The sequence below is a fragment of the Carettochelys insculpta genome, chromosome 14, assembly GCF_033958435.1.
Source record: "Carettochelys insculpta isolate YL-2023 chromosome 14, ASM3395843v1, whole genome shotgun sequence".
NCBI lineage: Eukaryota > Metazoa > Chordata > Testudines > Carettochelyidae > Carettochelys > Carettochelys insculpta.
The window spans coordinates 16626401-16758293 of NC_134150.1; the positions used below are offsets into that span (position 1 = coordinate 16626401).

General features: G+C 43.6%; 2 protein-coding genes across 5 annotated transcripts; one reads left to right on the top strand and one right to left on the bottom strand.

Moving 5' to 3' along the window:
• Positions 1-6208: 6208 nt before the first annotated feature.
• Positions 6209-22080, bottom strand: CNEP1R1 (CTD nuclear envelope phosphatase 1 regulatory subunit 1). Of its 2 annotated transcripts, XR_012647521.1 has the most exons (7): positions 21958-22080; positions 14533-14604; positions 12066-12139; positions 10106-10215; positions 9946-10000; positions 6777-8444; positions 6209-6224 (listed from the first exon to the last, which is right to left on the bottom strand). XR_012647521.1 is itself a non-coding variant. In XM_075009085.1 (6 exons), the coding sequence occupies exons 1-6, from the start codon at positions 21980-21982 to the stop codon at positions 8403-8405; spliced, it is 378 nt and encodes a 125-aa protein (XP_074865186.1). In that variant the 5' UTR covers positions 21983-22080; the 3' UTR covers positions 6724-8402. The 2 variants fall into 2 exon arrangements, 1 of the variants encoding a protein (XP_074865186.1); XM_075009085.1 differs by lacking the exon at positions 6209-6224 and having other exon boundaries at positions 6724-8444.
• A 6940-nt stretch (positions 22081-29020) lies between these two features.
• On the top strand, positions 29021-83722 carry LOC142020701 (uncharacterized). 3 transcript variants are annotated; one of them, XM_075008807.1, is made up of 11 exons: positions 29021-29109; positions 32207-32273; positions 42122-42202; positions 56835-56917; positions 57630-57845; positions 69627-69753; positions 72573-72772; positions 73610-73885; positions 74603-74821; positions 76642-76779; positions 83362-83722. In XM_075008807.1, the coding sequence occupies exons 2-11, from the start codon at positions 32215-32217 to the stop codon at positions 83421-83423; spliced, it is 1461 nt and encodes a 486-aa protein (XP_074864908.1). In that variant the 5' UTR covers positions 29021-29109; positions 32207-32214; the 3' UTR covers positions 83424-83722. The 3 variants fall into 3 exon arrangements, with proteins under 3 accessions (XP_074864908.1, XP_074864909.1, XP_074864910.1); XM_075008808.1 differs by having other exon boundaries at positions 57633-57845; XM_075008809.1 differs by lacking the exon at positions 57630-57845.
• The last annotated feature ends 48171 nt before the right edge of the window (positions 83723-131893 follow it).

The following is a 131893-nucleotide window of genomic DNA, read 5'->3' on the forward strand; positions in this document are numbered from 1 at the left end:
AAATTATTTGGTTAGTCTTTCAAGTGCTACAGGACTGCTTTAAAAAAAAAGTTAAGATACAGACTAACACAGCTACCTCTCTGGGAATATTCAGTCAGTGGTGTTTTCCTTAATGTTCCTGTGCCTGGAGGTGCAGTCTGTGACTGTCTGGCTGTCCAACTTTCCTCCCTAGCACTCTCCACACCAGCGCTCCTGATGTAACTTAACAGCTGTTGTACCCCTGAGTTATACTGACAAAAGTGCTACCTTATACTCAGGTGCTATCTACACTACATGGTTTTTTGAGTTTACTTATTTAAACATTAGAACGTTGAAATAAGTAATGTCAAAGAATCGCATTCACCCAGCCACAGCATTGTGAGAGGGATCCTTCTCATTTAAAGCCCCCAGTTCACAGCCACAGCATTGCAGAAAGAGCCTTCCAATAAGCCCTTAACTGCTGTGCTTTGTTCACACACATTGCTTTCCTTGTAAGCTGATTGTAGATCAGTCGATTCCAGCTACACAATACACCTAGCTGTAGCGAGGTGTATTGTGTAGCTGGATTTTAAGGTCCAGTGTAGATCTGGCCTCGGTCTTCACCCTCCTTCCCTGCCCAGCTGTAGTCATTTTTGTTTTCAGAAGGGGCTATCACTGCAATGAAGTTTGAGACTCCTGGAACAGAAGTGCAATGCCAAAACAGGCATGTCATGACTAACCCGATTGCTTAACACTCAAGGGCTACGTCTACACGTGCATGCCACATCGAAATAGCTTATTTCAATGTAGCGACATCGAAATAGTCTGTTTCGATGAATAACGTCTACACGTCCTCCAGGGCTGGCAACGTCGACGTTCAACTTCGACGTTGGGCAGCACCACATCGAAATAGGCGCTGCGAGGGAACATCTACACGCCAAAGTAGCACACATCGAAATAAGGGTGCCAGGAACAGCTGCAGACAGGGTCACAGGGCAGACTTAACAGGAAGCCGCTCCCTTAAAGGGCCCCTCCCAGACACAGTTGCACTAAACACAAGATCCACAGAGCCGACAACTGGTTGCAGACCCTGTGCATGCAGCATGGATCCCCAGCAGCAGTAGCAGCAGCCAGAAGCCCTGGGCTGAGGGCTGGTGCACACGGTGACCATAGAGCCCCACAGGGGCTGGAGAGAGCACGTCTCTCAACCCCTCAGCAGATGGCCGTCATGGCGGACCCCGCTATTTCGATGTTGCGGGATGTGGATCGTCTACACGTGCCCTACTTCGACGTTCAACTTCAAAGTAGGATGCTATTCCCATCCCCTCATGGGGTTAGCGACTTCAGCGTCTCGCCACCTAACGTCGATTTCAACTTCGAAATAGCGCCCAACACGTGTAGCCGGGACAGGTGCTATTTCGAAGCTGGCGCTGCTACTTCGAAGTAGTGTGCACATGTAGACGCAGCCAAGGGTGGTTAAACACTGGAATAAATAGAGGTTATGGAATCTCCATGGCTGCAGATGTTTAAGAGCAAGTTAGACAGACACCTATCAGAGATGGTCTACGGTGCTTGGTCCTGCTGTGAGGGCAGGAGACTGGACTCAATGACCTCTGGAGGGCCCTTCCAGTTCTAGGGTTCTGTGATTCAATCCTGCTGCCATTAAACTTTGTAGCTAATGCCCTTACTTGAAATGGAAAGAAGAGTGGACTCAACAGCAGTATTCTGAATATATCTTCTATCAGTCAGGGTTTCCAGTATTTCATGATCTTAAAAAGGGCTACTCTTTTCTAAAAGTGTGCTGACTGCCTAACACAAGTGGTGTTAAAAATGCCCTTTTTTGATATTTTAAACACTTGACACTATAGAAACGCGCTTGAATCTGACATTTGATGAATGGCTTATTTTTAAAATGAAAAAATTAAAGTGTAAATATGTCAACTTAAATTAAAGCCTAGATTTACTATTACCAATTTAAATTAAATGAGGTATTTAAATAATATATTCCAGCGTTTCTCAGTGCGTGGTATACGTACCCTTAGGTGTACATGAGAGAAGTCCAGGGTACACATAGGGGAGCCGTATGCAGCTCTTTGAGCAATACAGTGCTCAGAGCTCCCCCTAGCACTTGCGGGGAGAAGTGCATGGTAGAAACAAAGCTGAGGGTGGCTCCAGTGAATCGCTGGCATAAGATTACAGCACAGGAGGTGTGTGTGCCGGGTTCTGGAGGAGGGGGGATTGGGTTAAAGTGGGGGAAGGGTGAGGAGAGCTGGGGCTGCCTTGCTCTGGGGCAGGGGACTGGGTTAAAGCACAGAGTGGGGGACCAGGGGCCTGGCTCTGGAATATTATGCTTGTTAGCTGAAGTGACAAAATTGCTATTTGTACAGTTTTAGTTTAGTGTTTATAATTACAACTGAAAGGGTTTAAAATGGACCAATTCCTTGCGAAAACAAAGAATAAAACTGCAGATTTGGAAGGAGGTAGTACACAGGAAACCATATCAGAAACATTGATTTAATTGTGGCCCTTAACAGTCTGAAACCTAGGTTTGAATATCTGATTTCATCCAAACAAGCTCAAATTTCACATTACTTATAATTTTGTCATTTCACTGATCACCATCCATTGATGTTTGCGTAAAAATGTATACATATGTATGAATAAAAAAATTGATTTTATGTTTATCTAATTTGTTTTTAATTTATCCTCTGCCGAATCGTAAGTACAATGGCAAGCTTATTGCCTATAGGCAATTTCTTCCAACCAACCAGTTACAATTAAGTTATTTAAATAAACATGTTGCAATGGTAGAAAAAAAAGTTTGCATGTCTGAGAATTGTTGGTGCTGGGGTACTTATTTTAAAAAGGGGTACTTTATTTAAAAAAGGACTGAGAAACACTGGTATATTTAATCCTAAAGGGTTAAAAGAATGTCGAACCATTGAACTGGCAAAAGTCTCTAACCAACCACCTGGAACCAAAACTTGTTGCTAAAACAAGTATGTCAAACATGGGGCCTGAAAAAATTTTTGTGGCCCTGGGGCTAGAAGCTGTCTGGGACGCAGAGCCCCAATGGCAGTTCCAGCCCTGGGGACCCGACTGGGGTATAGAGCCCCAATAACAGCTCCAGCCGTGGGGCTGGGATCTACCTGGGGTCAGAGGAACCGCACCAGCCACCCAGGGCACAGAGCCCCTCTGGCAGCTCCAGCTCCAGGGACCTGGCCATGGAAACCCCAGTGGAGCCCCCTGGGAAGCTTCAGTCCCAGGGACCCAGCCAAGGCCCAGAGCACTGCTGGCAGCTCCAGCCCCGGGACTGGGAGCTGACTGGAGCACTGAGCCCCACTGGCAGCTCCAGCCCTGGGTACCCAGCCGGGACCAGAGAAACCCTATCAGCCCTGTAACCGAGAGTGCTGCCATCCGCTCCAGTCCCACGGACCCAGCCAGGGCTAGGTGAACCTCATAAGTACCAGAGCTGGGACCTGGCTAAGGCGCAGAGACCTGGCCAGGGCCAGGGGTGCTCAGCTTTAAAAATTATTATGCATGAGCCAATAATGTGACAAAATTTTATCAACTATGAATAAAATTATAAAACAGCAACATTCATATAAATATTAAATATATTTAAGATACTATTAAATCAGAAGTTCCAAAACTTAATTGAACCATGACCCCTTTCTGACAACAAAATTACTACATGACTCCAGGTGGGCGGAAAATAGGCCAGCTCCCAAGCCCTGCTGCCAAGGTAAGGGTGGAGCTTGGGCTTCAGTTTCTGCCCTGGCTCCCAGCAAATCAACTTTTGGGTCCTGACCCACCATTTGACAACCACTGTATTAAAATAAAAAACAAACAAACAGTCTCAAAATGCTAATTGTGCCTTTTTAATTTAACTCCAATTTCCATGCAAACAGCACTTGACATACTTTGTGAGCAAAAAAACTGACCACATAGTAAATAAATGCATCATTCATAATGTTCTAACATGACCAAAAAGGAATAGTTAAGAAGGATCTGAGCTATCCAACTGATTAAAAAACCGTGTGGCTACAGTGTATCCTAGTTAGCAAAAAGAAATGGCAAATTTAGAATAAAGATTGTATAGTATTTAGGTGCAAATCAGTACATATTAAGAGTCATCAACCAATGAGAATGAACATCTTTTTAGAAAAAATACAAATGCAAAGGGTGCATGAATAACATTTAATCAAGGTTTTCCTATTTCCATTGGCCGATTTAAGTAGTGATTACAATCAGTGACTTAAACCCAGCTGATTTAAAGCTATTCACCCTGTTAGTTGAAAGCATTCACAGTGAATAATAAACTTAAGCAGGAACAACTCCTCAAAGTAGTTATTAATTTATATTGAATAGAAAACATGCTAAGAGCTTAGGTATTAGTTGTAAATTTGATCTCAGGTAAGAACTTTCATTTTACTGAAGTACTCCTTTTCAAGAAAAGGTACCTGAAATTCAGTTACCTATAAGTAGTTCAAGTAAAATACTGCTTTTGTGCAGTGAACAAGAGAGTCTATGGTCCCAGTTCTGAAACAGAATGGCCGGAGTGTTCTACAGCTCTGCAGCTTTCCTTGGCACCTACGAAGGGATGGGAAGAACAATACAGTGACTTCAAGCTACTTCATACCACGATAGGAAGTAAAAAAAAAACATGCACGCCAGCTTATGAAAGGGCAAACTACACTCTTGCAGCATAAAAAGAGCAGCACATTTAGACCAGTGGTTCCCAACTGGAAATATGCAGAAGTATGTTGGAGGTCAGGCCAGCCAACAGGCTGAGGGGAGGGAAGGGCACAAAAGGGGCAATTGCTCAGCAGCCTGGGTCATTTACAAGGGTGCAGGGCCTCCAGCTGTGCAGAAACAATGAAAGTGCTGCCTATCTATTAGACAAGCAGAGGTAGCAGTATTCAGGTGCCCCTCCCCCAGGTTGCTGGGTCCTATAGCAGCTGCTCAAGGACCCCTCAGTGCAGCTGTGCAGGGGTGTTGCTGTCAGGCTTCCGCAGTTCTTCCAAAGGGAATGGGTATGGGTAGAGACAACTGCTCAGAAGGACTTGAGTGGGATGGAGCTTGCTACATCCCATCTAGGATTAGCCACATGAATACTTACCTGCCTTGCTTGATTGCCCCAGCAGCCAGTTCATTCTCTCTCACACATGCAACTCTCTTTACCACTCACCTCCAAACACAAACTTGTATTACTATGGTCACTTCTTAGTACTTCCTGCCCTGCACACATGCTATGTAAATTTTATTTTTTAAGTGTTAGGTTAGTGTTGATTGGGCTACGCATTGCATAAATTTTTATTTCTCTTACACTTTGGATTTAATTATTAGACTAATGAGCTTTAAACTACCTAACCCAGCATGGGCAACAATTTTTGATGAGGAACTACTCCAGGTGGTCAAGGGTCCCACTCTTCCATGACATTAATGTCGGGATGGAGGTTGGTCTAGAAAGAAGCTTGAGGTAAGGGATTGGGGTGCAGGAGACGGTGTGGGATCTGGGAGGGAATTTGGGTAAAGGATGGGGTTATGACTTGGGACAGGAGAATGGGATGCAGGAGAGGGTGTGAGTGCAGGAGAGGATTCTGGCTGGAAGAGGAGTGCAGGATCTGGGAGTGAATTGTGATCTGGGGCAGAAATGCAGGAGGAGGTGCCCCGTCAGAGAAGTGGGTGAGGTGCAGAGGCTTTGGGCTACAGGCCATGTGTGCTGCTCTGAACTCAATTCTGTGAGCCCACAGGAAGGAGGAGTACTTCCCATGCTGTCTGTTCTGGAAACTGGCAGATCCCATTGGCTAGAAACAGGTCAGTGGGAGCTACTGGGGGCAAAAACAGGTGTAAGAAGCCTCTCCCCAGGCATTTGATGGTCACAGACACATACATGGCCCCAAAGCTGGGCTGGAGCAGGAAGGGAGCCAGAAGAGGCTCCCAGGGGACAGACTGGGCAGCTCGGTGGGCTGGATTCAGCCCACAGGCCACATTGTACCAAGCCCTGACTGAAGTAACTGTAGTAACTTTTTAAAATACACGTATTATAGCTAGGGTAGTGTTTGTTCCTATGAGTGGTGCACACCTACATGTATTTTGGTACACAAAGTGTATTACTCACTGGATAGAAAAAAATACGGCTCATACCAGCAGCATAGGCACATACCAACAGCCCAGGCACACATTGCCTAAACGTCAAGTGGACTGCATCAGAGGGTGTGTTGACTTTTTCTGCCCCAAGCCCACAACTGCTGTCACTGGGCCTGCAGAGTACACATCAACTCATCGTTAGTTTTACAACATGCTACATAAAAAGCACTTATCAGTACAAACCAAAATTTCATACAGTCACTTGATTATATTGCTCAGTGTACTATACACTGATGCCAGTACAATATTTACATCCCAATTGATTTTATAATTATATTGTAATAATGAGAAAGCAAGCAATTTTTCAGTAATAGTGGGCAGTGACACTTTTGTATTATTGCATCTGATCCGGTAAGCAAAGTGAGGTGAAACAAGGGGACAGACAGGACTACTCAGACTCCTGAAAGGGATATAACATTCTGGAAAGCTGGAGAGACACTGATCTAAGCATTCCAGGGAACCTGGACGACTGTAGATCATTAGTTCACATCTATATCCAGCCCAGTTTGGAAGGAATTAAAAGATAATTTCCATGTGATAAGGATTCAGGAGCTTGTATGATATATGTTCACCAGGAATTGAACAGAACCCTCCCCACCTCATCTGAGCAAGTGGCCTTCACAAATCAGTGTGTATGGCACCTTTATTAGCATGCAAGTACATACATAAATGCTTTGTTCAATCTGCCATCTTCCTGAGGCTTCAGAGAGAACAGAGGCTGAATGGAGATAGAGGCAATACCCCGTTCTTGGAATGAGAAAGTGCATGAAGTAGGGCTGAGGTGCACTAATGGATTTCTGTAGAAGGACCATAGGCTGGTGCTTTCCATGCTGCCCCATGGTAACTTCAATATCCAGAGTTACAAACAAAATGAGCAGTGATACTTCTGTCACTGGAGTCTTCAACTGTTCATAATTTAAGCATATAACCATAAAGCTTGTGGCTTCCCATGTAACTGCACACTTGGGAATTTAGATAAAAAAACCAAACATACCACTATATATAAAGTATTTAATGCATATATTTACCTACAAAATTTACATCAGTTAAAAAAAACACAATGGAAGGAGAGAGTACAAAACCTCAGAGAGACTTCAGATGCAAAGGATTTTATTGCCTCAATTAAGTGAAAATTCAACATACATGAAAGTCAAACTGCTGACTTCAAGAGGCAGCCTCGCTAGTCATAACTGTAGTGAAAGGTTACCGCGCCAGCAATAGCTTTCTGTCTGTATGCTGACATGTTTGGTTACATTAAAAAATTGGAAACTGGTAAAAAGGCACTTTGAACACTTAAAATTAAACTGTTATTGTAAATATTTCAAGAACTATTATGCTGCATATACATAACAGCCACAGTTTCTCTTAACACTTTTTATTAATTTATTTGTGGCACTGATCATATTTCCTTTATCAAGTTACTTGGATCCAACATTAAACATTTGCAATACTGGCTCACAGCCAGATTACCACACAAAATAAAATCTACTTTTAAAACAGTGCAAATATGAAATTCAGATGAAGTATAGAACTATTATAATGTGATGTAAAGATGTAAATATTTTGAGAGATTCTAAAATGTTAAAACATTAAAAACAGGTAAAATTCTGAATTAGGTGAAAGCACTGAACCAAAGATAACCACAGTGAAAGTGGTTGAAGTACAGTATGTAGTTGGACACGTGATTGTTTATATTTTCAATGTTCTTAAACATAATAAGACCTTTCCCCACCACAGATTTTCTATTTTAAGTCTCTTGTTTGCTGATTCAAAAAATTGTAACCAGGAATGAAAAAATACAAGTAATTAATATTAATAAAAAACTGTGGGAATGGAAATAAGCATCCCTTTAAATACTGGTTCATGAGAACAAAAATTCATATAGCATGTATTACTCTTTGCTTTACATTGGCATTGATTTGCAATTTACAATAGTTTACAAAAACTGTATTATATAAAACAAAATGAGGTTTGGTTTCCAAGTTTAACTTAGTTACCAATTAACATACTTCACCTGCATATTTTGCTCTACCTGAAGAACAAAAGTGACACTAATACTGAAAAAGAGGTAATCAAAAGGAGCACACGCACCGATAACATGAGGACAGTCAAGACAATTTCGACAAATATGCCAGTCAGCAATATTGCACATTTTCACTGTCAACGGCGACTAGGACTCTCACTACTAGGCAACTGAAAACCAGTCCTGTTTGGCTTTTTGTTGCCACGGTACCTTGAGAAAAGTTCAGTTTTTTGTTTCCGTGGTAGTGGACAGAAATGAAAGATCACGATCATTGAACATGGGGCCTAGGTTTCAAAATTAGTTTTCCAGTCTGCAAAAGAAAGATTATAATTCAAACAAACCCCAAAATTTAACATAACATTCATCTTGTAGAGCGGCTATGTTAATTTATCTTTAGTCCACAAAAAACTGGGGTGAGAATCAGTGTTTCCTCTAAGCTGAGAATTTGGGCAGCCACCCAGGAGAGATCCAGGTGCTGCACAACTGAATAGCAAATTGCCCACAGCTAGCAACATATGTTTCTACTGGGGGTACATATCCCCATTTACCTGGGTGCAACATAATTTATTCCATCCATGGATGGAAAAAAGTTAAAAGCAACATTGTTGAGAACTAAGGGTTTATCTCAATGGATCAATTAAGTAACTTAGAGTTTCACATTTTAACCATACTCTATTTGTAAAAATATAAATATACCATGTTAGGCTGTCTATCCATAACAGCATGTAGCTACATGGGTAAGATTCTGGAAACAGAGAACTTCCAGAGCTTTTTTCTGATGCATCTCCCCTGTCCCTTCACCCCTCCTCCCACACTCTGAGCCTTTCCCTGCAGCAAGAGGAAGTACCATTATTGGATACTGTACTGTTTAAAACAGTGGCATACTATCTACAATATGGGAGGATCTGCTCGGGCTGTTCATACAAGTAAGCCCATCTACACACCTAAGCCTTGTCTAAACATCTGCTCCAGGGGTGTGCACTAATTCTGATGGGGCAGGAGCAGGCCAAGAATTTGTTAAGTGGTAAAGAGCCACACTCCTTCATGATATTGATAGAGGCGATGCAGGGTCTGGGATAGAGTTTGGGTGCCAAAGGGAGCTCAGGGTAGGAGAGGGTGTGGGATGTTCAGAGTCTGGGTGAAGGAGGGGGTTTCACATAAACCAAGGGATTGGGATGCAGGCTCCGGGAGGGGATTTTGACCTGGAGGAGGGATGGATGGAGGAGGGAATGCAGAGTCTAAGAGGGGTTTGCAGTCCAGGGATTAGGTTGCAGGGTTTGGGAGGGGACTTGAGTGCAGGAGCAGCAGCGTAGAGGGTTTGGATTGCAACCTGGGGTACAGGTACAGGGAAGATGGGGTGCCAGGTACAGGTTCTGTCCAGGAGATGCTTATCTTAGGCAGCTCCCAGCCAGCCACCCAGTGGGACCTTGGGGGGGTCCTCCGCACACTGCCTATGCTGCAAGCATGGCCCAGCCAATGGGAACTGCGAGATTGTACTGGGAGTGGAAGCAACATGGGAAGCCTCTGCCCTGCCCCCTCAGGGTTGTGAGAGGCACTTGGCTCTCACAGCCAGATGGCTTGGGCAGCATGCAGAAGAATGGCAGGGAAGGAGACTGCTTGAGGCTCCCACTGGGCCACATGATAGTGGTGGGCTGGATCTGGCCTGCAGGCCTACCCCGATCCACACTGCTATTTATACCTGTGCCAGCTGGGCATGCAGTGCCTGTTCAGGGAGAAAGGGCAACCTCCCCTTTTGGCATTTATCCTGCCTTAAACATGTATATGTAGTCACTAAGACTAGAGTCACTTACATCATCACAGGACATGTTATACTCTGCCAAGACTGTTCGACATCGGGCTGCTATACTGTGTGGATTTCGTCAAAGGAAAGTATTAAACAAAGATTTGATATGGACTGCAGTCACAGTAAGAACTCTCTCAACTTCTACCTGACAAGCTAGCAAAGGATACATTGATGGTGCCACCACTCTTTTGTGAATTCCGGCAAAGAACAAGCCTATTAGAGTAATACAGCTAATTGTGAAGAATGGATGATTCCACAACGATGTGAAAAAGGACACCTAGGACAGAAATCAAATTATATTGAAGAAAAACTATAAAAAGATTTCATCACTGAAGGGACATCAACCTAGAGACTAAATATTTCAGATAGGATGTTTAGGGCCTTAGGCTAAGCTAGAACAGATCACTTAAAATCCTCATTTTTCAGAAGTTTGTAATCCAGCTACTCTTTACAAAAAGGGCTTCTGCCAAACATCCTCCCTGTGAATCTCCCTTCTGCTTTCAGATATTTTGCAAGCTAACAGAGAAAACTGTCTCCCGCTTCCTGGGAGAACTCTCTGAGCAGTTGCCCTGTTAAGTGATACATGTTTCATTAAAAAGGATAAGGTCATGGATATAAAGTCTAAAATTTTACTTGGTGGTTTTTAAACTGGGGGCAAAATACACTGCTAACATCTGAAGGGAGTTTTTAAAACTATGAGATATGAGTATCTCTTTGGCTTCTGATTTGATCAACATGCTTCTTTTTTAAAGTTCCAAATTAAGAAGTATTTTCCTGCTACTGCCAATTTTTTCATAACTCATCCTGTGTTTTTCCTTCCACTTCTGAATAAAGTGCAATAACTGTACCTCAATTTATTGCTTGGATGTAAAAACTAAAATAAGTTCAGAATCTTTTACCAATTTTTTTCAGCTTGGCAGCAAACCAAATTTACTACATTCCATGCAAAACTCAAAAGCGTTCATATCGAGTAGACCCTTGACTTCCACGGTAATTATGTTCTGGGGAAACCAGGTACAATTCGAATTTCCTGCAAGCTGAATTGAGGCAGGGCCACCAGCTCATCCCCAGCAGCTGCCACCATGGGGGCGGGTAGAGCAGCAGGGGATTCCCCCTCTCAGTCGGGATCCCCCTGGCAAGGGGCTGGTGAACTGGCATCTTCCCCCTTGACTGGTGGATCCCTGCACCCACTGCAGCAACAGCTGCTGGGGCTGTGCTGGCAGAGTGAAGTGCTCCACCAACTAACCAGTCCATTGATACAGGATCCCCCTTGACTGGGGAATCACTTCCCCCGTAACAGGGGGATTCCCGTCTCCCACTGTGGCAACACAGCAGCTCCCTGGGGCTAGAGCTGCTGCCGCACCCCTCGCACCCCCATTCATGCTAACACAAGATATGTACATTTCAAATTGCATGTATCTTGGGGTCTACTGTAAAGTACATTGGACAACTATACCTACAGATTCAGTTTAATAGATACAATGTAGCCTAGAAGTCTGTAATCATTTCAGAACAAGCTGCAAATGTCTGCTATGGGCTAAAACTGCCAAGCCTCAAGCTACTCCACTGACAATTTAGGGAAAAAAAATCAGTTTGATCATCTTACATATTCATGTTAAACAAATTTAAGTGCACAGATGCTGTATGCATATCTAGGGTGACAAATTTTAAACTGTTCCACAGCAACAAAGTAATTTCAACCAGAAAAGGCAGATACTTCCAAATGCAGAGGTAACAAAGATAAAAAAGCTAAGGACTAATTAGCTTGCTAGTGTCATTACAAGTTCAATTTGCTTGATCATGTATCATGCTAGTTTAAGGCAGCCTCAGCAGACTAATTTCTACAGACACAGAAAACACTTACTCTTCTGGGGAAATCACCCTTATTCATCATAACTGTGGAATGCCTCATATAGTCTTAGCTGCCTACTTCAAATCAAAGCATGATCCTGCGATGTAAGCGATCCTCTGCATTTGTCCTTCATAACTAATGTCTTGATTCATTCAGGGAAGTAATTGCTATTAGGTTATCATTCTTCAAAGCAATCTACTTCCTGAATACATACACTTGGTTTTTAGATCACAAACATGAGACACTTAATATTTCAATATTAGAGTATAACTTACCTTCTGTGTCTCAGGATCTATTAACCAGTTCCAAGCACCAGTTGCTGTGCAGACTGATACCACTATAAGAAGCACTGATGAAAAACAGAAGTCATAAACACCCCATGATTCATATTCATTAGACTGTATTTAATGCCTCATGAGAAACTTTGAAAGAGAGCCTTCAGTTTCTCCTACTCATTCTTGATTACTAAGAATGCCCAAAGAAGAACAAGATTTCTTTGAAAAGTTCTACCTGCATATCATGTTGGCTTCTCACCTGGACTCCCACCTTTCTATTTATGAAGTCAAAGTGAAGAAAATTAAAAAAAAAGTTTTACTGTTTAAAAAAATGCAACCCTTTGAAGATTCTATAGGCTTCCTAGAGTTGATAAAAAAATTAGTATCCAATAGTGTTTTGATCAATAAAGACATGCTGAGGTTTGGAGAGAGATGAGAGGTTTCTACCAGATACACTAACTTAGAAACAGAGAGTTGAGGAAGAGTAATACAAAATAACTTCCTTGAGCGATACACTATAAAACCACACGGACTGCTTTCCAAAGGCCAATTACAACAAGGTGCCAGTCTTGCAAATTGTTCTGTATAAAGGCAGGCAGCATTGCCAACTCTTGCAACTTCAGTCCAAGTATAGCAATATCGGTATTTTCCTTAAAGCGTCATCAGGCAAGTGACTATGAGGTTCTCAGCTTTTATTTAAAAAGTTTGATTTTTAGCTCTCCACTCATGGTTGTGGACAAAAGCCTGAAAGATGTGAATGATACACATACTAAAGATCAAACCTCATTGTTTGCAAAGCAGCCTTATGAGATCTTAATTTTGAGGGGGGTGACAATACTGATAAATATAAAGGGTCCAATTAAGGGCTAGAACTGGCAAATTCTAAAGGGACTGAAAAAAGTTGTGCTATATAAAATTAAAAGTTATTTCTCCAGTTTCACACAGAAAGACAGTAAAGATCTAATTTTATCAATCCCAGTTTCCCAGAAAAAAAGCAGTTATTATACAGGTAACAGAATTAAGTCATTAGGTGCTATAGCCAATTTTTATTTAAAATTTCACGAGTGTGCCTTAACATTTTAGCCTACATTTAGAAATATCTGAACAGTTTGGAAGGGACTTCCAACACTCAAAAAGTAAATACACCCATTCAAATCATAAGTTATGGAATCAGTGAACTTCAGGTCTTGATTTGGACGAAACCTTGAAAAATATACTAAGGAATAGGAGAATGCCATTAATAAACAGACTGTTTTAAGTTACCATGGTGAAAAAGGAGCCCAGCTTAGAAACTATGTTTATATATATATATTTAGCCAGAAAAATAGAAGACTAAAAAAGGTAGTTAAGACTTAGATTATGTTTACATTAGAAAACTTACAGTGGCATAGCTCTAGCTATGCTCCTATAAAATTTCTCATGTAGCCACTCTATCCTGACAGAAAAGGGTTCCGCTATTGACATAATTAAACCAACAGTAGGGGTGTGTTTACACGAGCACAAATCTTTGAAACAGCCATGCTAATGGCCATTTCGAAGATTACTAATGAGGCACTGAATTGAATATTCAGCACCTTGTTAGCATTAGGACACTTCCAGCCGCAGTGCTTTGAAAGCGCTGCTTTCAAAAGCGTGCAGCTCAACGTGGCTACACTGGGGTCCTTTTCAAAAGGATCCTGCACCTTTCTAAATCCCCTCACCCCACTCACTGATTGGAATAAGGGGATTTTGAAAGGGAGGATCCTTTCGAAAAGGACCCCCCTGTGTAGCCACGCCAAGCCACGTGTTTTCGAAGCACCGCGGCCGGAAGCATCCTAGTGAGACGCTGAATATTCAATTCTGCGCCTCATTAGTAATCGTCGAAATATGGGTATTTCAAAGATTTGTGCCCACGTAGACACAGCCTAGCTGTTAGCAGGAGCTCTCCCACTGATAGGGCATGCATGCTGCCACCTTTGCCAGCAAAACTCATGTCTCTCGTGGGGGGTGCTTTATTTCCTTCCATCACATTCCTGAGTGACATAAATTTTGCAGACATAAGCAGTACTTTAGACCTGGTCTTAATCATAAAGCTGAAAATGTACCTCAAGTTGTCCTGAAGAGTTCCTTTTAAAAGATACTAATGCAGTTTTCAAAGTCCATTCAGTCATAACCTTCTTTGTTGAGGCTGCCTATAAAATCATTATACTTCTAGCTTTGCTGCTTTTGCCAATACCTACTTTTGAATAGAACTGTATACATGGTATATATGCAATAACATGAAACCAATTATTTTACTTTTGGTATTTTTTCATTAAGGTTGTGTGTGCTACCTTCAAATATTAAAGAGATTTTAGGCTTGCATACAAAATATGTACAATAAGAGATTTAAAGCATTGTTTTGTTTTTGTAACACACAATTTATGGTAAATGACAACTGAAGTATCAAAGAGTCAGTCCATCTTCTCCTTTAAAATATTTAGCTTACTTCTCCAACGTCCTGTAGCTGGTTGCAAACATGCAATATATTCAGTAAGTCTTCTTTCAAAAGCCTTGAGATCTGAGGAAAAGACAGGCAGAGATCTAGTAAATCTCAGTCTATTAGTTGAAGTTCAATAATGAAGGCTTCAGATTCTATTCTGATACTTATGCCCTGTGCAGTTCAGCCTTGTAACTTGCAGAGGAAAGCAGTAATTAATGATTTAATTATCAAAAATTCACTTGTATCTAAGATTAAACAAAGTGGATGGAAAGAGCCATAGCACTGTATTTCAGCACACCACCTTACCATGTTTTTTCGGTTAAGTTCCCCACCAAAAAGTAATATAATTAAGTGACTGGCATTTCCCTGTATAGAAGGGCTTCACATATATTGAAGAGATTAGAATACCTGGATAAGGTGTCCCTTTGAAAGTCTAAATGGTACATTTATGTTAATTTATTAAAATACTCAAAAACAAAATAGATTTTTCTATTTTCTGTGCCAATAATAGATAGATTTTGATATTTTGTTAGTGATTAGAATGATACCACAGTATCCCCATAACACTACAAAAATTCTTACGTCATTTGGTATGATTTGAAATTTGAACAGTCCTTTGCTTTAATAACCTTTTTTTACCTGCCACTCATCTTGGACAATGAAAATAGTCATAAATGGTTTAAGTTTTTGCCTGCTTTGGAATACTACTCTTAGTAGCATGTTTGGCTTTGCAACACTGTTTAACATGACAAGCTGTCTACTTAAGAAACATGTTCTAATTTTAAAAAGGCAAATACCCTTTTAACTTCTGTTAAGATTTCCTTGCAACCAGAGAAGTTTTGTGCTAAACTACCCATTAAACGTATTGACATCTAAATTTTTATTACTAAAGGCAAACTGGCATCAAGTGACAGCCACTATTCTTTGAAATAATTCCATATTACAGTAATGCTTTAACCACTATTTGATCAACCAGCACGCTCAAATAACCAGCATAACTTACAGCTAAGCAGCTCTAGTCAGCAGACACCAGGCAAGAGCACAGAGAGAGCAAAGGACCCTGCAGGCTGCACTCAGAACGTTAGCCCTGCATCCCTTTGTGCTGCACCTAAGGACACAACCCAGAAAACAAGTACCTCAAGACAGGCTCAAGAAGATCAATAACAGAACACTACTTGTCATTACCTATAGCCCCCTTCTCAAACACCTGCAGCAGTGCATCATCAACAATCTACGCCATACACTGGAACACAATGCCACTCCCGGAGAAGCCTGTTGTCTCCTACAGACAATCACCTAACCTTAGGAAATTCTCACTAGCAACCACAGGTCACACCACAGTAATACTACTCCCGGAATTTTTCCTTGCAGCAAACCCCACTGCTAACTTTGGCCACATATTTATTCTGGAGACACCATCAGTGGACCTAATCACATTAAATTACAAGCTTAGTGGCTCATTCTCCTGTACCTCAACCAATGTTATATATGCCATCATGTGCCAGCAATGTCCCTCTGCTATGTATATCTGACAAACTGGACAACCACTTCACTACAGAATGAATGGACACAAAGCAGACATTAGGAATCTGAGTAAACATAAACCTGTCAGCGAGCATTTTCAATGGAGTGGGGCCACACAGTTAAAGACCTGAGAATATGTACCTTACAACTAAGACTTGTAAGAGACTTTAACAGCAGATTATCAAGAGAAATGTGTGACCTGCAGTTTATGCTCAAATTCTATATGTTGAGGCTTGGCCTTAATACAGATAGTAATTACCTTACGCATTACTAAGACAGCTTCTCACTCTGATATTTGTAGTGATCTCAGGCAGGATACTTAGTATTTTGCTCTCCTCCTCTCCTCACTTCACCGCCACTGCCCTTTCAGTCCTATGAATCTAATTTGTCAGCTTTCATTTAAAAAAAAAAAAAATTTTTTTTGATCTGTACTATAAAAACAGTCAGTGCTGTACCGGAAATGGCATATCTCCAGATCTGAAGAAGTGGGTCTGCCTCATGAAAGCTCATCACCTAATAAATTTGATTTCAAAAATCAAATGGAGAGAGAAATCTCTGAGCTGCAATTTATTTGCAACTTTGACTCCATTAACCATGGATTAAACAGAGACTGGGAGTGGCTCGCAGCTTACAAAAGCAGTTTCTCTGCTCTGGGTGCTATCATCTCCCCATTAGACTCTGACAAAGGCTCACATCCCCCAGTCTGATCTGACTTGTTTTTTCCTCTTTTGATAAGTACTATTGATACTGGGCCATTTTCACCTTGCTGAACAGACCTTGGCAGCTCTGGCCCTCCTTCTTACTGGGACCCCACGCTTTAAATAACCCTCTGAAATCACCCCCCTGACTCATGGATCTGATGAAGCGGGTCTTTGCCCATGAAAGCTTATGCTCCAAAATATCTGTTAATCTATAAGGTGCCACAAGACTTCTTGTTGTTCTCCAAGCTACAGACTAACACGGCTACCTCTCTGATACTCATCATCTCATAAATTATTTTGTTAGTCTTTCAGGTGCTACATGACTGCTTGCTCATTTTATTAGAATACAGACTAACAGGGCTCCCTCTGTTACTGCCCATTAAGAAATAAGTAATGCCAATTACAACATAGATATTTCTTCGAAAAGATCTAGACACAGGATCTGCCAAGTAGCCATCAGGCAGTCACTTTTAATGACTGCCATTAACACTCTTCTAAACTATCTAATCTCCCTCTCTTGGGACACAGATATTACCTGAGTGCAGCCAGCAGGCTCCTCTGCTCTCCCACCCAACATGAGCTACTCAAACTGACCAGAGCCACTCAGCTGAGGTCATGTCCTGCTGGTGGTGGCGGGGGGTGAGGGGAGGGTTGTGTGTGTGAGGGGCAGGTAACAGTCTTCTAATGTATGTGGATGCTTGTGGAAAAAGACTGGGAACAATATTCGGCATATATTTTTGTCTGTTAATATATAATCTTGCTTTTCTTTAGTGTTATGGATTGCTAGGTATGCCTCTCTATTACCCAGAATATTTGATTATCTGGCCACCTGCCAGTCCCATGGATGCCAGCTATCAAAGAGTTTACTTCATATAGGTTGCAACCCTCAAATCCAGTACTCTCTCATCCAGCAATACCCTTTGTCTAGCAGGACCACAGATGTTGCCAGATGAGAGAATAGCAGGCAAATGCAGGAGTCCCAGCAAGGCTGGCAGCAGAGCCCCTGCTTGCCTTGTGGCTTCAGGGTGGGAGGGTGCTGTAGGTTCGGGAGCTGGAGCCCTGTTTGCCCTGTAACAGCAGCGGTTAGGAGGCTGTAGCAAGGCCAGGACCACAGCCCCTGCCTGCCCCATCGGACTGGGATTCAGAGCCCCCAGCAGCAGGTCCAGTATGCTGCAGTGGGGTCAGGAGCCAGAGCTCCCACTTGCTCCACAACAGTGGGAACTGGGAGGCTGCTGCTGGGTTGGGACACAGAGCCCCATCCTGCCCCATGGGGCTGGGAGAAGGCAGCAGGATCTGGAAGCCTGCTGCAGGATTGGCACTAGAGCCCCCACTTGCTCCATGCCAGCAGAGCCCAGGAGGCTGCTTTGGGGCCAGGACCTGGAGCCCCCCATCTGCTCCCCTGCAGCTGGGACCCACAGTCCCCCTGTAGCCAGACAGAATCCCCCTGCTCTACTCCATCTTGCCCCTCTCAGGTGCCTCAGAGCACAAAGGACAAAAGGGACCAGCACAGTCTGATGCCTGGGAGCACAGATGTGCTAATCTCATGCAAAGTCTTTGATGCCTCAGAGCACAGATGTGCTGCCTCATCAAGACCCTGGATAGTGGAAGAACATAGATAAGACGGCTAACAGGCCAGCCGAGGACCACAGGGCCTCAAACTGCCCTTGGCTGGTACTGATAATTGACACGCCTACACGTCGTCCCAGGAGAGGAATCTCACGCCCATACGAAAAGAATGTTCAGTCTTAATTTAGTTCTCTGTCTTACAAGTGTAAATTAAGTTGCAACTCCCTTGTAAGAACAGGCATCACAAAGGCGAACCAGTACAATTGGCATCTTTAGATAAGGAAGAGTGTACATGACTCAAGGGGTATAAAGAAGGGTCTGGAAGCCCACTCTAACTGAGCTCCAATCACCTAAACCTGCCGGTCAGGTAAGGTCATTGCCTCCTGAGGACCCAGGGACGCCCTCCTCATACTCTTCTGCCCGAGGGATTGACTGAACGATGCTGGCTATGCCGGAGTCGGAGGACGCAAGGGCGAGAATTATACCTGCAATGTACTTTTGTGCACATTTCATAGTAAGAGCTCTGTAAGCTAAGGCGTTTTGTCCTCATACTTGTAACTTGTAATCTAATTGGTATGCCATATGTATCATCCTACTAGTAGTTAAGAAGATAGAACAATAACCTTGTAACTGCTAAGATTCTTATTTCTGCCTTTTAATAAATAGTAACCATTTAAGCTTCAGTCTGACTCCTCCCAGTTACTGTAACTTGGCCGAACACAAACAAAGAACCTTAGCCGGTTTGGCTATTTTAGCGTGGTCAGTGGTAAGGCGCAGTGAGAGCTGAGCACTGAGTCGTGTCACCTCCACGGGACAGACTCCTGGGGCACCCATCAGCCACCCTGGCTGCCCACTGCGAAGAGAGTCTGTCCAAGCAGTTAAAGACACAGGTGGAATAAGCTCTCTGCACCAAACCTTTGAGGCCACCCATCAGCCACACCAGCTGCCCGCTGTGAAGGGACTGCCTGTCCTAGCAGTTAAAGACTTGAGTGAATCTCTGGGGCATCCGTCAGCCACCCCGGATGCCTGCTGCGAAGGGACGGCCGGTCCTAGCAGTTAAAAACTCGGATGTAACAAAGCTCACAGACCACTCATTACCCAGCCATCAGCTAACACCCCGGTCTGCACTGCAACAGTGGGGGGTGGGACACTGCCATCGGCTGGGATCTGGAGCCCCTACCTGCTCAATGGCAGCAAGGGCTGGGAGGCTGCTGCAGACTAGCGCTGGAGCCCCTGTCTGCTGAGGGGCCTGGGAGGCTGGCCACAGGGCTGGAAGCTGGAACCACCACCTGCCCTGTGGCAGCCACTGAGAGCCTGGGCTGTCCACTTTCCCTTGTCCAGCAAATTCTATTGTTCAGGAATAACATGCTACAGACCTGACAGGATAAGGGTGGTGCAAAACAAGGTAGCAATAGAAGGAAAAAACAAACCCACACCCACCATTTTATTAAAATGTATGCCTGTTACTTAAGTGTGTACTTTATTCGATAAACATTGAAATAATCTCTGCATATATCTAGTGAAACAAATGTAACTACTTCATTAACCAATAGAAAACATTTGTAAATTAGATGCAACTTTCATGTTTTAAATAAAGTGTATACACAAAATAAAAGCTTGCACTACAATTTATAAGTTTCAATCGCCCAAATTAAGAACATCTTTTAAAAAAACATGCCCTTGGTGTTAAAAATTGTCTCTCCAAGTTTTAATCAAAGAGATAATTGTGATTGTGATTGTGTGTGTGTGTGAGAGACAGTAAGTGTTGATAGTCACTTCAGTATTCCCATAATTTCTAGTATTTCTGCTATTGTACCTACATCTTGTTTCTTTTACATATATCATCTAGTCTAATCTTGAAGCACTGGTGTTTTTAAAATACCCTTCTGTACTGACTTTTGCAGAAAAAAAACAGCTTTAAATTCCTCCTATTACAAATCTGTACCAAAACTTAAAACACTGATCTGATTTAATAAATAATTTTTCAGTTAGTTATCACATCTCAAGGTATTTGAAATACATAATGCAATTAAAGAATTACAGCTGTGTTGAATATATAGCTTACATTAAAAGTTGTACACTCATCCCCCACTATACGAGCATATTTGGTTCTCAAATTTCTGCTCAAAGGCGAAAACTCATAAGAGGGACACTAAATTCTCATTAAAATACATGTAAAAGTCCCCAATTCATTCCAAGTGCTCATAACTCGGCAAAGGAGTGGCAGTGTGTGTCGCTGCTTTTGAAAGGTAAGTGAACCTTGGGTTTGTGGGGAGCTTAGGGAGGGTTAAAACCTGGTGGTAGGTTGGGTCTGTGGGGAAGGTGGGGGTGTTAAAGCTGCAGCAGTTTGGGTCTGCAGGGAGGGCAGGGGGTTCAGGCTGAGGGAGGCTGAGGCTGCGGATCCAGTGGGGGGCGGGTTCAAGCTGCAGTGGGTTGGGTCTGTGGGGTGTTAGGTCCGTGGGGTGTTCGGGCTGAGGTGGGCTGGGGCCGTGGAGCTAGCGGGGGGCTCAGGCTGCAGTGCGTTGGGTCTGCGGGGCTGGCATGGTTTCAGGCTGCGGTGGGTTGGGTCTGCGGGGGAGTTCGCTCATCTAGTGAACAAAGGTAGGTATATGTATCCCTTATTTTAGTGACTACTCGTAAGTAAAGTACTCGTTTAAGCAGTGATGAGTGTAGTGCATATTTTATGACAAGTTCCAAGCAAGAACTTAATAGGCTACACTGTTAAAGACTAACAAATGTTTCTAAACTGCTACATGACTGCTTGTCTTTTGTTAAAAACAGACTTTGTCATGAAACAACTCAACCAAAGAGAGGTGGCAGAAAACAAGTTTTGCAGACTACAAATTGAATCTCTAATCCAGAACTCTCTCATCTAGCAATATCTGTAATCCAGCATGATTTTAGTTAGCCAGACAACCACTTATCATGGGCACAGCCAAGTTTCCCATGATCCCATAAAGTTTGTTTACAGGCTCCAGGCCTGATTCTCACTATTCTGTGCTGCTATTTACCACTTATCTACCCCTAAACATCTAAGAGGGCAGGAAGCAGTGGAAGTGTTGGGACCATGCTACACGTTATTGACCTCCTGCCGTAGTCTCCAGTTCAGCAATGGTCAGGTCCCGAGAGCAACCTCCAAAGCGTGCGGTGTGTTCTCGCTGGAGAAAGCCGGGGTCGGCGCTCTGGTGCAAATTAACTGGCTCAAATAAAAAGCAGAACTTTGCCCTTTCACAACCGAGCCCCTTCCTGCTTCCACATCGCTCCCTCTCCCTCCACCAGCGAGCGAGCGAGCGAGCGAGCACGGCTTCAGCACACCCACTGCTGCCAGACTCACCCGCCGCTCGTCTTAGCTCCAGCCCGGCAGCGCGGGCCAGCTCCGCGCAGCCCCCACCGAGGGCCAGGGACGTCCGTCTCTTCTGTTCCCACCCCCTCCACTCGTCGGTGGCTCGATGTCCCACAGCGGAGAACGCGTGGTCTCGGCCGGCCCCCCGGCAACACCTTTGGACGCCTCCGGCCGTTAGGCATGAGACGCGCTGGGGCGCGGTAGCCGCACACACAAGATCCCTCCCCCGGCGACTGCCGGTGCCGCCTGACGGCCTCCGGCGGGAAAAGAGAGCGGCGCCCTGGGCCCACCTATTACCTTCTGCCTGCTCCAGCGAGTTCATGGCGGGAGGGCGACCAGAACGCACAGCCGCCCCCTCCTCAGCCGCTCACAGCGGGTCGCATCGCAGACCCGGGACTAGAGCCGGCTCCTAGTCCCGCCCCTTCCGCAGTCCCCGCTACCCCCAACAAAGCCTCACGCCATTGGGCATCTCTTCAGCATGCCACCCCACCCAGCAAACCCCATCCTCATTGGCTGGGAAGGGAAGGGAAGGGAAGCGAAGCTAAGGGACGTTGCTGTAGGCGGGACTTTGCCCGCAAAGGGGTGGGCTCAAGGGATGCTTGCGCGTGGTTGGAGCGCAGAATTGTGCGGGAGCGGCTCAGTCCCGAGGCGCACGTTCACATCCCTGAGGGGATCGAGTTGCACGAGCGAGAAGAGGCCCCATCCAAAGGCGATGGAAATCGGTGACCAGACTCCTGCGGGGAGCCTGCCTCGCTCCGGGCAGCACTAGGGTCGTCCCGCAGTTATCCCCCTACCGATGCGTCCAGAATGCCAACCTGTTCAAGTAACTTCAGTCTATGGCTGCATTGGTCGGGGGGTGTCGGGGGGGGGGCAAAGAAATTTTATACCAAATACTATTTATTTTGTGTTAATCTGAGCAGTTCTGGGCTCTGGGATATAAAAAGCCAGAAAAATAACTGCTTGGCTTGGAGAGTGCAGAAATGTGAGCAAGTCTCTCGCTGCCCTTTGTTACAGTATTCAGCGGTGGTGGTGGTGGTGGCGTGTGTCGGTACTTGCTGTTACCGGTATTTCAACAGCTCTCGCTGAGAGATTGAGTGGGGAGGGAGGGGCGAGAGCCAGCGGACTACCAGCTCTTTAAAAAAAAAAGCGCTCTGGTGTTTCGAGATTCTTTTATTATTTTTTTTTCTGCCGATGGGAGCATACACTGTCCCTCATCTGTTTCACAAGACAAGTCACAATCACTAAAATTGGGGTTAGGCGGGAACTACGGATGCAGGAGGTGCTACAGCACCCGTTGGCTTGAAGTGGTTCCATTATACACATGGTTTACAGTAGCAGAGAGAGAGCTGTGCTAGTCTATATACTATCAAAACAAAAAGCAGTCAAGTAGCACTTTAAAGATGAGCAAAATAATTTATTAGGTGAGATTTCATGGGACAGACCCACTTTTTCAGACCAGAAGAAGTGGGTCTGAGGAAGTGGGTCTGTCCCACGAAAGCTCACCTAATAAATTATTTTGCTAGTCTTTAAATGGCTACTTGACTGCTTTTTGTTTTGAGGGTTTACAGTGTTCATCAGCTCTCAGCACCTCAACTGTAAACATTGTTTCAGCATCTCTGGGTTTGATTAGATGACCCTGATAGTCTTCTAATTTTGTGATTCTCTGAAATACTAGTATCCTATGTAAACATTTAATAGAGTTTCCACTTTAAAATGTCTAAAAAGCAATGCAACTTATTTTGGTAACTTTTTTGTTTTAATGTTGCAAGCAGGTTTAATCATTTGCAAGAATTAATGAGTTGATATTAGCCTTCCTTCAATATATGTAATAACAAAAGTTGCAATGCGGCCTTTGGGTAATGCCAAAAGTCCATGAGAGTCACATTTTCAGGATCATTTGAAATATATTGAGCTTACATAGAAGACACTTTCAAACACACAGCATGAAGCACAGCAACTTACATGGGTCTGTAGAACCATAAAGTAATGGCCCATACAATGACTAGGGAATGCAAACAAAACCCACATTCCCCATATTTTTTGTTCAATAAATGGATTTGATTTTTCTAAAGCCAACAAGGTTTAAACTCAGACAGATGTATTCCTTAGTAACAGAGAGTAAGCCATGCTAGTCTATACACTATGTATTCCTTTTCTGTCTCCATCTACTTGTGAGAGATAATTATTGTTAGGACAAACAAAGTGTCTGGACCACATCAACTATTGCAAAAGAAGCACACGACTTCAGACTCAACAAGCCATCCTCCTAGTTTTGATCTGCATGCAGACTTTAGACTTCATTGAATTGCATCCAAACCAAATATGGAAGATGCAACTACGTGAACAAGTGGAAAATCAAAGACTCCTCACTTGTACAATTGCAGTAAGAACATCCAACCTGTTAAGTCATATGCAGTGCCCCAAACGTGGACTGAAAAGTGAATTGGATGACACCCACAACATGACAGAGGCCTTGAAATGACTTATGCATGCACAACTGCATCTACAGAATAAAAACAATGAGGAGTCTTGTGATACCTTAAAGACTAACAAATTTATTTGGGTATAAGCCTTCATGGGATGGAGACCATGAAGACTTATGCCCAAATAATAATGTCATTCTTTAAGGTACCACAGGACTTCTTGTTTTTGCTGAAGCAGACTAATCTAAAACTTATCACCTATAGACTGATGCTCTGCAGATGCTGCCATATGCTTGAAAGAGAGCATCCTAAGAGAAGAAATTGTAAAAATGCTTGACTGCTACATCTAAGCTTGCATGAAAGATGCCTGAGTTTACTCAGGTTTACTTGTGTTGGTCTTTAAATGTAACACTCAGAAGATGGCTTGTTGGTTTCTTCTGAGAAAAGACTCTGGCCAAGAGCAACTTCTAAAGTTTATATTTTCCTAAGTTCTAGGAGTCCCTCTTGAACTATTAAGAGTTCAGCTCCCAGAGACTTTTCTAACTTTATTGAAATTGTTGCTGCTCCTACAAAGATGTTCGTGCTTGGCCTAATCTTTTCCCCTAAACACACAGCAAGGTTTTTCTAGTTAGTGCTACATTTTCCATGGACAAGTTAAGAAGGTGGCATCTTTAAGCCATGCTACGTACATCTAACATAGCATTACGTGTTTTGTGTTTAGTTGCATGATATTGTGGTTAGAGTGGTGTCCTGTATCATTCAAAGGGAGAAAATTGGGTATTTAGAAGATAGGGGCAGCCCCTACAGATATAGCTTCTATGGAGGAAGTGTTTAGTAAACTAGGGGTGTTTCCCATTCTGACTATGCCCGAAGACTACGTCAACACTAAAGAGTTTTTTTGACAAAAGTGGGGTTTTGTCAACAAAACTTGCAGAGCATCTACACACAAAATGCATTTTGTCAATAAACTGTCAACAAAAAAGCCATGTAGATGCTCTGGGGGTGGTGGGGGGCGGGGAGTCCTTTTGTCAACAGAGCAGGTCAAAAGATCAATTTGCTTTTACATGTAGATGTGATTTGTTAAAGGAAGCTTTGTCAGAACATCTCTTCCAACAGTAACTTCTGTAGACAGTATCGGAGGGGTAGCCATGTTAGTCTGGATCTGTACCAGCAATGAAGGGTCCTGTGGCACCTTATAGACTAACAAAAGTTTTGAGCATGAGCTTTCGTGAGCACAGACTCACTTCATCAGATGCTGGTGATGGAAATCTGCAGGGCCAGGTATAAATAAGCCAGAGCATGTCTGCGGATAACAAGGTTAGCTCTGTCAGGAAGGGTGAGGCTTGCTATCAGCAGTTGATCTGGAGGTGTGAACACTTATCCCCAGCCTTGCTCTGGCTTATTTATACCTGGCCCTGCAGATTTTCTGGCTTTTAAATTAGAAAATAATCACTTTCTTCCCTTATCAAAGATAACTAAGGCTACAAAATATACCTTTTTACTCTACCTCTCTATATGTTTCATAGAAAGCCAACAATACACTCCTTAAGCTTGTCAGAGACATAAGGGGTTGTATATACAGGAAAACTGACCAGCAATTTACGAGACAAGGAGATCCAATATCGCCAAATATCTTCATCGCGCATCTGGAGAGAAGGATGGACAAGATCAAGGAAGAGGTAGAAGGGATATCTGTGCACGGGAAAAGAATTAACAACTTGAGGTTCACGGATGATATAGTTATCATTGAGGAAGATGAGGAGAAGCTAGCGAAAACGGTGTGGGTGTTAAACGAAGAAGGGAAGCAGTACAGGCTGATTATGAACATTGATAAAACAAAAACAATGGTATTTGAAGATAAGGAAATAGGAAGGAAGATCAGTGTCGATGGTATTGAACTAGAAAATGTAGAGTTCACATATCTGGGGAGCAACATAACGTATGATGTAGCCTGTAAGAAGGAAATAGCGACTAGAATAGTGAAAGCAAGAGTGAGTTTGAAGGCAATCGATAAGATCTGGAAAAGCAAAGCAATTAGCTTAAGAACAAAGCTGGGCATCTTGAAAATGCATATTCAGCAGCACGTTGTACGGATGTGAGACATGGTGATAACGAAAGATTTGAAAAGAAGAATATTGGCCTTTGAAAGGAGTTGTTATAGAAAGATTCTGAGAATAGGATGGATGCAGAAGGTCACCAATGAGGAATTATATAGGAATATACAGCCGAAAGAAAACCTGCTGCAGAAGGTTATAAAACAGAAGCTACAACTATTTGGACATATTTGCAGAATGAACAACGAACGAAAAATCAAGATCCTAGTATTCGGCATAATGGATAGTTCGAATAGGAGAGGCAGAGCCCACAGAGAATGGATAGATGATGTAGTAGATTGGTGCGGAGCTAGTCTACAGAAACTAAGCCACTCTGCACTGGATAGGGAAAGATGGAAGGAAATAGTGAGAGAGGCATCAGACACCAACGGGCGCTGAGCCCATGCTTATTGATGATGATGATGACCAGCAATTTCTCACCACCTCCTCTTGTTACTTCCCTAAAAAGTTTCTTGTTCTGTTGTAAGCCCTGAAGGATGTGAAATGAAAGCCAGGGGACATTATTAAGGAGATAAGGGGGAGTCCACTAAATTCAGAAGAACTCTAGGCCTACAGTTACACTAGAAAGTTTTGTCAACAAAACATGGGAAAGTTTTGTCAACAAAACACGGGTTTTGTCGACAAAACACAGTCCATTTGCACACAAAGTGCCTTTTGTTGACAGAGTATGGACAAAACCCAGCACTTTCTCCGACAGGGTACTGCCTCTCCAATATGGCTACATCTGCATTACAGAGATCTTTCGAAAGAAGTCCTTCCAGAAGATCTCTTCCGAAAGAGCTTTTTTCTAAACACTGCGTCCACACACAAAAAAGTGGATCAAAAGAGTGAGCTGCTATTTTGAAAAAGAGAGTCTACACATCCCCCGCTCTTTCTAAAGAACAGGCCAGGGAGCAAAAATGAAGACTGTTCTTTCGAAAGAAGAGTCCTGCGAAGTGTCTACACACCTTTTCTTTTGAAAGAAGCTTTGGAAGTCTTGCTGAAATGGGAAAGGAAGAGTGATTTCTAAAGGAGAGCCACATTCTTTCAATTTACTTTCAAAAGAATGCTTTTTGTGTGTAGACACTCCATGGGTTCTTTCGAAAGACCCCCTTCTTTTGAGAAATCTTTTGAAAGAACTTGCTAGCATAGACGCAGCCTACCAGGCATATCACCTTTGTCAACAGATTTCTGTCCACAAAACAGCTGTGTAAATGCCCCCGGGTGTTGAAGGATATAAACATCTACCTTGTGTGTGCATTTAAAATATTAAATTACTTATAGAAGACACTCCGGTTAATGGCCTGAGTTAATACAGACAGTAATTTAAATGAATTTAAACAAGAAGAAGAAGAGGAAGAACTTAAAAAAAGAAAAAGATAAAAACAAATGTGTTATCCAAACACCATTGCCATCTACTGGCTATCAAGATAAGTAGCTTGGTAACTGAGGGAACAGAAAAGTAAGAGCCTGACTAATGTCCAGTAGAATATCTGTGGCTTGCTCTCTTCCAATTAGAACGGCAACATAAGTAACTGGAAGTTATCTTGCTGCATCTGTAGTCTTTCTGTTGACAACCCTTCCCTCTGACCCAGGAATTATATGTGTATGTGTGTGTGTGTGAGAGAGAGAGAGAAAGAGAGAGAGGGAGAGTCCTTGTAAATCCAAGTAAATTGGCTTAAGAGAACCCTAAAGAAAACTTTTAAACGATTGCTTTTAATGCTTTAAACTGGTCCCTTGCAAACCAAACACTAGAAATGACAGGGAGAGCATTCATAAGAGTATCTTAAAACAAACATTTTTACTCCTTGGCAAATTACTTGAAGTATGATAAATACATTATTAGAAATACTAAAGAATTAATGATTGATGATTTAAGTAAATGTAATAAGAAACCTTGGTGGTTTTTATTGTTATCTGGGATAATTGCTTCTGCTTGACAATCTTTATCCATTGCCTGACTTCAAGATAGTGTGTGGTAGGTGACTAGAACAGTATCTAAATTTAACTATCAAAATATTGATTATGTACCAGTGTGATTCTTGATCAATATACTGATTGGTTGAAAGTCACTAAGATCCAGATCCTTGGAGTTATTAGAATTCTAGCTTCCATTGTAATTGGGACAGCACCCAGATGCTCAAAGATATTTAGGCTACCAACTTCCATTAAAATCAATACTTAAATATCTTTGAGGATGTGGATAAGTGTCAGTATTTGAAAAGTACTGTTTAAAGTAAAAGTTGATCTGAACATAACCTAACATTAATATTAGTAATCTGGAGCTCTCTAGGTTCAGATATTATCCAATTAAATTCCATTCAAATATTGGCTATCAAAGTTATCAAATTAGCAAATGTAGTTTGTAAACCATCAGCTTTAGGAAACTGGCACTTCCACAAATTCATAAACTCACAGTTATTCCCATGTGTGATCACCGTACGCAGAAACCTGGACGTCACAGAAGGGACAGGAGATGTGGGGATGAAGTTCCTCACCGTAACCGCATCTAGGAAGGGATGGGGAGGGGGAAGATAGGTAACTGAGGGTGTCCTATGGTACCCAGGGCTCTGTAGAGTGGAAGGGAGGGATGAGCTGCCTTGAGCGCAAAGGCGTCCCCATGGCAGACTGGGTCCCACGCAGGGAGGGCAGGGATGGGTGCAGGGAAGGGTTCCCGTGGAAACCAAGTCCCACGGGGCTGGGGGAGAGGGGCTGGTTGCCCGAACTGGTTCTCTCTGGGGCACAGTTCCCCGCTGCTACCAAAAGGCGTCACTGTAGCGGGAGGCTGCGGCCGCCGCGGGCCCCGGCGCTCCCTCTTGTGCCATCGAGGGGGCAGGGGAAGTGCTTCCCTTGCAGCCCAGCTGCCTCACTCAAACCGGCCGCCGTCGCTTTGTGGGCGCGCAGTGGAGGCTGCTGTTCGGCGTCCCCCAGCCGTGAGTGCGGGGCCCTAAGGGCTGTCGGACGTGGTGCACTGCGGGGCCAGAGCCGGTCGCCCTTTCCTGGTGTCCCGCTCCGAGCCTGGGCGCCCTGGCGCGCGGGGAAGAGGGGGCGAGGGTCTGGGCGCCCGGCGCGACTGGAATGTCTCTGGGTCCGGCCCGAGCTCGGCCTGCTGCGGGGAGCCCGGCGGGGCTCTGCCCAGCAGCTCTGCCTCCTGCCGGAGGAGTTGCTGCAGGCGCGGCCTGGGGCTGCCTGGTTCTGGGTACATATTGGTGTGGCGGTCTCTGGCCCCAGGCGCTTTCCGACCCCCCGCAGGCAGCGGGGGCGGGGGCCCCGGCTGGCTGGCTGGCTGGCACGCTGAGCAGCAGTGCGGGGAAAGGGGCTGGGGCAAGTTAGTTAGGGAGTGTGGAGCTGTGTGTCCAGTCAGAGAGGTGGCCCCGTTCCTCGGTGTCGGCCAAAACAGCCACGAATCCTGTGGCACCGAAAGCCCAACAAAGGTGGTAGGACAGAAGCTTTCAGAGGCTGCAGTTCTTGGCCAAATGCATGCAGTGAAAGCTTTAGCCTCACAAGGAGGAGAGTGTTACATTACCGTGTGGGACATCAGTGCTAAAAAGAGGCTAATTCAGTCCAGATGGCTGAGAGCCACTTCCAGCAGTTGATAGGCAGGTGAGAATCCCTACAGGGGTGAGTTACTTTTTGTACCGAATATTAAGAGAGGTAGCTGTGTTCGTCTGTAGCCTAACAAAAGAAACCAGCAGTCATGGAGCACTTTAAAGGCTAACAAAATAATTCATTAGGTGATGAACTTTCCTGGGACAGACCCACTTGGTGGGATCTGGAGACAGGGCTGTACTGGGAATGTTGCTGAAAGTGAATTGGCATGATGCTTATATAACACAAAGATACAAAAAAACATTGAAATAAAACCCGACAAATCAGATATATAGGATGGAAGGGCAGGGGGCGAAGAGTGGGACTGAGCTAGCTATTCCTAGCCTCTATGCTGACCCATTCTGATAGTGTCAAGTTTGCATATGAATTCCAGATGAGCAGTTTTAGGCTGTAGGAAATGTAGAACTTTTAACTGTATTATGTAATTCAGCATTTCCCAAACTAATTTGGCCATGGAACGCTTTTGGGCTTGGAATATATTTACAAAACACACATGCTGGTTTGGGGTGGGGGTGGAGGGGTTCATATTGAAAAAGTACTGGATGTAATGCTCAAAAGTTGATTTAAAAGAGTTATTTTTTAATTTTTTTTTTATTTTATAAAAAACAAAAATAATGAGAAAATCATGTAAAAAACTAACATCCTTCTGATAGGAGGATGTTTAGCAACTCTATAATTATGTATAAAAATTAAAAATTTAGTACAAATCCAAAACAAAACATCAATATAACAGCCAAAAGAAGGATGGTTAGTGTTGTTGTTTTGTACAAAAATAAAAAGGACAATATTGGTCAAAAAAGGACTGTCTTTCCTTAATGGTTAAAAAATGTTTTGGCTGTGTCTACATAGATGGCTTTTGTTGACAAAACCCCTGGAGCATCTAAGCAGTTACAGCACTCTGTCAGGAGTTTGTTGACAAAACTCAGCTGTTCAGTCGGCACCTTTGTACCTCTTCCCCAATCAGGTAAAGCGCCTCAGTCAACAGTATTTTGTTGACAGACTACCCCTGTAGATACTTCTGTCAACAGAGAGGGCTTCTGGTTCACTGGGCAGCCCTTTTTGCAGAGCTTCCGATCAGCCGTTCTGTCGAGAGAGGGCAGGGCAGTCTGGCTTTTCTCCATTGACAGAACAGATTGCTCTTTCGATCTTCTTTTATGTGTAGAAGCAATCTGTCAACAGAGGTATTGTTGAGGTTTCTCTGTCAACGGTGACCTTTGTCAATAGAGACTGCATGTGTAGACATAGTCTTTATGAAAAAAGAAATGCAAAACAAATTTGGCAGGGAAAAATATTTTTAAATTTTGTGTTTTTATAAAATTGTTATTTTTACAGAAAACTACTGGGACATAATAAGTAATATTTGATACTTTTATAATGAGAAGAGTGTGTTTTGCATCTTTTGATCACAAATCTGCTTAATATTAGGAAAGATGCTGGAGAGTTGGATCCTCATATCAAGTACAGCATCACATGATTTTTTTTAACATGACTTGTGTCAAAATAATCTGAATTGACTCTGAGGCATGAGTCACATAATAACAATTATACTATTATGAACACATTATAAACATTAATATAGCTACAGTCTAAATACCATTCAAACATCTTAGTATTTTTGATACACACACAATTTCATATTCAGTATATTAGAAGGAGAAATATAGCTAGCATCAAAATTTTTTCATGGAACTTAGTGCGGAACACCAGTGTTTCATGGAACACAGTTTGGGAAAGGCTGATGTAACCTATCACTTAAATCAGCCTCTGTGTCAGTTGACTAGGGGATAGGCAATGTGATGCTGAATTTTTAAAAGAAGCTTCAGAGGTGATCCTGGTAGTTACAGGTTGTGAAGTCTAACTTCAGTATCAGACAAATTGGTTGAGGTTAAAGTAAAGAATGAAATTCAAACAGCTAAACAGACATAATATATTAAGGAAGAGTCAACACAGGAAAGCCATGGCTCCTCAATCTATTTGGATTCTTGCATGGTGTCAACAAGCATTTAGACAGGAGATTCAGTGGATATAGTGTTCAGGAAACAGAGTAGGAATAAATTATTAGTTTTTGCAGTGAAGAGAAATAAATAGCAGGGTCCCTCAAGGATTTGTATCGGGACGTGTACTTTTCAGCATATTCGTATATGATCTGGAAAAGGGAGTGAACAGGAAGCTGGCAACATTTACATAGGATTAAAATAATTACTCATGATAGTTAAATCCAAAGGTAATTTGTAGAACCATACAAAGTGATCTCACTCAACTAAAGATGATTTACAAGCTTGATTATCAACTATATTATTTTTAACAAGTTGCAAGCTGTCAGATTTTAAAAAAAAATTGCGAGGCACTATGGCTGTTTTAAGACTGTTTTCCTCATGTCTCTTGTGAAGCGAATAAAGGCAACCTATTTTGTTTTCCTAGGTATTAAAATGTCATCTTGGATTAAAGTTACCAGGGGTCAAATTCAGAAACCTGTTGTGGATAAAAGGTAAAGTAAAATAAATATAAACGCTTGTTTCTGTAAACTTTCTTTTCATATGAGTTTGATAATTGTGGTCATTTTAATTCTTGTTGTTTTTAAAGTTCACTTACTTTAAAGGGTTGAATATTTTTAATAAAACAAACATGCACATAAAAAGAATACATAAAAAGGAAAATAGAAACAGTCACACCCATTTTTACTTACTATAATTCTATGAAATACACAATTGTACGCTTTCGGTCCCAGTCCTGGGAAGACTTAAGGTTATTAACTTGATGCAATGAGTTGTATCATATGCTTAAAATTGGAGTCTACCTTTAACATAAATCAGTGATAGTCTGCTTCTGTAATCTAGAAAACAAAATAATTAAGCATTTAAAATAAAATGTGAACATTTGCTATCTTTGGGAACATTTGCTAACCTTTTATTGTGTGCATTTTATGTTGTAAAACAAGAGATTGAAAGGAACTTTGTAGCCAATATCAAGGTATAATTTTTTTAAAAAAATTCTGATATGACTACTGGTTATATTGTTATTATTTCTGTAACTTATCGAGGAACAAGAAATTACTCTATCCAGTTATTGGTCGTGCTGTACTGTGTGAACACACTGTTAATACACCTTTCAGAAGTCTGTGCGAATTTGTATTAAAAAACAGTCCTAATATACTGTGCTTAGACAATATATTTTCAGTCAGTTACATTTTATATGCTAACGTCTGTGGGGTGAAATTTCTTTGTGCAGAGGACTAGCACAAAGCTGATGTAATATTTCAATCCTGGTTAATGTTCAAAAGCAGTTTTTACATCCTATGAGAACTTAAGTGGTGTGCAGATCTTGTGCTGGTCCTCTGTACAGGAGTGAATTTCACCTGTAGGCCGTGATCAGCCATATGTTGTAAATTGAAGGGACTGTTGTGCCTACACAGAGCCACATTGGCCTCAGTGAGGCTCCAGGAGGGTGCAGTAGTTTGCTTAAATGTTGTAAATAGCAGGATTGAAACTTCTGTGGAAAAAAGATGTTAATTAATATCACAAGGACTTACTTATGATAAATAGGTTGGTTTCCCTATTTCATATATTCTTGTTTTTTAAGGGGTGGCAGGGGATAATTGTAAAAGGGGTATCTTTTTGTGTTTGCATAACAAAAAAAAAACGATCTTTCATTGAAAGTCATCATGGGAAATCCCATCCACAGGGATAAATTTGACATTCTAGTGGAAGATCAGTCTGCAACTCAAATAATCTCATGCCTCTTTCTGTAATTAATGTTAAATGTTTCAAAGTAATGGGCAGAATAATAGCTAAATAGATGAACTGTAAAAGTAGGTAGTCAGATTCTGCAGAGAAGACTGGACTCCAGGAATTGGGAAGGCCTTATCTAAAATAACCCCCGACCCCACTGATCGACTGTATGCAACTTTAGCTATACAAATACTCACTGTGGTGTCTTCCACATGTTGAGATCAGTACGGGCTGCTCTTTTGTGGACTTTCACTATTCTTCTCATCCTGGTGGAGTACCAGAGTCAACAGGAGAGTGCTCAGAGATGGATTTATAACATCTAAGCAGTGTTGATCCACCATGTAGTGGAGACAAGCCCTTATAGAGAAACTGCTGTGGCTATTTCTCAGCTAATATCCTGAAAAGTTTTAGCCTTCCATCTATTTTCAATGTAGATGTTTGCTCAAGAAAAAGGGTGGAGAAAGCCTAGAGGTTCATTTAGTTTGCCTAAATTTTATGACTGCGGCTAAGGTGTACAACAAAGGCCTACAATATAACTAGAGTGCAACTTGTCTAAATTTAAAAGCAGATTAAAATTAAAACATTAAAAGCAGATTAAAGTAGAAAAGATGGATTATGTTTACAAAATATCTTTCAAATAAACTTATTCAGGGTAACACAAATACCAAAGCATTATTGTATCAAAAGGAAAGATTTAAAAAACATCGTTCAGCAGCAGGAAGCCTTCTTTGCATGGAGAAGCCTAAACATCAATTCTTTGCAGAGTTCAGTTTTTAATAGAAAGCAGCAAAGACTGTTTCTGATCAGTTCTATTGTGAAGATGACCTACTGTATATAAACCACGGTAGTGGTGATGGTTTCCTGAGTCTGCGGTGCCTCAGAGCTGGGTCCACTAACAATGTAAAATTAACAAGACTAGCAACTCCGTGTGAACAGCAGTTAAATAGTTGTATCAGTTTTGATCTGCTGGCATTTGGCATAATTGTCATCAGCATAAATCAATGCTAGAATTTTTCATAAACATTCCCCTGTCCCTTGCACAAATGTAGGAGAAGCTTAGAGTACTGGAGGTTTTTTCTTGTGATACCCAGTGAGCATCTTTTCTGTTCCAGTATCTAGAAGTTGGCAGAACCTCAAATTTATCAGCAAGTAGCCAGATGCTGATATGAAAGCTGGAGTCCGCGACATGAATTCTAGCACTTCCATTACCTGTGGCAAGAGATTGTGCTTTACAACAGATGGTTCTTCCCGGAACTCATTAGTGTGGAGGCTCCCTACTTATCTTTTTATAACTATAATTGACTAGTAGGTTTACTCCTCCAGCTAGTAGATACTTCAAGTAACTTTGTCAATTTTCTGGCCCTTTGGAACACGCAAAGGCTTGACCTAAAAGCAAGAAGCAATTTTTTGAGCAGTGAGAATTAACCCAAGAGATGCTGAGTCAAGTCCTATTTTCATCTTCAAACCTAATCTAAAATTTCCGTGATATTTCAAATGCTTTTTTTGAAGTTAACCATTTAAATAGAAGGTGACACCATCAGTTGAATTTAAATAGCTTTTACATTCTCCTGTTCAATTCCATTCATTGGAGAATAGTCAAAGTAAATGAAGTAAGACCAAACAGCTGTCCTCATTATACTACCATTGTACCTTGAAGAATCTGTTTCTTGGAAGCAACACATCTGTCAGTGTAATCCTAGATGTACCTTTCTGCTATCATGTGTGAAGCCTTGTAACTAACAGCTTAAATAGAAAGGCTTAGAATAAACTATGATTGCTCAGTAATTAATAGAATATCTGAAATTCTGTGAAGACTCCTGCATTTTCAGCATAGAATTAGATATGAAGTGTCCTTTCTTTGGTACAGAGATGAAAAACATCTCCTTCAATGGTATAGGATCTTGTTTGGTTTTCATTTCTAGATCTCACAGTGGTATTTTGAACATAATCCAAGAGCATCTGGTAGCAGTGTCTTTAGGAGATAATTAGGACAGCTAACTTGTTTTTTAGTTTTCTCCTGTTCTGATCACCTTTTTTTCTCTGTCCAGTCCACTCTCCTGTTGCACCATGTCATTTAAAGATCTAGTGTTAAAATTTCAAGCTGTTTTAGAAGTTGAGAGTAGGTCTTCAGTCTTACTTTTTCATAAACCCCTTACTGCAACTACTTCATCCAGAAATTCTGGAAGGTTAAAATTGTTATCCTAATTTTTGTTCCATTACACAAGGCTAATTTCTTGCTTTATATCAAATTTTTGTCTGAGTGGATTTCTGTTTTTCATATTTACCACACAATTACCTTTTTATTTCTTTACAAACTTTCATTTCCTCAAAGAAAATTAATATACAGATCCAAGGATGCCTTTTGATAAGGCAATCAGAATTTAGGATTTCTTATTTTGGGCTTCAGTTTTTCTTGCCTAGTGGACAAAATCATGAATTTCAAAACCCTTCAAAGTCTGTCATGGAAAGGTCAGCTTTACCATCTAGCTGCATTTTGAAAAAGGGAAATCTTTGTAAGACAGTAGCTGAGCAGCCTATTGAATCATTTTGTATGCATGTTGTATAAATACCCATAAAGTAATTCCTTTGTACTTGTCTTTTCATAGAATATCAGAAATGGTGTTTTTAGGAGCCACCTAATATCCTGCTTATATGGCTCATAACTTCTGTGTACCTCCTTGCCTAAGGGATAAAATATTGTTTAGTAGTTGAATTTCATTTAACCATTATTGCCAACTCTCTCATTTCTTTGCTCTTTTTCCCTTTCTACAATTGAGGTAAAGTAAGGTTTGCATATGTCTCTGTGTATATGGAGCCTATAAGAGAGATCATCAAGGAACACACACTCCAAAAATCAGACTTCTTTACACACAACATATTTTTCAGGGTTTTTTTCTCTTCATTATCGTTTAGCTTATCAGTCACTCTTTAAAACATTTTGTGATAATCTAAAGGTGTGGTGCACAAGGTCTGAGCAGCTGAAGAAACTCAGCACATTTTACTAATCTAGATTTTTAACTGCCTTTTTTTTTCTTTAAATGGTTTGTCTTCAATATAACTTAATCCAGGCTGTTTTCATTTTGGGTCCAAGCATAGACCCGGATGGATTCCACATCTTTTGGAGTAAGTAATATATAACAGATTTATTGAGTTTTTAAGTGGATTATAAAAAGGTGGACTTTTTCTTCATCTGGTTTTGTGTGTAAAGACACTATTGTGTGTTCTATTTGTAAGCATACATTTGTTTTTCCTTCTAGATGTGTTCATAAGTTGGACCTATTGAAGTAAACAAAACTCCTTTAGCAAATGTGAGCTGGAACAAGCTTACAGTTTTTATACACCTTTTCTTAACATTCTTTTAGTCCTAGCATGAGTCAGTTCTTAAATCAGTCTTCAGGTCTTCACAAAGTGCATATGATTTTTCCCAGTTTATTCTATTATTTTCTTTTCCAAAGCAGTGCCTCCCTAGCTTCTTATCTCCCTCTTCATTTCCTTCCCACAGTCTTGGCTACCAACAGAATAACTTAAGATTTGTTGCCAGTTTCAGTCTGTTATGAGATAAACGTTTGATACTTTCAGTCACGGTCCCAGAATTATTGATTTTGAAGGGATCTAAAATATAAATAACTCTGACCTGACATTTGCACTCGTCTACTGGCTTTCTTATGTTTTCTTATAATGTGTGAAACCTTACAGAAGATGTTAGGTTTGTCATTGTTGGAACAGTATTTTATCTAGACTTGGCCATCTTGATTTATGACTGTATCAGACTATACAGTAAACTCTTTCATATCCTGCCGTCTATCGCCTGGAACTCTCAAATAACCGGCATTTTAACCAAAAGTAAATTTTAGTTACATTTTCCAGAAGTACAGTATAGTGATAGCAAATACAGTATACGTTTACAGTAGACAGTACTATTGATGTTGGTAAATAGTCTGCATGCATTTTTGTTTGTTTATTGGTATGTAATCTTGTTTTTCTTTAGTGTTCTGCATTGATAGGTATACCTCTCTATTGTCCAGAATATTTGATTATTTAGCAACCTCCTGGTCCTGGGGCTGCTGGATATGAAAGAGTTTACTATACTGTCAAAATAAGTGAGGCTCCTGGAGAATCCAAATTCCTACTAACTAGGTTGAAAAACTGTTTTAAAAACTAAACTTGCTTCTAAACTTTTGGGTATGGACGTGTTCTCTTCTCATTCTTTGCAGAAAAATATATGGACTAGTATTGGGACTATCATTTTTGTGTATCCAGTCATCCTTTACCTTGTCTCTTTCTTGCTATGTCAGCAGCAGCAACCATGGAATAGCATAGCACAAAAGTACTGATACAAGCTGAACCATCTGCAAGTGCAACAGGCTGTTGTTGCAGGATCCTAATCAGCTTTATATGGCTGACCGCTCCCTAGATGTTAAGCGCAATGCTCAAGTACAGAAGTGCTATGTGTATTGTCTGCTGATGGGACCATTTGTCTTGTAGTAGATTGTGCCTACTTGTTCAAGGTGTATGTTGTGCAGTGAAGCTTTAGGCTCATCCAATTTATTTATAGTTAGTTCCTAAATAGACTTTATATGGACTTTATATTTGGCGCTGTCTTCATGAAACAAAACTATCAATCCTGAGCGATTCTGATCGAATCCCCAAGCATCAGGCTTATTAGTGACTTATGTGTCCCATACTATTCTTTTCTTATTTACCTCGAAGTAAGGATGTTCTCCCAAATAACTCTTGTAATCTTTTCTATAGGTCAAATCCTGTTTTGCTTCAGTTTCTGATGAAGTAGAACTGAAATTTGGAAATTAGAGATCAAGTTATTTTAGGGCCTCTAGTTGGTCCGCTTGCCAGTTAAAAATAACTTCCTCCTCCTAACTTACATATAAGTTAATTATAGAATTCATAAACTAAACTCATTCTGTCCTTAATTTCTATGTAAACTGGTTTGTCTACACCAAGACAACTAAAACAGCATGTTTCTGTAAATATACACCTTAGATTGTCTCCCTCCTCCCCACAATTTGTGTGTTGCTTGTCTATCTGTGTATAACGCATAGCACTCTTGAATCCCAGTCCTCACTAGGGCTTTTGGCTATGTAATATAATTGTTAAAAAATAAGAAGGTGAAGCACTCACCTGTGACCTTTGTGTGCAAATATATTTGAACTTGTTAGCATGGGCCTTTCTTGCAGAACAAAATGAGCCAATATATAGGATTAGATTATTATAGCAAACTAAATATTTAAAATTCTAGGTAAACTGAAGCTTACTGCTGTTCCAAAGTCTTGCTTAAATTACATTTATATATTTAGTTTTTATCAGATCTTGTTGTTAGGTAACAAATCAGTTAAGCATAATACCTTTGATTTGGGATCTTGCAGTTAATACTTAACAACATGTGCTTCAGACTCTTAAACTAGGGGCAGGAAAAATGTGTCCCATCACAATCCTCTGGGCTGCCAGTGCCGTGTCTATGCACAGCACCCCTTTGGGGAATTTGTGCACGCGTGCATGCATGCATGTGTTCACGTGCACTGGCCACTTTGAACAGCATCTGTAAGTACAGCAGGCAGCGAATTGGCCTGGGGGGTCTCACTGGGCTTCTGGCTACTTATTACAGTAAAAGGCTCCCAATTAGAGCCTGCACTTGGCACCCTGCTTCCTCCTGCAACCCAACTCCCTCTCCCAGGTCACAACACATACCTTCCACACCCTCTCCTGCACTCCTGCCCCGGTCACAACTCTCTCCTACACCCCTTCCCCAGGTCAAAATTCTCTCCTGTACCCAAATGCCTTCCTGCATCCCAGTCTTCTAACCTGGGTTCCTTTCTACACCCAACCTACGTCCCAGACCCATAAACCCTTTGTTAATATCGTGGAAGAGTGCAGCCTTTGACCACTGGCCAAATGTTTGGACTTCCTTCCCATCAAAAATTCTTGTCCACCCCTGTTCTGAACTCACTAGCAACAATGGGGTTGAGGAGAAAATGTTGGGTCATCCAAAGCTTCAAATAAAGGTGGCATTAGCAGAATGTAAATAACACTTGCCTTCACATGTCTTATTGGTGATTGAAAAATTTCATGACAGTTGGTGTGACATCAGCATTCCATTAAAAAGCAATGTTAAAACATCAGCAGAAGCTGTCTCTAAACAAATATGTCTGCCTTGTACTTTACAAGACTTTTAGCTAAAACTGCCTACTTGTCAAGCTAGGGGCATGCTTTCTCCTGCTCCCACACTAAGCAGGTCAAACTCAAAAGCCTACTGAGGGCTGCCCAAAGGAAAACTGGTAGCTTTCAGGGCCACCAAAGTAAGTATACTTCTGTCAGAAAGTCATAATTATTTATTATACATTAGGTTTTAGCTATATTTTATATATGTTTATTTTTTTTCCCTAGGTCTTGTGTCAGTATAATACAATCATTTTAACTGAGAATTTAATACTTAATGTAATTTTATTAGTTCATAAAATTTGATGTATAAAATTGTTGTTTGCTCATATATAATTTTTAATTTAAATATAAAATTAAGGTACTCTGTGCCCTTGGCAGCTCCCAGCGCTGGGGCTGCACCCCAGACCCAGCTGGTCCCCGGGGCTAGAGCTGCCAGATGGGGTTCCACCACCTTTCCAGCTCCCAGCCTCAGAGCTGCTGGGGTTCCCCCGACCTTGGCTAGGGGAGCAGGAGTGGAGCTGCTGGGCGGTACTCCATGTGCTGGCCAGGGGAATGGGGCTGGAGCTGCGAGGTGGGGCTCCACCCACTGATAAACTCCCTGTCCCAGGGCTACCGGGGTTCCCTCAGCCCTGGCTGGGCTTCTGGGGCTGGAGCTTCCCAGTGGGGCTCCCAGCCCCAGCTGGATTCCTGGGGCTGGAGTTGCCAGGTGGGGTTCCACACCCCACCGGCTCCCAGGCCCTGGGGCTGCTGGGGTTCCCCCACCTGGGTTCCCAGGGCTGGAGCTGCTGTGCAAGGATCTGTGCCCTGGCCGGCTGCCAGCCCTGGGGCTGACCTGGTTCCTCCACCCTGTCTGGGTCTTCAGTGCGGGAGCTTCCAGCAGGGCTCCAGGCCTCAGCCACATGTGGCCCACACATTTAACATGTTTGTCCTACACACATGCTAGCTCTTGTTGAGATTGCGCATGTATAAATAATAGTGCAGCTGTGTCAGCACTGGTAGTGATTGCAGAAGTGTGTCTGAGCTGGCTTTAGGCCAGGGGTCAGCAATCAAAAGAGCAGGAAGAGCCATTTTTGCAATTTGGTAAAACCTCAATAATTCAAAAGCCACAATGCATGTTAATATGAGATAGTCCTTAATAAATAACGTTAAGCCATACTTTTTGTAACCCTTATTGTAAGAACAGTGTCCACACAATGATACATGTTTACTACAGGACATTCACAAACTTTTTATGTAATTTATTTCCTCACATTTTACTGTCAGCTTTTCTGACTTTCACTCCTGAACCTTGTCTCTCTTTGGATGACACTAGGGGAAATGATCCATTGTTTCGAGATCACATCTCATTTGCTATTTAGATATGAGTTGTTTATTGTAGGTCTCTTAGATGTTCACTGTTTATCAAAAATAATCAGGAGGGTCTTTTTTTGTTTTGTTTTATTTTGAAATTATAGCATCAGGAGCCACAAAGAAGTCCTCAAAGAGCTGAATGTGGTTCAGGAGCTGCAGGTTGCAGACCCCTGCTTTAGGCAGTACATACTCAGCATGACTCAGCCGTGCCTCTGTGTTCACTACTAGGCTACATCTATACTACAGAGGTCTTTTGAAAGCAGCCCTTCTGGAAGATCTCTTCCAAAAGAGCTATTTTCGAAAGAATGCATCACACATAAAAAGGCGGCTCAAAAGAACAATTTGCTCTTTCAAAAGAGAACATCCACATAGCCCCTGTTCTTTTGAAAGAATGGGCCAGGGTTTGAAAATGAGGACTGCTGTTTTGAAAGAAGGGCCATGTGGAGTGTCTACACACGTTTTCTTTCGAAAGAAGCTTTTGAAAGGGGGTGCTCTTCCTGAAACGGGAAAGGAAGATGGATTTCAAAAGTAGTGCCACATTCTTTTGGTTTACTTCTGAAAGAATGCTTTTTGTATGTAGGCGTTCCATGGGATCTTTCAAAATAGCCCCCTTCTTTTGAAAAATCTTAACGAAAGAACTTGCTAGTGTGGACACAGCCCTAGTCTGTTCCTGCGTTGCTGTTTATACTTCAGCTGTCTTGATGAGATCTAAGGTAAGAAGGCATGAGGAGCAAAGGCATTATACCCCTATATTGTAGAGTGGACTTAGTTAGATGCAGGGAAAACTTTTTAAGGAAATCTGAAGGTGCCACTGACTTACAGATGCCCAAGGTTGGTGGAGGAAAGTATTTGGAGATGTTTTGTCTTTGTCTTTATTGGCAATTGAAAGGAAGATACGTGTGTCACCATAATACAGTACTGGAATTAATCAGATTTTTCCAAAAGGGCATTGTTTTAAAACCAAAACTAATAGGAATTTAGAAAGTGTTTTAAGTTCTTTAAAGGACTAGTATGTAAAACTTAAGCTTTTTATTTGAAGCTTTTGACAGAATACACCTAACCTAATATTTCTTGCTTCTTTTAGCATAAATCCTTACAGACCATACCAGAATAGTCCTTATTCTCCCCCAGATGGTTATTCAAAGGATTTTGAAGATCTGAAGAGGTAAGGCAAACTTTTCAATAGGACTACTTTGTAAATTATTTGAAGACTTTGTGAACTAGTCGTGTTTATGGGAAAATACTTCTGTTTATAAACAAGCTTGCTTTTTAATGACTATTGTTTTTTTCTCTGATATCTACATAACAAGGATTTGTATGCCTGTTAAAACTTTCTAAATAGTTTGTGAGTTTTATAAAATACCTAGTTTGTTCACAATGTCTAATGCACCTGGCACACTAGAGGGTTTAAAAAAAAAGTTAAAATAAAGCCATTTACATATGATGGTGAAACCCCAGTAGTAAAACTTACCACCATTGCACCCTAAAAACACCAATCTTTGAATTTTCATGGGGATGAAGAAATTCTGGAGGTGAGAGCTGTCTGTTGAGGTTGTCCTGCCACTGACCTCTCAGTTCAGCGTGTGGAGCAGAGAGTGGAAATATCTCCACCAATCTTGACTGAACTCTTGCACTCAGGTCCAAGAACTTTCAGAGCTTTATACATTTGGCTTAATTACTAGCACCCAACTTACATAGTTTAATAGGAGGTGGCTAGAAGTTTGCTTCTGTTCTTTCTTGGATTTTTTTCCCTTTGTTTCTGTACATTTTGACAAAATCTAATGAAAATTTCTTTGTTTCTGAGTAGCTCAGCAGCTGCAACTTACATAAGAACATAATTTGAATTATGGCCACCCAAGACTTCTCAGGGCAACACTTTTTAAACTTTTGTGTAACTGTCACATTTCTTTTATATTTGAAAAGAAGCAGTGGTTTATAAAATATTGCATTTGAGCAGAAGAGATTTTAAAATCAAGTTTAGAGCACACACAGCTGAAGCAGAATATTAAAGGCAGGATTTTCAGTTTTTATCATGAGCTGGCAAAAATTTTTAGTTCTTAAGCTGGTAACATTTTTTGTTTAAAGGCACACAATCAACTTGAAATCTTGTCAACTTCCAAGTTAAGAGTTTTCTGAGTGCCTGTCCATGTTTATTCTACTGGTAGAGCACATGTGCCCTGTGCCCTCAATTTCTTGGGTTCATTTGTCCAGTAGTGTCGACTGGGACCTGCATCTTTTCTATGAGTGATCTTGTGCCTTTAACTCAGGGCAAATAGACCAAGTGAGCGCACAGCCCCTAGGTCCCTCTCACTCCCCATTGCTTTAAGTCAGAATCCTGCAGTGTCCAAGCTCTTGCTCACTGATCTAATATTTAATATTTTTAAGACTTTGGCGGGGCGGGGGAGGGAAGGAACTGTTGTTCCCTGCTCTCCCCCCATTTCTGGGGAGAAAAAAAAAGAAAAACTGTAGTAGTTGCTTGCTTATCAAAATGGAATTTTATTTCCTTTAAGAATGAAAATCTTACGCATAATGTAATTAGTAGTGCTTTCTGTGTGGGAGGTATTCATGGAGTAGGTAGAAATTCTGTAATTCTGAGTAATGACATATGGTGGTGGTATTAGAGATTAGCGCAGCATACCCAGGTATCTAAATGTATTTTTGTTCGTACCTCTAAGCTAAGGGGGAAAAACTTAATGTTGAAAATAGACATCAGTATTTGACTTGTAAGCGAAAAGCAGAAATAGCTCAGAAATAGAAGCACATAGAGAGGTGATGTTATAATGTAGGTAGAGAAGAAACTCCTGTTTCTAGAGAACAAGCTCAGTCAAGGGTATGTAGGATACCATATTTCCCTAAGCTGAATACAGGACACCTGCTAAAGTTACTCATATTCAAGCAAGTTCAACAGCAATCAATCATACATACATTCAAATTAACATTGAGTTAACTGAGGTCTCATTAAAAAGAAATGCTGTATAGTTGGAGTCTGTTTATTTTCCTCCTTGTCTTGAAGGCTTCAGGGTTCACATGGAGAAGGGTGACACCACTATCACCCCATGCACACAGGGAGAGGTGACTCCTGTACACCTCTCATGCAGGGGTGGGGGTGATCCACCATCCTTGCCTGGTGCTCTCCATCCTCCATATCTGGCTGGATCTCCAGTCTCTCACTGAATCTAGCACTGCGTTTTCCCAGGGCAACATGATGTCACTCCTTTTTCCCCTCCCCTGATTTTTGCCGTGGTTCACACCAGAATGAGAGGGAATTAGCAGCCTTTTGGCCCTATGCAGGAAGGAAGGGATGATAGAAGCTTCCAGCTACAGGTGAGAAGAGAGGGAAAGGGATGTTCTGGCTCATGTTTGCTGAGCTCTTCTGTCCTCACCTGCTCCTTTATGATGGGAAGCAGTTTGTCCCTTCCTGCCCATGCAATTTCTAAAGTCACCAACACCTCCAGCCTGCTCCTAGCCACTGGCATCTCCCAGCTGCCTCCTGTCCCCTGGCTACAGTGCAGGCAGGAAGGGTTTAGTCGTTAGGCTTTATAGTGCATCAGGGCTCAGGGAACCCAATTGCAAGGGTATCAGTGAACTTTGCCAGAGAGGTGTCTCAGCATAGGATGGTGCCTATGGGATGGAGCAGCCTTGTGTTCCCAGGGGCAAGACCAAGGGCTGGACAGGGGTGAAGCGGGGTGCTAAGCCCCTGCTCTGGGGGCTGCTGTAGAACCTGTGCATTCAGAGTGTGAACAGGCTCGAAATTACTTCAGCTGCAACATTCTAGAGCTTAGCAGAAGGGGAGAGAGGCTTTCTGGTACCAGTGCTGTGTGGGGCTTTGGCATGTGCAGGGCTCAGCTCCTTTAGGCCAGCATCTCAGGCCAGAGGGTCTTAGGCTTTCCTGGAGTGCCAACAAGCCAAAGTGTTGGGAGGAAGAAGGCTTCTGGCCAGGCTATTAATGAGCTCAGCTTTATATGTGGGAGAGGCAACAGTGCTGGGAGCAGGGATGCACCTTGCTGGGGTGAGAGAGGGCTGAGGCAGAGGAACAGTGGGGGTGAGGGGGAGAATGGGGAAAGGACAGTGAGCAGGAAAATATGTAAAGAATCAGTGGGTGGACAGCAGAGGAGATGTGTAACCAGCCACTGCCTGGTTCCTTTCTGCACTTGCAAACTGTTGCAGCATGCAGCCAGTGCTGGCTGGAAATGGGATGAGTGTGTGGCCCTGCAGACAGAAGGCTGGCATGCAGTGGGAGCTGGACTGAAGGACCACCTGGGGGAGCGTCTGACTCCACATGCTGCATCTTTGCCATACCATGAGCCTGGCTCTCCCTCCCACCTACCCTTGTCAGCCATTGGACTGCTCCTCTCCACAAACTGCTGTAGGGTGGTAGGCTGACAGTCAGGTGATTTGGCCAGCATCAGGACCTGTCAGTAAGGATGCAGGGTGGGAGAGAAACAGAAGATATGGGACAACTTGCCTCTTTTTATGAAGAAGTCAAGAGACCTACAGGAGAGCTTATCTATGAGACTGCCTTTTAAAAATGGGACATCTGATATTCATTATGATGCAATTAACATGGCAGTGCATGAAAGGCCAGGAATAAAATTTGGTGTATAGGGCTAATGCAGAACACCAGATTCTTAAATGGAGCATTATCATCATACACAGAGTAAAGATTACAGTTGTAGGCAAAACTAACCATTTTATAAATAAAACAAACCAGCAGAAATGTAGCACTTTAAAGACTAACAAAATGATTTATTTGATGATGAGCTTTTGTGAGACAGACCCACTTCATCAGATCAATCTCATTTCCAGTACAGACTGACATAAGTACAAACGACCCAAAAAAAATGCAATAAAAACTGACAAGTCAAATACATATGAGGGGGATTAGGGGTGGGGGGATGTTAATTGTCCTGCCTGAGATAATTACGAGCATCAAAGGAAGGGAAGCAGTCCTTGTAATGCCTGAGGTAATAGATGTCTCTGTTCATTCATACCATATGTTAATGTGGCAAATTTGAATATGAATTCCAACTCACAAATTTCTCACTCTAATCTGTTTTAAAATTCTTATGCTCCAGGACACACATTCTCAGGACTTTAACAGAATGGCCCACTCCACTGAAATGTTCACTGACTGGCTTATGTGTATTGAGTTTCTTGATGTCTGCTCCGTGTCCTTTTATTCTTTGGCGAAGGTTTTGTCCAGTCTGTCCAATGTACATAGTGGCAAGGCATTCTTGGCACATAATGGCATATATAATGTTGCTGGAAGTGCACGAGAATGTGCCTTGATCTTGTAACTAACATGGTTAGGTCCAGTGATGATATCCCCAGAATAAATATGTGGACAAAGTTGGCAGCGGGGTTTGTTGCAAGGAAAAGTTCCAGGATTGGTATTACTGTGGTGTAGCCTGTGATTGCTGGTGAGAATCTTTCTTAGGTTAGGAAGTTGTCCATAGGATAGGACAGGTCTGTCACCTAGGGCCTTCTGAAGTGTAGCATCATGATCCAGAATAGGCTGTAGGTTTTTAATGATGCATTGCAGGGGTTTGAGTTGGGGGCTATAGGTGATGACGAAGAGTTGTTCTGTTATTGATATTCAGGGCCTATCTTGAGGTAGCTGGCTTCTGGATATTCGTCTGGCTCTGTCAATTTGTTTTTTTTTTTAAACTTCTTCCGGTGGGTAATTCAGTTTTATGAGTGCTTGGTAGAGGTCTTATAGTTTTTGGTCTGTGGGTAGGATCAGAGCAGATGCAATTGTATCTAAGGGCTTGACTATAAACTATGGATTGTGTGGTGTGTGCTGGATGGAAGTTGGAGGCATGTAGGTAAGTGTAGCAGTCAGTGGGTTTCCAGTAGAGAGTGGTGTCAGTGTGGCCATCAGCAATTTGTGCTGTGGTATCCAGGAAATGTGTTTCTTGTGTGGAATAGTGAGGCTGAGATTGATGGTAGAATGCAGGTTGTTAAAATCTCTGTGAAAGTCTTCCAGAGTCTATTTACTGTGGGTCCAAATGGTAAAGATGTCATCAATGTAGTGTAAGTAAAGGAGGGCTAAGTGGATGAGAGCTTAAGGAATCATTGTTCTAAGTCAGCCATAAAAATGTTAGCATACTGTCGTGTTATGAAAGTGCCCATAGCAGTGCTGCTAATCTGGATGTATAAGTTGTCCCCAGTTTGGAAATAATTGTGTGTGAGAACAAAGTTACATAGGTCAGCCACCAGATTTGCTATGGTAACATCAGGGATGGTATTCATGACAGCTTGTAGTCCACCTTCATGTGGAAAATTGGTGTAGAGGGCCTCTACATCCATGGTGGCAAGGATGGAATTATCAGGAAGGCTTCCAATGTTTTGTAATTTCCTCAGGAAATCAGTGGTATCTCAGAGATAGCTAGGAGAACTGGTGGCATAGTGTTTGGGGAGGGAGTCTACATAGCCGGACAGTCTGGTAGTAAGGGTGCCAATACCTGAAATGATAGGGCATCCTGGGTTTCCAGGTTTGTGGATTTTAGGCAGTAAATAGAATAGTCCAGGTTGGGGTTCAGATGGTATGTCTGAGTGAATGTGGTCCTGAGTAGAGGCATGAAGTTCTTTAAGTAGATGGTGTAGTTTCTTTTGGAATTCTAAAGTGGGATCTGAGGAAGGAGTCTGTGAAATGTGGTGTTGGAGAGTTGTCTAGCTGCCTCCTGTTCATAGTCTGATTTATTCATGACGATAGCACCCTCTTTCTCAGCCAGCTTGATTACAATGTCCAAATTATTTTTGAGACTCTGGACAGCACTGTTGAGATTGTATTTCATTTGGAACTCTTACAAGTTCCTTTTCTGGGTTATTTGCAGCAAGATGGTAATGCTCTTGGTGGCCCACTCAACCCAAGTCATATCGGGTGATAGCGATCATGTTAATACGATCATCGTGAGAATCCCATGCAGCAGGGAGGATAGATAGTCTGGATAAGAAAAAGTAGGAAAATAAGAGAATGTCAGTGCAAGAGGGATAGGACCTCATGGAGCCGTGATCTTCAAATCCCTCCTTGGCAGCAGTGTCAAAGACAAGGCCACTCATCTTTTAAGTCACGGAGAGACCTCTAACTATTGGAAATGAGATTAATCTGATTAAGTGGGTCCCTCCCACAAAAGCTCATCGCCAAATAAATCATTTTGTTAGTCTTCTGAAGTGCTACATTTCTGCTGTTTTGTGTTCTTGGAGTACACAGTAACATGGCTACATCTCTGTTACTAGTTATCTTATAAATAAACAAGTATTCTATAACTTGAAAACTTATTTTGGAAATGCTCAGTAGGTTATACTGGAAATGCTAATAGAGCTCAAGCTTTTCCTTGACTTGTCTAATCAGAATCTCTGTCTGAAAGAGCCACAATTTCTGATTTTGTATTTTCAGTGTGATTTTCATGTACTTCAATAAACTGAAGATTTGCATGAATTGAAATAAATACCTAAATTCTTTTACATGCTGGGCAGTTTGATTTTTGTGGGTATATTTCTAAACATTGCAAGCAATATGCTTGGCGGATCGCATTCCTGGACCAAATACATTAAGAGGTTTTGTATTTTGCAACATCCGAAAGTATTTTTCCAGCATCTGGTCCCCAGGTCATTTCATGTTTAGTGATGCAGTCAAATGCTGTGACAGGGCTATCACTGTCATTAATTCCTTAAATCTTTGATCAAAGGTTTGAAGCAGGATTCTTCTTATCTGTGAATAAAGACCTTCACTTTCTTCTAACTTTGTGAATGGCAATCCACTTAGGTTCCTCAAAACAAATAATTGTATCTTGATTCAGTGTCACTGAACTGATCACACTGTCAATGTTATCTTCCTCATGCTCTTCTTGACCTTCATTTCTATTCATAAAGGATTGCATACCCACATGGATGTGTTTGGTCTTCCTGATATGCATTTTGAAAACGTTATTTCATTTGGAAGTATTTGCAAAATGCATTACCTGTTCTGCCTGAATGACTTTGATGTAGTCCCACCACTTTTTTGCAAAGAAGAAGTAGGGGGAAGAGCTTTTCCACACCATTGGTGGTTGGTTCTTCCTGTGATTCTCAGGTTCAGGATTCAGATCAATGATCTAGTCCAGTCCCTCAAGATTCTCTTCCAAGTCTCTGCAGGCACAGACCTCTTGCTGTCTGTCCCAGTAGAATCATAGAACTCTAGGGCTGGAAGGGACCTCAGGAGATCATCTAGTCCAGCCCCCAGCCTAAAGCGGGACCAACCACATCTAAATTATCTCAGCCATGGCAATATCAAACTAAGACTTGAAAACCTCTACGGATGGAGATTCCACCACCTCTCTTGGTAACACATTCCAGTCCATCACCAACCTCCTGGTGAGATAGTTTTTCCTAATATCTAACTTACACTTCTCCCTCTGTAACTTCAGACCATTGCTCCTTGTTCTGTCATCTGTCACCATTGAGAACTGTCTCTCTTCATCCTCTTTAGAGCCTGCTTTCAGAAAGTTGAGAGGTGACTTGATAGCAGTACTCAATCTTCTCTTCTGCAGACTAAATAAGCCCAAATCTCTCAGCCTCTCCTCATAGGTCATGTGCTCCAGACCCCTAATCATTTTCATTGTCCTCTGCTGAACCCTCTCCAGTTGGTCCACATCCATTCTATGCTAGGGGGCCCAGAACTGGATGCAAGACTCCAGGTGAGGCCTCTCCAGAGCTGAGTAGAGGGGAACAATAACTTCTCTAAATCTTCTGGAAATGCTTCTCCTAATGTACCCCAATATGCCATTAGCTTTCTTGGCTTCTTGACTCATATCCAGCCTCTCATCTACTGTAATCTCCAGGTCCTTTTCTGCTGAGCTCCTGCTTAGCCAGTCAGTCCCCAGACTGAACAGAGCTTGGGACTCGGCACTTGTCCTTGTTGAACATCATCAGATTTCTTCTGGCCCAATCCTCCAATTTCTCTAGGTCACTCTGGACCCTGTCTCTTACCCTCCAACTGACTGCCTACCTTAGTGTCATCTGCAAATTTTGTTGAGGTTACAATCCATCCCTTCATCCAGGTCGTTAATAAAGATGTTGGACAATACTGGCCCTAGAACTGATCCTTGGTGCACTCCATTTGATACCGACCACCAACGAGACACTGAGCCATTGACCGCTACCTCTTGGGCCCATCCATCAAGCCAGTTTTCTCTCCATCTTACAGTCCATGTATCCAATCCATACTTCCTTAACTTATGGGCAAGACTATTGTGGGAGACTGTATCAAAAGCTTTGCTAAAGTCAAGGTATAACCCATCCATTGACTCCTGCATGTCCACAGAGCCAGTCACCTCATCATAGAAGCAAATCAGATTGATCAAGCATGACTTGCCCTTGGTGAAGGCATGTTGACTACTCTTGGTCACTTTCCCCTCTTCCAAGTGTTCCAAAATGGATTCTTTGAGGATTCCCTCCATGATTTTTCTGGGGACTGAGCTGAGGCTGACTGGTTTATAGTTCTCTCAATTGTCCTCCTTTCCTTCTTTTTTTAAAGGTAGGTACTACATTTGCCTTTTTCCAATCATCCGGGACCTCTCCTACTCTCCACGAGTTTTCAAAGATAATAGCCAAAGGCGCTGCAATTATATCTGCCTGTTCCCTCAGTACCCTTGGATGCATTAAATCTGGACCCATGGATTTGTGTGCGTCTAGCTTTTCTAAATGGCTCTTAATCCATTCTTTCCCCACTCAGGGCTGCATAGCTCCTTCCCATATTGCATTGCATAGTGCTGTAGTTGGTGAGCTGACCTTTTCCATGAAGACTGCGGCAAGAAAAGCATTGAGTACTTCAGCCTTTCCCACGTCATCTGTCACCAGGTTACCTCCTTCATCCAGTAATGGCCCCACACCCTCCCTGATAGCCCTCTTGTTGTTAACATACCTGTAGAAGCCCTTCTTCACATTCCTTGCTAGCTGCAGTTCCAATTGTGCTTTTGCTTTCCTGATTACCCCCAGCATTCTCCAGCCATATGTTTATACTCCTCCTTACTCATCTGTCCAAATTTCCACTACCTATATGCATCCTTTTTGAGTTTAAGATCACCAAGGATTTCTCTTGTAAGCCAAGCTGGTTGCCTACCATATTTGCTTTTCTTACTGTACATCGGGATGGTTTGTTCCTGTGCCTTCCATAAGACCTCTTTAAAATACTGCCAGTTCTCCTGAACTCCTTTCCCTTTCATATCAGCTTCCCAGGGGATCCTGCCCATCAGTTCTCTCAGGGAGTCTGAGTCTGCTCTTCTGAAATCAAGGGTCTGTATTTTACTGCTTACTTTTCTTGCTTTTGTCAGAATCCTGACATCTACCATCTCATAATCACTGCATCTTAGGTTTCCACCCACTTCTATTACTTCTACTATTTCTTCCCTGTTTGTGAGCAGTAGGTCAAACTGTGCATGGCCCCTGGTTGGTTCCTTCAGCACTTGTACCAGGAAGTTATCCCCAACATTCTCCAAAAACTTCCTGGATTATCTCTCTGCTTCTGTATTGGTCTCCCAACAAATGTATGGGTGATTAAAAGTATCAGAGAGGTAGCCGTGTTAGTTTGTATCTTCGAGAACAACAAGAAGTCCTGTAGCACCTTATAGATTAACAGATATTTTGGAGCATTAAGCTTTTGTGAGCAAAGACCCGCTTCGTAAGATGCCCCATTCATGCATCTGACGAAGCGGGTCTTTGCCCATGAAAGCTTAATGCTCCAAAATATCTGTTAGTCTGTAAGGTACCACAGGACTTCTTGTTCTGGGTGATTAAAGTCTCCCATGAGAATCAGCACCTGTGATTTGGAAGCTTCTCTTAGTTGTCTGAAGAGGTTCTCATCTACTTCATCTATCTGATCTGGTTGCCTACAGCAGACACCAAACACTAAATTGCCTCTGTTGCTTCCACTTCTAAGTTTAACCCCAAGACACTCAACTGTCTCTTCTTCCTCCATAAACAGGAGCTCTGAACTGTCATTGCTCTCACGTAATCGGCAGCTGCTCCTCCTTTTCTCCTGTCTGTCCTTCCTGAGTAGTTGATAGCCTTTCATGACAGTGCTCTGGTTATGTGAGTTATCCCAGCAACTCTCCATCATTCCAATCACATACTTCTTTGACTGTGCCAGGGCTTCTAATTCCTACTGTTTGTTTCCCAGGCTTCTTGCATTTGTGTACAAACACCTTAGAAAATAAGCTGATTGGCCTACTTTCTCCTTTTGAATGAGTCATCCTCCTTTGTTATACCTTCTCCCTTCCCCGCTTACCTCAGGGCTTTGGTCACCATCCCCTGACGAACCTAGTTTAAAGCCCTCCTCACTAGGTTTGCAAGCCTGCTCACAAAGATGCTCTTCCCTCTCTTTGTTAGGTAGATCCCATCACTTCCTAGCAATCCTTGCTCTCGAAACAGAATCCCATGGTCGAAGAAACCAAATCCCTCTCTCCGACACCGCCTGCACAGCCACACATTTACTTCCATGACTCAACGATCTCAACCTGGACACCTTACTTCAACAGGGAGGATGGATGAGAATACCACTTTGGTTTCATATTCTTTGATCTTCCTTCCCAGAGTTACATAATCTGCAGTGATCCACTCAAGGTTGTTCTTTGCTGTGTCGTTAGTCCCTACAGGGGGAAATAGGAAGGGGTGGTAATCTGCAGGTGTGATGATTTCTGGAAGTTTTTCTGTCACATCCTGGATTCTAGCTCCTGGTAAGCAACAAACTTCCCAAGGTTCCAGGCTGAGATGGCAGATGGATGACTCCATCCCTCTCAGGAGGCAGTCCCCGACCACCGTCACCCCCCTTCTTCTCTTGGGGGTGGTGCTTGTAGAACTGCCATCCCTAGGACTACTTGTCACATGCTTTCCAGCCAGTGGGGTCATCTTCTGATCCCTCCTCTGAGAGGTCTCTGCCACAGAATTCTCCACTGTATCACCCATGCAGAGAGCTTGAAATTGGAGATAACTGAATTGGCTTTTGTCGCCTGAAGGTTACATGCTACCCATTTTCTTCTTCAGTTTCTACTGCCTTCATCGGTTTCTCAGCCTGCTGTGCCTCCAGTATGAAATGGAGCCTTCTATCGAGGAAGTCTTCACCTTCTCTGATGGACTGAAGGGTTGATATTTGCACCTAGAACATAAGAATGGCCATACTGGGTCAGACCAAAGGTGCATCCAGCCCAGTATCCTGTCTGCTGACAGTGGCCAGTGCCAGGTGCCCCAGAGGAGGTGAACCGAAGACAATGATCAAGCAATTTGTCTCCTGCCATCTGTCTCCAGCCTTTGACTAAAGGCTAGGGGCACCATACTTCACCCTTGGCTAATAGCCATTTATGGACCTAACCTCCAAAAATTTATCAAGCTCTATTTTAAACTCTGTTAGAGTGCTGGCCTTCACAGCCTCCTCCAGCAAGGAGTTCCACAGCTTGGCTGTGCGCTGTGTGAAGAAAAATTTTCTTTTATTAGTTTTGAACCTGCTACCCATTAATTTCATTTGGTGTCCTCTAGTTCTTATATTATGGGAACAAGTAAATAACTTTTCAATATTCACTTTCTCCACACCATTCATGATTTTATATACCTCTATCATATCCCCCCTCAGTCTCCTCTTTTCTAGACTGAAAAGTCCCAGTCTCTCTAGCCTCTCCTCATATGGAACCCTTTCCAAACCCTTAATCATTTTAGTTGCCCTTTTCTGAAGTTTTTCTAACGCCAGTATATCGTTTTTGAGGTGAGGAGACTACATCTGCACGCAGGACTGAAGATGTGAACATACCATAGTTTTATATAGGGGAAGTATGATATTCTTAGTCTTATTTTCTATCCCTTTTTTAATAATTCCTAACATCCTATTTGCTTTACTGACTGCCGCTGCACACTGCGTGGATGTTTTCAGAGAACTATCCACTATAATTCCAAGATCCCTTTTCTGATCTCTGTTGTATCTAAATTTGCCCCCATCACATTGTATGTGTAATTGGGGTTATTTTTCCCAATGTGCATTACCTTACACTTACCCACATTAAATTTCATTTGCCATTTTGCTGCCCAGTCACTCAGTTTGCTGAGATCTTTTTGAAGTTCTTCACAATTTACTTTGGTTTTGACTATCCTGAACAGCTTGGTATCATCTGCAAACTTTGCCACCTCATTGCTTACCCCTTTCTGTAGATCATTGATGAACAAGTTGAACAGGATTGGTCCCAGGACTGACCCTTGGGGAACACCACTCGTTACCCCCCTCCATTGTGAAAACTTACCATTTATTCCAACCCTTTGTTTCCTGTCTTATAACCAGTTTCCAATCCATGAAAGGATCCTTCCTCCTATCCCATGACCACCTAATTTACATAAGAGCCTTTGGTGAGGGACCTTGTCAAAGGCTTTCTGGAAATCTAAGTATATTATGTCCACTGGATCCCCCCATCTGCATGTTTGTTAACCCCTTCAAAGAACTCTAATAGATTAGTAAGACACGACTTTCCTCTACAGAAACCATGCTGACTTTTTTGCCCAACAAATCATGTTCTTCTATGTGTCTGACAATTGTATTCTTTACTATTGTTTCTACTAATTTGCCCGGTACTGACGTTAGACTTATCGGTGTGTAATTGCCAGGGTCTCCTCTTAGAGCCCTTTTTAAATATTGGCGTTATATTAGCTGTCTTCCAGTCGTTGGGTACTGAAGGTGATTTAAAGGATAGGTTACAAACCACCATTAATAGCTGTGCAGTTTCACATTTGAGTTCTTTCAGAACCCTTGGGTGAATGCCATCTGGTCCTGGAGACTTGTTGCTGTTTAGCTTATTAATTAGTTCCAAAACCTCTTCTACTGACACTTCAGTCTGGGACAGTTCCTCAGATCTGTCACCTACAAAGGACAGCTCAGATTTGGGAACCTCTGTAATATCCTCAGCCATGAAGACTGAAGCAAAGAAATCATTTAGTTTCTCTGCAATGGCATTATCTTCCTTGATTGCTCCTTTTATATCTCTATCGTCCAGGGGTCCCACTGCTTTTTTAGTGGGCTTCCTGCTTCTAATGTACTTAAAAAAACATTTTACTATTGTTTTTTGAATTTATGGCTAACTGTTCCTCAAAATCTTGTTTGGCTTTTCTTATTACATTTTTACACTTAATTTGGCAGTGTTTATGTTCCTTTCGATTTTCCTCACTAGGATTTGACTTCCACTTTTTAAAGGTTGCCTTTTTATCTCTCACTGCCTCTTTCACATGGTTGTTAAGCCACGGTGGCTCTTTTTTTAGGTCTCTTACTGTGTTTTTTAATTTGGGGTATACATTTAAGCTGGGCCTCTAATATGGTGTCCTTGAAAAGTTTCCACGCAGCCTGCAGGGATTTTACTTTAGTTACTCTACCTTTTAATTCTGTTTAACTAACCTCCTCATTTTTGTATAATTCCCCTTTTTGAAATTAAATACCAGAGTGTTGGACTGCTGTGGTGTTCTTCCCAACACAGGAATATTAAACATTATTATATTGTGGTCACTATTTCCAAGCGGTCCTGTAATAGTTACTTCTTGGACCAGATCCTGCGTTTCAGTCAGTACTAGATCGAGAATTGACTCTCCCCTTGTGGGTTCCTGTACCAGCTGCTCCAAGAAGCAGTCATTTAAGGCATGGAGAAATTTTATCTCTGAATCCCATCCTGAGGTGACATGTACCCAGTCAATATGGGGATAATTGAAATCCCCTATTATTACTGAATTTTTTATTTTGATAGCCTCTCTAATCTCCCTTAACATCTCAGCATCACTTTCACTGTCCTGGTTAGGTGGTCGATAATATATTCCTAGTGCCATAGTCCTATTAGAGGAAGGAATTGCTATCCATAATGATTCTATGATTTGTATAACACTCTTCTCTAAGAACAGTTGGAGGGTGAATGGTTGGTGGTGGGTAGAATCCAGGAAATTTCTGTGACAAGATGCTTGTAGGGCATTGGAGGGGGCTTGTTGGGTGCAGCAGGAGAGACCCCAGGAAACTTCCAGAATAATAATAGAACTGAAAGGAGCCTGAGGAGGTCATCAAGTCCCGTCCCCTGCATTCATGGAAAAACCAAGCACCATCTGTCATCCCTGACAGAGGTCAGTCTAACCCGAGCTTAAATATCTCCAATGATGGAAATTCCACAAACTTCCAAGGCAGTTTTTTTCAGTGTTTAACCGCACTGACAGTTAGGAAGTTTCTTCCGAATGTCCAACGTAACCACCCTTGCTGCAATTTAAGCCCATCAGAGGTTAAAGAGAACATTTTTTTCTCGCTTCTCCTTGTAATAACCTTTTAGATGCTTGAAAGTGGTGATCATGTTCCTCTCAGTTTTCTCTGTTCTACACTAAAGAAACGCAGTTCCTTCAGTCTTCCCTCATAGATTATAATTTCTAGTATTATTTAATCATGCTTGTTGTTCTTCTCTGGATCTTTTCCAATTTCTCCATGTCTTTCCTGACACAGTACTCCAGATGAAGTCTGATCAGCACAGAACAGAGTGGAAGAATTACTTCTCCTATCAGATGTATTAATTTAGTTTTAGTGAAACTACTTGGATCATCAGATACTTTTTAATGGAAAAAATATCTTAGTCTTTGTGTATGAGAAGACTAACATATATCACTTCATCATAATCCGCAGTCATCTGTTCTGAAATTCAATATTGACAACTTTACACTACAGCTGTTTAAAATTTTTATCATCCTAGTTTGAGTGGATATTTGTATAAATTCACTTGCCATCATGTTTTGAAAGTATTTTTCCCAAAATATTATTTCCTCCTTAGCTTTGAAGAGATATTTGGACAACAGTATGACTATTCAACAGGGAATGAAGATTACTATGAGAGATTCCAGTATTCCCAAAAAGGTAAGCATTGTAATTAGCTGGTGCTCCTTTTTTATTAGACTACCCCAGCAGCCTTTGTGTGAGTCTACAGGAGAAAGGAGCTTGGTGGTCTTGTCATGGGGTACCTGGCCCTTAAGGAAACATGACCAACTTCACCTGTGACTGATCAGGTAGGAATCAGGTTACTATAAAAGCCAGCAGGTGTCTCAGTAGCAGGCCCAGAACAGAGTGGCTCTGTTAGAAAATTTCTAGATAATTCAGGAGAGATACAGGAAGACAGTTGGTGCCTTAGGCAGGCCCTGGAACAAAATAACTGGCATAAAATGAGTGTAGTGGGGGATCATAGGTCTCTCCAAAAGACCTTGCATTGAGAGGAAGAGACAATTCAAGTAGTGTTAGTTTATGTGGGAAAATAAAACTGAAACCTGAGAAAAAGGCTCAAATCACATTCTAGTTATGCTTTTCCTTCCTGGCTCGGGAGACAGGCCTGTAAGTGTGTCCCAGCCCCTGTGGGAATTCTGCTTCCTCTTGGGTTGAAAGGGATGATTGGGTTTATTCAGCATGATAGAAGCCTATAGATTTCAGTGCACCCAAGCCTTTTCTTCTTGCTGGGACACAATTACATACTTAAAGCAATAGCTTACATGTTGTCAGGGAAGAAGTCTAGCCGAATGGGAGCATGGGGTGCATGAGGCAATACTGAGATACATCAAGTTTATGGCGGTGGTCCCAGCAGGTCCCAGTCTGCATGAGATCCCAGGGATCCCCGGAAGACAAGAGACAGCAGTGGCAGCCCAGCAGCCAGGTTCTTCCAGGCGACAGGATCCGGAGCATGAATCCTCAGCCGTGGAAGTTGGCCCAACCACCCCTTGCTCTCGAGAGAAGTGGAGAACAGCAAGGGCTGCAAGTGTGGTCCCCCCAGCTAGAGCATCTCCTTTGCCGGTAGTGGGTGAGTTTTGGCTCTGGGGAGTGCTGAGGGCTTGTACTTTGGAAGTTGCACCTGGACTACTAGCGGTGCGGGGGAGCAAGAAGATACCATGTGAGGGTCTGTGCCCCTGCCAGTGACAGAATCACAGAACTAGATGGGCAGCAAATCTTTCCACAGTGATGGTGGAGGATACCACTGGGGCTTTTCTTGAAGTGAGTGGGTGGGCTTCCACAGAGGGTTCTGTCCCATTTGCTGAGGGTTCCTCAGGCAGTCTGGAGTACAGGCTGCAGCTAAAAATACTCTTCCAATCAGATGGGAAAACTTAAGCACTGTTTGTATATTCTCAGTTCCTCTGGCTACATAACTTTGTTCTCTTTATCTCCTATAATCTGTAGGGAAGTCTAGCATGGAAACCGTTACACACTCAATGGGCTCCAGTTTGGGATAATCGCAGCAGCCAAATAGATTCTGGTCCCATCATCAGGGTTACCAGTTGAGGAGGGATAGGAATGCACGTGCTGAATCTTATTTAGATTTGGAATGTAAGTGTAGGTGCCAGGGCTATGGAAATGGGTACATCACGGTGTGGGGAGAGGCAGTGATGTGGTGGGTTCCACTGCAGCTGTCAGTTTTTTTGACTTAAGGTGAAAATAGGACAGTCGTATGCAGAAATGTCATCTCCGTTTGGGAATGCGCTTTCTCAAAGCCTTTTAAAAATGTAGAAATATTCTCTTTATATAGGGAGGCAACTGTGGAAGTCAGTATTGAGGAATATGCTGAGATGCAAGCTATCAAAGATGGTTTGAACCTGGGAAAACCGACCGTCTGTCTTTTTGATATATACAGGTGTGATGTCTGGCAAATGTCCAGAGAGGCTTAGTCTTGTACAAATATATGCAAATATTCAGTGCATTTGGACATATAACATGAGCCCATTAAGACAAGGAATTTAAGCTACAGGCCGCATATAGCTTTTCTACAAATGAGTGTGACAGGAGTTGTAATGATCTCTGGTTAGAGTAGATGACCCTGGCTGAGGGCCATTTGTACAAACTAAGAGCAGTTTGTTTCCACAGCAGGCTAACCAGTGATATGATTCTTGCGGTGAAGTCAACTGGGACTTCAGTGGAGGTGGATGTTTTTTGGAACTGTTGTAGATTTACAAAAAAAAAATCAGTTGTGAGAAGTTGATGAAGCACTCATTTGCCATAGCATTTGTGGAGTGTTGCAGACCAGTAGAAGGAGGGATCAGTCAGATACTCCCTCTGTCCCCAAGCACAGGACAAAGTAGCAGAAACGGAGGAAGGAGTTTTTACCTCCAGCTCACAATGCTTTGGGTATTTCTTTGACAGTGTTTCCCAATTTTATTTGGCCATGGAACTCTTTTGAACTCGAAAGAATTTTGCAGAGCCCCATATACAGGCTCTATTCCTCTGCTTCCAAACCCGCTGCCCCCATCTCCAAGCTTTACCTGCCTCAGCCCCCAAGTTGGCATCCACATCCCCAAGCTTAACCCCCCCCATCCTGCTAACTGCCCTCCCCATCCCCAGGATTAACCTTCCTCAGCCCGAAACTGGCCCCTGGAACTAACCCATCCATGGTGCTGGCTGGAGAGCTTACACCAGGTGACCGTGTATGGCCAGCAGAAGGAAGGCTGCTGTTGAGATGCTGCATGGGTGGTGGTGGGGGTGAGCCGAGCCACGCCACGCCCACCAGAGGGTGTAGCCACTTGGGTAGCGGGATGAGTGAGGGGCTCTGTGCGGCTCCCTGCCCTACCGCCACTGAAATAATGGAACTAAATTTAGTTGGTTTAATGGCTGGATCCCTTTTGCTCCCCTGCTGGCCTTTAAATCAATTCAATTTAGTTCTGTTGTTTCAGTGGTGGCAGGGCAGGAAGACACAGAGTAGTCAGCTCTTGTAATGAAATTTTCTAACAGAATCCTCATTTTCACTCTCCAAAAGACCGTTTGGGAAATACTGCTTTAAGATTATTTTTCCAAGATAGATGGGGAATATTTTTGATAGGAGTTTGTAGTAAGATTTGGATGCCTAGGAAGGATACAAAGGAGTTGTAATTCACACAGTGTCTCAAAATTTAACATCTGTAAAAAGTTTGAATCACATAAGGAGCAATGTTTAACAAAAACTATTGCTGACAGCATTAAAGGGCCAAGGGCAATGACTGACCTGCAAATTTCTCCTTCATGTTTGGTTCCCAAACAGACACCAAGGAGTACTGCTTGAACCATCTCCTATCTCAGTGTTTCCCAGAGTGTGGTCCGCCACCCAGTACCAGCCCTTAGAAAATATACAAATTATCGCTATGTGCTATTATTATTGTGAAAAATCAATACATTTTCACTGTTTATTATTAATTCATTAATTCTTTTTAATATGCGTTTATATTTTTGGGCTGTAAAAAAGGGTACTGAAAAAACCTGGGTTCCACCTATATAGAGTTTGGGAAACCCTGACCTATCTCATTCATGGGGAATCTGCATGTATGATTCAATAGATTGGGAATTATGTTCAGTATGTTACTCTTCTTTTGATATTGTTATGAGTAAGGTGAGGGTTTGCAGCCCCGGGCCAATGTTAGTGAAATGCAACATTAATTTGGCTTTTTGACTGCTACCCAGTAAGCCCCTCAGATTCCAGACTTTGGTTTTATTCTGCAAGTCATCTTTTATTTTGACAAGGACATATCAGTGGGGTAGTCAGACTGTTCTCAGCCCAAAGATGAAGGTCAGTGCTGTGGGAACTGGGTTGATAGGAAATAGCATACTATCTGGGTGCCTTCTTCTTTAAGGGCAGGGCAGGGCAGATTCTAAACAATGACAATTTGGCCTCCTCCTAATTAGTGCCTGTCATTATGGTTAACAAAAGAAAAAATGGATCCTCACCTAAAACTGACTTATTGGGGACCAAGTTAGACATAGAGATTGGCATCTCTAGACTTCCTGGGCATAAAATTGTGGAATTATTGTAATTAAGAAGGACAGAGAAGCCAATTAGATTACACTGCATGAACTGCAGACCATTGTTTGCCTTTAGTTTTACATGCTCAGTGGTAGTCCCTGGATTGGCATTTCCTGACATCAGTTGACATGTCAGGAATAGCTAGGTTCAACCATTTTATATGCATGAGTAAAGAATGAATTTGAATGTATGGGCATGGGAGCAACTCAGTTCCTAAATGACTTTAATAGCTTCACTTTTTGGAGAAAGATGTGTCTCCTGTTAGATGCCTAATTGGAGTAGACACAGACCTGAAAGTTCACTCATGCATTCAGGATACCAGGTTTGGGGGTTTTAGGGTACGTAATGTGCTTGGAGGTGCCTAGTGGGAGCCAGTAAAGAACATAACATTACTGAGTTCCCTCCCCACCCCACACCCATTTTGGTTGCAGTGACGATCTCTGTGGGGAGGAGCTCTCAAACAAGTGAAATTCTATAGTGACAGTCTGACATCCACTCATCCAGATCACTCAGAGTTTAGGGAATTGATTCAATTTTGGGATAGATGGACTTGGCCAAGTTTGGCCAATTTCTGAAGTATTTGGTGTCTGATGCACTGGCATCAATGACTGTCTTGGTTGTCTAGCAGCATCATCTTTTGTATCAAGATACTGTTATCTGGATCCTTGTGGTGGGTATTCAGCTGTAAGGCTCTTAGATGTGTGGTCTGCCCCAGTGACCCTATAGAAGATGCCTGATGACCCATCATTATTCAGATTTCTTTGGGATCTGGTGGAAGTTCATCAGGTATGTTAATAGCACCAGTATGCAAACTAAAACAAGACATCTGCCTTTAATGGCCTTTTCTTTTTAAAATGAACTCATGCCTAGATCAGTAACAGTCTTTCAGGTAGAGCTTTGAAATACGGGGGAGCGAGAGTAGCTTTTTATTCCTGTGAGGAGTTTCTCAAGAAAATTCCAATTGTGGTGGCATTACAAAAGGAGTTGACATGATCAGAGTTCCCTGCTGGTGAATTTAGGTACCGTTCTTTCAGGTTCAGGACAGCAATTTCTTCAGTGCAACTGGTAAGGGTGTGAGAGATATAGTTGGTTGAATTAGAGGACGTGGTGTGACTGGTCTCTGTTTTGCTGCATACCTAGTTTTCTGGATCAAGGAAGCAGGTGATGAGCTATTCAGATTTGTGGTCACAGTATTGTTCATTCTTCTTCGAGTGGTCCCCGTGGGTGCTCCACAGTAGGTGTCGGACTCGCCCCAGCTCCGCAGATCGGAAATTTTCTAGCAGTTTCCTTTGGATCGTGCATGCGCCGATCCGCGCCGCTTCTTCGCGCGCCCTTGGTCATGTGCGCAATCCGGTCCCCGCCAGTTCCTTCTCAACCGCCAACGGCTGCAGACGGAATCCGCTCCGGCTCCAACACCTGAGACAGATAAGACTGTTAATTCTAGTTGATAGCTTGTTTTTTACTATTATACATTTAAAAAAAAAAAAAAAGTAACTAAGTAAGAGTGGGAGAAGAGCGGACAAAGAAGGCTGCTTTAGGCCATCCGCTATCCTAAAGGCCGTAAATGTTGTTTATTTTAAGAACACTGTGATTAGCGGCTAAGTACCCTATTAACAGTTAAAGACTCACTGGGATGTCTTCCTCGGGGTTTAAGAAGTGAGTGTCATGCCGTGAGGCTATGCCTGCCTTTGATGGGCATAGTAAGTGCATTTGTTGCCTGGGGGAGTCCCGCATTACCCAGAAGTGCTCTCACTGCGCTAAGCTTACAGCCAAGGCCAGGAAGGACAGAGAAATGAGGCTCAAAATGATCTTGTTTGATAAGGCCCTTCAGCCTGAGCCACTGGAGAAGCCTCTCACAGAAGGGCCCTCAAGGTCACACAAAAGGAAGGCGGCTTCTTTGACCCCCTCTGTGCAAAAGAAGAAGAAACTCTCCCCGGCTCGATCCTGGCCGGTGACCTCAGCGAGCAGGACGAGTGGAACGCAGATCCCTGAACCACGGGCTGATGATAGCGGCAGCGCGGTCGCGCACGTGGCCGTGGCTGGGCCTCCAACTATTCAACAGTCCGCGCCACGGGCGCCAGCGCGGCAAGCGCCGGAATCGGCGGCGCCGCCTCACGCGGCACCGGCTCTCACGGTGCCGATGGTGCAAGGACGCCCAGCACAGGGCCAAACGGCGCCGGAGGAAGCTACCCACGCGGCACTGCATATGACGGCACCGAGCGCGGCACCGACAGTGGGGCCGAGATCCCCGGCATGGGAGTGGGTGGCACACACCTTGCAAGGACAGGGGAAAGCTAGGGCTAAAGCCCGACACCGCAGTCCATCTCCGGAAATTGCTGCGCTGCCATTATCACCCAGCCTTCCCCCCCCCGCCGAGATACACACACCGCACCAGGCAGCAACTCCGACGGCCTGTTTCAGACCCCGCTCCCCGTTCCTTCAACCGCCTTCGCCTTGGCTCAGGCAGCCTTCACCCTTTTTCAGGCATGGATCCCTACGAATACTATCACAGACCGTCTTCACCATTATCAATGTCGTCAAGGAGATCGCGCTCTTCTAGACATCATAGGTACACACTCCGATCGTGGTCCAGGTCCCAATCACCAGGCCCTTGCCTGTGTTGTTATGGCTATCCTCATCATACTGAACACCGACATCGGAGGTCCAGATCCAGGGGCAGATCCGCACCCACTCCTCGCCAACACCCCCGCATACACTCTCGCTCTGGGAGAGGAACACAGTTGTCCCAGGTGGAAATAGGTCCAGAGTCCCGAGACCTTCCTTCACAGCCCACGAAGGAGCAAACATACCAGCGAACTCAGGAATCAGAGGAGTTGGAGGAGGTTTATCCTAGCGGCAACTCCTCATCCTCCCCAGATGAGGCAGTTGTCCCCAGGGACATCTCCCCTCAGGATGACCTTAAACAATTCCAAGATCTGTTCAAAAGAGTAGCATACACGCAGGACATTCAAATAGCAGAGGTGCAGGAGAAGCATCATAAACTCCTGAAAAATTTGAGACCCCCGGCTTCATCTAAAATCGCCATCCCACTGGACGAATCCATTATGGAATCAGCCACTAACATACGGCAGACTCCAGCCTCCATCCCGCCTATGAATAAAAGGGCGGATAAGAAATACTTCGTCCCAGCCAAAGCCCCAGTTCTTTGGTGGTTGAATTGTCCCAACAGAGGTCAAAGACGTCTCAGTATAAATCAGGGGGGTCAGATAAAGATGCAAAGAAATTAGACCTGTTTGGCAGAAAGGTCCACTCCTCCTCTACCTTATTACTGAGAATGGCAAACTACGCGGCACATTTATCAAACCATAACTTTGACAATTACTCTAGACTTACCTCTCTCATGGATTTCCTCCCAGAGGACAAGAAGCCAGTGCTAAAGGCAATCGTCCAGGAGGGCTACGCGGCCTCGTGAACGGGAGTTCAGATTGCCTTGGATGTGGCGGACACAGCGGCACGCTCAACAGCCGCAGCAGTGGTAATGCGTAGGGAATCCTGGCTCCAGATGTCTGGTATCGCCAGAGATCTACAGGCGAAGATCGTAGATCTTCCATTCTACAAGCAAAAGTTGTTTGCAGAATCAACCGACTCGGTCCTCCACTCTAGCAAAGATTCGAGGGCCACACTTAGGACCCTGGGTGTCTATACTCCTCCATACAAGAAAAAGAAATTCTACCCCCAGCAAAGGCGCTACGCTTACCAACCACAATGTGCACAATACCAGCGAGGCTATGACCAAGGGCGCCATCAACAGCAGCAACAATACAGGGCCCCCAGGCGACGTCCTCAACAAAGTCGCACAACCTCAGGGCAAGTCCAGAGGCAGCAAGTTTGACGGGTATGTCGAGGACTGCACTATCAACACCATCTCTCAATGCCTCTCTCACTTCATGTTCCATCATCTCCTCAAACCGTTCTTCTCCCAATGGCAAAAGATCACAACAGACAAATGGGTGCTGGAAATTATAGCCACGGGTTACACGATCCCCTTCCAGTCACTACCACCACCGAAACCTCCCACCCAGCCTCTTCTCAGGGACCATTCTCACAAGACGAGGCTGAAGCAGGAGGTAGATCACCTCATGTTCATAGGGGCGGTGGAAAGAGTACCGGAACAATTCCAAGGGAAAGGTTTTTACTCACGATACTTCCTAACAGAGAAGAAAACAGGAGGCTGGAGGCCGATCTTGGACCTACGGGGCCTCAACCGATACTTGCGCAAACAGCGCTTCCAGATGATTGCAGTTGCCTCCATAATTACAGCACTGGATGATGGAGACTGGTTTGCAGCCCTCGACTTACAAGACACTTACTTTCATATAACAATCCACCCGGCACACAGACGCTTCCTCCGCTTCACGGTCGGTGGGGAGCATTTCCAATACAGAGTTCTTCTGTTCGGCCTATCCTCAGCACCCAGAGTCTTTACCAAAACCCTGGCAGTGGTATCAGCTTACCTGCACAGGCAGGGCGTGTTTATTTTTCCATATCTGGACGACTGCCTACTGAAAGGGGCCTCAAAGGCAGAGATCCTACGCATGATACACGTCACCGCGAACACGTGCACTTCGCTGGGCCTAGTTATCAACCTCGCAAAGTCAAAGACTGAGCCCATGCAAGATATAGAATTCATAGGGGCGCGCATAAACTCTATTACATCAAGAGTATACCTGCCCGACGCCCGCTTCCGCACCATCAAATCTCTGGTACAAGTCATGATGTACAGCCCCACGGTGCCGATTCTAAAATGTCTGCAACTGTTGGGGCACATGGAGGCCGCCGTGTTTGTGGTACAGAATGCCAGGCTACACATGTGAAGCCTGCAGCATTGGCTGGCGAGCGTTTACAGACCGGCAGCCCATACCATCCACAGGGTAGTATCGCCCACGATGGAGGTACGAAAGTCACTAGCGTGGTGGGCAGATCCCAAGAACCTGCTAGTGGGAGTACCCTTCCACCAACCACAAATTTCTATTTTTCTTACAACTGATGCCTCCTGCATAGGATGGGGAGCACACATTGGCAGCAAGGTGACACAAGGGCTATGGTCCCCCGCAGAACAGACACTGCACATAAACATACTGGAGCTCAGAGCAGTGTTCAATGCATTTTCGGAAATGCCTGCGCAGCAAAGTAGTCGGGATCAATACCGACAATACCTCCACCATGTTTTACATCAATCGACAAGGAGGGGCACGGTCCCGTGCGCTATGCGCAGAAGCAGTCCAATTGTGGAACTGGTGCATTGCCAACAACATAACGTTGAAAGCCTCGTACTTGCCTGGCGTCCACAACGTGAAGGCAGACCAACTGAGCAGGCGCTTTGCACTCATGCATGAGTGGCAGATCCGCTCCGACGCATATTTCGCGCCTGGGGGTTTCCCCAAGTTGATTTGTTTGCCACCCAACACAACAAGAAATGCCCTCAGTACTGCTCCAGAGCAGGAGTAGGGCGGGGGTCCTTGGGGGATGCCTTCATGATCTCATGGAAGGGCCCTCTACTCTGTGTTTTTCCCCCACAGCACTCATCCACAAGGTTCTGCAGAAAGCCAGAAGGGAGAGAGCTCGCATGATCCTCATAGTCCCAACCTGGGACAAGCAACAATGGTTTCCCCAGCTTCTGCGCATGTCGGGTCATCCACCACTCCCCCTACCGGTAGCGCCGGACTTACTTACACAGGCTCAGGGGTCCATAGTGCACCTGCACCCTCAGGGACTCCGCCTACAAGCATGGCTAATCCATGGCTCAGCGCCTTAGAGAGCACGTGTACGGAGGGAGTAAGACAAATCTTAGAGTGTAGCCGAAGGACCTCCACCAGGAGGACTTACGAGCAGAAGTGGACACGATTTACCTCTTGGTGTTCTTCCAAGCAGTTAGCTCCTCTCGACGTCCCTATAACTGTAATTCTAGAATACCTGCTGGACCTCAAACGAGATGGGCTCTCTCTATTCTCACTAAAGGTCCACCTCGCAGCTATATCAGCCTTTCAGCACAAAGAGGAAGGGCCCACCATATTCGCCCATCCTATCGTCACAAGGTTCCTGAAGGGGCTGGTAAACCTGTACCATCCTCGAAAACTGCTACCACTGTCATGGAGTTTAGACTTGGTACTCCACACGCTATCGGGACCACCCTTCGAACCATTAGCCACGGTACCCCTCTGACTACTTACCATGAAAACGACCTTCCTTCTTGCGATTACGTCAGCCCGCAGGGTGAGCGAACTCACAGCAGTAATGGCCATGCCGCCCTGCACTGTATTCTCAAAGGAAGCGGTGATCTTACAGTTATACCCAGCCTTCGTTCCAAAAGTTTCTTCGGAGTTCCACATTAACAAACCAATAGTATTACCCTCGTTTTACCCAAAGCCTCACAGCTCCAGCAAGGAGGCGCAACTGCATCTGTAGATGTGAGGAGGGCGTTGGCCTTTTACATAGACAGAACTAAGCCCTTCCAGAAAACGGACAGACTCCTGGTGTCTCTTGCTCCCAGGTCGAAAGGGGAAGGCCTCTCTTCCCAGAGAATTTCAAATCACATTGTGTCCTGCATAAAACTGTGTTATGAGCTCCATAAGACCCCTCTGCTAGCTCCGCCCAAGGCTCACTCCACCAGAGCGATGGCGGCATGAACGGCCTTCTTCAAGGGAATCGCATTGAAAGACATTTGCAGAGCGGCGACTTGGTCATCTTACGACACCTTTGCCTAGCATTATGCCCTGCACCGGGTGTTCGATGAGGATACCCGTCTGTCGACAGCAGTCCTCTCAAGGGCAAGCTGCACATGAATCGAGTACCCACCTCCTTACTTGGGGTTACTGCTGGGTAGTCACCTACTGTGGAGCACCCACGGGGACCACTCGAAGAAGAGAAGTTACTCACTTGTGTAGTAACGATGGCTCTTTGAGATGTGTCCCCGGGGGTGCTCCACTACCCACCCATTCCTCCCCGCTTCGGATCTCTGTCTGGTGTTTTTCAGGAGCATCCGGGGCAGTTGGTCAAGGAACTGGCGGGGACCGGATCGTGCACATGACCGAGGGCGCGCAAAGGAGCAGCGCGCATTGGTGCATGTGCAATCTGAAGGAAACTGCTAGAAAATTTCTGATCTGCGGCGCCGGGGCGAGCCCGACACCTACTGTGGAGCACCCACGGGGACACATCTTGAAGAACCATCATTACGACACAAGTGAGTAACTTCTCTTTAGGCCTCAAAGTGGGCAGCCCATTGCCCAGAAGGTTCACATTTGGGTCTTGGTGAGGGGATGATTGCATAGAAGGAAAAGCATGCCCCAGGATTGTCTGATATCCAGTTTTTAAATCTAGGTGTACAATAACACTTTTTGGTAGCCACTTGTGGGAAAACTCTGTGGGATCTTGTAAGAGGGCTGACTTAATAACTAGGGCAAAAAGAGGGCAGAATCAGGATGGATTCTGCATGGACAGCTGTAACCTGATTTGAAATCTTGCAGCAGACATTGTGGCAGAGAGGCTAGAAAATGTGTAAATCAGGAGGTGATTAAACCTGTAAAATATATTAATTTATCTGGGCTATTCAGGGACAGAGTACATTTTTAGCCAATGTTAGGAAAGGGAACATAAGAACATAAGAATGGCCATACTGGGTCAGACCAAAGGTCCATCCAGCCCAGCATCCCATCTGCCGACGATGGCCAATGCCAGGTGCCCCAGAGAAGGAGAACTGAAGACAGTGATCAAGTGATTTATCTCCTGCCATCCATCTCCTGCCCTTGTTCTGAAGGCCAGGGCACCATACTTTATCCCTGGCTAATAGCCATTTATGGACCTAACCTGCAAAAATTTATCAAGCTCTTTTTTAAACCCTAATAGAGTCCTGGCCTTCACAGCCTCCTTGGGCAAGGAGTTCCACAGGTTGACTGTGCGCTGTGTAAAGAAAAATTTCCTTTTATTAGTTTTGAACCTACTACCCATCAATTTCATTTGGTGTCCCCTAGTTCTTGTATTATGGGAAAAGGTAAATAATTTTTCTATATTCACTGAAAGGGGTTGTTTAATGTGTGGGACGGGCTTAGGGATGTAGCCAAAATAGTTGCTGCCACCTTCTGGTTATTTGCACTGGAAACATGCACTTTTTAAATTGAGGTATAGTTCCTTGAAGGACCAGAGTTAAACACACATCTCCTAGAGCTGGAAGGGACCTTGGGAGGTCATCTAGTCCAGTCCCCTGCCCTTCTTGGCAGGACAAAGCACCATCCCTGACATCTATTTGCCCCAATACCTAAGTGGCCTCCTCAAGGATTGAGCTCACAATCTTGGGTTTAGCAGGCCAGTGCTCAAACCACCCAGCTATCCCTCCCCCCTAAGATGCCTTCCCCTAAATCTACTTCCAGAGAACATGCAGAACTTTGTTGGGCCTCAAAATGACTCCTGCACTTAAGAACCAATCCTTTTCCCTCAGCATTTTATGAGGGGTGGACAGTAGGATTCTAACTGGGCTGGGATCAGATTTTGATGGGGTGAGGGGCAGTTCTGAAGACGGTCTTCACTAGGCAGAACAGTTTTAGGAAGGATGAGCGACATGCATGGGCTTAGTTATTACTGGATAAATCCCAGATGAGTTAATAAAAGTGTTGCCTCATTAAATCACCTTCCCTTTTCCTTGTCTCTCTTGCTGTGTGTCCAAGACAAATACCTTTTTGCTAGATACACTGTGCAATTTTTAGTGGACTTCTCTATTTCCACCCATGCTTAAGTGGGAAAGACACTTGAAGCTCTGATAATGGTTTCCAGTCACTTTTACCTTTTAATCAATTCCTCCTTTAATTTTAGATGATGACTATAACAGGGATGATCGCAGGGAGAAGCTATACCAGCAGTTTTACCAGCAGATACAGAAAGAGTATGATAAAGAAAGACCTTCTGACTGTATCATTGTGTCCATCAGCAGGGAACAAACGTAAGTTTCTAATGTAAAGAATAAGGTGTTTTAGGTTTCCACTTAAGATGTTCGTTTAATTATACTGTTCTTTCTGAGCTGAAGATATAGGTAATATATGAATATTAAGGCAGCATTTTTCTCTCTGAAGTTACTTAATTCTATTTTTTTCTAAAGTACTTTAAATTCTGTATCTCCTAGATCACTGAGCATATTAAGTGTGCGTGAGTGCACACAGAAGTATTTTTTTTTAAATTACTTCCAAAGCAAATTAACTCTGACTTAACTCTGAATTTTTTGTTTACATTTTAGCATTTATTAGGAAACTCATTTTGGAAACTAAGAATCTAATCAATGTAAAATATTAACTGCAGGTTCAGATCCTACACCTTTTCTTGTCACCTTGACAATTTTAATATTTTACATATTTTTCCTAATTTAAAAAAAAGTTCTTACTCAGTAAAAATCCACATATACAGTAGGGGATCTGGTTATATAGAAGGCACTATGAAATGCGCAAACTCAAATGTTTTTCTTTCATCTTATAGTCGGGTTAAATGGTGATAACAGCAAAAGAAATTTTGAAACAAACTTTCAGAAAAAGTTTTATAAATGTAGCTTCCTTTTAAACTGAAAGTAAACAGTTTTTTTCCACGTTGGGTAACTTGGTTTTCATCCAGATTAATTCTTACGAGGAATGACGTTTGCATAGTGCATAGAACCTTATGTTTCTTGTATAAAGTATTCAGTGTCATTTTTCTAACAAATATAAAAGCTTGAAACATAATGAAATTACATCTGTGGAAAAAAGAGTTAAATGAGGCAGAATGAAGAGAATTTTCTTTTTCATTATTGTATAACTATAAATTTGTATTTTATAATTGTCCATATCCTGGAGATGATCGGGATCAACTATAATATGGAGGCCTTGACAATCACTGATGCATTTCTAATAGGGTTTATTTGAGGGCCAGGAGGATTAGTACAAGAAAGCTTAACTATTTTCTTAGTGTTCAATGTAACCACTTACGTGCTATTTTTTCTATTCTCTTTCTTTCCTCCTTAAACCTTTTGTTAACAAAATGAATGTTCTATATTTAGTGTACAACACAAAATTAATTGCCAATATTCTGTTTTTACATGGGTTAACTACACAGAAACTAGTAGATAATAAAGCATACTTTTTAGAATTTTACACAGCTTCTAGTATGGGAATCAGGAAACTCATCAGTCTAAAGCAGTGCTGATACTGCTGCTCTCCTTTCAGTGTCGGATTCTGGTGTTGTAAATACAGTACCTGAATCCCCGTCCATCCATCCATCCTTCTTTCCTTCCGCCCACCTATTAGTCTTCTGATATTCAGGTGATACTTGGATTACACTAGCGATTTTTCCTCATCTCTTAATTTGTGGCGCCATCTGAAAGATGTTATTGTGGGTGATCACTTCAAATGCAGTTGGCAAATCCTCTGTCAGTACTCAGCATTGCATAATAACAGAGGTCAGCACTCTGTGAAATGTCTGTTCTGTATTCAGTAATAGAGAGACTTGCAGTCATGGTGAAAGATGGCCATTACTGTAGCTTTGTCTGAAAGAACAACTTAGCCTAGCTTGTGGAGTCATTTGAATGATAATGCTCCATTTTCTAAGCACTTTGTTAGTTTAAAAATAAATAAATAAAAAACCCTCTCAAGTTGATACAGTAGGAAACAGTTGTGTGTAAAATTGACATCTTGATCTCCATTTTCCTTCACTTGCTTTCACATCAAATATACTTGTTAAAGCAACATCTTCCTAACTATCAAAACAGTCAGTACCACGTGGTACACAAAGTTATCTGTACTTTTGTCTTGTATATATAATAATGTAATCATTGGATGTCGTCTAACAATTCTGATGAGGAAGACAAAACGAAGAGGACTACTTCTTCGCTGTTGTTAACACTAATGATCTTTCATCTGTAAAATAAGCAGATAAGACTCAGGCTTTGCCTGTACTTCCAAGTTAACAGTGTGGTCATGGCACCAGCTCTCCCAGTGCTCTGTGTAAACCATAGCTCCCAGTGCTGGGATCCTGTTTACGCTGGCATTTAAGACACTGGGCTCAGTATGTGTATTTTCACATCCCTTAATGAGAAGGTTACTGTGCAGTAACTTGCCACTGTAAACAAGTCCTCAGAAGTTTCATATGGAGCTAAGTACATGTAATATGATGTGTGCTATACATTAGCTGAGCATAAAAATCCTTTAAGCTTAATTTTCAATGCCCTTCCCTGTTTATCTGCACTCTTATTTTTAAAAAATCAACTAAGAGGCTTACCCAGTCAAACAGTTTATATGTGGGAGGAGCAGGGAAGTCAAGTTTTAATTGAATGTATTTGACTATATCCGGGATGATACATACATAATGAATTAGAATAAATAAAATTGTAAATATAAATAGTTTCGTTCATTAATAAATTCATATATGCACATACATTCCAAAACACCACTTAATACATGACCACATAGGGATCCCAAATTAATATTTCCCATATATGAAGAAATCAGATTTCCAAACAGTTGAATCCTGATAAAGATACTTTCTAAAATAGTTGGTATATGGGTTTTTTTTTTGTTTTTTGTTTTTTTTTTTTAAATCTCCGTTCTATTATATGAAAGAGCTTGTCTGATTTAAGAAACATTCCATCTGTTGGGGAAAAAACCCTGGTTTTTTTTACACTTCAATTAACTAGAATTGTTACCTGTAATTTAGAGCATACAAAACATGAACTACAGCATGGTAACAACAGTGACACAAACTTTTATTTGTAAAATAACCAGCCTCTTTTTTTTCTTTAAGGGAATATGCAACAGTCATAGGCCATCGGTTGCAGGATCATGGCCTTGTGGTGGAAATGATATACCTTACATCAGAGTTGGGTCTCACACGCGCCCTCCAAGAAGTTAAAAATGATGGTTCCCCATTTTGTATTCTTGTTGAACAGTCAAATGTAGCACTTTCCTCTTGCACCGTAATCATGCTTCATGAGTCTATCAAAAGTAAGTTTAGCTTCATGTAGAAATGTCACTTAAAATAGTCCCCATTCAAAACTGCAATTTAATTTTCATAGAAAATGTTAAAATATTCACCTTACACATCACGCTTCTTGGTAACAAAACCTGATATTACAATTTGTAAATACTTCATGGAATTAATTTCCAGTAAGTCCCAGAACACAAATCCATCTGCCCAATTTCTTTTTCTTAAATGACATGAAATAGGCAACAAAAGCTGTCTACCATAGTAAGTAATAGTAGGGCATTATATACAAATAACATGACTACTGTTCACATTCTTATTGCTACATAGTTGGATCAAGTTAAAATCTGTCTATTTTAAGTCTTTGGTTTTCTAAAACTTTAACTTCAGATTTCCCATCTTCCCCTTAACAGTAACACAGTTGTTCTAGTGATTATTACCAGAGGCACTTTCTTTTTAAATGAGAAATACCTATCTGTCCTATTCCTCCATTCAGGTAAAATATGTTCTGAATTTAAGAAGTCTATGCAAATACTACTTTGCCTCTTATTTCTGTTGGATATTTGCAGAACTGTTCAAGTGTGAAACCAGGAATCTTAAATTAAGATGACAAGTGTCCTGTATCTTTTCATTGGGGAAAAATTTTAAATGTAATTAACATTGCACATAGTTGTGCTGAATCAAACTAACCTTTGTAATTACTTGGTAACCATGTTAATCCTGAAATAGAAACCTTTAAAATTTCATTCAGCTGAACTACACGCAGACTTAACAGCTCTGTTTTCTGTCTTTTTGTAAATGTGTCAAGTAGATGGGAACACAAGACTGATAAAGCAAGCTCTCTCTCTTCTCTGTAGTACACCGTAATATGCCCATGGAGGATGCATTGGCTCTGATAGTTAAAGCATTTGGGAAAATTTTTGCTGAGCGTGAGCAGCAGGAGCGTACCGAAATTTCACACAAAGCAGCTGATCTGGTGGATGACTACATAGAACGGGAGCTCTATGAGAATTACAGAGTGCCTCTAGGAATTAGACATCTTCTCTTTCTGTTAAGTGAGGGAAAATATTTATATCGTGAGGAGTTGAACTCAATAAGTGACTACCTGAAGACCAGGAAAGATGAGCTTGAAGGTATTCATGCTTTTTTCCCCAAAAAATACAGCTTTAAACATATTTTAAAATCAACATGTGTTACCCAAGTCCAGCTGAATGGCAGGTACACACCATTTTATAAATAGTCTGCAAATAATGATTATTAAAGTGGAGATCCAAAGTCCACCGGTACATGTCAATGTGTTTTAAAGCACGTGTATATCTACCCTAAAATCAAATACACATTCACTATAGATATGGTCGCACATCAAACACTTAATCTTTATATCCTAGCCTTTAGTGGGGCAATCACTTTCCCATCAGATTTAGCGTTACAAGTAAAATTTTCTAGCTTTTTTCTTTAACATCTCACCTTTTAGGTTTTACTAATACCATGCACATATAAAAGTATTATAAAATAAATTCATATAGAAGGAAACATTGTGTAGAATTTCACATCAGGTTTATTAAAAACCGTTACTCTAACATGTATAGTTTGCAAAGTATTTAAGAAAAATTCAGCATAACGTTTTTAACAGCTAAAACAAACCAACGAACTTGCATAAGTTTTATAAAACTTATTTTAGAAAGATATTCTGGTGTTGTGTTGATCCATAGGAACATCCCTATAGAAACTATTGAACTTCTAGATAAAGGGGTTAATACTTAGTAATAATCTTATTATTGTAGGTCACGCAGTGTTTATAAGGGTGTACTCTTAAGAGCTACTTACTTTTTGTTTTTCTCTCAAACTAGCCCTTGTTGAACGAACTAATCCTTCAACTGAAGTTGAAGATGCATTGTATCAAGCAAACATGATGCCGAGTACAAGCACTTCCACCCATACCTTAAGTAAACCTCCACCCCTTCTACCAACACCCAACAGAAATACTCTTTTAGGTCAATCACTCCATCTTCCAGCTAAACCTGCATTGTTGGGTGATAGGCCCTCAGGAGCTCTTCTTCCAACACCAGGTTAGTAACAACTTTTTCTAATATCAAATTTTATATTTGACACTAATTTACTACCTTGATTTTTTTCTTTCATGGCTGATTTGATTATAATCAAATAATTCTAATGAAGGAAATAGATTTCATCATAAAACTGTCACAGAAATATAATCAAGGTGTGAGAAGTATAATGATGTGAGGGGTGATGGAGCCCCAAAAATTCAGTCATTTACAAAGGTTGAGAGTAGTGATTTAAATAGCACAGACAATTGGTTTATTTTGTTATCCGTGTATTGTGGTGTTTGGGTTTTATGGTTAATTCATACGCTTTTTCATACATAATCAGTGTGTGTTATTTTAGGATTATAGAAGTGTTAAGACTCACAAGCATTAGGCAGTAAGAAGTGTGTATTAGGTACATAAGTAAAGCATGACTGGAATAAAAAGCCCTGCAGCAGGGGTGGGGAACTTTTTTTGGGTCCTGACCCACAGAAGGCTCAGTTGGGCACCACATACAAGTGAGCAGCGCAAAAACACTCCAAACCAAACCAGCCAACCAACCACACAAACGAAAAAACCACCTCTCATTGACCTGGCCTCCAAGTGAGATGGAGAAAAATCCAAATGCAGGAATGAGCTGATATGGGGAGGCCAGGTGCAGAGTGTGTGACTGGGTCTTGAGGAGATGGGGGCATCTCTTTGGTGCAGTTCTGGGAAAGAAGCAGCAAAGCTGTCTGCACATGGCTCCTGCACACAGCAGGGAAACACTACATGCAGGCATCACCGTCTACTCTGCCATTCCTGTTGGCTGATTCCTGGCCAATGGGAGTGGTGGGGAGCAGTGCCTGGACAGAGTGCTTCCCTGTGGCATGCAGTAAACACTTCCTCCCACCTGCCTGGCTGAGTCCACCAGCCAAATCCTGCTCTTACTTGCCCTGACTATCCAGTGAGGATCAGGGCTCCCACCCTCTGCATCAGAGAGCTAGTGCTGGCTCTCAAGCTGGCTTATGCCCCTGCAGTCGTATGGGGTGGGGAGCTCTGAGCCTCATGGGCAAGGTCAAAGTGAGCAACCATAGGTTCCCCACCCTGGCCTACATTCCGGAAGTCCTCTATCAGCTGCAGCCTTCATCCACCTTTACATTACACGACAGTTTCACCTCCATTGTGCAGCTGTCCTCCATCTGCTTTGCCATTGAGGACTTCTTGGGTCATACTTTGTCTGGAACCTCACCCTTGACCATTCTGCCATGCATGACCCTAAGAAAGTATGTGACTCCAGGTAGCATCACTATAGCGCCATGTCTACACTTGCTAAAAACTTCTAAATAGCCATGCTAATGGCCAAATCGAAGAATACTAAGGAGGCACTGAAATGCATATTAAGTGCCTCATTAGCATGCCGTTGGCCATGGTACTTCAAAAATGCTGCAGTTCGGTTGCCCATGGCTCATCTACCCATCAGCTGATAGGAATAAGGGGATTTCGATGTTGGTGGGGTCCTTTCAAAAAGGACCCCCATGTAGACGAGCCGTGGGCAAGCGAACTGCCGTACTTTCAAAGTGATGCGGCCAGTGGCAGGCTAATGAGGCACTGAATATGCATTTCAGGTGCCTCATTAGTATTCTTTGATTTGGCCATTAGCATGGCCATTTCGAAGGTTTTAGTAAGTGTAGATGTAGACTTGAGGTCATAGAAATGTGCAAGCCTTTCCACTGCTACAAGATGGTGATCCATGGAGTGGGGAGCAGTGTTTACAAGTTGACTGATTCCAGATAGTGTTATAATTAAACTCTGTTTAAATATTAATGTGATACCCTACTCAAATCACCCTAATTTCCAAACAGGCATGTCTGGTGCAAAAGGTAAACCTCCACCTCTTCTAGCAGCACCTGCTAAAAGACCTGGTCTACTAGGATACTCACCCCATCAGCCTGCAAAACGACCACTACTTGGGGAGAAACCTGGCCTTTTGCCAACACCAGGTGAGGATGGGAAAGCTTTGTAGATTTTTATGCTCTGTAATTTTTTGAGACCAGCCACTTTACTGTCTTTCTGAATTTCAGTTTAATATCAGAGAGGTAGCCATGTTAGTCTGTATCTGCAAAAACGAGAAGTCCTGAGGCACCTTATAGACTGACAGATTTATTGGAGCATAAGCTTTCGTGGGCAAAGACCCTCTTCATCAGATCAGGTCTCATTCCAGATCAGGTCTGGCAAAGTGGGTCTTTGCCCACAAAAGCTTATGCTTCAATAAATCTGTTAGCATATAAGGCCGTTTCTACACATGCCACTTTCTTTGAAAGTAGCATGCTAATAAACAGCCCGAAATATGCTGAGGCACGGATGCAGATTCCCTGCGCCTCCTTAGCATAAGGTCATGTGATTTGGAGTCCGGAAGAAGGACTTCCTTCCAGAAGACCCCCACCGGGGCCGTGCTTCTAAACAGCATTTTGGAGTCCGGAAGAACATCTTCCGGAGGCCCCTTCTTCCTGAAAATTTTTGGAAAGAAGAGGCCTCTGGAAGAAGGACTTCCTTCTGGAAGACCCCCTGGGGGCCGCGTTTCTAAATGGTGTTTTGGAGTCCAGAAGAATGTCTTCCGGACTCCAAATCATGTGACCTTATGCTAATGAGGTGCAGGGAATTTGCATCCACGCCTCATTAGCATATTTTGGGCCATTTCTTAGCATGCCACTTTCTGTAAGGGCCTAAGGTACCACAGGACTTCTCGTTGTTTTATCAGTTTAATATTACATACTTAGCGGAATTGGCCTAATGTCTCACCTTTGCACTCATAGGTATATAAGGGGAAATCTTACTCAACATGAGAGATTCCAGAGAGAAAGAGGGAGAAAGTACGATAGTAGATGCAATACTTGTAGCTAAAATTTTTCTCTCCTAACTCAAAAAACTTTTGGAATTTCCAATGAAACATGCAGTAATCTTCCTTAAAAAGGTTAGTTTGCTACCAAGAAATATGTTCATTTTATGTATAATGATTTCAAATTAGATAAAAGCAACATGCAAAATTAAAAAGCACTTGTACTTATTACACTGTCTCCAAGTAAGCAAGATGTTTTAATACAAAATGTTTCTATTTATATACTGTCCTTTATCCAAAATGACAAGTGGAGCACAGTTGTCTGGTCCAACAGGTGAATATAGCTGAAAAATTTAACATCTCTGGTGGGGGGATGACAACACTGCAGCAGCCCACCACAGTGGAAGCATTTAATTTCAGAAAGGGGAGCAACACAAAAATGAAGAAGTTAGTTGCAGATGAGATACAGTGTGAAAAGTGAACACTGTACTAGCTGCATGGAAATTTTTAAAGACTCCATAGCAGAGGTTCCATTTAAATCTATATTCCATTTAAATGTATATTCCAAATTATTTAAAGAAAAGTAAGAGGACCAAAAAATGCCACTGTGGCTGACCAAAGAATTTTTTAAAAAATCAGAGGCAAAAAGGCATTCTTTTAAAAGCAGAAGTTAACCTACTTAGGAAAATGGAAACATAAGCTGGCAAGTTAAGTGTAAAAAGTATAATTTGGAAGACAAAAAGAAAAAAAAAATGAAGGACTGCTAGTCAAACACTCCAAAGCTTGGACAATTGAGATGCTAAGGGTGTAGTTAAGATGGGACCATTGTGGAGAAACTAAATGAATTATTTGCCTCCGTCTTCAGGTGTGAGAATGTGAGGGAGCGTCCCAAATCTGAACCATTCTTTTTTGGTGACAAATCTGAGTAATTGTCCCAGAATGAGATGCCATTAGAAGAGGTTTTGGAACAAATAGATAGATTAAACAGTAAAAAGTCACTAGGCCCGGATGGTATTCATCCAAGAATGCTGAAGGAGTTCTATGAAATTGCAAATCTTCTAACTATGGTATGTGACATTTAAATCTTAGTTTCTGTACCAAATGACTGGAGGGTAGCTCATGTGATAACAATTTATTTTAAAAGGCTCCAGAGACACTCCCAGTAATTACAAGCTAGTAAGCCTAACTTCAGTAATGGGTAAGTTGGTTGAAACTGTAGGAATAAATAGAATTACTAGATACATAGTTGGGGAAGAGGTGTTAGCCCCGAGACAGTTAGAAGTGCAATTTTACTCATCAGAAGATGGACTAGTCTGCAGGGCTCTATGCACTCCACCTCTAACATTGTTATTGTGTAGTTATGACAAAGGTAAGTTGAGTAAAAGTAACGGTTACTTGAACAATATAATACAACACTACAAGGAAAATAGGACTCCCTACAACATAAGAGAACAGAACTAGATAACGGCTTGGATGTTAATCTGATACAGACCCTCACAATATGATTACAAGGAAAAAGTAAAGAAAACAATACTATGTCCTAGATGAGAAGGAAGACGTGGGGATTAACCGTCAGGGATACCAGGAACTAGATACAGGAAATGTTGGGACAAGAGTGTTATTTCCTTCGTCTTCTTTCTTCTACACTTGACTTGTAGCCCTGTGTGGAGAATGCCTAAAAGAAATGACCTACAGGTGTGTGTGTATGTGAGGTTTTCCCAAAATAAAATAACATAAAATAAAATTAGACTGGTCTTCGAGGCCCAGCAGTCCTCTGACTGCTGCCCTAGCTACCAGCTGGCTTCCCCAGATCCTCTGTCAGACTGGCCTATGAGGCCTAGCAGTGTGCAGCTGTTGCCCTAGCTACCAGCACTGACTGGACGCTAGAGAGAGGATCAGAGGAGGCCCTGAGGTGTGGGCTCCATCCCTTTTTATAGAGCCCTGTCTCCAGTCAGACTAGAGTCATTTTCCCACCTTAGTCTTCCCACCTTAATTTTCCCGTCTTATTTGAGCGAAGAAGACAAGCCCACGTTGGGAGCCATCTTTCAAAATAGAAGCCACTTGTGGAATCCATACTGAAAGTGAGACAAAATGGAGTCGACCTGAAAATAGAATAGAAACCATAAAACTCTAATTTAACTCTAACAGAGTCAACATGGTTTTTGTAAAGGGAAATCATGCCTCACCAGTCACTCTTTTGAGGGCATCAACAAGCCTTTGGACAAGGGGAATCTACTAGCTATAGTATATTTACAATGTCAGAAGGCCTTTGACAAGGTAATGGGATAGGAAGGAAGTCTGCCCATGGATCAGTAACTCTCTAAAAGATAGGAAACAAAGGGCAAGAAAAGAAGCTCTATTTTTAGAAGCGGGTAAGGTAAATAGCAGTGTCCCACAGGGTCTGTGCTACAAGAAGTATTGCTCAATATTTTTATAAATGATCTGGAAAGGGAGTGACCAGTGAGGTTTCAAAATCTTCAGTTGATCTAAAATTACCAAAGATAGTTAAGTCCAAAGCTGACAGCAAAGAGTTATACAAGGATCTCACAAAACAGAATGACTGGACAATAAAATGGCTGTTGATATTCAGTGTTGATAAATGCAAAATAATCCACATCGGAAAACATAATTCCAATTATATATGTTAAATGATAGTCTAAATTCTGTCATCAGTCGAGAGAGGTCTTGGAGTCATTGCAGATAGTTCTCTGACAACATCTACAGACAAAATGTTGGGCATCATTAGGAAAGGAGTAGCTAATAAGACTTTTTCTGTCTTATTGCCTCTTCTAAATCTATGATACACCCACATCTTAAATGCTGTATGTACATGTGATGGTCCCATCTCAAAAAAGATGTATTGAAGTTGGAAAAGGTACGGAAAAGGGCAACAGAAATGAGTAGGGAGCAGCTTGGAAAAGAGATGACCAAGAAGGGTATATGATAGAGGTCTATAAAATCATGACTGGTTTGGAGACATTGAACAAGGAAGTGTTATGAGAAGGAGTAAACACAAGAACTAGGGCTCATCAAATGAAATCATTAGGGTCTGGATTTAATGCACCCGAGGGTACTGAGGGAATTGGCAGAGGTCATTGCTGTACCTTTGGCCATTATCTTTGAAGACTCTTGGAGATGGGGGAGATACCGGGTGACTGGAAAAAGGCAAGCGTAGTGCCCATCTTTAGAAAAGGAAAGGAGGACAAGCCAGGGAACTGTAGACCAGTTAGCCTTACCTCAATCCTTGGGAAAATAATGGAGGGAATCCTCGAGGAATTCATTTTGGAGTGCTTGGCAGAGGGGAAAGTGATCAAAAGTAGCCAACATGGATTCACCAGATGCAAGTCCTGCCTGATCAATCTGAGTAGCTTCTATGAAGAGGTAACGAGCTCTGTGGATATGGGCAAGTCAGTGGATGTGATATACCTTGACTTCAGCAAAGCTTTTGATACGGTCTCCCACAACATTCTTGTCCATAAGTTAAGGAAATATGGATTGGATCCCTGGACTATAAGATGGATAGAAAGCTGGCTTGATGGTTGGGCCCAACTGGTAGTGGTCAATGGCTCAATATCTGGATGGCGGTTGGTTTCAAGCGGGGGGCCGCAAGGCTCGGTTCTGGGGTCGGTGTTATTCAACATTTTATTAATGACCTGGACGAGGGACTGGATTGCAGCTTCAGCAAGTTTGGGGATGATGCAAAACTAAGAGGGGAGGTAGATACGTTGGAGGGTAGAGAGAGAATCCAGAGTGACCTGGATAAATTAGAGGACTGGGCCTAAAGAAATCTGATGCGGTTCAACAAGGAGAAGTGTAGAGTCCTGCACCTGGTGCAGAAGAATCCCAAGCACTGTTATAGGCTGGGGACCGACTGGCTCAGCAGCAGTACGACGGAAAGGGACCTAGGGGTTATGGTGGATGAAAGGCTGGATATGAGTAAATAGTGTGCCCTTGTAGCCAAGAAGGCTAACAGCATACTAGGGTGCATCAGGAGGAGCATTTCAAGCAGATCTAGAGAAGTAGTTATTCCCCTCTATTTGGCACTGGTGAGGCCACATCTGGAATATTGTGTCCAGTTTTGGGCTGCCTAGTATAAAAAGGATGTGGATTTGCTGGAGCAGGTTCAGAGGAGGGCAACAAAAATGATTAAGGATCTGGAGCACAAGACCTATGAGGATAGGCTGAGGGATTTGGGCTTGTTTAGTTTACAGAAGAGAAGACTTAGAGGTGATTTAATAGCAGCCTTCAGCTTCCTGAAGGGGAGCTCTAAAGAGGAAGGTGAGAGACTGTTCTCAGAACAAGGAGTAATGGTCTGAAGTTGAAGAGGGGGAGGTGTATGTTAGATATTAGGAAAAACTACTTCACCAGGAGGGTGGTGAAGCATTGGAATGCATTGCCTAGTGAGGTGGTGGATTCTGCATCCCTCGAGGTTTTTAAGTCCCAGCTTGACAAGGTCCTGGCTGGGATGACTTAGTGGGGGTTGATCCTGCTTGAATCAGGGGGCTGGACTAGATGACCTCCCGAGGTCCCTTCTAGCCATATGATTCTGTGATTTCGTGTGAAATCAATAGTCAGGAGGTTTAAAACAAACACAAGTACTTTTCCACACAGCACCTGTTACCTGTGTAACTCTTTGCCAGAAGATGTTGTGAAGGCCAGGACTACAAACAGATTCAAAAAACAAGATAGGTCCATCAAAGGCGATTAGCCAGGATGGTGTGCCTGGCCTCTGTTTGCCAGAAACTAGGAAACATTTAAATTGAGCCTGTATTTTGGTGTCTAAAATGTTTCCATGCAGCTTGCAAGGATTTCCTTTGGCACTGTGTGCTTTTCAATTTCTGTTAAATGAGCTTCCTCATTTTTGTGTAATTCCCCTTTCTGAAATGAAATGCTACTGTAGGGTTTTCCCCACTACAGGGATGTTAAATTTAATTACCTTATGGTCACTATCAAAGCAGTTCAGCTATTTTGGGTCAGATCATGTGCTCCAGTTAGGACTATATCAAAACTTGCCTCTTCAGTTGTGCATTTCAGGACTAGCAGCTTCAAGAAACATTCATTAAAAGTCTCAAGAAACTTTCTTTGCATCCCATTCTGAGGTGACATGTACCCAGTCAATATAGGGATAGTTGAAATCCTCTATTATTATTATATTTTTTACTTTTATAGATTCTCTAATCTTGAGCATTTCACAGTCACTACAACCATCTTGGTCACGTGGTTAGTAGTATGTTCTTAGTGCTGTATTCTTATTATTCAAGAATTGAAGCATATTATTCAAGCATATTTGGAGCCTTTTTATTGATGGGTGGTTTGTTCGTACATAGGAATTGCAGTAATGACACGTGCTGGTCAATGTGTTGATTAATGTGGCCATACCTACATTCGGAAGGTTGGGGGTGCAATCTCTTCTGACCAGCCAGATGGAAAAAGTCCTCTTTGGCTGCTATGTGGGCTTTCAGTGGCCTGAAGTCTGACATGACTCCAGGGCTGCAGACAGTTGGTCTTAAATCTGAGGGCAGATGCCTTCAGTAGCAGGAAAGTTATAGAGGAATCCAGTTCTGTACAGTAACTGCAGTGACGGGCATGACAGAACTCCCTGAAGTGAAGCTAGCAGTTAGCCTTTTGCCAGTACAAGAGGGTGAGGAGTCCTCACTGATTGTGATGTAGCTGGGGCAGGGGAAGAGTTGGGGCATAGACAAGTAAAACACCTGTGTTAATCTTTTTACTTTTATTTTTGTAACAGCTGTTCATGTTAAACCTGTGCAGCACCAACGGGCAGCTAAACCAAAGCCTTTGCTTAAATGAGAAGACCTCGCAGACACCAGGACTGATAATGGAACACACTAAACATGATGGTGGCATCCCTCTTCCAAGATAGCAGAGAGCAGGATAAACTTGTATTAATGTCTCTACACTCAGACAAACTTAAATGTGTCTCATTTTCTGTTATACACATTCCTATGGGAACTTTTTAAAATTTCAGGAAGCTGTTCTGTTCAAACAAAATAAGTATTTGTGGAAGGCCAGTGTTGTAGATTTATGGTCTTATGAACTAGAAATTGTTTAAATAGATGTGGTCACAAAATAAACTGCTTGTTTTTTACAACTTATCACTGATTCTTTTGTGATTAAGTTTTATCTGACTTTTCTATGTGATTATTTTAGAAAGCTAAGCAGACCCTGGCTAAAGCCACACTACTGCAGAAGATCGACCCACTCAGGGTTGAACTTTGGTGATTTTGTTTCATGCATGCGTGAAATGGTGCTTTTGGGGTGAAAGTTGACCATGGAACTCCTCACAAGCTTCCAGGATTAGGGAAGGTTGATGGGAGAAATGCTCCTGTTGACCTTCTTCCTTGTAGACAGCCACTGTAGTTGATCACTGATAAGTCGATTTTAGACACACCATTGGTGTAGATAAATTGCATATCAGCGGTCAACTTCTGTCTATTATAGATATAATTTCAGTACTTGTGCTGGGCAGGGATTGAGGCCTTTTTTGATAGTGTGCAAAGACAATGTGTGGTGGGGATTTTATATTTTTATGTAATACAAAAGTGTTATTTCTACTACTCTTGCGTCTTCCGTGACCAAAGATAAAGACATATTAAGGAACTACCAACTCTTAGTATGTCACCTGCTTAGCTGTCTTCTCATACTTTTAACTGAGATCTTATGTTTGTTACAGTATTGTGCTGTGAACTCTTATGTCTTCTATGTGTTGGAATGGGAGTCTTTCCATTTCTGTTGTCATTAACTTCAAGTTACAAGACACAAAAGGATTAAGGAAGATGATGTACTAATTATACTCTCCCAGATGCAACTAAGAAAAATTAATGTTGAGAACTACCTTAGCTTCCATGTAGTTCCACACAGGCCAGTAATGTACCAGATTTAACTTGTTAATTTAAAGAAGAATTGTGTACACCTGTGCAACCTGCTAGTTGTCACAAAAATAAGTGACTTGCCAAAAACAGATTAACACTCAGTTGCCTACATAGTATATAAATTCAGAACTGCAATATTAGATCCTTTACATTTTGTTTCTTAATCATGGTTTTTCTTTTCATCTCATCTTTATGAAAGACACACAAACAAAGTGGAAAGTGGCAGTACAGTAAAAACAATCAGCTAGCTCAGTACCTAAACTTCAAACACACACAAGTTAAAAGAACTGAAAAGATGACTTTAACATTTCAGTTATGTTAATTGTAAGTATCACTTGCAATAACAATAGGGAAAATACTTTTACAGGAAGGAATGTGATATTGTGTAAGTTAAGAATAGTAATTAATTTAGAGAATTCTTTCATTGTTGTAATTTTGTATGTTACAATTTTTCTTTATCATTTATGGATGCAAGATTTTCAAGTCTTAACACATCCTGCTAAAGTAGCACTAACCAACCTGTATGGTTATTAACAAATCATGGTTCTGGAATCTATTTTGGTAGGAGTTTCACTGCCCTATTTATAGCCCCTCTTGAGTTCTTTCTCTCAAGGTCAGCGTGCAGAGCATTTAATCAATTAGAAGCTCACAAAACTAACTTCTAGTACAATTTTTCCCCCCATGATAGAAAGAATTTAGTAGGTTGGCTCTGTCAAAATTCATTTTTCAACAAATGTATTTATTTAACTTTAACTAAGGAGCCACATGTAAGTCTTAGTTCAGCACCGCTACTCCAAAGTACAGTCCCCACCACAAACACTAGGAAAATAGTCCTGTCTTTTACGGGAAGTTAAGCATGGTGCTGAAAAACATGCTATTTTGCTTTAATTGACATTATGCAATCCTATTGCTACTTTTTTGGTTCCAGTATAGCTAAACTATCCTGAATTTTAGGGACCAGCTGCCAGGTAACTCAAATCTCTATTCAAATTAAGCTGTGCATGTGCCTGTATTCTTTAATCAAATCTTATCCTGAATTCTGCACTGGGTGGGTGGGAGGTGGAAAGGGTTGCTTTTTTGTTTTTAAATAGCTGTGGGTTTCAAAGTTCTCATATCAGTAAGTAAGCTGCTTTCACAGGTCCTCTCAAATAATTGCAGGCCATATAGTTCCTACCTATGTATTTATCTGGCAGCTAATACTGTAGTATATGTGGCCTTCTACCATTAATATAGTGAAAGTCCTTTTATTCAGCATGCTGGGAGAAAGGAGAGTGCTGGTAAATTAAAAATAGAAGTTCATGACAGAGGGGTTTGAAGTTGTGTGATGGGGCACAGTCTGTGAGAGAGAGGCTTGAGTCTAGCAGGAGACTGGGTCATGGGAGAGGCTCAGGATGCTGGATAAGGTTTGGGGTGCTCACCTCTGGTGGCCCCACAACTAGCTCCCCATGTTTGCTGCTCCTGGTAGAGGCTGGCCAGGTGGCTGTAAGCAGACAGGCAATGGGCTGGGAGCCATGGAGACAGCACTCAGAGAGGAGAGGGATGGAGGAAGCATCTCTGCAGAGCTGCCTGGCAATGTCTCTGCCAGCATTAGCAAAGATGGGGAGCCATTTGTGTCAGCAGCTGAACATGTGCGCCCCACACCCTGCTTCCCACAACCCAACCTCTACCATGCCCCAGCCTCTGCCCCAAATCTCCAGAACACAAACCATTTCCCAGACTGCATTTTACACCCCCTCCCACACACCAATCCTCTGGCAGCCCTGCACCAATGGCATTCTAGATTGGACTTTCTGTGCAGCTCAGAAATGCTGGTTTGCTGAGGTTGTTTGCTGGTGAACTGTTGAGTAAAAGGGCTTTTACTGTACATGTCTTCACTCCCATGAAGTACAGAAGTAGTATCTCCATTTTACAAATGATGAACTTAAGTGCAGACTAAAGCAGTGTTTAAACTTTTTGAGACCACAAAACACCAACAAATATTTTTACGCAGAACACCTAAGAAAATAAACCCTCATATGCCACACACATGCGCTGGCTGACATCAAGCAGCTGACTGCCAGCGTAGCACATACGCCACCTGTTGTTGCTAGTTGCAACACTGCGATATAAATAGGAGAAGAAAATTAGAGGAGGGAGGAGGGTAGCACAATGTTAGTCCATCTTGTTGTGTTGCTAGACTACTACTGCTCTCATGAGATGTAGAAATAAAATTGTCAGTATTTTCCATTACTATTATCATCCTAAAATGGTTATTTATTGTGAAACTTTGGAAAAATAATTCAAACACTCACGACACACTCGTGAGCTCTTCATGGAAAACCAGGGTTGCACTGAATATAGTTTAAGAGACACTGGACTAAAGGACTTTCCAGGAAGTCTGTCACAGTGCTAGGATTTGAACCTAGAGCTCCTGAACCCCAGTGTAATGTCTTAATCCCAAGATCATTTCTCCGTTGAGGAAGGTTTAAAGATGAATGTAGTCTGTATTCATTATATGTCTGATATTATACCCATGAAAGCCAGTGGAAGTGAAGCTATGGTTTCATTTTAAAAAAAATGCTTTGGGATATTTGTTTTTTATCAAGGTAGGAATCTTAATATAATATTTTAGTGAAGACAAAGCCTTGAGTTTACTCTGACTACGTGCATCAAGGTACAGTCTACATAGTTTTGTCTCCAGTACTGTTTTATATCAAGAGAACTGCCTGTGGGGGCAGGGCCTTTTTTCCTTGATTAATTGAAGTCACAGCATAATCTTAGTGAATGGAGTTGAGCTGCTGCTCTGATGGATCTGATGTGCTGTTACTGATCTGGTTAAGGACATATTCTCAGCTTGTCAGTCTTTTACGTGATGTGGCAAAATCAAACTCCAGCAGATTGATCATGGTGCATCGAACCCACAGTAAGTATAGACATACCCCTAGTTAGAGATTCTGCATCAAATCTGCACCTTTTATTGCTCATCTTTCTTTTGAAAGAGGAATAATGGCTTTGTTGACATTTATTTAATATAACTGGAAACTTGAAAATGTAACAAATACTCTTCTTGCTGTACTTGGAAAGTTTGTAGGTTGAATTTGAAAATAGGTATGAATTGACAAGTCAAATTGTCACAGATCTCCGGTGCCTATATTAAGTAAATACTTTAAATCAAATTTACTCAGTTTGATTTTCCCATCCTCCCAATATACTCTGCCATTATTGTTTTAGTGCTATTATATTGTAATGTCTAGTGATTATACTATTAAATCATCTCGAAACAAATTGGTGAGATTTTTACTAAAAACTTGTTCTAGTGTTAGAATGAAAAAGTGAGGATACACTCTCTAAATTTGATGCCAGTATGGAGTGGGATGCTTGAAGTTTTATACCCCTCTTGTGCTGCCAAGACTTCAGTTGACTTCTGTGTTTTAGCTGTTGAATACCATAGTTTCACACAGCTGTATTTGGCTTTTTGCCTTTCATTGTCTAACCAGAATTCCTTAGTTTTTCTGGCAGTATGTCTTGATTTTTCGCTAATTTTCCAATACATACCTGTTGCTTCTGATCTCCAGTGTTGTGTATTTAGGAACACAGTAAAACAGAAGGGCTACTGATGAATAAAAGTCTCTTGTTTGGCAAAGCCCATCTGGTCACTCTACTCTGAGACGTGAGATTCATTGTCTCTTTCACAACTAGCTTAATACAGGAGGGTCTTTACTGCCAGAAACACTTCAGTCTAATGCTTTCTATAGCCACATCAGCCTGAAGACTTTGTGGAGAGGAGGCTAAGAACCATGGTCCTTCCTCCAAAATATGTGAAAAAGAGAAGCCATCTCTAAGTTCTTTGAAGGCTAGTGGGAGCTATTGTGCACATTTCAGTTGAATGGGCTCACATACAGAGAGCAGAGCCTCTCTCCCTTCTTCCAGCCCCTGACTAGGAATTTGGGAGTGGTGAAAGACTTTTGGGGTTCCCTGGCACTAGCTGATCAAAGAGCTACCAGGAGTCCAGAACTGCTACAATCTCAGCAGGGCAAGTGAGACAAAGAAGATCACTTCCTTCCCTCGGCTGTCCATTTATTTTGAAGGGGATAGAAAAGGGTCCTGATGCTTGTTTCCTCTCCCCACTGCCACCACAGACACAAGCTGAAGACAGCTGGGAGCAGTTTCTGTATTGCATGCATGAGTGCTTAGCCTTCTGTTGTTGGGAGCAGCAGCTGGTTGTCTGTAGACAGGTGCTGCTGTAGCAGCCAACATACCTAATCTGGAAATGGAGAAATTGGATATAAGACCTTAACTGAGATAAATTAATTATTTAAAAAGTTAAACTGACCATGACTGATAATTTGCCAAGTTATGAAGCCCCCATGCTTTACAAAGTATTTTGCTTCTGTACAGCTGCTCCTTCACTAGAGCTAGGGGTGAGCATGCTGGATTATTGTCCATTTGTGCCTCATAAGATGAACTCTCAACTAGTTGAGACAAAGCATTAAACTCTACATTGCTAGTTATCACCCAAGTATTTGTCAGCATAACAGTTTAAGGAGTGTCTGCTAGTGGTGAGTGGCCTGGACTATCCAAAGGCCGCAATGGAGAGAATGCAGTATCTTGGGGCAGTTCTGAAGGACTCTATATGAATTCCCAGACCAAAAAAAAAAATCGGAGGGAAGTTATGTTGAGTGTAAATACCAGTAATGTAAGGTTATACACATAATAGAGATATTGCAGTGATTCCCAAAGTCAAGAAGTACAGATGCAGGAAGGTGAGAATTCAGGTTAACCCTAAATTCCAACATGTTATGCTCAAGAAATACAATTTAGGCACTCGGATAGCCTTCACTTTGCCCATAGCAAGGCCGTGTAATAACACGTTTAGGATTAATGCATGTTTGTGTTTGCAGCCCTAGATTAGATTTAAATATTTAGATTTAAATATTTGGAGATTTATTTTTCATAGGTTCCTACGTGTAGTGTCACTACAGGTCAGTGTCCTATGTCTAGGAGAGTACAGAATCAGTCTGGAAGGAAGGGACATTCGGTGGATGAGAGCCAGGGTATGGGCTGTGGTTGAAGAGGAGTAGGAAAGAGCCTTCTGTGTAAGTTGGTCAGGGTGGCTGAGCAAGGATATAGGGTGTTCAGTGGCTGTAGTGAGAGTGGTTGACAAGAGATATAGCTAGGTTTGGGGCAGGGGAAAAGGGCCTTGTGCCCGTGATGGGGGCACCAGGCTATGCACCAGTCTGGGATGGGGGGCTCAGCTCTACTGTGCAGTGAGGTGCCACTGCAAAGAGAAACCGTAAGGTACAGCAACGTTAGCATTTAGGGATGTGCTGTCCAACCAGTTCTGAAGCAGTAGTTGCTCTAGTGGCTACTGCTGTAGCAAACTAGCCACATTATTCTGAAAAGAGATTTATTGCACAAGCCAACTAGCTATGTTCAGCCAGCCAAATAGCCATATGTGTCTGGCATGTTGGACACCACAGATTTAGGGACTAGTCTCATTCCCCTCTGCAGAACAGCAGTCTCTGGGATAGCTTTCAAAGAGAGGAAGAAAGACATTCTTGTAACACATTTCCACAGCTTCAGCAGTTTTGACATAGCAACTAACACTTTGTGCCACAATGCTATATTTGTACAGGGGGAAATGCATACTTTCTTAAAATGACTATTTCATAATACATACATCTATGATCAGACTAATCCAGGAATTACCACTGCTAGTTTAGATCCGAGCAGCTTGTTAAAAGGTAATTGGAAGAACGTAAGGGGTAATGATTTTATGCCCATTTGCTGCTTCCTTGTAGTGTAAAAGGAGATGGAGTCTTTTTTCATGATAAAATTGTAATGATTTGGTTACCGTAGGGGAAAACACCTCCAAGATGCGTGCACAAACTCCCAAACATACAGGGCAAATGCGTGACCCATAAAGAAGAAAAGGGTAAGTTTTTCCTTATTTCTTTGCCAGTTGGTTTAAAAGCAAAGCATGCAGACCAGGAGCTGGCTTTCTTTCATTCAGCTTGTCAAGGCAATAAATTTAAGCCTATACCCATGCAACTTTCACAAATGTATGCTGAAAAATGCAAATGAAATGTAATGTTTTTAATTTGTGGTACTTATTATTAGAAGATGAATATATACTTTCATTTATTGCATGTTGACATTTTGGCTAAATAAGCATTTTGATGCTTTTATAATACAATTTTTATTAAATATTTTACTAATTCTATCATTCTTCTCCAAAGAGAATTATGGAGAGGTCAGCTTATGAGTCTGTTGTATAAAATATTTTTTTCTTTTGTGCAGTTAAAAATGCACATAATAATTAACCATGAGTGTTTTAAAAATGGAAAACCTGCATGGATATCCTGCAAGAGATATTTCTACTTGTTACAACAATTTAATTATGTTGTGTGATGCTTGATTTTCCTTAGGTTGTAGACAAGTTAAATGATGTGAACATAAAGTCCTTATGCTTTCTTTTGTGTTAATCTGTGCATTGTATACTTTCTGATGTTTGTAAAGTAAATGCTGTACTTTTATTTCATATTTTTCTTTCATACCTTTTTATTTTTGCAACTTTTTTTTACTAATTTCTGTTGATGAACTAAAAGAGTGCATATAAGGGATCTGTTTGTGAAGAGAGAGATTTCCACTCTCACGTTGATCATGAATTAAACGGTGTGAATTATTAGCTTAACAGTACCTAAACTCTGATATCATGTTGGTTTCTTCATATCACTTAACTGAGAATTAATCACTCAGAAATTATTCCTTGCACATTCTGCATACACTGTAAATAGAGATCCTTATTTTATTAGTCAATCTTAGTCTGAATGGCAGCTTCTGAAATTAATAAAAGTGGGAACATCCAATTTCGATGTCTTACCATCTGTGCATTGTGATAGCACTATGTGTAATATATCATTAAAACTATATGTTAAAGGAATATTATTAAAGCTTCAAAGTCAGGCACTAAAAGTTAGAAAATGCATGAATTAATGGTACCAGTGTGACCTTAATTGAGCTCTTGTATGAGTATACATTATGATCAAGACTGTACTTACAGGATCAAATGGCCTCCGAGAGGTAGCAATCTTAGTCTGTAGTTTCACCAATAACAAGCACTCCTGTGGCACCTTAGAAATGAATAGGTTTATTAGGTCATGAGCTTTCATGGGTAAAACCCACTTCCTCAGATCATCAGATAATGGGGTGGAAAAATAGAATCCAGGATTTATGTAGCCAGGGATGAGGGGAAGGGTTACCTGTCACTAGGACGACCAATTAATGAAGTAAATTACATAGGATGAGTCCCATTCCTGAGAGTGTCAAAAGTGGGGAATATTTTGTTTTCTCCTCGTGGGTCAGTGAGCAACTCCAGGACTTATGTGCTGCACACTGTTCAAACTGGCCACATCTACATGAGTGGCTTTTCCTGGCAAAACTGGTCTTTTATCGGAAAAATCCCCAGGGTGTCTACACGTAAAATGTGTTTTGTTGACAGTTTGTCAACAAAACCCAGCACATCTGCTGATAGCGTTACACCTCCCTGTTCAGGTATAACACCTCTCTTGACAGTGTTCTGTGAACAAAACAGCCATGTAAATGCTTCCAGTTCACCAGGCAGCCCTGTTTGCAGAGCTTCTGGTCAGCTGTTTTGTTGAGGGATGGACGGCAGTCTGGCTGTTCTCTGTCAACAGAGCAGATTGCTCTTTCTATCTGCTTTTGTGCGTAGACTCGATCTGTTGACAGAGGTCCTACCAGGAAATCTGTTCCAACAGTGACATCTGTCGACAGAGGCTTCCTGTGTAGACATGGCCACTGTGTCCTGAAGACAAAATTATTCATTTTCTCCTGGGCTGTTCTGTGGCATTCATCAGTATAGTACCTGAGTGTTTCATAAATATTAATTGATTTATCTTCTCATTCCCCTGGGGTAAGGGTGTGTGTATATTATCTCAATTTTACAAATGGGAGAGAAGCACAGAGTGATTGAGATGAAAAGTACCAGCTCAATTTAAGGGCCCTCAGACCTGACTTTGTCAGACTATTAAGCATCATGTAGCATGTAATTTGTTTAAAGCACAGCTCCCAATGACTTTAATTGAAAATATGAGGGCTCGGCAATTCTAGAAAGCAAACCTCGGGTTGTGAGCTTGGGCATCCAGAAAACAATGAACGCATAAGTGGTGGCCACCTGTGAAAAGTTCAGTTTAATTAACTCATTCAGATGGCACAGCAATTCTGTGGCAAAGTTAGGGATAGATACCAGTTCTCCAGGGCAGCATTCAACTTTTCATCATAAGAATGTTCTGTCTCTTCCTGCAGTTCCATCTCATTTACCACACACCTTCTAACTTCTGCAACAAATGAGGCCTGCAGATAGCCGTTTTCTTCATCCTGCAACCATCATTCATTCCTAGTGCAGGTCTGTTCGGTGTGGAAGGCAGAGGTCCTGTGGAAAAGTTACAGGTTTAGATAACTTCCTAGATTTTTGAAAAAGCAATCAAGGATCCCCCATGGTTCATCACCAAACCTTTAAATGCATCTCATAGACTTCTTCCACTTGAGCTATCAGGGTAACTAGCAGTAAGAGTTTGTCATCCACTATGTGGACCAATACTTGCAGGGAATGAGGCCAGCTTTGACAGCCCATTCCAATCTTTGAAATGCCCCTCAAGGAAACACACTTCTGCCCTTTCCCTTCCAATCTGTCACAGTCCGAGCCCTCTATCTTCCCCATTCCTGGCTCCTTATCCCATGCCCAATATCCTATCTTATTCAGGAAATCTCACTCTGTTTTTCCCTCCCCATCCTGCCCTAGTTTTTGTTCCATCTGCATTCCAGTCACACGTTTTTCTCGGTCTCACTCCCTGAGGGCCATCAGAGAAGTCAATGTGAGCACAGAAGAAATGGGTTTACTGCTCTGTTCTATGGCCTGGCCTCACCTAGCCAAAAGCAGCCATTAAAGAAAAAGTCCAACTTCCCCCTTGCAGCCGTAGGTTGTGAGGAGCCTGTGCTCAGCTGTTTTGTAGGGATGGGACAAGTCTGGTCAATGCTAGGAAAAGTGAGGGGTCCAAGCATGCTCAGGCCACGTCTACCCTGCAAAGTTAGGTCAAATTTCTTATGGTCGTGGTTCTTTTGTTTGTTTGGTTTTTTTTAAGCACCCAATTTTGTAAAGTTGAAGGTGAATGTCCGTACTGTGTGCATGAGTTTGATGGAATACATCTCCAGTTAGTTGGGTTCCTGTGACTGTGACAGTGATGCACTGTGGGTAGCTACCCCACACTTCTTGCCACCCCTTTGCATTCTTGGTTAGATCCAGTGACTGATGGGACAAAAAAAGGTGTTGTGGGTGTTCTGGGTACATGTCGTCAGCCTCCCATAATGCACTTACCTCTTCCCTCTCCTTCTACTCCACCCCAACTTGGCAAACATTGGCAATGGCAAACATTATTTTTTGTCCCCTTTTTTCCTCTTGTTACCCATGCAGACATCCTCGCTAGGCAAAGAGGGACCTTGGCCCTACTGAAGCCAATGGAGGTTTTACCATTGGGGTTAACAGGGTCAGGATTTCACTCACTGTCTTCAGTTCTCACAAAACAAACTATCAGGTCATGGCTTCCACCTAAGCTGTGAAGAAGAAATTTGAGTGATGGTCATGCCTGGACCATTCCACGGGTCTCATAGTGTCACCCACTTCCTTGTGAGACTGTTACTTTCACAATGTTTTATTTAAAGATCATAGAATCATAGAACACTAGGACTGGAAGGGACCTCGAGAGGCCATCGAGTCCAGCCCCCTGCCCCAATGGCAGGACCAAGTACTATCTAAACCATCCTTGATAGACATCTATCTAACCTGTTCTTAAATATCTCCAGTGATGGAGATTCCACAACCTCCCTTGGCAATTTATTCCACTGTTTGACCGCTCTGACAGTTAGGAACTTTTTCCTAATGTCCAACCTAAACCTCCCTTGCTGCAGTTTAAGCCTGTTGCCTCTTGTTCTATCCTCAGAGGCCAAGAAGGACAAGTTTTCTCCTTCTTCCTTATGACTCCCTTTTAGATACCTGAAAACCGCTATCATGTCTCCCTTCAATCTTCTCTTTTCCAAACTAAAGAAGCCCAGTTCTTTCAACCTTTTTGCATAGGTCACATTCTCTAGACCTTTAATCATTCTTGTCGCTCTTTTCTGGACCCTCTCTAGTTTCTCCACATCTTTTTTGAAGTGCGGTGCCCAGAACTGGACACAATACTCCAGCTGAGGCCTAACCAGCACAGAGCAGAGCGGAAGAATGACTTCTCATGTCTTGTTCACAACACACCTGTTAATGCATCCCAGAATCATGTTTGCTTTTTTTGCAACAGCATCACACTGTTGACTCATATTTAGCTTGTAGTCCACTGTAATCCCTAGATCCCTTTCTGCTGTAGTCACTCCTAGACAGTCTCTCCCCATTCTGTATGTGTGAAACTGATTGTTCCTTCCTAAGTGGAGCACTTTGCATTTGTCCTTATTAAACTTCATCCTGTTTACCTCAGCCCATTTCTCCAATTGATTTGATCAGTTGGATTGAAGACCTTGACTTTTGAAGGACACTTGACAACTCTAGGAATCCAGTATCGCAGAGCTGCACTTATTTCATTGCACGACTGTATGTTTTGAATACCATGGTTTCTTGCCTCTCTAGGGATCACTCTAATCCAAGGACAAAGATAGTTTATTTGGAAGTCCTAAAGCAGTACCAGTTAGCGCTTGCCAATAGTCTGCTCCTCTTGTAATGTGTATGAATAGGCTAATAGCAAGGTTTCCCTGTTAGGGAAGATGGGCGCTTTGATTTGGTCCTAGCTTTTTTCTAGACTAGCTGAAGAACCTAAGGTCAAATGATGAAGAAGAGTGATTCTGCTTTATTTAGGATTTAGCAGAACCACATCTGGCACTGAATAGCGGGCATATTATGGACTACTCAAAAGGTTTTCTGTGTACTAAGTGCAATGACCCAGCAGGAAATGGAGGAAAATATTTTCCACTTTCCAGAATGAAAACAAACCTCCCCAGTGCTCCGTTAATTTTCAATTGATTTCCCCAAAAAAATCCACCTCCTTTCTCTAACGTGCTAGAGCAGGATCAGTACTTGCTCCTTTCTTTGTGGGGATGCTGTGCTACATATATGTGAAAATCACATTTAAAGGCACTGAAGATACTTTGTGTGATCTATTGACTGATTTTCCCCCTCTGTATTTGTAAATGGTCTCCAGCTCCATTCTCGCATGGAGTTTGAAAATATTTAAAAATGGAATATTTAGAAATCTGTGGAAACCTGGTCACAGATCAAGTCCAAACAGTAAAGTGGTGCTGTAACCATGAAACAGGAATGGAATTACTCAGCAGAATGGGAGAGAAGGAAAGAAAAAGAAAGGAAAACCCAGTGAGACAAATGGATGTTGTATGATACAGAAATGGAAAAACAAAGTATAGGTACAAATAGAATCCCTGACTAAAGGTAAATAATGGACAAAGTGAAAGAATTTGCAGAGCAGTGTTCCACCAACAAAGAAAAATGTGTTACAAATAGCAGAAAAAGAGTGGGAAGGTGAGGATCTGCAAACTCGCCTAATCTGTGAAACACTGCACATCTTGCTCTGGCAGATAAACTGCCATTGACTAAGCACATCTGTTTTTGTTTTCTCCTAACTGTCAAAAAAGCCCAAACACTGATGAGATCAGAAATGCTTTTTTAGCTATCAGAGATAACAGGAAAATTCTGAGAGAAGAACTGATTTGGCTCTGTTATTTCTGAAGGGCTGCCAGTATTTAAGAAATATCTATATCTATTAAAAGCCACATGCTGCCTGCTATACTAAAATATCCAGCTTGTGTTTATGTTGCCACATTCAGGGAAGCAGAAATGTTGTGTATGTGAATGATGAGCCTGGCATGTGCAGAGGAACAGAGAATGCTTGAAGAAGAGTAAAATGTGTTCACACCCACAGGGTCTATGCTGGGCTGCAACAGTAGTAGCGGTTTTAAGATGGTTCAGGGTAATTCAGTGTTACCAGGCCAACTCTACCACTATCACTGCCAAAAAAAAAAAAACCAAACCAAACCAAAACAAACAAACAAACAAAAAAAAAAAACAAAAAAAGCCCCTCCATGTATAATATATTTATGAAAGGCACTTTGCCAAGGGGGAGGTAGAAGTGGAACTAGTTGGAAACCCCTTTGCCTCCTTGTCTGAGGAAAGTGAAAAATCCCACTCCAGTTTTCTAGCCTTCCCAAGAGCTACTCTTGCAAACCCCAGCAAGGGAAACCAAGACCTCACATGTCTAAGGTGTTGCCAAACAAAACAAAACGATTCTCTTTGATTTTTCAAACTAGCATTTTTATATGCTGTGAAGAAGCATAAAAGAGCACAAGAAACATGTGCCGTTGCTTTTACCATTCCCAATTGCAAAAGCAATAAAATAGTGGTTTGTACTTCAAAGGCACAAGTAGAAACCTACAACGCGATCTCCACTCCTGAGGCTGCACCACGTCTTTCACCCACCTGGTCCCTTTTCCTAGAGCTCCAAGTGGGACAGGATGAAATGACCCTTTTCTTACTTCAGTTCCTGTGCACTGGAGATCATCACAGCTGTGATTCTTTCACTTGGCTCCAGATGAAGACTGTGCCCAATGATAGCAGTGGTCAGGGGATGACTGCTCAGGAGCTACTTAGGGAACGGCTGTGAAGATGCTGTGCTCTTTCCTTAGCAATAGGATTCATCAAAAAATCCATCAAAACAGAGTTTTTTAATTTAAAAAAATCAAACTTTTGAGGGAAAGTTGAAAATTTCACAGAAAGTATCTGTCTTCCGTGAAGAATTCTAACTTTTCTTAAAATCCTGACAACCAAAAAGTTTTTGGCTAAAGAATGACAGTTCTGGTCCCCTTGAACTTCATTTTCCAACCAGTTTTTCCTCAGGTAAAATAATACTTATATAAGGTCACAAGACCTGGGTGATCAGTAAGCAGAATTGAACATGGGATCTTTGGAGCTAAAGCCATGAATCTCTACTGCGCAAGCTAAAAACCTTGGCTATAAAGGCTGTAAAGCTGACTTCACTTTCCTCTCAGTGGTGTCAGTGCCTTTGGGTTACACTTAAAATAAGGCAGATGCAAGAAAGGAACTGAAACAAACTTAGTAAAGGGTCTGTCTGTCCCTTCCTCCTCTTTCTTTCCCCCCTTTTCATTAGTTGCTTCAAGAGAGAAAGTGTGGGCCTGTAGCTGAACCACCAGCCAGGGACCCAGGAGTTCTTGATGTACACAGGAAACATTTTTTCTGCCATTTCTGTTTTGAGGATGGTTGAAAAGACAGAATGCTGCAGTGATCTAGAGGAAAACAAATGCCTTTTATACTTCATGGCCACATATACATGGCATTTCTGGCATGAGAGAGGAATGCAAATGAGGGAACCTGACATTGCAAATGAAGCCGTGATTTACAAATTTTGTGCTTCATTTGCATAATGTCACGTGATCACGTTGTCGGGAGAGATTTTGGGGAAAAACAAAAAGCCATGTGGATGGGGTTCTCTCGGCAAAAAAACCCTTTTTTGACAGAACACTTATCCCTGAAAAGAATGAGGGATAAGGGTTCTGTTGGAAAAGGGGGGTTTGGCTGACAGAACCCCATCTACACAATTGTTTATTCTTCACCAAAATCTCTCCCAACAACACAATGATATAAATGAAGCGTGAGATTTATAAATCAGCACTTCATCTGCAACATCGGGTTCCTGCATTTGCATTCCGCTTTCGCGAGAGGAGTGCTGTGTAGATGTGGCTCATGCGTCTACCACACACAGAGTTCCAATGCAGAATTTAAATGTGAGAAACAATAATGAAACAGGGTGGTCTGGCTATTTAACAAACTCCCTCTGAGGAGTTTGAAATAGCATTTATGAATGGACACACGCATTTATTACGTGAAGGTTTAGTTACACAGGCTTATAGCTACACAACAATGTTATTTCTAGCTAAAAGCCTTTTTTCGAAATAACTTTGAGAGCACCTACATTACACGCATGCAACTTCGAAATAAATTTGAAATAGCAGGTGCATTATTTTGAACGTTGTAAACTTCATTGCAGGAGGAATAACACCATTTTGAAACAGCTATTTCAAAATACGTGCTGTTAAGACACAAAATGGTGCTATTTCAAAACAAGCCATAGAGGCGTGTACACCAGCAAGTTCTTTCGGCAAATCAGACCTTTTTTTGAAAGAACATGCAGAGCGTCCACACACAAAATGCTCTCTTTTGATCCAAAGTCAAAAGAATGTGACTCTTCTTCTGGAAGTCCTGTTCCACTCCAGGGTCGAGAAAAGCATCTCCTTTTGAAAGCTTCTTGAGAAACAAAAGCATGTTTAGGAGCTCCACGGGCCCTTTATTCGAAACAAAGCAGTCCTCATGGCACTGGATTTTTGATCCCTGACCTGTTCTTTTAAGAGGGCGGAGCTGAGATCTTCTGGAAGATCATCTTTTGAAAGACCGCTGTCACGTAGACATGGTCTATGTGTCCAGACATGCTATTCTGAAATAGCTGGGTGCTATTTCGAAATGTGTTCTTGTGTGTAGCTGTGTTATTTTGTAGATGTAGCCATAATAAGCACTATATATTCTGCCTTTTCCTGTTTTCAGAACTCTGCATAAATGCATATTTACATTTTATTTCTAGGAGCTAAGAAGCAATTTAGCCACAACTCCTTTGTGAATTATACAACAGGTTGAACCTCTCTCATCCAGCACCCTTGGGACCTGACCGGTGACAGGTAGGAGAATTTGCTGGACGATAGGAGGTCAATAATTTCTAGCAGCATTACCAACACTTCCAGGCTGTGTCTACACGGGCACAAATCTTCGAAACAGCCATATTTCCAAGATTACTAGTGAGGCGCTGAATTGAATATTCAGTGCCTTATTAGCATTAGGACGCTTCTGGCCGCAGCGCTTCAAAAGGCCCTCTTTTGAAAGCGCTTGGCTAGGCGCGGCTACGCAGGGGTCCTTTTCGAAAGGACCTACCCCTTTCAAAATCACCTTATTCTGATCAGTGATCGGGATAAGGAGATTTTGAAAGGTGCAGGGTCCTTTCAAAAAGGACCCCCATGTAGCCGCACTGAGCCGCGCGCTTTCGAAAGCAGGGCTTTTGAAGTGCTGCGGCCAGAAGCGTCCTAATGCTAATGAGGTGCTGAATATTCAATTTAACGCCTCATTAGTAATCTTCAAAATGGCCATTAGCATGGCTATTTCGAAGATTTGTGCCCGTGTAGACACACCCCCATTGCTTATTGGGCTCTCAAAAACTTTTAGGGCAAATTACAGCTAAATAACAGCACAGAACACAGAGGCAGTGTCTACACTAACATTCTTCTTTTGAAAGAGGCACACAAATGAGGGAAATCAAAGATGCGACTGAGGTGCAGATTTGCATTTCTGGCACCTCATTTGCATATTCTTCTTTTGAAAGAAGAAAAGCAGTGCAGACTTCGCTCTTCTGAAAGTAAACCCCATCATCGAGAGAACACTTCTTCCTTTAAAAAAACAGAGAGAAAGAAGCGTTCTTTCAAAGATGGGGATTACTTTAAGAAAGCCCCATCTACGTGGCTTTCTGCTTTTCTTTCAAAAGGAGAATATGCAAACAAGGTGCCGGATATGTAAATCTGTGCCCCAGTTGCATTTTCAATTTCTCTCATTTGCACGCCTCTCTTGAAAGAGGGACGCTAGTGTAGACATAGCCAGAGAGCCAGGACTGGTGGCTGTAAACAAACTTTATGGGACCACAGGAAACTTAGCCACATCCATGAGAAGTGGTCATCTGGCTAACTAAAATAATTATTCATTATGGATTTTGCCAGATGAGAGAGATCCAGATCAGAGAGATTCAACTTGTATCACACTATACAACATTCAAGGGAAAGTGTCCCTCCCCTCACATTTTCTTTTTACAAGACAGTCTTACTTTTTGCCAGAAGGGGGCATTCATTGACTAAAGTATGGACAGTTATCATTTACTTATGTGCAAGGAAGAATAACATTACTATTTTGTTGAGTGCATTAAACAATGTATTAATGTGGAAATGATAACACTGCAGTACAAAAACTATTATTTTATGATTCTCCTGCCATAGGAAGAATATTCTATGGAACAATGGAAAAAATCTTATCAGTTGTATATGACTTTCTTTATTTTACCTTTATAGTTTTGATGGTATTTTAAAATGTAGTAGTTTCTTGGAATTTTTGAAAACAGGGTCATGCAAATTTCAGAGGTACATTTTACTAAAAGACAATTTAACAATAGCAATGTGAGTGATTTAAGAATGAAAACTAATATGTCTTGTGGGTTTTTCGAAGTATGATAGCTTCTTGTATTTTAGCTTTAAAATGAAGTAATCACTTGGTTCTGATGTGTCTGTAATTCAAAATACACAGGAAAACGTGTTCCGTGGGGGTAATATTGTCAACATTTTAAAAGAGATAAAGCAGCAAACCACAAATTCATAGGAATTATATCAATTTCCTTTCTGGGGGTGGAATTGTTGCAAGGATGGGGGAAGAGCCTAGAGAGAAGAGTGGGGTTGTTTTTATAAAAACCCCACAAGCTCCTTTATTTTAGAAGAAGAAAACGGGAGAGATTGCAGTAATAAAGGAAACGACAAAAAAGCAAAAATATTCACTAAGTAAATGGAGAGAGGTTATGATGTGTATAAGCAAAATAAAAATAACCAGCATAACAGAGAAAGTGCCATTTTGCTGACCCTTTGGACTGTATTGTCAGTGGTGGTTTTTGCTTCCTACTCTTTGTGTGGGGTTCTGGCCAGAAGTTTCCATTATTGTGGTTCCTTGGAGGTTAAAGAAGGAAGGAAGAGAGGTGCAGAGTGGAACAGGAAGACGTGAGAAAAGAGAAGAATGAGTTGCGGTCTTTGCAGAGAGGTGATAGGAATAGCCCAAGATGCTATAGGTGAGATTGCTCTTATGGAAACTCCCAGGAGTCTCTGATTTTAGTGGCACAGTCCATGACAGGAGAACATGGGAAAGGTGGGACAAAGGGCAGAGCTGGCAGAAATCGGTGGGGCCAACAGCCCCCGAGGAGGGGGCAGAGGGGTCTAGCTCCATGGCCCCAGAAGGCGTCAGGTCAAGGGCAGCCAGCTCCCAGCCATGCTCAGACCAGGGTACCTGCCTCCTCTCCCCGCACACACTCTACAGCACAGAATAGCACAGCAGGGCTGCTGTGGCACTTCAAAAGAGCCAGGCTATGCAGCAGCTGTCCCCATTGACTCCCCCCCACATCATCTGGCTTGGCGGGAATTGTCTTGGTCTTTCCATTGGTGTAAATATTTGTGCTAGATTTGGTACTGTGCAATAAGAAGCTTTCTCTCGATCTACGAAATAATGAGCAGAAGGAAGGAGTACAAAGGAAACATAAGTCTGCACAATGTGGGATTTTTCAAACCTGTAAAACTAGGGGGGAACCACAGAGCTAAAAGGCAATAATCTGAAAAGCAGGGTTGGGGGAAATAGGTCAGAGCGAGAACATGAGACAGAAGCTGAAATTTCCAAAAAAAGAAAAAGGCCTTCATAAAAAAAAAAAAAAAAAACTACAGAGTATGAAAAGGCCATTTTCGGTGGAAGAGTCTATAACCACTATCTTTTAAAAAAAAAAAAAAAAGGCAGAGGGGAGCTGGGCTGAGCTGGTGATAATCAAATGTAAAGGAAAGTTCACCGAAAGCACTAGCAGGAAAAATTTCATCAAAACTTTTTTTCCCACAGAATGAAAATTTTCATTAAATGAATAGTTTTCCTTGCAAAGTTTTAGAGGGGAAAGAAAATAGTTTGAAAAACACCAATCTGGTCTTCTGAAATCTGGATCGTTTAGGTTAAAAGCACATGAAAGACCAGATTTCTTGCCGATGGGGGGTGGGCAGGGGGAGGGAGCCAGATTTTACAGGCTGTAGTGTGTTTTTTCAGGGCTGTGAATTTGGTAGGGCCCTACATGTAGTTTGAAGCCTTCAGAGGGGCAAAGGGAGCCCGTAAGATCCAACTGGATATTGCAAAATCTAAGTAGATTTGAAGACGAGGTCCAGGTTGAAATCACAAGTTGTGTTAATTTGCCATGCTGTGCTTTAGCAGATGTAATGTCATTTGTGTTGATTTGGCAATGAATCATAGACTTTCCCAAAGATGCTATTAAAGGCTTATGTCTGTCAAGGGCTTTTAGAATTTTAGAGCATTTATTTTCCACTGAATCTGTCTCATGGAGGAGAACTCAGCTGGATCAATGGGCTCCCTCCTGTAACAACCCAACATATTGTAGTGGCAAAGTCAACTTACAGGAATGTTTTATATCAAGTTTCTGAAGTGGGGAAATGAAACAAAGGGATTGGATTTGGATGCAAATGCAGTTTACTTGATGTGGTGCAGTGAAGCCTGGGATCACACTGGGGGGGGCCTTTACATTTACGCTACCAAGATGCCCAAACGTTGTCCAAATTAGGGTTGATCTCCAGGACAGGTCAATCACATTAGTAGTGTAACTCAAATCAACTCTACTTACTGTTGAGTCAAAACTGTAGCCAGTCAACAGAAAAAACTCTCCTGTCAACTTCTCTTACTCTTCTCGTTCCAGTGGAGTACTGAAGTTGACAGGAGAGTGATCAGTGGTCAGTGTAGTGGGCCTTTACTAGACTCACTAAATCAAACCCTGGAGGATTGATCTCTGCCGCATCAATGCATCCTATACCAGACACAAGCCCTGAGTAAGCATCAGGTTGGCAAAAAGAAGCTGCACTTAATTTACATAAATGGAGCAGCTTGTGTGCTGTTTCCTGCGGGCCGAATGCTTGGGTGGCCACCCAGGGGAGACTCAGTTGCTGCCAGCTGATTAGCAGACCACCCACAAGCATCCACAGTGGGCAGCATGTGCTTTTATAGGTGCTGTGCATCTATACGTGCCTTGGTGCACATAAAAAATTAGTTCATCCATGCATGGAAAAAGTTAGAGGGAACACTGCTTGTGTCTGCTTCCCCCTTCAATGGGCAGGTGCCGTCCACAAGGAGGATGGTACACCTTGGTCCGAGCAGCAATGGCTCAGCTCTATGTGGAGCATTTATGCTGGATGCAGTAGTGCTCACATACTAAGTGATGCATTTATGCTAGATGCAGGGGTGCTCAGATACTAAGGTGACTTGGCTTTGCAAATACTGTCAGAGATAGGAAAGAGGAGGGCAGCTGCATGTGCGTAGAGCCATGTGGACTCACTTTGGCCAGCCCTGTTAGACCCTTTCCTTACCAGCTCCTGCTTCTACTTTTCAGTGACTTATCATTTCCAGCAGCACTCATGGGGAGAGCTGCATGACTCAGTTGTGGCTCTGCCGTCTGTGACTGACAGTCATGGCATGTTTCTGCCAATGAAGCAATGCGTCTGGGGAGATCCATGGTGAAAGGAATCCTCCTTCACAGCCTAAGGGCCAGCATAGCCTCCCTGTAACTCTCAGCCCCTCGTGACAGAGGGAGGATGGGCTAGCGGAGACAAGAATCTCTGGTCCACAAATACCACATCAGGGTGTGCCAACCCTCTGGATCATGTCCCTGTGGCCTGCTTCCCCTTGCACTGATTTTGCTGGGAAGGGAGTACAAATGGAGGTGGAGGCAAAGTTTGTCCCTGTAAATATGCCCCCAGAATATCACAAGTTCAGCCTGCAGAAATGCTAATTTAGCAGAGATGTATTGATTTAAAAATAAAGCTACTCAGAGAACAAACTGTAAATCAAAATAATGCATCAAGCTGAATTCTTAGCTGTCTGAAATAATAACACCCACTCTATTCCAGGCTGGCTTCATTACAGCATTACACTAGAAATTGAAAGCAAGATCTCAGGCCAATGTTCTAAATTTCAAGCAACTGTTATCATTTCAGTCTTAGCCCTTTGCTATAAAACATAATCATGGGATCCCCGACAAAGCAAGATTAAAACAAAGCACTGAGCCTGTCTGTCTTACTCTCACAATGGTCCTTGGGTGTCAGGACTACACAAGTGAGTCAGGAGATCAAGATGAGATCCAAGTTAAAACAAAAGGACAAGCATTACAACAAGCATATTTCATGATGGATATGTTGTCATTACAGCTACTGTGGAAAAAAGGCTACTTTCCATATTGTGGACCATTGCCAAGTGTTGTCTTGTGGTCAGGGTAGGATTCCTTATAAAAAACTCTCTGTGGTCTTGTCCACTCTTTGTGGGAAATTACAACGCTAGAATACACGTTAATTAGCGCTATGTAAAACCTAACTTAGCATTCGGTGTAGAGAGGGACTGTCCTATTTGGTTGTGTCTAACCAATAAACAGCTGTTGCCTGCTATATCCTAGAAATAACCATAACTAGCTGATGTGATGAGCAACTAAACAGGCCTCAGCCACATAAAGTGTTTTACATTCTGTTAGTTTCTGAAATGCAGTTTCTTAGAGATGACCAACCTTTTGTAATCCCAATTAAAACAAAAACCAAAAAAACTTCAATTGTCTATTCTTCATTTTGCCCTGCAGTACAATTATCTAAAAAGAGAAGTTATGACTGAGTAGGACTTAATGAATAGAGGCAAACAATTAAAAAACCTCTAAGCAAAAATGCAATTTTGTGTATATGTAAAATATTATTGTTAAGAGTCATCCATTACATAGCACAGCATCTGCAGGAAGGCCCTTCTTTGGATATTTAGCTGACTTCAGCATCTACCTGCAGGAGTTGAGTATCTAATTTTAATGCTAATGTTTGCAAACCAAGTCATCAATGAATAACAGAAATGCTTCATTTAAAATAACCCCCAAAAACATTTTCCTAGAGCATTTTCCCATGCCTGCATGTTAGAAGAAAGAACTCTGAGGCTAGCTCTATGAACCTCATTACTGTGGAACGTAGCTATCCAAACATTATCAGAAGTCTTCTGTCACACACCAAACCCTTGAAGGTTAGCACAGCTAGATTTGTCAACATTTATTTGCTCCGCTGAGATATTTGTTCTTCAGGTCAGTCTCAAAAAATTCAACTCTTTGGTCTTTTCTACTTTAATGAAAATGCTGTGGAAAAAGAAAATATCACTTTTTTAAGATTTGAAAAGCTTAACCTTTCTTTGGGGACACGTTGCAGCTTTAGAAAGAGCCTGAGTCTGAATGGATTTGGTCATGGCCAATACCTTCCTTCAAGCTGACCCTGTGGTCATGGTAGAGACTCTATTAGTTCTCTCCTTGAGCACTAACAGCTGTCTGAAACTTCTTCTTATTCAGTGGGGACCACTTCTCCCAGAGCACTTCTTCCCTCAAGAGCAGTAGCTTCATTACTGCTCACTGTATCTTCTCTATCTGACTGCCCTCTGAAACCTTTTTCCCTTACACCAAAGCCTGCTAGATCTTACTAGAATCACCGTCTGTTATGCTTCAAAGCATCTGACTGGCTGAGACACCATCACTTAGACAATTTGAGGCATCACTGAAATGCAGACCATTGTGGTGTCTATATACAGACACTCATGCCCATCCCAAGTGTAACTTGCAGCTGTAACTGTAAATTGAGCAAAATGAAAATGTTACTGAACTCTGGCGATAAGACTTAGATAGCAACGTCTGCATGAATAAAACATGGGAGGGATGTTATTTCATGGAGAAATGACTTGAGAGCAAATTGCCATGGATCAATTTAATCTAATTTCTTGTCTTGCTTCTGTGATCTAAATAAATGTGTTAATAATTCATTAAGATGGGGCATCTAACAGGTAGCAGGGAAGTAACAGAAAACAAATGCTATTTTGGTATGAAATAAGAAACGAAAGCAATACATTCCAGACAGTCAGAAGTGAGCAGATGTCTAAGGAGTTAAAGCAATGCAATATATGCTGTTACTCTTTCATTTATTTTGTTGAGGGGATATATATGTATAATTTGCCACACAAAGTTTACAGGAAATAATTATTTTTGTCTGACTGAAACAGTCAAAAGTCACAGGAAAAGGTAAAAATATTATAAAATCAGCAACCTGAAGCTATTTGAGTTTGAAGTTATATTTTAATAAATATACTAACACAGTTATATTTTTTAGAGGGCTGTTATAGTAGTACAGGGTCAGCCTCCAAAAACCCAGAACATCTGTGGTCTGCGGATGTTGCTGGACCAGACACACCGAGTGGCTGGGAGGGGAGAACCAGCTGTGAGTTCCCCAGCTGGAAGCCCTGGCTGAGACTGGGAAGCTGGCAGGGGCCAGGAAGCCGGCAGGGGCTGGGCTACAGCAGCTGGCAAGCCTCTAAGGAGACATTTGGAGGCTGGGAAGCCTCAAGGGGAACTGCAGCCATGGCCTGGACCGGGCCACTGCAGCTGGATGCAGGTGCCTTGCTGGGGTCAGGAATCTGGCAGCTGGTGGGGGGCTGGGGAAATGAGCTGGTGCCAGGGAGCAGGGCTGGCAGACAGCAGGGGAGCATTAACTTCCCTTGGTCTGGCAAAATCCCTGGGCTGGGACCACTCAGGTCCTGTGGGTGCCAGGTGAGGGAAGTGCAACCTGTGTACCTTATTTCCTTTTGGCTATTTCCTTTGTTTGCTGCTTGCCTGGAGCTAGAATTCGGGATATTACAGAGTCACTGCCAAAAATTCTTAAACCTGTAGACTATTACCCCTTCCTGCTTCTCCATGTAGGAACTAATGATACAGCCAAGAACACCTTTGACGAGATCATGGCAGATTATGTAACCCTAGGAAGGAAGCTTAAGGAATACGGAGCACAAGAGGTCTTCTCGTCTATCCTCCCTGTGGAAGGAAGGGGTCTGCGTAGGGATCGTCAAATCACAGAGGTAAATGCGTGGTTGTGTAGGTGGTGTAGCAGGGAAGGATTTGGTTTCTTTGACCATGGGATTCTGTTTCGTGAACAGGGATTGCTGAGAAGTGATGGGATCCACCTCACTAAAAGAGGAAAGAGCATCTTTGCAGGCAGGCTTGCAAACCTAGCGAGGGGGGCTTTAACCTAGGTTTGTCAGGGGAAGGTGACACAAGCCCTGAAGTAAGTGGGGAAGGAGGAGGGAACAATCAAGTGGATTTCCTAGGTGAAGAGGAGAAAGTGGGGCAATCGGCCCCTTCTCTAAGATGCTTGTACACTAATGCCAGAAGCCTGGGGAACAAACAGGGAGAATTAGAGGCCCTGGCACAGTCAAAGAAGTATGAGGTGGTTGGAATAACAGAGACTTGGTGGGACGATTCGCATAACTGGAGCACGGTCATGGAAGGGTATAAATTGTTTAGGAAGGACAGACGGGGGAGAAAAGGAGGAGGAGTTGTGCTCTATGTGAGGGAGCAGTGTGATTGCTCAGAGCTCCAGTATGAGGAAGGAGAAAATCCAGTTGAGTGTCTTTGGGTTAAGCTTAGAGGTGGGGGTAACAGAGGTGATGTTGTAGTTGGTGTCTGTTATAGAGCATCAGGTCAGGGAGATGGATAGATGAGGCTTCTTCAGGCAGCTAAGTGAAGCTTCCAAATCACAGGCCCTGGTTCTCATGGGAGACTTTAATCATCCGGACATTTGTTGGGAGACCAATACAGCAGCACACAGACAATCCAGGAAGTTTTTGGAAAATGTTGGGGATAACTTCTTGGTACAAGTGCTGAAGGAACCGATCAGGGGCCGTGCGCAACTTGACCTGCTGCTCACAAACAGGGAAGAACTAGTAGAAGAAATAGAAGTGGGAGGGAACCTGGGCTGCAGTGACCATGAGATCGTAGATTTCATGATCCGGACAAAAGGAAGAAAAGTGAGCAGTAACATACAGACCCTTGATTTCAGAAGAGCAGACTTTGAGTCCCTGAGAGAACTGATGAGCAGGATTCTTTGGGAAATGAAGATGAAGGGGAAAAGAGTTGAAGAGAACTGGCAGTATTTTAAAGTCTTACTGAAGGCACAGGAACAAACAATCCCGCTGCATAGTAAGAAATGCAAACATGGTAGGCAACCAGCTTGGCTTAACAGTGAAATCCTTAGTCAGCTTAAATTAAAAAAGGATGCATACAAGAAATGGAAGCGTGAACAGTTGACAAAGGAGGAGTATAAACATACGGCTGGAGAATGCCGGGCAGTAATCAGGAAAGCAAAAGCACAATTGGAAGTGCAGTTGGAAAGGGATGTGAAGAGTAACAAGAAGGGTTTCTACAGGCATGTGAACAATAAACAGGTTATCAGAGAAGGTGTGGGGCCGTTACTGGATGAGGGAGGTAACCTAGTGACAGGTGATGCAGGAAAAGCTGAATTACTCAATGTTTTTTTTGCCTCAGTCTTCACGGACAAAGTCAACTTCCACATGACGGTCCTAGATGATGCAGTATGGGAAGGTGGAGGGCAGCCATCTGTGGGGAAGGAACAAGTTCTGAGATATCTAGAAAAACTAGATGTGCACAAGTCCATGGGTCTGGATTTAATGCACCCCAGGGTACGGAGGGAATTGGCGCGGTCATTGCTGAACCTCTGGCCATTATCCATGAAGACTCTTGGAGATCAGGGGAGATACCGGATGACTGGAAGAAGGCAAATGTAGTGCCCATCCTTAAAAAAGGAAAGAAGGACAATCCAGGGAACTATAGACCCGTCAGCCTTACCTCAATCCCTGGGAAAATAATGGAGGGAATCCTCAAGGAATCCATTTTGGAGCACTTGGAAGAGGGGAAAGTGATCAAAAGTAGCCGCCATGAATTCACCAGGCTCAAGTCCTGCCTGACCAATCTGATTAGCTTCTATGGTGAGGTAACAAGCTCTGTGGACATGGGGAAATCAATGAATGTGATATACCTTGACTTCAGAAAGGCTTTTGATATCGTCTCCTACAACATTCTTGTCCATAAGTTAAAGAAATATGGATTGGATCCTTGGACTATAAGATGGATAGAAAGCTGGCTTGATGGTTGGGCCCAACGGGGAGTGGTCAATGGCGCAACATCTGGATGGTGGTCTGTTTCAAGCGGAGTGCTGCAAGGCTCGGTTCTGGGGCCGGTGTTATTCAACATCTTTATTACTGACCTGAATGAGAGACTGTATTGCACCCTCAGCAAGTTTGCAGATGACACAAAACTAGGCAGAGAGGTAGGTTCGTTGGAGGGTAGAGAGAGAATCCAGAGGGACCTGGATAAATTGGAGGACTGGGCCTAAGAAATCTGATGCAGTTCAATAAGGAGAAGTGTAGAGTCCTGCACCTGGGGCGGAAGAATCCGAAGCACTGTTACAGACTGGGGACCGGCTGGCTCAGCAGCAGTACGATGGAAAGGGACCTAGGGGTTACGGTGGATGAAAGGCTGGATACGAGTAAACAGTGTGCCCTTGTAGCCAAGAAAGCTAATGGCATACTGGGGTGCATTAGGAGGAGCATTTTGAGCAGATCTATGGAAGTAGTTATTCCTCTTTATTCAGCACTGGTGAGTCCACATGTGGAATATTGTGTCCAGTTTTGGGCCCCCCAAGTATAAAGAGGATGTGGATTTGCTTGAGCAGGTTCAGCAAAGGGCAACAAAAATGATTAAGGGTCTGGAGCACAAGACCTATGAGGATAGGATGAGGGATTTGGGCTTGTTTAATTTACAGGAGAGAAGACTTAGAGGTGATTTAATAGCAGCCTTCAACTTCCTGAAGGGGAGCTCTAAAGAGGAGGGCGAGAAACTGTTCTCAGTGGTGTCAGATGGCAGGACAAGGAGTAATAGTCTGAAGCTGAAGAGGGGGAGGTGTAGATTAGATATTAGAAACAACTACTTCACCAGGTGGTTGGTGAAGCATTGGAATGCTTTACCTAGAAAGGTGGTGGTTTCTCCATCCCTTGAGGTTTTTAAGTCCTGGCTGGACAAGGTCCTGGCTGGGATGACTTAGAGGGGGTTGATCCTGCTTGAAGCCGGGGTCTGGACTAGATGACCTCCTGAGGTCCCTTCCAGCCCTGTGATTCTGTGAAGTAGCTCTACCAGTATAAAGTACTTCTTTCACCCACCTATAAATGCATCCACCCTGTGGAGGTGGAGTGTGATATCACCTTGACTATACTTGTAAAGTAGTAAAACTTTTGTGCATAGATAAGCCTTAAGAACGCATGTGGTGAACTTATGTACTACTGAGTTGGATATGTAGTGTGACACTAGGAAGTGTGGTGAATGGGAGATTAACCTACTTTCTGTTTTGGGATTTGTGTGTGTGTGTGTGTGTGTGTGTGTGAGAGAGAGAGAGAGAGAGAGAGAGAGAGACTGCAGGAAACCCCAAGATTTAGCAGAATCCATTCTGGGGCCTGTCTCTTTCTCATTCTTCATGGGCACTTATTTTCTGGGCTAATGGTCAAAATCTATGGCCTTTTAAAGAACCGCACTAATGCTCCATGATTTACTGCTAGAGAAATGGGTTGTGTTTGAGCCTCTTGGAAATCAAACCTATTACATGTCAAAATGCTCCTGATCTTCACTTGCCCGGAGGATAGGAATGCCAGGATCACTAACTCCTCATTACACTGTTCTCGCTTAGCTGTGCTGGCCAGTTTTCTCTAATTGATTTTCTTGTTCCACTGAGCCTTTGTGTAAAGCTAAAACAAAAAGATATCATGAGATTTATTACAACTAAATATTTTTGCTACTAGCACCGTCCATCTGTATCATCAAAAAATGCCCCAAACAATGCAGTAAAACTTATCGGGGAAATGCTACAAATTAATACCAGTAGGGACTGACCTTGCTGAAATTTAACAAACTTTCCTATATAAATGGTTGAACATGAACGTTTTAGAAACTCCAGCAGGATCAAAAGGACTTGGAAGTATTAGGACTTTCTAGTCCCGTATGAACACAGAAGGTACAGTATATCCATGATTTCTCATGGAAGCACAGGGTCTGTGATCCACTTGCCTTCTCACTGGTGAATTTAGATATGAAACATGCAATCTACTTTTGCTAGACTACTGCCGAGGCTGGGCTCCAAATGGTAAGTGTACATTCTTTTTTGCATCAGTACAAAGTTCCTAGCTCTGACATTGGCTTATCTGGACAAATCATTTACCCTCTCTCTGCCTTGACTTCCTCTTCTGTAAAATTGGAACATGGAACATAAGAATGGCCATACTGGGTCAGATCAAAGGTCCATCCAGCCCAGTATCCTGTCTGCTGACAGTGGCCAATGCCAGGTGCCTCAGAGGGAGTAAGCCAAACACGTAACAATCAAGTGATCTCTCTCCTGCCATCCATCTCCATCTGCTGACAAACAGAGGCTTGGGACACCATTCCTACCCAGCCTAGTTTATAGCCATTAATGTCCAGACCTAACCTCCATGAATTTATCTAGCTCTTTTTTAAACCCTGTTTTAGTCCTCTGGCAAGGAGTTCTACAGGTTGACTGTGCTCTGTGTGAAGAAGAATTTCCTTTTATTTGTTTTAAACCTGCTGCCCATTGATTTCATTTGGTGTCCTCTAGTTTTTATATTTTGTGAACAAGTATATAATTTTTTCCTTATTCACTTTCTCCACACCCTTCATGATTTTATATATCTCTGCCATATCCCCCATTAGTCTCCTCTTTTCTAAGATGAAAAGTCCTAGTCTCTTAAATCTCTCTTTATATGGGACCCATTCCAAACCCCCAATCCTTTTAGTTTTTCTTTTCTGATGCCATTATATCTTTTCTAGATGAGGAGACCACATCTGTATGCTGTTTTCAAGGTGTGAGTGGACCATGGTTTTATATAAGGGCAATTCTCTGTCCTATTCTTTCTCTCTGTTTTAATGATTTGTAATGTCCTGTTTGCTTTTTTGAGTACTGCTGCACAGTGCTTGGGTGTTTCCAGAGATCTGTCCATGATGACTCCAAGATCTCTTTCCTGATTAGTTACACCGAAATCAGCCTCCATCATTTTGTATGTCTAATTGAGGTTATTTTTTCCAATGTGCATTATTTTACATTTATCCACATTAAATTTCATTTGCCATTTTATTGCCCAATCACTTAGTTATGTGCAGGGGTCAGCAACCTGCAGCACTGGAGCCTCATACAAGAGAAGCCTGGGGATATGCATGCCCGAACTACATTCGGTTCTTTGAGCAATAAAATGTTCAGAGCCGTAGGAACACTGTGTGCTACAGTGCTCATGAGTCCTGCCCCAGCACTTGGAGGGAGAAGCGCGTGGCAGCAGTGACGGCAACTCTGGTGAGTCGTGGCATTAGATTAGAGACGGGGAGAGGGGGCTGGGGGTGCGTGGCTCTGGAAGAGGGGAAGGGGATTGGGTTAAAGTCGGGGGGGGGTGGTTGGGGGTGCCTGGCTTTGGAGGAGGGGAGGGGGGTTGAGTTAAAGTTAGAGAGAATGTTGGGGGTGCCTGGCACTGGAGCGGGGCAGAATTGGGTTAAATCAGGGGAGGCTGTCACTACTAATAATTTTTTTTTAAAAGAAGTACTTTATAAAAATAAAAGAAGAAGCTGAGAATCACTGGTGTGGAGGGCTGATGCTATCTTTGCTCCTTCTTGATTAAGAGCCTATCCCCACATGCAGCATTAGCATTTTCCTTTCCCTCATTTGTTCTCCAACCCAGGGGTGAAAGCAACTTAAACGTTCTAATCGTTGTGTGTGCACTGGTGTTAAAATAGGGGTTACAAAAATTACAGTGTGTCTTATATTCACATGCACTGTGGCTCTTGAAGTACTGATTTTATAACTGAATTTGAAAAAATGGCTCTTCTCGCTATTGTGGTTGCAGACCCCGGGTTTGTGAGATCTTTTTGAAGTTCTTCATTGTCTGCTTTGGTCTTAACTATCTTGAGCAGTTTAGTATCATCTGCAAACTTTGCCACCTCACTGTTTACCACTTTGTCCAGATCGTTTATGAATAAATTGAATAGGATTGGTCCTAGGACTCATCCTTGGGGAACTTCACTAGTTACCCCTCTCTATTCTGAAAATTTGCCATTTATTCCCGCCCTTTGTAGGAATATTATCTCACCTCAGCATGTTTTGAGATTTATGGCTATAAAGTGCTATCTAAGTAGGCTTGGCAGAATAATATATTGTCCTAATTTAAATAGATAATATCAATGTATATTTATAACTTTGATTTAAATGTTCACAGTAGTGGGAAATTATGAGGCAGGTCAGATACTGAGAGCAGCTGGACTATATTTATTTAACGAGAGTAAATGTAGAGGTTCAGAAAGTCCAAGATTTTTAACCATCACAACACACACTGTCAGCCTTGCATGTCTGTATATACACAGTAAATATCTTTAAATGAACTCTAGTAAAAGTTTTCAAGCAACATTTTTCATACTTAACCTTTATCATTAGATTGTAATTATTGTCTAAGGAAATACTATTTGACAGTTTGAGTCACAAAACTGATTTTTACTGACAATAAATAGCCAATCCTTTCAAACCTGTACATAAATTTTCTGTCTATAATAATGTAGGATGGGGCTGATAGAACTTCCTACTTAACATGGCTTTGTGAGAAGACACACATTAAAAATTATGAGGTGGTCAGATACTACGGTTATTAGGCCCATACAATTACTTAAGATAAATTTAAAGATCTGCTCAATTTACCGCATATTTTGTGCCCAATAGCAACAATCTGCATTAAAAATTTTTGTTAAATATTTTCAAACCTTTATAAAATAATATAGAGTGGGCATATCCTTAATATAATTATAGCTCCTGTTTATTTCAGTGCAAGATATCTGCGGAGTTCAGTATTGGTAGTTTTCGTGGGAAATGTGTACTGTACATATGAATGTGCTAATTAAAGGCAAAATTTTCCAGAGAGTTCTGTTGATTTCACAAGATTATGAGCTGAATTTCAAGAAACTCTGACTTGGATAAAATTTGGGATTCAGATAATTATGAAAATTTGATTTTTTTTAACTACCGATAGCTGCACGACTTCTGTTAGTATATCTGGGCAAGACATTATATTTGAAATTCATAAATACCTGAAACTCAGCCTGATGAAAGCTGGGTAAGAGAAACACAGAGTAAACAAAAAATGGAACATTTTGCAAAATTGTATTCTAAGCAAAATACTTTCCCTCTTGCTCACCTCTAATTATCATTGAAAACCCTTTGCAATCATAGCCATACAATAGTTAACATTTCATGTAAGCTAAGGCTTTCATCTCAGCATTTTATATAGAGCTCAGAGGCAGTTTATTGGATGAAAACCACAATAGGGAAAAAAAAGTCATGACAGAATCTATGGGAGAAATAATGATTTTGCTTTGTACATCTGTCAACTAATGCTTAACTAATGCTGAATTACTGTCAAACTCCTATGGTGTTCACTTTACATTCCACCTGAATGCACAATGGCAATGAATGCTAAATAAGTGCATAATGACTGGACATTTAGAAAATTAGGAAGGCCAAAGAACTTTGTTTCATTTGTTCATTCACGTTTTTCCAAGCTTTACTGGCAGGTGTTTGGTAGCTTACGTGAAATTTGCTTTTTGGCCTCTGTATATTAGAGGGCAGGCGGCCGCATGACAGAACCACATTTCTCACTGTCACATGTCAGCACCACTCTTGACATTCTCCGCAGAAAGAGTAGTGATTGTATGTTATAAGAGGCAAGGTGAACTATTGGACAGAGCACTGGACCAGGACTCAGGAGATCAAAGTCAACTGCTGGCCTACTGAGTGACCTTGGGCAAGACACTTCACCTCCTCGAGGCAGTTTCCAGTTTTGTACCAGTGAGGGTGATGACACTGGCCTGTTTTGTACTAGGCTTTGAGCTCCACTGATGGAAAGTAATATAGAAGAACTCAGTATCCAACTTTGATATTGCTATTTTTGTATAGGAGAGATCCCTCTGGAAGAGGGTAAAAGCAAAGGAGGAATTTGCTGATCATGCTGTACTTCTTCTGGGATTTGGGGATGTTCACCTCCACCCTTCTCAGTCTTGTACACTTAGAAAAAAAAGAAGCTCTGCTTTGAAAAGGGACCCTAAATATAGCACTGTGGGGTTGCTTGGTTGGGAGTCTCCATTATTCCATATCTGGCATGTTCAGTTTATGTGCTCTTAAGTTTTTTGTTGTTTTTTTTTCTCCTAGGTATCAGCCCTGACAATTCAGCCAGGGCTAAAAGTGAAGCCAGCAGCCCACATTGTGCCTTTCACTGGTTTGCACAGGTCTCACTGATTGGCCCTGTTACTAGAACTTCATAAGCTAATGCTGCACAAGAAGGAATAGGACCCATGCATAGCAAATGCTTATTTCAACAGTTCCTGTCTGCTGGTTCCTAGACGTTGTGCCATGGGATATGTGGGATGTTTTATTTAATACAATGGGCCAGATCTTCTCCTCGTGATCTGCCTGCTGCAGACCTCTCCCTCCCCAGAGGTGGCAGTGGCTTAGCTCCAACAGGTTACAAGTGGTACAGTCACAATAAAGCCCAAGAGGATATGGGAATCCAACCAGATGAAGTCTCTCTGCTTTATGTGCTACTGTAGTTATGCCACAGTCCAGGCTGATGGGGTTCCAAGGAGCAGGAAGTGCCCCCTGCTGGGTTGTCCACAACGCAACTGTTTCCCGCACCCACCCCTGGGTAAGACTGCAGTGCGGCTGTGACTCAAGAGCTGAGCAGCAAGGGCACCACCAGACCTGCCAGGGCTTCATGTTCATACCCTGCCCCCAGGGGCCAGGCCGTGCTGCCTGGGGAGCTCTTGGCTGCCACCATGGCTTCTCACTATGGCTGGTGCTTCAACAGAGAGGAGCTCATCTGGGCAGGTGTTGGGGGCAGGATGGGAGATGAGGGCGCAGGCAGGTTGTGTGGGCTGGGGGTGCAGAGTGCTGGGCTGCAGACTGCAGATGTGAGAACAGCTGGATGGGGGTGCCCAGGACCTGTTGAATTGAGCAATGCGGGGGGAAAGAGTGTGGGTGCAGGCAGGAATCCCCATATACTCCCCTACACACATGGAGTGATGAAGAGGCTGGGGGGAGATGGTGAATGGCGCACAGCCCCATGGAGTGAAAGAGGAACAGGCCGCTGGGGAGAGCTGCAGAGAACAGGCAGGGAGCAGCCCTTGATCAGAATCAGTCTCTTTACACTATTAGAATGTAATTCTCTGAACACAGCTCCATTCATCAGGGTCTGACGGGTCTGATCAGCCAGTTAATAGGGTTATGGAGTGGCCCCAAGACAGCTGAGGCCTGGTGGTGAATCTTGCCCCTTATGTGGTAAGGATCAAATGCTGTCTGAATAGTATCTGTGTCTCAGTCCTTGTCTATACCACCATGGGCTGTCGATCTAAGTGGTGCAACTTTGGCTATGTGAGTAACATAGCTGAAGTCGGCACACTTAGGCCTGCTTACTGCAGTGTCTTCACCGTGGTGAGTCAACTGCTGAGGCTCAGCTTTAACTCCACTTAGTCTTCTCATTTTGGTGGAGTACTGGAGTCGATGGGCGAGTGACAAGTATAGATGCCATAAATTGCCCCCGCTGGATTGCTTGCTGCCTGTTGATCCAGCAGGTAGTGAAGACATGCCCAGCCAGTGGTGAGGACAGGCTTTGTAAAATGCTGAGGGTGTGCTTGTTCCAGTGTTGGTTGTTCGTTGATTTATTGTATAGCAGTATGAGTCCACGCAAGCTTATGCTCCAAAATATCTCTTAGCCTATAAGGTGCCACAGGACTTCTTGTTGTTTTGAAGATACAGACTAACTCGGCTACCTCTCTGATGCTACTAACTATTTTGCACATGCGCGCACACACACTCTCTCTCTCTCTCTCTCTCTCTCTTGTCTCTCTCCCTCCGCCCCCCCGCCCCCACGGCTGGAAAAGTCCCAGAATTCAGAAAATTACAGCTGGTCAGCAAATTTCTGTAATTCTGAAATTCTCTCTCTCTCACACACAAGCTATGTCTACACTGTGATGCTACATCGAAATAAGCTATTTCGATGAATAGCGTCTACACATCCTCCAGGGCTGGTGCCGTCGACGGGACAGCACTACATCGAAGTAGGCGCTGCAGGGGAGCATCTACACACCAAAGCAGCCCACATCGAAATAAGGGTGCCAGGAACAGCTGCAGACAGGGTCACAGGGCGGACTAGCACTTCCGGGGCAACAGCAAGCCGCTCCCTTAAAGGGCCCCTCCCAGATACACACAGCCTGCACAGCACGCGGTCTGCAGAGCCACAGGCACGCACACCCCGTGTAAGCTGCATGGACCCCCAGCAGCAGCAGCAGCAGCAGCAGCCAGAGGCCCACACACCCGCCCCTGGAGGAGCAGTGGTTGCCCTGCTCAGTGCCATGCAGGAGGCAGCTGACCAACTTTTATTTCAGGAAGATGAGCTGTCCTCGGGGGATGAGGAAGCAGCCCCAGACCTTGCTGTCCTCCCCCCACCCCGCCACTGCACATGCCACCAGCTGTGGAGATACCCCACGAGCACGGACTGGTGGGAGCGGTGGGTGCTCGGCGAGTGGGACAATGACCGCTGGCTCCGGAACTTCCGAATAAGCCAGCAGACATTCCTGGAGCTCTGCCAGTGGCTCACCCCTGCCTTACAGCACCAGGACACCCCCTTGCGACGTGCCCTCACCGTAGAGAAACGGGCCGACATCGCTGTCTGGAAGCCAGCCACTCCAGACAGCTACCGATCCGTAGGGCAGCAGTTCGGCGTGGGCAAGGCCACCGTTGGGGTTGTTCTCATGGAGGTAAGAGGACCCAGGGGGAGGGGGGAGCCTGGGGGGAGGCTTGGGGGAGGGGGGAAGCCCGGGGAGAGAGGGCCAGACACACCCTGCACACCCCTCACCAGTGCTCTCTCATATCCTTCCCCTGCAGGTCGTCTGCGCAATCAATGCCCTGCTCCTCCACAGGCTCGTGCGGCTTGGGGACCCGGATGCTGCCATCGCGGGGTTTGCCAGCCTGGGCTTCCCAAATTGCTTTGGGGCTCTGGATGGGACCCATATCCCCATTCCGTGGTCTTCCAGGCCTTGGTGGACAGCCAGGGCCGCTTCCTGGACATTTATGTTGGCTGGCCTGGCAGCACCCATGACCCCCGGGTGTCCAGAAATTCGGGCCTGTGCCGCCAGCTGGAGCTGGGGACCTACATCCCCCAGCGGGAGATCCCTGTGGGGGACACCACCATGTCCCTCTGTGTTGTCGCAGACGTGGTGTACCCCCTCTGGCCCTGGCTCATGCACCCTTACACGGGCCATGTCACAGCCAGCCAGGAGCAGTTCAACACACACTTGAACCATGCACGCCAGGTGGTCGAGCGCACTTTCGGCTGCCTCAAAGGGCGCTGGAGGTGTCTCCTCACCCGCCTGGACGCAGGCCTCACCAACATCCCCCAGGTTGTGGGCGCATGCAGCGCACTCCACAACCTGGTGGAGAGCAAGGGAGAGGCCCTCTTCCAGGGCTGGGCTGTGGAGGTTGGCAGGGCCGACGTCCAGCCACCCGCTGCCCCCAGTCGCCAGGTCGACCCTGAGGGGATCTGGGTCTGGGAGGCCCTGCAGGTCCATTTTGACCAGGCTGTGGGGTGAATGCTGGCAGGGCCAGCTGCGGGTGAGCCACCCACTGCACCCCCCCCATCCTCCACAACACTCCCTGCCCCCACGCCCACACCACAGAGAACCCGAGAGCACCCCCCGCAACTTCTGTGCAATAAAAAAATGGAATTTTTTTTAAACAAAACCCTGCAACCTTGTATTATTAATATGAAAACAGAAGAACAAGGGGGGAACTATGTACATGGGGGGACAGGTACAAAACAGGGGTAGAACAAAAACTATTTACACAAACATGGGGGAATGAGTCCAAAGGAGGGGGCCTTGGGGGGCAACGCCCTCGGCCACGCACCCTATTTTCCTGTGCCTGGTGTTGGGGGGCGCGACCCATGTCTCGGCCGGAGGCCCGGTCGAGGCTGCGTGGGGGCCGGGAGAACTAGCAGATAGGGCCGGGCAGTGTCCGGAGGCCCATGGTCCCCCTTGGTGGCTGGCCCCAGGACGGCTGATGGTGGAGGGACAGCAGGCGGAGCAGCAGGCGGAGCGGCGGGCAGGCCAAGTGCTGCGCGATGGCATCGAAAGTGCACATGAAGGCCCCCCAAGCCTCCTGGCAGCAGGCCAGCGCTCACTCCTGGAGGTGGAGCCATCGCTCCTCCACCCGCAGGCGCCACTTGGACACCTCCAGCTGACGCCGGAGGGTGGCGAGCAGCTGTGGGGGTCTGTGGATGCCTGCAGATGGCTCCACCACTGTCGGGCTCGTCCTGGGGCTGGTCCATGCTCTGCCGAGGGGCTGGCCTGGTGGGATGGCCCTGGTGGGCTCTCCAGGACCACAGATGGCGCGCCGGTGCTCTCCGGGCCCTCCGATGGTGCAGCTGTGGAACAGAGGGGGAAGAAGAGTGGAGACAGCCATTAGTCTGGGCCCTGACCCATGGCCCTTGTCCCCCCACCCCTCTGCTGCTCGTTCCCCATCCCCATCCCCTGGAGATGATGATGATGATGATAGGTGTCCAACCCCGCCCCCTGGGGGACCCTAGGTTCCGCTCCCCCCATCCCTGGGGATGGGGCATGGCGCTGTCCTGCTGGGGGGCAGGGGCTGATGGACTGTTCTGAGGGACATGCCACTGATGTCCTTGGGGCCAAGGTCATCTGGGTGTGTGGAGGGCCCTGGTCATGTCTCTTGTCCCTGCCCCTTAACCCCGGGGGTGTGCACCGGGGGGTACATACCTGACGCTCCGCTCCCACAGTCGGGGGGCAGCCATCGGCAGACACCCTGCTGGAGCTGCGGGAGGGAAGGGCGATCTGGAGCCTCCAGTCACTGGAGACCCCCTCCTCCTCCTCCAGCGTCCCAGGAGTGGGCTCCTGGGGGGGCCCCTGGGGTGCAGGGCTGGCCTCCGGGGTGGACTCCGTCTCCAGGGCTTGCTGGGGTTCATCGGCCGATGTGTCAAGGGTGGCCGGGGGGGAGGAGGTGTACCAGGGGCCCCGGATTTCCCTGAGCTCCCTGTAAAAGGGGCAAGCGGCGGGGGCAGCCCCAGATTGGCTGGCCATGTCCCAGGCCCAGGCGTAACCCTGCCGCAGCTCCTTAACCTTACTCCTGACATGGTCAGGAGTGCAGGCAGGGTGACCCCAGGCAGCCAGGCCCTCGGCCAGTTGAGCAAACTCATCCGCGTTCCGCCTCTTGCTCCCGATTACCTGTAGCACCACCTCCTTGCCCCAGAGCCCCAGCAGGTCGTGGATCTCGGTCTCCGTCCAGGAGGGGCCCTGCTGCCTCTTCCCCTGCTGGCTGGCAGGCTGGGAGCCCTCGCTCCCCTTGGGGGGGGGTGCCTTGTGGGCACTTGGGGGGCTGGCTGGCTGCCATGGGGTGCAGGGTGCTGGCTTGGGGCTGTGGAGGGATGTGCAGGCTGGGCACGTGCCAGTGCTGCTGCCTGCACGAGCTCTCAGCTTCCTGCACAGGAAATAAGGGGGCGGGGAGCTTTAAGGGGCTGCTGCACGCGGCAACCATAGAGCTCAGGGGCTGGAGAGAGTGTCTCTCAACCCCTCAGCTGATGGCCGCCATGGAGGACCCCGCTATTTCGATGTTGCGGGATGCGGATTGTCTACATGTGCCCTACTTCGACGTTCAACGTCGAAGTAGGGCACTATTGCCATCTCCTCATGAGGACAGCGACTTCGATGTCTTGCTGCCTTACGTCAATTTCAACTTCGAAATAACGCTCGGAGCGTGTAGACGCGGTGGGCGCTATTTCGAATTTGGCATGGCTACTTCGAAATAGCTGGCTAGCGTAGATGCGGCCGCACACACACACACACACACACACAAAAAAAGCAATTTTAATGACAATCTCCACCCCCCCACCCACTGCATTTTCAAGGCAGCCTTACAGAAAATATTCCTGAGAATCCTTCCACAGTCTGTGCTGAAAAATTTAAGCATAACGCAGTTTTTCAGTACAGCCACCAGGGAATAACATATCGCTACCTACAAATGTCCTACACAGAAGTGTGCATGCATTTAAAAAGAAACACTGTCAGAGGTCACTAATGTTTAGTCTTGTAAATGCTGCTTGAAAACAATGCTATTTGCAAATGAAAATATGGGCCAGTAACACAAATACTTTACATAGAAAGAGCGATAAAAATACAACACATTATGTCAATGCCACTCTTTTGATAAATTTGTTCACAACATCCTGCCAGATAAATTTTACTAATTTCCTCAAAATTGCAAAATGGACAATATTGGTTGCTGGACCTGTGACAGCTTCAGCGTCCGGTAATTTGTAGTCCAGCCGGTCTAAAAGCAGGAACTTTATCCCAAGGTAAAGAGGAGATTCTCAGGTTTCCAATGGACACAGCACTTGCTTCCTGCCCTGGAAGAGCCCTACAGTACAATGACTGAAGAAATGTTATGGTGGGGGTCCCATGTTGACTGTAACAGACTGATTCCAAATTGGTTTGTTCATTTTGTACAAGGCTAGTTTATCTGACTGCCAGCCCTGTGAACGCAGTCTGAGCTCTGAGGCTATGTCTACACTAGAGGGTTTTATCAACAAAACCTGTGGAGCATGCAGAGTCACAAGCACGTTCTGTTGACCGTAAGAAAGAACACAGCACTTTCGTCAGCAGACCTACCCAGCTCCCCAGAAGGAGGAATGCCTCTGTCCACAGATCCCTGTTGACAAAAGATGGGTCTGGATGTTCCAGGGAGCCTTTGTCGACAGAAAAGGTCTCCAGGGCATCACACAGGGACCCCAGGGGACACCCTGTCCACAGCTTTCTGCCTCTGGCCCATCTTAAGGCCACAGGGAGCCCGGGAAACCCCATGACAGGAAGCTCAGCATTGAAGCAGAAGTGTGCCACGTGGGTCCCTCCAACATGCCCACAGCCACACCAGCCAGCAGAGTGACAGATGCACAGACACCATGAGACGCCCTGGACCCTCAAGAGACCAGCCTGAGGGGTCCAATGAGCTACCTGGGGCTCGAGGAGGTGGATCCCCTCCTGGACCGGGGCTGAGGTCCAGGGCCCCTTGGATCTATTGGGGGAGAAAGAGGTACTGCAAGTGAAGCAGCACAACACCCCCATCTATGCCTGGATGGCCACTGTCCTGGTGAAAAGTCACCCCTCCAGTCCATGGAACAGGTCTGGGCAAAGGTGAAGGAGCTCAGGCAGGGCTACGTCTGGGCCTGGGGCCCTGCCAGATGCTCCAGAGCAGGACCGGCCACCTGCCCTTATTACACGGGGCTCCACTCCATCCGGGGAGGGGGGCACATCACCCCCAGCCCACAGCATGGACGTGGTGTTGGAAGCCACCACAGCAGATCACCACCAGGAGGCCTCTGAGCCCCAGCCCCTGCTGGAGCCGGACCCAGCATCAGAGGACAGTAGCAGCCTCTGCCTAGTGCTGGAGTCCGTCTCTGCCAGCCAGGCCACCTGCCGGACTTCGTCAGTGCTGGCTGAGGGTCCCTCTGGTGAGTACCCCGCATGTCACACACCCTGTGTGTAGGAGGCAGGTGCGGATGGGGTGAGCTGCGAGTGTTGTCCGGCCAGCTTGGGCAGGACCTTGCGCTGCGGTTCTGGCGTATGGAATCATGTGCAAGGCAGTGTGCTCCACCTGGACCCAGCAGACAGCCCCTGGGCTCAGGTGCCAGCCTGCTGCCAGCCTCACGGGAGGCCAGATGAGCCTCAGGCCGGGGCAGGGGAGGGGAGGCTGCCAGCACCTGCCATGGCTGGAAGCAGCTGGCCACAAGGGCCTGACACCCAACACAACAAGGAGTGCAGCTCCCGGCATGCAGTACCCACTGCTGCAGACAGTGCTGAAAGCCGCACATGCAGGAGGGGTGCTGGGGAGGGCCCTGCTGTTCCCAGCTCACCCACCACCCGTGAGGGGACCTCTCTGAGGCTGGACACCCTCCTCGGCCACTAGCAGGTTGAGCAGTGGTGGGGCCGCTGCAGTCAGTCTGGTCCCAGAGGCACCGCAGAGCCCCTGTGCGGCAGGGCCCATTGTGCAGGCCACAAATGGCTTTGCTCCTGGAACGTTCCCCTCCCCTGGCCCAGCAGGGGCTGATCACTGCTCACGGTGGGGGGCAGGGTCCAAGGGGCAGTGTGGCGTCAATGACTCACCATCTCCCCTCCTTGTCTTCCTTACAGCTGCACCCGCACTGCCTGAGGGCCAGGCCAGCCCCTCCTCCCCACCAGGGTAAGCCAGTCCCACCCCAGCCCCGGGATGAGCCCACAGCCAGAGGGGCAGTTGCCACATCCAGGAGGACACCATAATGCCACGCCCTGGAGGAAACCCATGGTTATGGAGTGGCGGCTGTGGGATGACAGAGAGTGGCAGTTGGGGCCCCGAGACCAACTCATGTCCCACTTTGATGATGCCACTAGTGTCTAGCGGGACATGATGGCCCAGACCCCGATGGCTGCTGCCATTGCCTTGCCCCTCCGCCCCCCGCCGTGCCCACCACCCCGCCCCCACCGGCCATCCCACAGGGCATCCTGCACCTCCTGCTGTGGCTGAGGGCCGTGCCCATCCCTCCTGTTCCCCAGGCCTCCCCTGCTCCCCTTGCCCACCCTGACCCCAATGCAGCCCCACTGCCTCCGTACTTCCCCCTGGTCCCAGCCCCATCCCAGCTGAGATGGAGGCCCTGAACCCCTTGGTTTCACAGCCCCCTCACCCCCTCCATGGTTTGAGGCCCCCCAACCTCTGTCCTGAGACCACCCCCCATCCAAGTTTTGTTGTCGTCTCTGTTTTTGTATGGCTCTGATCTGAAGAAGTGGGTCTGTCCCACGAAAGCTCATCACCTAATACATTATTTTTTCAGCCTTTAAAGTGCTGCATGACTGCTTTTTTGTTCTGTCAACAAATTGCTCTAATCTAGATGTAACCTGATAGTCCAGCTAGGCTGTTTCCTTTTCAGGGGTCATCATTGGTAATAAAGATTCTGGAGTCAAAATTAGATCCCTGCAGACTCTTGTGCTAACACAGACACAGCTGAGAGATAGGCAGTTGTCCAGTTGCAAGAGAAGGGGCCAACCAACATTCATAGTGATAATTTAATAACAAATGCAACCAGTCTGGGTAATATACAAAAAGCACAGGATTTTTATGAGCAATGGAGTATGAGGTTACGCTATGTATATAATATAGGGAACTCTCAAAGACATCAACCGAGTACCCCCAGGCAGACAAAACTCCCACTGAAATGCCACTGACATCACTGCTAGTTTTGGCTATTTTAGGGGCATGGGATTTGCCATTTACAATGAACTTGGGCACTATGAAATTCCCTTTGTTGTGAAAGTCTCTTTTTTATTCTTTTTCCAGTATAGGTTGCAGTTACAGTTTTCCAGGGATAGTGAAGAGCTCTGGAGACAGAAGTTTGGTTCAGTACTTAGCTCCCAGGAAAACCTGTCCTAGTGGCTTCTGCACACCTACCATTTCATGTGATTTAGCTGTAGATATTTTTCCCTACAGATTTCATGTTAAACTGGGGCTTGGGTTGCATTGCTCAGTCCTTGGTCTAAAAAATTAAGCAAATGTGAAGTTTTTGCCAAAATCCTTGCAGGTTGATAGAAGACTGTGTAGCAGCTCTATTACATGGTCTTAGACATTTCCTAACTGTATGAAAAATAGTGAAACCCTGACCCCCACATTTCTGCTCTCTGTACACCCTGTGATTTTGTTGTGCCAAATTAAGCTGCTACCTGCAACACTCGATTATTACAGGGCTTCTGCTCCTCACCCTCAGTCTAGAAATCAACAAATACATTTTATATTCCCTAGATATTCCTTGTCTTCCTAGGCCAACCTTCAGCAACAGCCCGTGGTCAATGACCAACTTCATCACCATCAACAACCATGGGCTCAGTGCCCGTTGGCGTCCGGTTCCTCCCTCACTATTTCCTTCCACTTTCCCTGTCCAGTCCAGAGTGGCTTAGTTTCTGTAGCCTAGCTCTGCACTGATCTACTACATCATATATCTGTTCTCGGTGGAGTCTGCCGCTCCTTTTCGAGCCGTCCATTATGCCAAATACCAGGGTCTTGACTTTTCACTTGTCGTTCATTTTGCAGATATGTCCAAGTAGCAGCTGTAGCTTCCATTGTAGAACCTTCGGCAGTAGAACAAAACAGCAGAAATGTAGCATTTTAAAGACTAACAAAATGATATATTTGGTGATGAGCTTTCTTAGGACAGACCCACTTCATCAGATCAATCTCATTTCCAATACAGACTGACATTTATTGGAAATGAGATTGATCTGATGAAAAGTGTCTGTCCCACAGAAGCTCATCACCAAATAAACCATTTTTTCAGTCTTTAATGTGCTACATTTCTGCTGTTTTGCTTTGTTGGAATACAGACTAACAAAGCTACCTTTCTGTTACCCTTCTGTAGTAGGTTCTCTTTCAGCTGTGTCTTCCTATATAATTCCTCACTGGTGCCTCAGTGGTCAATGACGGCTTCTTAGTTGCACTGGAAGCTCCAGAACACCCCAGGGATCAGATTCAACAACTCAGATTCCCTCAGTGCATTCCCTGTAGTGTCTCCACTTGTCTTCCAATAGTCACCGTGTTCAAAAAAATGGAAACAATTTTGCACATTTCGCAATGTCCATTGTCTTTGCTGCATTGCCCCTTTCGAATTGCAGGCTCCACTCTGACTTGTTCAGGCCATTCCAGCAGATCAGGAGACCTAAAAAGGCAATCTTCATCTCTTCTTGGTATAGTACCATCCACAGACATCAGAGCATAAGTTCAGAGTGAGAAAGGGCAGGTACAACAGAAGAAGAAAGGAGTATGCCCGGGAGTGGGGTATGGAGTGAAAAAGGGAGAATTGTTTTTGATGTATTCGTTTCCTCTTATTAGTATCCTTCTAGTGGTGTTGAGGCTGAGATAGCTGACCTGTCCAGAAGTTAGTGATCCACACACAATCCAGTCCCAATAGTGCAAAAGTAGAAACATCACAGAATAAAAATAGCAGAAGTCAAGATAAAGGTAGGAACCATGGGCTGCTAGAGATGAGTGGGAATAACCTAAGTTCACCCAAGTGGCAGAAGTACTAGCTTAGTTTGTGGAGAGTGAGGAAAAAAATCTTAACAATCTCATTCTCACACCTATAAGCACATCTCTCACTCTGTTTTCTATGCTGCTACTGATAAAGACTGCCCACACATGAAAGGACTTGGCAGGGTACAAGGTCAACCTTATACAATCTCCTCTAATTGTGTGGGTCTGGCTGACCTCCTTATCCTAGAGTAAGGAAAGGTAGCTGCAGGCAGCGATGAGAGAGGAACAGGCTGGCAAAACTTTTCCTGCCACTGAGGCGAGGATGCTGCCTATTATGTGGTTCATGATTTCCATAATATAGACTCATAAATGCAGATTGTCAATGAGCAGGGCACTGAATAGAACTGTCAGGTGTCTACCCAAACAACCACTGCAAAAACAACCAGAGACCCACCCTACTGCAGTTGCTTATGTCCCAGAAGAGGTGGAATGAAAGGCACGAGGCATTCCAAATGTGACTTGATCAGCCCGTCTCCGGGTGAAAGATGACAGATGTCCACTTTTCTCTCTATTCCATTTTGTCAGCATTCTGAATCTGCTGTATCACAACTTCTCTTTCCTAAAGGCTTGTGGAGAAAAGAAGGGGGAAAAGTACCCTCCAAGAATCTGTGCATAAGGGCCAGTTTCTTCCCTGGCTTTTTGGTTTTGAAGCAATTTCTAAACTTAGAAAACAATTTTCTTGACTAAAATGCTTTGTTTTGTCTTCCTTGCATTGCACCTATAGATGTTGGACACAGGGTCTGTGGGCTAATCCAACCAAAGTGTTAGCTGCTGGGCTGTCTCTGGTGGTCTTCCACTATATATACACTATTTCACAGGAGAAGAAGCAATGGGCTTAAACTGCAGCAAGGGACATTTAGGTTGGACATTAGGGAGAACTTCATAATGGTCAGGATGGAATAAATTTCCAAGGGAGATTATGGAACTTCCATCACTGGAGATTTTAAGATCAGGTTAGACAAACAGGGATAGTCTAGATGGTGCTAGGTCCTGACATGAGTGCAGGGGAGTGGACTTGGTGACCTCTTGAGGTTCCTTCTAGTTCTATGATTCTGTGATTTGATTCATTATTATCGGGCAGAAAACACTGGAGAAGTTTTTCCTGACAACTGTCTTTGTGGACTTGCCAGTTCTGCAAAAACACCAAAAGTGCACCCGAGAACTTTGTGTCACTGACTTTGGGAGGATTAGAACCTGACATGAAGAGATTTCACAGAAGAGGCTAGTCAGTATCAGCTTTCACAGATATCATTGCATAATAATGCACCAGATAACTGATCATCAATTTTCTTGAAGTGAAGTCTAGCTCAAGAAAAAAGATGAAAACACAAATTGACAAAAGATATTAGGGATCTTGTATCACCAGGGAGCTGAATAAATTTTTCCTTTAGTTTATAGCTTCTTGTGGTGGCAAAGATATGGATGAACAACAATAAAAGAAATCACTGGCTCCCGATACCAGAGGAAAGGGGGTCACAAAGCACAATTAATGTTTGCCAACAAGTAGTTCAATAACTGAGGTTAATAGAAACAATAGGGGGACAAACTGGGCACATACATGGTCAACTTGATATATCATTCACTGGAATATGTTCTTAAAAACAAAGTAACTTCTCATGAGAAATGTTGTCATGTAGGCAGCACTCTAATGAACCTAAGGCACTGTGCAAGATTTCTTGATTCTGATACACTCTTATTATTCTGTCTGTGGGAGTCAGAGACCTAAATGTCTGGGTATGTGCTCTTGCCAAGAACTGAGATTTAGATGGCTACAAATGATGGAATAATTGTGTTCTGATACCAGGACTTTGCCAGGTGACCGAGCATTAGAATTCAGGTTTCGCAGGGTAGTGTAGACTATTGTGGATGAATTTTAAATTGCGGAATGTTTGTATGTAAAAAAAATGCAAAAATACTACATCCGTTTAACATCATAGTCATGTGACATAGCAGTTATCCAGAAAATAAGTAAGCCGACAAACAGTATTGAAAGTTCTTAAAGAAGCAGCATACAACTTTTGGCATATGGTAATTTTTTTCAATGAGTCTGTGTACCTTTGTGCAGTTAAAATGGGAATGACTTTATTTGCATGAAAGCTTTTTCTTTGAGAAGGCTGTTTTGCTTTTACAGGAAGGTTCTCAAGACTTGGAAGACACCCTTGCTTGCATTTCTGCTGTCGTATGTTAAGTTTGTCAAGTCCTTTTTTCGTGGCTCCTTACTGCAACACTGTTCTGTACCCAGTTCCCCCAAGGGCAAATTCACTATCTGATCATGCACCGTCCAACTGCCCACAGTGGTCCTGCTCTGCTTCCATGTGGCAAAAATCATGCAGGGCAAGCAGCCGTGTGGAACGTCCAGGGCTGCTGACTTGAGGCAAAAGGGGCAGCTGCCTCAGACCCTTTAAGCCACTGCTGCAGCCCTGGGCTGTGTGGGCAGGGCAGCACAGAGCAGCTGGCTAGGGGAGGCCATCCTCCCAGCTTTGCCCCTTCCTGCTAAGGCCCGGAGCCAGCCCTGCACCCTTATCTTGCCCAGGGGCCTGGCATTTCTGTCAGCGACCCTGATAAAACCACATGCTGGCACATGCTGGTTCTCCTGTGCACCATGTTACTTGGCGACTCTAACGAAAATGAATTCCTCTACTCTAAAGAAGAGAACGAGAAAAATAAACCAGCAAAGCCCAGAGAGAGGTAATTCCTAAATATAGGAATCTAAATACAAAGGCCTTTCCATGATTAAGTACTTGCACGGTGCCTGAAATCGGCTTTTGGCCCAGAAGTCATTTCTGTATTTACTGGAAGTGCACGTTAAGATAATGGATTAGTAAACCACACATCCGGCGGTGGTTGAGATAGGCAGCTGAGTAAAGTGGGGCAGAACTGCTGCCATTTGGCTGTGCTGGTCTATTATGGTCCCTTTGCACCTGTGTGGGGGTACTGCACAAGGAGCAAGGCAGAGGAGAATCAGGCTAGACAGGCTGTACAACGTATCGCTGAAGATCTTGGAACTGATGGGGCAGTTTAGTGTTCAGTCTAACTTACATTTTAGTCAGTGGAAAGCTCTCTCTACACTCATGGGTCCTGAGCATTAGCTACCCTTTGGTCACTTTGCTGACCAAAAGCAGCATCTCCTGAGGGCAGTGACAATTCAAGCGGGTCTGTGGAATATGATTTTCCAGGCTAACCGGTGAAACCTTGGCCAAATAGAAGTAGGATTTCACTCGCTGTGTTCAACTGCCCTTTAAAAAGCCCAATCCTGCTCCCACTGAAGTAAACTGGAACAGCTTATGTCAGGATCTGAGCTGAAATTTCAAGCTTTCTCCTCCCTGGGTAGATGCTGATTTGAACCCTCGGAGCCTGAAAATGAGAGAACCAAACCATCTCAAAGTCTGATGTAATGCCATCAGAATCAGCTGCTAGGAGACACTCAGAAGTGAAACAAATCCTTTTCAAAGCCACCAGGCTGGATCCTCCTCAGTCTTTTCATTCTTTGTTCTACAGTGCTGTAGCATATTCTTTCACCTACACCCTTCACATATTTAAATTATATTTGTAAGATATTTAACCTAACAATTGTACTTGTCAGTTGCATGCAATAGCTTTGCACAACTCTAGCCAGGATTTTACATTTCAGACCTATTGGACCAATTTTCAAAAGCAGCTGCTAAATCTGCATGCCGTGAACAACACACACAAGTAGGTAGATAAGTAACGGGATGACCAAGAACTCTGATGGCAGGGTGCAATGGCAGCAGTGCAGGGAAAAAGTCTGGTAGCTGTCATCCAGGAAAAAATTCTCCTTCAGCCCCGCCATCCTGTGCGTGCAAATGCTGAAGTTGGGTTAAGGCCACTGAAAAATATGGCCCATTATGTTGTCATGCCTCGCTTTTGTTATTTCCTGGAAAGCGAATATACTTGTCAGCAGGTCTCAATAAAGGCGTCCCAGACAGCTAGCTAGGAAGAGGGTGTGTTTGTGTAAATACATGTGCTCCTGCTTTGCTTAGATTTGCTAGATATTCAGCTGATGGAGCCATGTGTTGCTCATTGTGATTGACTAGGCTGGTGTTTAATGCTAAATACATGTATTGTAAAATATGGTCACCAGTGCTTGTACAAGTTGAACCTCTCTAATACAGAACTCTCTCATCTGGCAAACCCAGTAATCAGGCATGATTTTGGTTAACTGGACGACTATTTTTCATGGATGTCACCATGTTTCCCGTGGTGCCATAAAGCTTGTTTCTAGCCATGAGTCCTGGCTCTCAGTGTTCTGTCCTGTCATTTAGCTGTAATTTACCCCTAAATGTCTTCTGAGAGCCCAGTAAGCAGTGGAAGTGTTGGTAATGTGCTAGACAACAATGACTTCCCCGGTGCAGCAACTTCTCTCATCTAGCACCAGTCAGGTCCCAAGGGTGCAGATATGAGAGGTTCAACCTGTAATTATTGTGAGAATGCAGAAGAAAAAAGCTTGGACTTAACCTGTGCCAAAGGGAGGAGACGCTGTTAGTCTAAAGATCCTTGGACAAACCAGGGCTTATGAGAGTTGTATGAAAGCTGGGGGCGGGGGTGGGAGAGAGACAGGATTTCATGCCTTCAGGGGTTTGGCTGTAAGTCTGGTTCAACATGTTTTTTCCCACAGTTCCAAGAGGACAACTAAATAGTCTTCACTTGTAACTTCTTTTCTGATTTTTCAATCGCTTCATTGGTGCTGAAATCGCTCGGGGCCGGACTGGCTTTCTGCCTGACGTCCACAGAGCTAAAATCACTAGGGAAGAGCCCGGTGGGGCAGGTGGCAGTGAGGCAGGAGCAGGGAGCATGGCAGCGTTTCTGCCCCATTCCCGCACTCTGGGCACAATGAGGGGAGACTTCATAGAGGTGTAACTTAGACCAGTGTGTCTGCACTGACCAGACACAGCTGCGAGTGGGCTGTTGCGGGGTGGAGGCACGCTACAATAACTGGGGTGTTGGACTCAAAAACTTGAAGCAAAGGGCACCAGCAAGCGGCTCTGGGGAGGTGGTCTCACTCGCGTTTTTTACGTTTAGGAATACTGCATTCTGCACTGGCAAGTCCATTGCAGGGTTCGGGACACCTGCCTAAACCATCCTCTGCGTGGGACCCCCAGAGCCCAGGACACTCCACTCCCCAATGCCAGGGGGACGCAGAGCGCAGCAAGCTGCAAGAGGGTGGCAGGGCAGAGTGGAGCAGGCTTCTGGGTCACTCCAGCTCCTGCTGCTAAGGTGACTACTCGGGGAAGGCGACAGAGAGGGGACAGTGTGTGGCGGAGCAGGGCTGGGGCTTCGAGGGAAGGGCTGGAGTGGGGGTAGGGCAGGGCCTGTGTC

Coding starts and splice junctions, on each gene's coding strand:
- CNEP1R1 (XM_075009085.1), bottom strand. CDS start 21,982: ATGAACTCGCTGGAGCAGGCAGAAG. Junction 10,216..12,065: donor TAGATCCTGAGACACAGAAG/GTAAGTTATACT, acceptor TTTCTGTCCTAG/GTGTCCTTTTTCACATCGTT. Junction 10,001..10,105: donor AGAGTGGTGGCACCATCAAT/GTATCCTTTGCT, acceptor AAATCCACACAG/TATAGCAGCCCGATGTCGAA.
- LOC142020701 (XM_075008807.1), top strand. CDS start 32,215: ATGTCATCTTGGATTAAAGTTACCAGGGGTCAAATTCAGAAACCTGTT. Junction 69,754..72,572: donor TCCATCAGCAGGGAACAAAC/GTAAGTTTCTAA, acceptor TTTTTCTTTAAG/GGAATATGCAACAGTCATAG. Junction 73,886..74,602: donor CAGGAAAGATGAGCTTGAAG/GTATTCATGCTT, acceptor CTCTCAAACTAG/CCCTTGTTGAACGAACTAAT.